This window comes from Balaenoptera ricei, chromosome 12, assembly GCF_028023285.1.
Source record: "Balaenoptera ricei isolate mBalRic1 chromosome 12, mBalRic1.hap2, whole genome shotgun sequence".
Lineage (NCBI taxonomy): Eukaryota > Metazoa > Chordata > Mammalia > Artiodactyla > Balaenopteridae > Balaenoptera > Balaenoptera ricei.
In genome coordinates this window covers 75,884,743-76,028,921 of record NC_082650.1, presented here as the reverse complement: position 1 = coordinate 76,028,921, position 144,179 = coordinate 75,884,743, and the positions used below count along the sequence as shown (strand labels likewise).

Below are 144,179 nucleotides of genomic sequence, written 5' to 3'. Positions count from 1 at the left end.
TATCCTACAAATAGACTTCATCACGTTGGTTATTATGAGGGTTCCACAGAAGCAAATGCCCAGGAAGAGAATCCAGGCTCCCTGTTTCAAGGTGCTCTGATGATCAGGGTCATCACAAGGTCTTGCACAGAATAGTGGATTATGAGTTAGTGGGAAAGAGTGTGTGCAAGAAGCCAAGTGCACTGAGTATATATCATTGATCCAGGATATCAAGATGCCTTCTGGGAAGTCTCTCTTTCAACCCTGGAAGTAAAATGATTGTTATTATTGGACCTGATGGTCATCCTTCTTACTCTATCTATTCACAAAACCCTGAAGTTCTGTGGGTCTCCAAATCCTTAATTTATGAGGCAAGGAGATTTGCAGTCCAGAGCGAGATCAAGTGGCTTATCCTTGGTCATAAACTGAGTCAATTGTTCAACAAGGGGCAGCACTGATTCCACATGGTCAAGGACATGGCAGGATTTGGAATAAGAAATCTGCTCCAGGTCACCCACTCTCCTCTAAGTTGTATGTGTTTCCATTCTTACCCACCTTCTAATTGTCTCATTCTTTCCTTCCTTTCACATAAAAGTTCCTAAATTGGCCAAATAGCCAAATGAGTAGATAGGTGTTTCTCTTTTCTAGTGTTCTTGCTTCATTGTGGCCGTAGGTTATGACCTGTACCCCTTTCTCAGGAATGAAAAATACCTGGTAATGAAATAAACCCTCATGGGATTAGAAGGTGCAAAGAACATTTGACCATTTCTTCCTGCCCTTGTATCCTGTTTCTAGTCACCTACCTCTGAGCCATATGCCCACATAGTTAGAAATATGGATTTTTTTGCATGTCTTCTGGTTTGTCCCAGTTCTTCCCCATGTTAAACTGTTTCTTAGAACTGTTCCTTGATGCTTTGTCCTGAAACTCCCTCATTCATTACCCAAACACTAATAATCAAAATTACTTAACCTTGAAAAATCAATTATAAAGATGACCCAAGTTGGGAGAAAAAACATTCAAGAAAGAAATGCTTTTAACAAAAAGAAAAAGGTGATGAAAAGTGGGGAATCGTGTACTCAAGTAAGAAGTGTGATTTTCACTCTCTTGTTGGATGCCTGGTAGGATTGCTTAGAAGAGGAAAAAAAGGATCAGCTATGTGATTTATATTTGCATTTTGAAATTTGTCCCTAGACTGAAATCAGATCTCTGTGTTTACTCAGCCATAAGGTGGAGTCACATTACTCCTGCAGCTGATGACTCACAGGAAGCACTGGATGATTTTTAAACAGAAAAATAAGCATAACACTCCTTTTCTGAGCATTCTGAAAGATAGGTGGATAAGAGAAGAAGGATGGAAAATGTCTTCCTACACTCATGGCTCAATAATCCTCACCAAGTTCTGGAGAGAGCAGAAACACTGAGATCTTTCTCTGGTCTATGCAATGGGAAGTATGAAAAGCTGCTGTTACATTGTAAGTGGATTTATTGGAAGGTGTTCTTCCCAGCTAAAGCTCCAGGGTGTGAGTGCACCTGTGGATGTGTGCGTGTGTGTGTAAAAGAGAAAGACATGAGCATAGGACCAGGAAAATGAAACTTGTAAATATTTATCCCTAGGCTTCCTATGCATGTCTTTTCTATATCTTTGGAGAGAATATCATAAAGGTCTGAAGTAGTTAAACATATAGATTACGATTACGATGGAAAAGCAAAATACAGCAAAGTTATCAAAGTTGCAGTTACAACGCTGCATAATCCAAGCATGACATTGAATCATACTTGGCGGAATAGCATGCATTCCTGTAAAAAATAATATTACTTAGAGGACAACATATGCACACTACTGTGTTTTAATTGCATCAAGAAGACTGGTATTCAGCCAACATTGATTGGATTTAGAATAGACAAGAACATCCTGCCAATTTAGGGTTTATTTATTTACTATGCTTGGTTATTTAGTTGAAGCTACATCAATTATTTATTTAATGCTCTTGTTAATTTGATCTGCTCCACATGTCTTAGTCTATGGTCTAGTAGACAATGGCTCTTAGGTATGTACTTAACACAGAGACTGTAGGCTATTTATACTCAGGCATACCGTCCCTATGAAATGCTCTGATATCCAAGTCAGACAAAAGGATGAGCACCAAGTCTTGATTTCCTAGTGAACTCAGGTTCTCCTTTTACATCCTCAACTGGACCTTGTGACTCAAGGAATACATAGGAAATCCAGATCCTTAAATATGAATTAAAAATTCTGAAAGGTAATAGCAACTTGATAGACATTCGTAATTGCCAGAAGCGTCTGGGAATAGTGCCAAATTACCTTAACTATGTCTAACAATGATCCATTTAGGCAGAAATTTTAATTAATGACAGGAGCAAAAGCACAAAAGTATCAGATTGTTCTGGCATTATGTAGAGACTTTATGATCTGCAGATAGAAAATGTAGCATGTTCTTATTCTGTAAAAATATAATCCCTTGAATCTATAGAACATAACTATCCAATGGAACTATCTGTGATGATGGAAATTTTCTATATCTGCTCTGCCCAATGCGGTAGCCACTAGCTACACATGGCATTTGAAGTATAGATGGTGCAATGGAGGAACTTAATTTAAAATTTTATTTAATTTTACTTAATTTAAATTAAAATACCTACAGGTGGCTAGTGGCTACCATATTGCACAACATAGTTCTAGGGAAAAAAATCATTTTTGATCATCAAAGAAAAATTATAGTAGAGTATGGCAGGGATGAGATAAAATTGGAGATTCTGAACCACTGGGCATGGAGAAAATATTTGCAAAAGATGCATCTGATAAGGAACTGTTATCCAAAGTATATGAAGAACTCAAAACTCAACAAAAGAACACAAACAACTGGACTAAAAAAGTCCGAAGACCTTAATTGATACCCCACCAAATAAAATATAAAGATGTATATACCCAAGTAAGCATATGAAAAGATACTCTATGTCATATATCATGAGGGAAATGCAAATCAAAACACTAATGGGATACCATTACACATCTATTAGAATGGATAACACTGATAACAGAACACTGATAACACCAAACGCTGGTGAGGATGTGGAGCAACAGGAAGTCTCATTCATTGCTGATGAGATTGCAAAATGGTACAGTCGTTTTGGAAGACAGATTAGTGGTTTCTTACAAAACTAAACATACTCTTACCATATGGTCCAGCAACTGTGCTCCTTGGTATTTACCCAAAGGAGTTGAAAACTGACGTCCACACAAAAATCTCACATTGATATTGATAGCAGCTTTATTTGTAATTGCCAAAACTTGGAAGCAACCAAGATGTCCTTTAGAAAGGAAATGGATAAAGATCAATGGGCATAATCTGAAAATATATCGATTTTAAAGCAGGATCTAACTCTAAAGGTTTGGAGACCCTTCTAAGAAAATATATTTTTCAGTTGCACTTTGAGTTCTCTGAGACTTCGAATCAGGTAAAAAAAACTCCTAGAAACTCTCTTCTCTTCTTGAGTTCTTTGGCCCTGGTGTCCAGCTTCTCCCTCTACTCTTCTTTTCCTTCTCAGTCTCCATTTTTGGTCTTTTGGTTCCTATTTACTTTCATGCGTCCTATTTGGGCTTTTGTTCCCTGAGCCCTTAAGACTCTTCTCTTGATATCTGCTTGCTCCACCAAGTCTCCGTTCACTTTTCACTCCCATGACTATGTTTTGACTCCCAAACCAGCATCTTGAGCCTCAGACTTCATATTGGGCTGCTTCATCCTAGCTGCTAACTCCCCAGGACCCTTCTGCCTGAATGTTCCACACAAACCCAACATCAGAGGATTTGGCTCAATAACCCTCTAATATCGATACCTTCTGACATTATTAGGCTACAGGTCTATCATTTTATATCCAGATTGATCTTATCATAGACCTCTTTCATGTCTTATCTTTTGTGGGTGGTAACACTATTCTTCTCCTCTTGCGACTGGAGATATTGGTGTCTAGAACATTATCCTTTCATTCAATTCGTCAACAAACCAACCTTCAGAAGACCAATTCCTCCTCGATAAATGTCCCTCGTATTCATCCTGCCTGCTCTTCCTGCAGGGCAAGCTGGAGACCTGAGGCTCTAAGAATGAAGGCAGCTTGGGCCTGGGAATGGGAAGGGGGTTGGCCGTGCGCTGTGTGATCAGAGCACCCGGCACTTGGGGTTCATGATCCACGAATCAGTGAGAGATCAAAGCAGAAAGTCCATTGGAGAGGACTGAGAACAACAGTGAGAAATATGGGGAAGGTTTTATAGCATATAACCTGCAAGATGGAACAAGCAAGTCTGAGAAGCAAGGTCTACAAAGGGTTCTAGAAGTATGGATGTAGGGCAAAGGAATTTTATGAGCATCTGTTGATGACTCTGGGGGCAGGAAGGGTGCTGCTAAGATTACAGAGCTTACTACACTGGCTTTTTTCTTTTCCCTGGTACGTCACCCTAGTCTGAGCCCTCATATCTATATTACTACTTAATTACTGTACTACTGCTCTGCCTTAATTATTACCTTTGGCAAGTTAGGTAAACTCTCAAGGCCTCAGATCCTTATTAGTAAAAGTGTTCCTACCTATCTCATAGAGTCATTTGAGGATTAGATGAGTTACTGTATGGAGAGCACTTAGAAGAGAGTCTGGCACATAACAAATGCTCTATAAACATTAGCTGTTGTTCTTGTAGTGTTATATTAATATTATTATTTCTGTAACAGTTTTTTAACTGGCCCATCTATTCCCAAACTCTATCCCCTCCATTCCATTCTGCATTTAATTTTGCAATCATTTTCTTCATGGTCCTTCTTTGTCCTTCAGTGGTTCCCCAGTTACCTGATGATCAGGCCCAAACTCCTCTGTCTGACTATCATGACCTTCAGTAATCAAGCCCCACCCACCCAACTTGACTTCTCTTTGCTCTCCAATGCTTCACCTCTCCTTTCAGAGACCTACTTACTGTCTCCGGAGGAAGTCAAGACTTTTCATACCACCTTACCTTTGTTTGGGTTGCTTTTCTTCCCTGGAAAGATCCCCTTTCTTATCGTCTACCTGTCTCAATTCTAACCACTCTTCAGGGTCTAGCTCAAATTCTACCTCTTCCACTGCAGCAGAGGTAGTGTCTGTTGTGCTTTTCCAACGTGTATGTCTAACGACATCAAGCAGAATATCTGACACATAGTAAGTGTTTGATAAATATTTCTGTTTTAATTATCCTTTCTCTAGTAGTCAACATCACAGATTTTAGAACTATCTATTGCTTGATTAATCGTTTATGACTATATGTTATAACAGTTTAGAAAGCCTTCAGTTACATGTCATAGAAGACCACATTAATGGAAGGTTAAACCCTAGGGATATTTATTGTCTGCTTCCAAAGTTTCATCAACAACCTGTAAATGTCTTTCTACCCTTTGGTTTCACCATTCTCAGCCTGTTGGATGTTCATCTCTGTGCTTTTTACCTCACCATCACAAGATGGCTGCTATAGCTGCAGTCATTACATACTCACTTCAGTGCCCCAAGTGGAAGAAAGTATCAATGGCAAATATGTCAACCCTAGTTGGAGAGGCTAGCAAAAGGAGTGTCTGGGAAAGGAGAAAAGGGATGCCATGATTGGCTTAGATAATTCATCACTTGGGGCAGGGCACATTGCTACCCAAACAAAATTGGAATTCTGCTGGGAAAAAGAAAGAAATAACTCTTGAATTGGTCTCTTGGTTAGAGTCTGACCCTCCCTCTCTTGCATTTTCACTCTTGAATGTAGTTTCCTTGAAGGGAGAAATAACATCTTTATTCCCAGAGCACACAGCACAGTCTTGAAAACGTAGCAGCCATTCAGTAAGTAACATTGTTGAATCATTACCCAGATAGCTACCTACTTTGTAAGTAAGAGAGGTTCAACACGCACACTGTGAGCTAACAGACACATACGTTTAACATGCTTTATATGGATTCCTGCAGAAGCTCAGAAACCAAAATACAAATATTGAAAAGTATTTTTTTGTTGTTGTCGGTACTATCTGCTTGATGTAAACATTACGTGCTTAGCTGAGCTGGGAGTCCTTTAAATATCTTTTCAGGAAGCCTTGTTGAGAGGGTAGATCCTAAAGCAACCAACCAGAGTATCCTCCTGCCATTCTGTGCTCTAAAACAGGAGTCAACTCCAAATAACAGTTCCCTCCCGGACACATTATAGTGTTTATCTGAACGCAAAGTAATTAACATCTCCATCAAATCAAATCTCTAATTGCATCATATGGTCTCAGCAACTCTCAGGCCACTTACCCATCTGGTTGCATCGATTTAGCCATTTGCCAGCATGTGGGTCTGTGTGTGTAGTGAGGGGGGAGCAGAGGATTGTTGGGTGTTTGGAGTAACACGTTACCACATGTGCATAGACAGGGTTGTAACGTGTCCCCAGTCACTGTGTGCCTCTGCTCAAGTCAGAAAGGGACAGCTGTTCCTGGTCACACCACTCTTGCACTTAAATCCTAAAACGTTCCCTGCTCACTGCCTCTGGAGAGCATCACGGCATGGAAGAGATAAAGGTTTTACAATTAACCGGATGAAATGCTATAGCCTAGCAATTCCTTAGCTGTGAAAGGAAAATTCTACAGGTCCAGGAAACAACGGCAATTCTAGATAAAAGCCACGCTGAGATTTTGAACCCTTGGAGAGAATGAGATATAGAAAAAGAAAAGTGATTGTTAAATAGACTCAGAGAGTGAAAAATTCCAAATATCACCAGATGATTTGGTTATATGACACTCCACACCCAGATGTTTTAGATCCGAAGTCTTACTTGACTTCAAAGCACATAAATGCGATAAACAAATCTGCACAACTATAAGGAGAACTGGCCCAATTTATACGATGGTTAGTGCCAATGCTAAGAAATATTCAACCCAGGGATTTGAATTGTCTGAAGTTGCTGGTCAGGGGCTATCCTGAGAAGTCACTGAATAAATATAGCTGACATAGCAGATGTGTTACTAAAACTCATGAATGGCCATTTGGTAAATATGCTGAGACAAAATAAAAGAAACAAAATGGGCTGTGGATATTCCACCCAAGCTAAACATAGCACTTGCAACGAACATCACCTAATGAATGGCCAATAAGGGTTGTAAGTTGCATCCGTTATTTCAATACGCCTTTTTGTTTAATTTTGTTTTCCACGAAGGGAGAATGCCAGCCCACCTGGAATTAGCGCTTGATATGCTCTCCTCATAGGGGCTACAGTGATCTAGCCTTGATATTAACAATTACAGCTCCCAGGCTTGGGTGGGAGGTATGGGTGACTGGCAAGGGCAGAGAGGGAAATGACCAAAATGGCCCTCCAACCCACAGTGTTCATGATTGCTTTTTGCTTCTGTTGTCTCTGACTCATACTCTGACATCCATTTAGCTCATGCTGATGTTCCCACCAAGAGTGAAAGAGTGCACTAGAATAGTCAGCATAGTGGTTAGGGTGGAGGTTCTGGATGGATAGAGACCCAACTCTACGAGGCTATAACTTGGGCAAACTGCTTAACCTTTCTAAGTTTCAGTGTCCTTTTGTGTGTGTGTGAATTGGAGATAATAATAGTAACTATCTCATAAGATTATGGGCAGATTGAATGAAATAATGATACAAATGGTTTAGCCCATGATAAGCCCTATAAATATTAACTCCTATTATTATTACTTTAGTTATATTGGTGATAAAAGAGAGGGGTATAGGAAAGAGGCCTTTTAAAACCTATTCCAGACATCATTCATTCACTCATTTCTTCATTCAGAAGAAACCCCTTGGTTGTCATATTGGGTGCCCACTCTATTGGGGTAGAAGTAACAGCATTGGATACAACACAAGATCTTGGTAAAATCTCAACTAGGTGAAAACTGCTTCTGAAATTTCTTTCCTCCCTTTCAGCTGCCCTCCTCCACAGTACTATTTTCTCCCAAGGCCCTGGTGGTTCAGAGCCACTCACCGAAGATCACCTTCATAGGCCAAACGGTCACCTCAGTCATCCCCCACCGAAGTCTCATTTCCTCAGATGTTTTCTTTGGTGACCGACTTAATTCATGCTACGATGTTAAATTTTCTGGTCTGGTGGTTCATTGGATCACCTCTTCCAGATAATAACCCTGCAGTTCAACGGTGGAGACACAGTGCCTTACACATCGGAGTCCTTCTTATATGGAATTTCAGAGCTCAGAGTGGGCCCCTGGGGTAAAGACCTTGGGGCAGATAAGCTGTTCAGCATCTCCCAGATCAGTTCACACAGGAAGTTCTGTCTATGTACATGGATGGCTTAGTGAGAGATAATGAGGTCCTATTCCAATCTGATGCTGCATGCAGTTTAGTTAGAGAGAGAAAAAATTTATCAGTTAGACAACAATAGAATAAAACCCAACGCATAATATTGTTAGATAATAACCGTGAAGTAATATTGTTCTGAGAATACATAAAAATGCCAAAAGTTATTTAGTAATAATAACTAATGTTTATGGAATGCTTACTATGTGATAACAAAGTTTCATGTGGTAAAATACATGTAACATAAAATTTATCATTAGTGGGGCTTCCCTGGTGGCGCAGTGGTTGAGAATCTGCCTGCCAGTGCAGGGGACACGGGTTCGAGCCCTGGTCTGGGAAGATCCCACATGCCGTGGAGCAATTAGGCCCATGAGCCACAATTACTGAGCCTGCACATCTGGAGCCTGTGCTCCGCAACAAGAGAGGCCGCGATAGTGAGAGGCCCGTGCACCCCGATGAAGAGTGGCCCCCACTTGCCGCAACTAGAGAAAGCCCTCGCACAGAAACGAAGACCCAACACAGCCATAAATAAATAAATAAATAAACTACATTCCTGGGGCTTCCCTGGTGGCGCAGTGGTTGAGAATCTGCCTGCCAATGCAGGGGACACGGGTTCGAGCCCTGGTCTGGGAAGATCCCACATGCCACGGAGCAACTGGGCCCGTGAACCACAATTACTGAGCCTGCGCGTCTGGAACCTGTGCTCCGCAACAAGAGAGGCCGCGATGGTGAGAGGCCCACGCACGGCGATGAAGAGTGGCCCCCGCTTGCCGCAACTAGAGAAAGCCCTCACACAGAAACGAAGACTCAACACAGTCATAAATAAATAAATAAAAAAAAAAGAACGTGAATTTCAAAAAAAAAAAAAAAACTACATTCCTTTAAAAAAAAATTATCATTAGTAACATTTTGATATTCACAATGTTGTGCAACCATCACCAGTATCTAGTTTCAGAACATTTTCCTCACCCCAAATGAAACCCCATACCCATTATACTCCCCATTCTCCCCTCCCACCAGTCCCTGGAAACTACTAATGGGCTTCTGTCTCTATGGATTTGCCTATTCTGGATAGTTCATATAAATTGATTCATTTAATATGTAACCTTTTGGATCTAGCTTCTTTTTCTTAGCATAATATTTTCAAGATTTCATCCATGTTGTAGCATGTATCAGCACTTCATTCCTTTTTTGTGGCTGAGTAATATTCCACTTTGGGGATATACCACATTTTGTTTATCCATTCATCAGGTGATGGACATTTGGGTTGTTCCTATGTTTTGCCTATTGGGAATAGTACTTCTTTAAATATTTATGTTCAAGTCTTTGTTTGGGCACCTGTTTTCAGTTCTTTTGGGCATATACTCAGGTATTGAATTGCTGGGTCATATGGTAATTCTAAGTTTAACTTATTGAGGAATTGCCAGACTGTTTTTCAGTTTCTATTTTCCATTACCACCAGCAATATGCAAGGGTTCTAATTTTTCCACATCGTCACCAACACTTGCTGTTTTTCATTTTATTTGATTCTAGCCTTCCTAGGTGGTGTGAAGTGATGTCTTGCTATGGTTTTTGATTTGCATCTCCCTAATGACTAATGATACAGAGCATCTTTTCCTGTGCTTGTTGGCCATTTGTATGTCTCTGTGATAGCATTTTAAACACCTTATCTCAGTTAACTCTTACCCTAGACCTGACAGCTATTTTGCAGGTAAACTGTAAACTGAGGCTTTGTAAGTGAATTTAATATATTGTCCAAAGTCATGGCAGAATCAGGTTCAAATCGATTTTGACACTCTGGAACTAGGGGTAACGAACCTGGCAAATAATGGTCTTGGGTAACTGAAGAGCATCTGGACCTTCCAGGTTACAAAAAACTTCCAAGGACAGCGCAGTTAACAATCAAGTAACGCTGAAGCAGCTCACCTGCAAGGCAGGTCAGTTCTAGAGGATTACCACACGCAGTGGGTCACTGAGCCAGTGGCTGCACGTGGGGCCCGAGGCAATCAGCGTTCACAACGGAAGTTCTGGGGAACCTCTGAAGGTCATTGGAAAGTTTTATTTCCATTTCGTTTCTCATTATTAGAGAAAAAAGAAGTGGCCTGTCATAACTGCACCGAAATCTAATTTCTTTCACAAAATGCCATTTTATTTGATTCACTACAACATTGTGGTCAGAAGGTGCAGGATGAAGAAGTTAAACTTACACAACCCAATAGGAACAGAATCCAGACTGTATTTCAAAGAGCACTCAGGATATTCAAAGAGCTTTGGAATAGGCCAGGTGAGTAAGGAACCTGTGCTCTTCTGACCCTCGGACTGACTCGACAGCCCCAGAGAAGAGCGTCTATGCTGACGTGTCACACAGGCCACATATGTGGATGTGCCACAGGCCACTGGCAACTGGTTAGACTTTATACACATCTTGGTTAGCTACCCTGCCTCCTCCTTAGATTATTCTGGAATTGATTACATAATTTGGAAATTAAGATAAATAATGTGCAAATAGGAATGAGAGTTCCTACAAAGTCCCTTTGATAGAGTAGTTTCTAGGAAGAACACTCCATGGTAAAAAAGAAAAAAAGAAAAAAAAGAAAAAGCCAAAGTACATGGAAATTGAGCCAAATGAGGGAGACTTTCAAGTTACAGTCTATTTTATCCCAAATACTGAATAATCTTTCACTCTCCGTGAGAGGGTATTGGAGTATGGCATGACTTTGTAAATCAGAAGTAAAGAGAGTCAAATAGACACTGGGACTAGTTAGAGAAACCCAAGTTTGAATATCGGTACCTTTAATGTATTGACAAATCACTTGAACGGGACAAAGCTTGCTGCCCCTGCTATGTGGGAGTATTGTCTTTTCCCAGGTATTTGTGTGAGTAACACTTGCCTGTCACATGCCACCTGGACCATGTGGAGTGTTTTCATTAGCACATACAGACTGATCTCCAGCCAACACCAGCTCTTTCTGTTTACTTTAAACGAAGTGTAAAGTATAAATGTTTATCAAATCTGGACTAGACTGCCTAGTCTCCAAAGAGTTTGATTGCGGTTTCTTAAATGTGTTTGAATATGGAAGAGAGCAATTTTGGACAGAAAATAACGAGATTCACTTGAATACTTTTTCTCTTATGATCTGGACCTCCCAAGGAAAGATGAAGAAATTGGCAGGAATTTTCTTATCAAGGATGGTGACTGTGTAACATCACCCATATAAAGTATATAGAGTTACTTTTTTAAGAAATACTTTTTAAGGGTAGTCATTAAAAAAAATTTTTTTCCCCCAAGAATCCTCTATGCTCATATGAAAAAAAAGAAAACCTCTCAGCAAAAGTAACATGTATGTAAAGATGAGGCATTAGTGAAGCAACCGGGGAGCATTTGCTGGTGCCAGGCTGCTATCTGGAGCATTTGTTTCCTGGAGAGGGTGGTGAGATAAAGTGAGCTCTTTTATCCTCTGCATTCAAAATACAGATGCCTTAAATCCTGTTTCAGTGCAGAGCTCAATCAGAGCTGGAGTTGGACCGTGAAACCACAGATCCTTTGTAACAAGGTCTTTATGTATATGCCTGCCTGTACTGAGTGGGTACAACCCAGCTGAATCTATGTGAATTCCCTGATTGGTGTAAAAATACTTATGGACCTTTCAAAGCAGCTGTATGTTTATTTGAACTATGTGATTCCAAATTCAAAAAGCCAATATATTCAACATTAAAAGCTTATGGAAAATTACAAGTAGACATTACCGGCTTTTTAAATTTTCTCTGCCTTAAAATATATTTCACTAAGAGTACATCACATACACATAGCCAATGGTTTATTTGTTTGATGCTAGTCAAAAAGAACTCTAGGAAGTTTTCCCCTTCTACTTTTGATATTATTTTAGTTTAAATTTACTATTTTTCTTGATTATAAGTGGAAAGAAAGAACATTGCTGAAAAAACAGAAAACGTAGAACATTATAAAGAAATAAAAATCACCTGTAATTGCAACCCCCGGCTCTAACAAATTTTAATATTTTCGTCTATTTTTTCTAGTCTTTTATCTATGATTGTATGAATACATATGCATATCTAGATTTCTGTTTGCTTACCAAATTGAATTCATACAATTAAATGCATTTTGTCCCTGATTTCACTGAATTATACAATGAGATTTTAACATGCCTTTAAATATTCTCTGAGCACAAGATTTTAAACTGCTGCATAATATTATCCTTTAACAATTTCATTACTGTTGAATGTGTAGGTTGTTTTTACTTTTTTGTTTTTTATGAATGACACAGTAATGAGTATTTTGATATACAATTTTTTAATCATATCTCTGATTATTTCCTTTGCATCGTTTCTAGAATTGGAATTGGTGAGAAAAATATAAAAGTAAAACTTTCTTAAGGTTCAAATATATTTTGCCTGTATTCTTCTGAATTAATATGCCAATGTACATTTTATAAACTCCCACCACCAGTGGAAAAGAATGTGACTATCTATCTCACCATATTCTCATCCAGACTACTTACTAGTATTAAAAAAGAATAGTTTCTAGTTTGATGTGCCCAAAATAGCACCTCAATGTTGCTTTAATTTGCTTTTCTTTCAAGCCAGTTAAAATAGACATTTAAACATTTTGGTAAGTTGTAATTTGTATGTTTTCTTTTAAAAACTGTTCATTTTCTTTGCCCATTTTCCTTTTTCTATTAACTTAATTTCTTCTTCAGTTTTGGTTTTTAAATAAAAAGTAGATGCTGGTTATAAAAATTTAAACAAAATAGATTTATGAATAAAAATATGAAAATTACCTTCTACCTTCTACCCACCTCTCACCAGTATAGTTTATTTATATATTTCTTATAGAAATTTGCTTTTACAAAATACACAGGCATACATATACATCTATAGGGTGTTTTTGTTTGTTTGTTTGTTTGTTTTATAAATTTATTTATTTTTGGCTGTGTTGGGTCTTTGTTTCTGTGCGAGGGCTTTCTGTAGTTGTGGCAAGCGGGGGCCACTCTTCATCGCGGTGCGAGGGCCTCTCACTGTCGCGGCCTCTCCCGTTGCGGAGCACAGGCTCCAGACGCGCAGGCTTCAGTAGTTGTGGCTCACGGGCCTAGTTGCTCCGCGGCATGTGGGATCTTCCCGGACCGCGGCACGAACCCGTGTCCCCTGCATTGGCAGGCGGATTCCTAACCACTGCGCCACCAGGGAAGCCCGGGTGTTTTTTTTTAAAACCTAAATTAGATCATTTGCTTTTTCACTTAAAAGTATATTATAGAGTTATTTATCAGTGTTAATAGATATCCATTTTTAAAAACTCTATAGTATTCTGAAATTTGGGGGCTGTATTGCATAATTTCTCTCATCGTTTCATTATTTCTGTACACCCTTGTGCATATATTTTTATGCTTACTGTGAATGAGGCTCTGGCCTTTTCTATGCGTCTTCCCTCTAAATGAATGCAAAATATGGATTTGATTTTCCGTATGTCTTTTCCTCAGGGAAGAGGCTTCCGTCCTACAGCTGAGAACATAGTGTTCTCATCAACTAGTCAGAAGAGCCAAGGGCCAAATAAGGTGCTCTGACAGGCCCTTCTTTGTGCTCAGAAATGACAGCACAGGATTCCTGCAAAAACGGCAGAAGATGTCTGACAGACTTTTCGCATCCCTATTCCGAAATCAGAGAACAGGAGCGCAGCTATTCATGGCTCCAGCAGGGAGGAGAGGGGTGAGTCACCATCTTGCAGCCTGTCCTCTGCTGAACTGGTGGCTTCATGCTTGTAGCTGTTGAGCAGGTTGCCACTGGCCACACCTAGAGGCCAGGCTGACCCCATACTTAGGATAGAGAACTCCAAGGACAGCCCCCAAAGCCTGTGCAGCCTGTAGGCTCTTGGTTTCTACCTCCAGGAAATAGCCCAAGGGGCCAAATACCTCAAGAGGCCGGAGGAGGGAGAAGCTGCCAGGCTCAGCCTGATTTCACCTCCTGGCTCAGAGCGATCTGCCTGGACTGCCAGCTGCACCGCACCGCCACCTGCCCGACCCGTCTCAGATGAGCACGATAGAGAGACGCTGTTATGCAGACCCATCGTTCACAATCTCTTACCCCCGGAGATCCCGGGAGGGGATCATAGAAAATCCATGCATTCATTCTTCAACCAGACATTTATTAAGTGCCTCCATAACACTGGTTTGTGGCATCTTGTTGGGGAGGAGGGACACAGTGATGAAGAAAACATGACCTTCTCCCTCAGGGAGCTTGCTGTTTATTATAAAGACACAGATGTGAGCAAGTGATTATGGTAACGCTTCACTATGTTAGGTGCCAGACCAGAAGTGTGTCCAGAGTGGGGCTGGCATGAAGGAGGAGGTGAGTTATTCCTACTTGGGGGGGTGAGGAGACTAGGGAAGTCTTCATGGAGCAGGTGCTGTTGGAGCCAAGTCTGCAGGTCTTTCCAAACGCTGACTTCCTTTGCATCCCTGGAGCTCTGTCTGACTCCAGAGCAGGTCCTAGCAGTCACAGCTAGTGTCCAACAGCTGAGCATGGCCAGCCTAGTACCCAGGATTGCGGGTAGGTACTCCAGCCTATGCAGAAGGCTTCTTAACCACGAGGCAGCCTATGCAGAAGGCTTCTTAACCACGAGGCAATGAGGCAAGCCTAGGAACATAGTGTGATGTCTTAGGGTTGAAGACCTGACGCTCAGAAAGGCCATGGATTGAACCCACAGTGGAGATTCATTTGGCCTTTGTCTTTGTTTACATTTCCCATAAGAAGACCCTGAGACAAAGCTAAATTTTCCGCAAAGGCAGGATGAAAAGCAGATTTCTTGTATATAATTTTGTGACATCATTATCTACAGTTCCTCCCAGGTCAGGGGTACAAGTGTGGAGATCAGGATCCATAGCCAGCTGTGGATTCAAAAGGCCTGGGTACCACTGTCAAGGCTAATAGTAAAGAGAGAACCAGCAAAGTGGTCTAGGACAAGAATCCAGTCAAGTTGAGGAATTTCTCAGAGGTAATACTTTACTGTTTCATTTTATGAGGAAACTACAGTTATTAAGAATTTAAAGAAGTTGGGTGCTCACTAATAAAATTCATCCTATGTTTAAAATTAAACTTCAGGGACTTCCCTGGCAGTCCAGTGGTTAGGACTCTGTGCTTCCACTGCAAGGGGCACGGGTTCGATCCCTGGTCGGGGAACTAAGATCCCTCAAGCCGCGCAGCATGGCCAAAAAATAAAGAAAGAAAATGAAACTTCAATCTATTAACAAATTAAATCTAAATAATTGAATCTAATATTATGGAGAGCAGAGAGCAGAGTGTGGTGCCTATTACTTCTCACAGAAAGAGCGCTCCCACACACCACTCATTCATCTGGGGACACAAACCTCCCACTGTGAAGTCAGCACTGGAGGCAGAGAGACATTCCTGAGGGGCCTGGAGCCCCTAAAGCTTGCAGTCAGACCTTCAACAGTGATTCTTACACTGTGGTTGGAGGGGATAGAAGAGGGAGGGGTTGAAGCTGAAGACGGAAAGAGCTTCGGGAACTGTAACAGTTTCCTATCGCTGTTGTAATAAATTACCACATGCTTAGTGGCTCAAAATAACACATTTATTTTCTTACACTTCCGAAGGCCAGAAGTCCAAAATAAGTCTTATGGGGCTAAAATCAAGGTATCTCAGGGCTGGCTCCTTTTAGAGGCTCCAGGAGAGAATCCATTCGTTGGCTCATCCAGCTCCTAGAGGCCTCCTGCTTTTCTTGGCTCATGGCCCCTTCTTTATAGCACTCCAACCTCTTGCTTCCATCACCATGTCTCCTACTACTGATATCCTCTGCCTTCCTCTTACAAAAATGCTTGCGATGATCCCGGGCCCACCCAAATAATCCAGGATAATCTCCCATCTCAAGATCCTTCATCACATCTGCAAAGTCCATTTTACCAAAACAGATTCACAGGTCCTGGGGATTAGGATGTGGACACCTTTACAAGGTGGGAGGATGCATTACTCTTCCTACCATGGGTATCATGCTGTTGAGTGCAAGCATATCTATGGGATATTGAGAACTATTGTAAGTTTCTACTCTGTAGAATGACTTGGACAGATTTTCATGTTAGAAGATATCAGTGACTGTGTAGCATAGATGCAAAGACTCTGGACAGGTCCAGGTGGGAGATGGTGAGGCCCTGAATGGGGAAGGGAACAATGCGGATGGAGAAAAGGGGACATGAAAGAGTCATAGCAGAATACAAATATTCAGTCACCCTGAAGGTGAAAATTTGACTGCTTTGTTCTTTTTCAGCCTTTTCTTTGCTGAATGAGAGGGATGGAATGTAATTATTTCTTACCCCTGGGAGGGTTCAAAGACTGAGGCTTCTGTTCTCTTGGAGAAACAGATTTGACTATTCTGGCTGCTTTTGATTTAGGCTCTAGATTTAAAAAGTCTTTGAAGTCTGTTGTAAAAGAACATGGGGTATGGAGAGGAATAGAGGTTGTGGGGATGGGGCAACTGAAGAGAGAAGCAAGAGATGAGCAATGCCAGCTGGGACCCCAGAAGTCTGGGATTTAAACTGGGGCAAGTGGCCCAAGAAGGGGAAAAGCCCGGTGCCATGAGAATGGGCCTGCAGAGGGATCTGAGTCTTCCTCCATGATGGCTCAGCAATCACGGAGCGAGAGCCTCCGGCCAGAGGAGAGAGAGACACTCCTTAGCTCACCAAGTCATTTCGTTTCCCTCCTGGGCACACAAGGAGTCTGCAGTCTCGAGCCCACAGCACCTGGGTGGGACCATGTGACTGGTTCTGGCCAATGGGATTGGATGGAAGTAGCACGTACCACTTCCAGGCCTGGGATGTAAGACATCATCTACGCTTGATCCTGCTTTCCCTTTCACTACACCCTGTGAATCGACAGGATGGCAAGAACTTGGAGGACACCCGTCCTGGAAAGCTGCTGGAGTATGTGCATTGGACTTCGCAAAAGTACGAAATAAACTTTCATTGTGTTAAGCCACTGAAATCTGGGGTATGTGTGTTAATGCAGCACTGTCATGACTAAAACACCAATTGATTTTGCTTTTAGTCCCCAAGAGAACATCACTTAGGGGGCACTGGCACCAGACCCAGGGAGTGTACAGTAGGAGGCATATATTAGAAAGAAAGACTTTTCTGGGGTTCCCTCTGATTGTTCCCTGGTTACCTACCTCCCCACTGCACCTCAGGATGCCTGTGAGTCCAAGAGGTGTCATATCCTGGACACCTAATAAGATAGTGGGGTGGTGAAAAGGTCTGGCTTGTACTAGGGGTACTGAACTGTACATGCAAGGTCTGTCCACACCAGGGACCTCTGAGATGGGACCACAGTTACCGACACCTTGGATACACCGTACAATTATTTTTCTAATATTTAAAATTAGAGTGAATAGGACCCACATAAATGCTGCTTGCTGTTTTCATGGATATAATCCCTGAAGCCAGCTTTGTTTTGGCTCCTTAGCACTTGCTCTGTCTCAGCCTGGCTTCCCTGAGAGCAGAGCCTGAAACAAAGGCTTGTGTGCAGGCTGTTTATTTAGCATGTGATCTTGAGGGGCCAGAGGAAGGAACCAGAAAGTGTAAAACAGGGAAGAAGGAAAAACTACTACAAGGCTATTTTATCAAGTTCTTCACCACGGTGGGCAACTGGGGCTTGATCCCATCAGGGCCTGCTGAGGAGTATATAGATAGTGTCAGAACTGTCTACTGAACAATTTGACCGGGAGAAATATTTCTCCATCACCCATTGGTTGAGGTTGGCCCCAGGAGGAAACGACCCTCCTGACTTCAGGGCTGAGCCGTCTGCCCCGGTCCTGGAACAGCGGCCCCGGGGCGCAGGCAGCAAAGGGCGCTCAGAGTGTGCTGGAGGCAAGGGGCTCTCAGTGTGAAGCCACACAGTAATTTGCCAAAGTCACAGCTGTGAACAGTGCTGAGGCTCGGGCTGTGATGCAGGGCCCAGCGGGTGTCTGATACACAACCCCCTTCCCGCCAGCACCCTGATCTCTTATGGGGAATTCTTGGGGGCAGGAACTCCTGGCTCTCACCTCCCGTTTCCTAGAAGCTGAAAGGCAAGAGTACTGATCTGTCCTCTGCCTGATCTAAGTGTGAATGACCTTCCTTGGATGGCATGCTAAAGAGGGAGTGGAGGCGAGGAGAAAAGCTCAAGGGCACTTGGCAGCTGCACCAGCCAGATCCAGCGACGCAACTGGAATTGGGGGGATGCTTTAAATGACAACTTTCCTTTCCTCTGCCCTGTAAGACACTTTGTGTCTTCTTTCTCTCCTGTTATGTTCCAGCTCTCTCTGGGGCCACACACGTCCCTGGTATATCTTCTGCTTCTTTCATTGCTCTTCTATGTTTTAGGCAAAGAGCACAGAGTTGGGAGAAGTGTTGGGACCTTGTCATGGGACAGAGTCCCCAAGGTTCCTGTTCTTGCCTCCTTCCTGAGCCTCATGTGTGTATATCATTTCAGTATTTATTGCTAAGGGAGGGGGCTTAATTTTTTTAATGACTCAGTTATTGAGCAATTTTTATTTTTAAAATTTAGGTCCTTCCCCTTCTTTAGGACTGGAACAGAATTAAATTTGTTTGGAAAAAAAATACTATGTAGTTTGGCCTGCTTCATTCTTTCTAGGCTTGAATTCTTGGTTTTAGGATCACTTCAATCCATTAGAGTAATACCCCCTTCCCCACTTTTTTCTTTAAACCAAAAAGTTTATTTCTCTCTCAGTTAAAAGAAATCTGGCAATAGGCAGCCCAGGGCAGGAATGGCAGTTCCACAAAGTCGTTGGGAGCCAGCTCCCTTCCAGTTCCCCGTTCTGTCATCCTTAGGAATGGCCCTTATCATAGCCCAACAGGACAGCAATACTATTCTGATAGTGTTACTAGGCTGAAAGACCAGAGAGAGCTAGATGTTCAGTTCCACTGATGGGTGAGTGGACAGCTCTGGGGGGGCAGGTTGGACATGCCCTGGAAGGTCCTAGCAGGATCAAGTTCAGTTTCCCATGGCTGTGAGCAACTTGATATCATCCCCTTGTAGTGGCTTGGGTTGGACAGAGGCCATTGCCATACCTTGAATCCTGAGAGGGTGTAGCAAGGATGGGGCTCTTTGACGATCATTCTTATACAGTGGCAGCCTCAACAGCAACATTCTGACCTGACTGTTCTGTGTGGGTGATGGTCCCTCTGAGTTTCCTTGTCTCTGTCATTCCCTCTCTTGAATTTCAGCCTCCTTTTGCGTCTATGAATCCCTAGTAACCTTCCAGTAAATTCCCTTTTCCTTAAGTTAGCCACAGTCAGAACGATCACTGAACAAGACAGAAGACAAGGTGCGGAGTGGGCGGGCTGAGGAAGTAGTACTATCCTGCCCCCCCAAAAAAAACCCAGTCAATGTGAACTCATCGTGCGACCCTCCACTAATCTGTGTAATAAACTACTAGATTCAACATCGAGTATGCATTATGTGTATCGTGGCACATTTTTAAATAGAGTTAAATTGTCTATAGAAACCAGCTCTGGAACAATCTTGTTAGAATTCACATTCAGTAAGAAATTAACATTCAGTCAGAAATTAACATTCATACAGCAGCTTGTCAGTGATAGTCTTATCAGAATAAGAGCATATCCTTCTGAATTTGTACTGACCTAGAGATTGTTCTTGGTTCTGTTTCAATCCCACTTACCTTTAATGACATAATTAAAGAGCTATCTGGAAATGTGGATTGAATACACACATTTATCTCAGTTCTCTCCTAAAACCCTACTCAAAATGATGGTAAAGGAACCACAAAAAAGGCATCCATGCTCAAGGGCAAAGAGAAGGGGAGTGAAAGGAGGATTAGTAACTAACTCATCAGTCAAAAGAAAGCTGACACCTAAACCAGCAGTGGGAGAGAGCAACATCCTGACAACAAAAAAGCTGATTCATGCTACAGAACCCCAGAGGCATCAAGCACTGGAGGTACCAGGTCCCTTTGAAGATGGGAATGTAAAGAGACGCTGAACACGGAAGAATTAGTTGAAAGTCTGGATTTGCAGCAGCCAGAAACCCCCTTCCCCAGCACGTGCACCAGGCAAAGACCTCTGCCCTGCCACAGCTGAAGACTGGAAAGGTCAACCCTGACAAGTTTTGGATCTGAGGACAACAGACACAGCTGAAGCATGAGTGGGGAGGCACTATACTGAAACGACGGGGGATTAAACGGACCTGTTACAAAGAAGCGCCTGACACTCTAAAAACTTTAGATAGACTGTAAATAATCAATTGCCATATAAGTTCCAAAAGTTTTAATATCTAGGTGTCTATTTTATTTTATTTTATTTTATTTACATCTTTATTGGAGTATAATTGCTTTACAATGGTGTGTTAGTTTCTGCTTTGTAACAAAGTGAATCCGCTATACATATACATATATCCCCATAGCTCCTCCCTCTTACGTCTCTCTCCCACCCTCCTTATCCCACTCCTCTAGGTGGTCACAAAGCACTGAGCTGATCTCCCTGTGCTATGCAGCTGCTTGCCACTAGCTATCTATTTTATATTTGGTAGTATGTATAAGTCCATGCCACTCTCTCACTTCGTCCCAGCTTATAGCCCGGACATGGAAGCAACCTTAGTGTCCATCGACAAATGAATGGATAAAGAAGATGTGGTACATGTATACAATGGAATATTACTCAGCCATAAAAAGAAATGAAATTGAGTTATTTGTAGTGAGGTGGATGGACCTAGAGTCTCTCATACAGAGTGAAGTAAGTCAGAAAGAGAAAAACAAATACCGTATGCTAACACATATATATGGAATCTAAAAAAAAAAAAAGGTTATGAAGAACCTAAGGGCAGGACAGGAATAAAGACGCAGATGTAGAGAATGGACTTGAGGACAGGGGGAGGGGGAAGGTTAAGCTCGGTGTCTATTTTAATGTAACCTTTCTTAGCTATCACGTAGAAATAAAACTTCAGGCCCTCCTAGGACTGAGGACTGCCTTGCTCCTGATAATCCTCTGCTCTGCAAACATGATGAGTCCATGACTATAGACCCCAGCCCAGGAAAGGAAACCTACTCTTCATAGACCAGCCACCCAGCCTGTGCATTCTTCTAGTGAGTACTTCCAGTGGTCAGCTCTGATCTTTGATTCTTTATAACACAGGGGTTATAGAGCTCAATCTCTGGAGTTGTGTTGCTTGGGTTCCAACTTTAGCTCTGTCAGTTACCTGCTAGGTGATTTTAGACAAGTTACTTCCCAGTGCCTCAGTCTCTTTATCTAAAATACATTTTTAGTTATATAATGATAGTTATAATACGCCTATGACTTACCTTGGTCACCTATAAAAAACCATCCATCAAAATTACATTGTGCTCAAAGACAGAATTTCAAGACTTTCATGTTATGAAGTGAATGTTTATGTCCTCTGAAAATTCATGTGTTGAAGTCCTAACCCCAGTGTGATCTTGCTGGGAAGTGGGGCTTTGGGAGGTGAATAGGTCATGACGGTGGCGCTCTCATGAATGGGATTAGTGTCCTTATAAAAAAGACCCCAGAGAGATCCCTAGCTCTCTCCTCCATGTGAGAACACAGCAAGAAGACAGTTGTCCACGTGCTAGGAAGAGAGCCCTCGTTAGAAACGGACCATGCTGGCACCCTGATCTTGGTCTTCTAATCTCCAGAACTGTGAGAAATAAATTCTTATTTTTTCTAAGCCACCCAGTCTGTGGAAATTTGCTATAGAAGCTTAAACTAAGACACTTCATTTACAAAATGATAAATTGCTTTGTTCTTTTCCATGCCTATAGACTTAAATATCAAACAGAATTCTGACTTAGACTCATAATTTCTATGAAGTTTTCAGGAATAATTTACTCCATGAGGGTGGATTCCATCGATGTATCTCTCTAGAGCCTAGCAAATGAATATTTTTAGAATGAATGAAGAGTTTTTTAATAAAATCAACTCCAAAATGTTGTCTACAACATTAGAAATTCATCTCAATTTGGTATTGTTTTGGTTATTATAATTTGCTTCAAAGGTCACATTAAATATATTTCTTTCCTGGTAAACCTTTGGTCAAAAGCAATACAGTTCTTATCTGGTCTTGCAGCTTGTTAAAATTAGAGAGAATGTTATGATTATACTGTTTGCTTCCTTGGCATTCTTCATTAATGGATCAAAAAGTAAAGTGAATCGGGCAGCACAGGCTGTGTTACATCACAGGAACAAACAACTCCAAAATCAACTCCAAAATCACAAAGGTTTAATTCTGGTCAGTGGGAGGTCCTGCTCCATATCTTCCTTATTCAGACCAATGGAATCTCCTCCATCCAGACAAGGGGGAAAGGAACATGACAAAGTGATCATTGGTTCTTGAGGTTTCCATTCAGAAATGAGACATATCACTTCCACTCATACATCACAAGGCCACACCTGACTTCATGGGACAGGCGGAAAGGGCACCTTGCCATGTACCTAGGGTGAGCATGCCAGAATTACTGGAGGACATTAATGACTACCAGATAAAGCATTTCACAATTGATTCTGAGCTCAAAGACAGAATTTCAAGACTTTCATGTTATGAAGTGAATGGTCATGTCCTCTGACAATTCAGAAACAAATACAGAGAAAATACTATTCAACGTGTCCTTGCTTTTCTAGAGCAACCCACACACCAGCTGTCTGGTCTCCCACTAATAGTATGAATCAACAAGATCAGGTAGATATTTTCTGCTATGATTCTGTATGGTCTGGCTATAGCAGGAATGATTCATAGATCATTTAGGAAATAGTCTTCTGTCATTTTTCCTTCAAGCCTCAGCTTATGTCATCTATTCAGAGGCCTTCCCTGACCACCGTGTTTAAAAGAGGCCTCATCAGTTCTTATGAGCCCCAAATCCTAACATCAAAGGTAAATATTATACAAGATCAAGAGGTAGAAAATGGAGGAGTGGCATGCTTATTCCCATGCTTTTCTTTTAGGCAGCAAGAACGACTTTTCCTGGAAGCACCCTGCCGCCATAACACTGACTCCTTTTCACATATCATTGGTCAGAATTGGATCACATGACTGCTCAAACCAATCCCTGGCAAGTGGGATGGAGGTTACCATGATTAACTTAGACCAATCATGATTCTCCCTTTGTGGGTGATGAAGGGCTCAGCTTTTCCAAAATCATTTGACTTCTTGATATCTGCACAAAATTGGAGTTCTTTTAGCAAGAATGAGGGTGGGGATGGAGAAGAGCTATGGACTAGGGAACCAGTAGGTTCCTGCAAAATCATGACAACTGAAATGTCTCATTGTGGTAACCAAGACTGTTATGAGATAATAGATAAAATTCAGAGACGTTTTATAAAGATCATAGTTGCCTGTTTTCCTTCTTTTAATTAATCAGTTGTCATTGAGAGCTTAATGCCTAGCAGCATTAAATATAGAGTCTCAATTTCATAAATTTTTATTGATAGTTCATTCTTAGCTTGTAGTCTATAATTTATTCAATAATAACAAAAAGTCAATTCTACTCAATTTAATACTACAACATTTTTGTTTCCTTACTTAAATTATTATGCATGTGTCGCTGCTGATACATTATAGTATCACATCTTTTACACTTAATGTTTTCAGTTAAAATTTGGCTCCCCATTAAGCCGAGAACATTTATATATTTAAAGAATGTAAATTTCATTCCATAGGCCAAGTAATTCTCTAAGTAATTAATAAAATTCAGAAACAAATACAGAGAAAATACTATTCAACGTGTCCTTGCTTTTCTAGAGCAACCCACACACCAGCTGTCTGGTCTCCCACTAATAGTATGAATCAACAAGATCAGGTAGATATTTTCTGCTATGATTCTGTATGGTCTGGCTATAGCAGGAATGATTCATAGATCATTTAGGAAATAGTCTTCTGTCATTTTTCCTTCAAGCCTCAGCTTATGTCATCTATTCAGAGGCCTTCCCTGACCACCGTGTTTAAAAGAGGCCTCATCCAACTACTTTGTATTAAATCACTCTTCTAATTCTGCCTATAGCACTCTTGCAAATATCTGTAATTATCTTGTGCATGCATTTGTTTATTTTCTGTTTCCCAACTAGAATATAAGCCCTATGAGAGCTGGAAAACATGTTGGTCTTATTTTACACTGTATGCTCAAAGCTTAATACAGTTCCTGACACATAGTGGTTGATCAATAGATATTTAATTGAATCTAGTCTTCTTTCCTGAATCATCTATTTTATGTTATATTCTGAAAGCAAAATTTAAAATTAAATCTTGGTGCTTATCATATTTTGGCCATTGATACGTAATAACATAAGATATTAAAATTGTATAGTTAATGGATATTTAACATAAGGTGTCAGATGTGGTGAAACATTGTAAAACAGTTATATAATGGGACAAATCAATCTCTTTTTATGTCAAATGGATACTTTTTTTATAGATTGTATTTTTATTTCATACAATTTATTAAGTATGAGAACTTAACCTGTTTGGGGCTAACACAGAAGTTTAGAAATGTCAAGAAATTAGGTCATCAAGAACTCACAATACTCTGTCCAAATCTAAACTTCAGCAAATATTTTGTATCTTCAATATATTTTGGGGGCCACCTCTCATGAACTCTCATTGTGGTTTTAATAATATACATCCAGCTGTAACTATAATACAAAGCATGGAATATTTTAGGCCATTAAATATTATACTTTACTGTTATTAATGAAGTAAGCAAGTTACTGAAGGGGTACAATGGAATCTGGCTGTTTTCCATGGAGATATTCCCATGTATGAGTGTGATTAGCACAGACTTGCTAAATCTCTCTCTGAGCCATCTGTGAGCACCTTCTTGGTTTAAAACAACACACACTTGCTCTGCTCACTTCTTAGTTTTTGCCACAACTGTTATCTTTATCTTACACCTGGGAAGATTCTCAAATGCCTGAAGTTTGGAAACACCACCTTTCACTAAGAATCTGATCCTCAGACTGAAAAAAGACCTCTATTAAAGTCAACTATCTCAAATGAGATTTTATTGGCATAAAATGTTGACCACAGAAGTGCCAGTCCAACTGCAAGGGGAAGAAAAGAGAATTTTAGCTTACTATTAGGTTTAGAACACATTTATGTGTTTAACTTCCTAATAATGCAAAATAAAATTCCTGGGCTTCCCTGGTGGCGCAGTGGTTGAGAATCTGCCTGCCAATGCAGGGGACACGGGTTCGAGCCCTGGTCTGGGAAGATCCCACATGCTGCGGAGCAACTAGGCCTGTGAGCCACAATTACTGAGCCTGTGCATCTGGAGCCTGTGCTCCGCAACAAGAGAGGCCGCGATAATGAGAGGCCCGCGCACCGCGATGAAGAGTGGCCCCCACTTGCTGCAACTAGAGAAAGCCCTCGCACAGAAACGAAGACCCAACACAGCCATAAATAAATAAATAAATAAACCCAAAAAGTTTAAAAAATAAAATAAAATAAAAATAAAATTCCTGGTCACTTGAGTACACTGGCTTGTTCTTTGGTTCCATCTCAAGTTAGGGTGATTCAAATGCTCCTTTTTTAATGGCCTCAGTGTGAGGTCCTAGGTTCTGGCAAATCAGCAGTAGTGGAGACATTGCTGACAAAGGTCCGACAGATAATTTGTCACTGCACTCGATGCTTTGGAGTCCGAGGTCCTTAAGGCAGACCCAATACAATCTTTTCTTAAAAACTTGCTCTGATCGCCGTGGAGCAGGGGTCCTCAACCCCCGGGCCGCGGACTGGTGCTGGTGATCGAGCGAAGCTTCATCTGCCGCACCCCATCGCATTACCACCTGACCCATCATCCCCGCCCCTCGAGGAAAAATTGTCTTCCATGAAACCGGTCCCTGGTGCCAAAAAGGTTGGGGACCGCTGCCCTGGAGGATCCATCCACGTGGAGACTCAGGGAAACTGCACTGCAATAAAACTACCTAGAACTGTCCAGAGACCAGTGTAAATACAATGTCTGCTTTAAAACAAATTCTAAAGTGATCATAGACATTATAGCAATCACTTTTTCTACGAAAGATGCATGTTTTTAAAAACCAGCCAATCAGAAACATCTAAGATAGGCTTCATTCTGACCGCGGTATTTAGTTCTTCAAGCCTAGACTGAGTATGGTTAGGAATCCGTCCTTTAAGGTCATATTTAAAGTGTTTTTTTTTTTTTTTTTCTTTTTAGGCATTTCAAGGTATTTTATTTATTTCTCAGCAGAAGTTTAAGCATATGTCATAATGATGGCATTTCCATCATAATATACGTTGCTTCATACCCATCTCTGCAAACCCATCAAAATCTGCACAAATGACTGTGGAATGGTAGAATAAGATGAGTCTATCAAACACACTTCCCTCTGCTTCAATTCCAAAAGTTCAACTTTTACTATAAATTAAGCAACAGAAAATCAGAGTTCTGAAAACTTAATTGCCTTCCTTAAATCTTAGTTTTACTTTAACCTTTAGAATGATCTACTATGTCATGACATAGGCATTTCCATTTTCTATTATATTTGTACACCATAAAATTCACCCATTTTAATAATATTAGTAAATTACAGAGTTGTGCAACCATCACTACAATCCAGTTTTAAAACATTAACACCCCTTCAAAAAGATTCCTCATATGTATTATGTTCAGGGTTTTATATTGCCTTTTTCACAGTTTCACAGCTTTTCTGTGTGAAAACATAGTTACATCATTGAAATAAAATACCAAAAATGTTAATAAGTATGATTCTGTTGGCATTCAGACACAAATGAATCCTTTTCCCAGAAAGGAACACATTTTATATGTACAATCTTTTAAAAAGGAGTCTAGCTAGGTAGGCAGCCATTATCATTTAAAAATAATAATATTCATAAGATCACAGATAAGAGGGGAGGTACAGGAACTGAGACTGGCCCTGCTTTTGTGCGAGCGAAACCGGCCTTATTCCGGAGGCACATGGTGGCAACAGCAGCTGTGAGTCACTATCTTCCCCAGATCCCTTCACACTGCTGCTTCTCACCTCAGTCTCTGAGTGGAGAATAAGTCAGGCCCGATCTGAGGTCATCCTCTCCGTGGAAAAGAGCAGGGAAACATCAGGTCACATTCAAAATGGGAAACTAGTTGAAGCTCTAATTTTTCTTTTCATTGGTTATTATTTTCTGGATAAGATAGAAGCCCTTTTCCATTGTTTTTATGTGGTCTCGATTTTTTCCATGCTTCCTCCTCAGGGACTTTCACCTAGCACCCTCTCTCCAGGATATACTCCCTTTCTTTCATCCTGTAGTCATTCAAAAATCCAAAGATTAAAAATAAAGCATGTTGGGTACACATGCACCATATGTAAGGTGAATTTATAATCCTTTCTTTTTAGTAAAATATAAAAGCTGGTGGCTTCGATGTCTGTTAGAATGTAAGCTCCATGAAGGTAGGGAGTTCTGTCTGTTTTGTTCACTGATATATCCCAAGCTCCTAGAACAGTGCCTGGCACACAGTGGGTGTTCAATAAGTACTTGTTGAAGGAATTAAGGTTTTTATATTTTTAATCTAATTTTAATCCTCATTGTTGTGCTATGGAAAGCATATTGATATGTTATATACAGCACATATTTTAGGAATGGATAATTTCCTAGAAACATACAACCTACCAAGACTGAATCATGAAGAAATAGAAAATCTGAGCAGACCAGCTACTAGTAAGGAGGATGAATCAGTAATCCAAAAACCTCCCAATGAACAGCTATAAAAATAAAGGAAATCCTGCCATTTGCAACAACATGAATGGAGCTTGAGGGTGTTATGCTAAGTGAAATAAGTCAGACAGAGAAAGATGAAAGTACTGTATGATCTCACGTATATGTGGTATCTGAAAAAAACCCCAAAAGACAAAAAAAACCAAACTCATAGATACAGAGAAGAGATTGGTGGTTGCCAGAGGTGGGGATTGGGGAGGGAGGTTGAAAAGGGTGAAGGTGGTGGAAAGGTACACATTTCCAGTTATAAAATAAATAAGTCCTGGGAATGTAATGTATAGCCTGGTGACTACAGTTAATAACACTGTATTGTATATTTGAAAGTTTCTGAGAGAATAAATCTTAAAAGTTCTTATCACAAGAAAAAAATGTGTAGCTATGTGTGATGATGGATGTTAACTAGACTTATTGTGGTGCTCATTTCACAATATATACATACATTGAATCATTACGTACGCCTGAAATGAATATAATATGTCAATTATATCTCAATTTAAAAAGCACATAATTTAAATGTACCAGTGATCTCATACAGACTTCTAAAATAAACTTAAAATGTAATAAGAATATTGATTGGCCTTTGCCACACTGGAAATCAGCTTCAACGTCTGTATAAATAGGTGGCAGAAGTGGAATAAATGTATAAATGGAAGATTTAGGATCTTCTATCTCTAATAGTCCATATTTCTATTTCTCAGTTTGCCTGAGTTTGATCAAGTATAAATCTTGCCCTATTTTCATTCATTGGTTCTCCCTTTTTTCCTTCTAGGAATTCATTCTTTTTTTTTTTTTCCTTCACAATTTTAAGACAACTGATGTTCTCTTGGATTTACGTCTCATCATCACAATACACCCATCCTTCCCTGCACCATTTCTAGTCCCCTTGATTAAACTTGTTTCTCGAGTGTTCCCAGACCTGGATTACTATCATCACTGAGACACACTCTCCAGTCGCATGAGAATCCTCCCCAGGGCTATTGATCTCATTGCTTCCTTCCCCCTGCAGGACCATGAGCCATCGTCCAGGTCCGGTGCCCTCTCTCTAGATGCTTCTCCTTCCCCGCTTCCTCTCTTCATCTTATCAACATTCTCCTGTCTCAGGACTTCCTTGGTGGTGCAGTGGTTAAGACTCTGCGCTCCCAGTGCAGGGGGCCCGGGTTTGATCCCTGGTCAGGGAACTAGATTCCACATGCATGCTGCAACTAAGAGTTCGCATGCCACAACTAAGGAGGCTGCCAGCTGCAACTAAGACCTGGCACAGCCAAATTTAAAAGAACTATTTTGACCTCTGGAAGACCATTAACTTCCCTTTAAAAAAAATTCTCCTGTCTCTTGCACGCTAAAAACAAAACCCCTCTACTGACCCAGGCTTCCCCTTCTCTCTCTTTTCCTGTAAAATGGTAGCATCATCTCACTGTTCTTATTTCTTTACCTCTATAGCTCAACTAACTGTAAAAAATCTTTCACTCCCATTCACTCAAGATGGTGTTTTAAAGTCACTTATAACCCCTTAACTGCCAAATTCAATTAACACATGTCCTTATCTTTTTTGACCCCTTGGTAGCACTTAATACCTTGGACCTTTCTTTCCTTGTTAGAATTCTTTCATCCCGTGTTTCCACCACCCCTGCTCTATAAATGCACCTTCTACCACCTTCACCATTCCTTTAAAGTGAGGGTTTTTCATTTGTTTTATTTTTGTTTTATTTTATTTTTTGCATACCCTCTCATTTTACAGGCAAATGTTGCTTTCCAGAGCTCTGTCCTTGCTCCTGTTCTCAAGCTTACAAAATTTCTATGGGAAAATTATCAACTCCCATCGTTTTAATTTCTACTTCTTTTTTTTTTATGATCCCCACATTTAAATCTTTAGCTGTAAACTCTCTGCTAAACTCCAGATCTCATATTTCTGGTTGTCCTCTGGATATCTTCTCAATATATGTGTTCCTAAGCCTTCTAAAATCTATTAATTTTATTCCCTTCTCTGTGTTATGACAACCGGCCACGTTCTAGAGGAAAGAGGCTCCATCACCTTTTATCCTTAAGTGAAGATGATGTGCAGTAGCTCCCCATCAAACAAAAGTGAATATGTGACCTGAGTGAGAAGTAAATGTCTATTATTTTAAGCCTATGAGAGTTTGGAGCTATTTGTTATTGCGGTCTAGCCCAGCCCGACCTGACTGATTCAAGATCCAAAACCAAATTCATTGTTGCTTCCTTGAGCACTATTAACAGAACGAAAGAACATAAAAGCATCTCACTTGCTCTTCTTCCTGTATTCAGTTCTCTTCGTCTTTTTTGAGCCATCAACATCAACCCACTTTAGCAGGCTAGAAACCTGGAAGCATATCTAGACTTCGCGTTCATGTCCACCCACGTTTTATGATGCAGGTGGTTCTGTAGATTCTGTTTCTAAGTATCCGTCAAATATATTGTTTCATTCCCATCCTTAGTATACATCTTCTCATTATCTGTTGCCTGAACTATTGCAATGAGTTTGTAAATGATTTCCTTGTCTCTAGTGTCAGACTCCCCTAAATCCATGTGGCTGCCAGAGTAATTTTTATAAAATGAAAACTTTGATTATTCCACCCTCCTGCTTAAAATCTCTCACCAGGGCTTACAAAATAAAGCTTAAGTGCTTTATCGTGGTATATTAGACTCTTAATAGTCCAAGCCTTTTCTCTCTTCTCAGCCACATCTCTGCTCCAGCAACACCTAATCCCTAGAAGCACTGCTCTTTCTCCCACTCCTGCACCACACACACACACAGGCTCCACTATTTCTTGACTGATTCTTCTAGAAATCCCAATTTTGGTTTCTTTTGCTTTAAGAAGGTTTTCCTGGTTGCAACAAACAGACTTATCAATTCCCTCCCTTGTACTACTTCTTTGCTTAAAATGTGCTTTTGTTATTGAACGTGGCAATTTAAAAAAATCTTTGCTCATGTGGCCATTGTGATGGCCATAGATGGCAATGACTGCGATCCTCTTGAGAATAGGGGGATATCTTATTCACAATTATATCTGGAAAGTGCAGACCTTAGCACATTACAGATACCCTAAAAGATGTTTACAAAATGGATATGATAAACCATGTCATCAGATAGCTTAGCATCTGTTAAGTGTTTAGATTTTTTATATAACAAAATTTATTGAGAGCTTACTATGTGTCAGGCACTGTAGCAAACATTCTATAAGTTTTATTTTATTTAGCCTAACAATACTTCTAGGGCACTGAGACATGCATTAGATACCTATCCTCACTGATTTCTCTATCTGAAGCAAACCCTATCTCACCTTCCTGACAGGTAGATCATTATCGGCCCTTGGGTATTAATTAGATGGATTTCTTTCCTACACAGTAATTGAATGAATAGCAGAAACATTACAGCCTACATTTGGGGTTTTTCTCTACAACTTTCAAGAGGAAGTTCAGCTCTATTATTTAAAACATTTTGGACAAAAATCATGACATTTATATATCATCTTTTCTTGGAAGCATAACTTTTTTTTTTTTTTTAACCAAGATTCATGGGCCTCTGTGATAAGTAAGGGTTAACTTAAATAAGAGAAACAGGCACAGAGAGGTTGACTAAGTTATTCCACATCATAACTTTTCAGGATTTCATTATTATTCCACACATACCCAACACCCACAAAAGAACTTGCTAATTATCACTGAGTGACAAAATGCCAAGAGTGACAGAATTGTACAGATGACACTCAAGACTTATCTTTGGAGGACACTGATAAGATGTTGGGGAAAATCGCAAAGACGAGAAGACAGAGTAGAACTCTATGCCAAAATCCTATGACTCCAGCCTCTGGTCCTGTAGGTTGGAACACTCAGTCTTTTACAATTCAACTCTTGTGAATCTTTAATCTTCAAATAATAATAGGCAGATGGAGGAACCTAGTCTGTCAGCACATTAAAAAACAAACAAATCCTCCCCAAACCGATATTCCTTTCGTAAGGAGTGCAGAACCAGTGGCATTTGCTGAAGGCGAAAAGCCGTGAGACTGTCGAGCAGTGATGACCCGCCACTCGGCCTTTTTTTGCACAAATACACAAAACGTGTAGAATCGCTTAAGTTTAACCCGTCCTAGCCTCTTCACTAGGAAACTGGCCGCTCGGGCGAATGTTGTTTTCCACCCCCCGCAGACAAGTGTGGAAGAGCGATTAACACTCGCTTGACAAACCCGCTCCCCGGGCCATTTGGGAGTTGCACGCGTTCGCCCCCAGGGTTCGGGCCGCTGCGCCTTCACGCGCAGCCTTTTTGTTTACGCGGCCGGCAGGGGTGAGAGGGGAGGAGAGGGAGAGGACGTGTAAAGATGTAGCGGGCCGCGGGGGCTATATAAGGCTTCGCGCTCGGGCCGGGTGGGTGCCAGGGGCCAGCCTGCCCATGGAGACCGCGGAGACCACGGAGACCCCAGGCGGCCAGCGCGCGCGCTGCCGCCTCCAGCCGCCCGCCGCTCCCGAACGCCAGACGCGGCGCGGGGGTGCGGACTCCGGGTACCGCGTCTCGGCCCCGCCCTGCGCCTCCCCCGCTCCATCCCTCCCGCCTGCGCCTCCCCAGCTCCTCCCCTCCGCTCTCTCACCCCCGCACCCTCCAGGCCCTCGCTCAGATGCGGTCGGTTCTCCCGGGTCTGGGCTCACGTCTCCTCTGCGCGCCTTGTGCTGCCCACCTCGCAGATCCGCAGGCTTCTGGAGACCGTGGGTGGAAGACCGTGGCGAGAAGGAGGAGGAGGCGCCGCACCACGCCGCGGAGGCGGTGAGTGAGCCGCGCCTCCCAGGGGCGCTGTGGATCGATCAACGCCGGGTACGCCGGGCCCCAGGGAGACACGCGCCTGGCCTTCCCCTCGCTTAAGATCGCGCCTGCTGGTGGCCATACCGGTGGCCCTGTCGGTGCTGAAGCGACGAGTGCGTCCTCCACAGCTACTGGCACGCACAGATCGGGCCGGGAGCGAGGCTACTGAGAGCCCCGCGGTCACATTCCCTGCAGACGAGAGGAAAGCTTGGTCGCCAGGGTTTGCAGTTTTTTTAGAAGGTGAGTGCTAACTTCGATCCATTTCCTTACACCTCCAGATGCCAGATGGCCCCGGAATAACGGACGCCTCAGGAAAGCTTTCCCGATACAGACACCCAGTCAGGTGAGTGACAGGCCTCATCGAAGGTCTCCTGCTCCTGCAGCCACAGGGAAGAGCCGGGGGCCTCGTCCAGCCCTGCTCAGCAGCTGGTCCTGAAGTTTTTCTCTTTTGGAAAATCTATCTTTAACGTTTCTTTATCTTCCTCGTCCCAGAGGTCCTTTACTCATCGAACTGGAAAATGTAGGCGCTCACGCTCTCCCCTAAAAGAACTGTTAATCAGTGCACACTTAGTAAACGCTTAAAAAATATATTACGAAGAGGGAGAGTGGGCGGTATTAGTAAAAGTAGAACGGTGACATCTTGTGCCTGCAAAACAATTTCTTTTTAATGCCAAAGGGTTCAAGTGAAATTGACTTCACACCAGGCAGAGTGTGTATATTCTTATTCTCTTGCAAACCAGAAGAAAGAATGGTATTCACAATCATGGTTTACAGCAAACTGAACAAATCGAGCTTGACGTGTTAAGAGAAAAAGGAAATATGATGAAAATCCTAAAGACTACTAAGGATCACAAAAGGGACCAAAAGTTATTTGACCAACAATTAGGAGCTAGTTTACTGTTCCTAGCTACTGGGAAGTCAGCCTTCCTGCAAGATTCTTTGTAGCTTTTAATCAGGTGGAAAGTTAATTCTGCAGTCTGCCTGCCTTAGAGAGCTGTTAGATGAAGAGCTATATAATGTTTGTAGAATGTGTATATGTTTATAATAGCACATAGAAGTTGATCCATGTTGATTAATTCCTACCCTTTGCTAGACCTTGTGAAGGACAGAGAAAAAAATAATCACAGCCCTTTGGAAGTGGTTTAATAGTTTAGTTTGGTCAATTTTATGCCTAACTCTGTCAGAGTGGGTGGAGAAGGGTCAGGGAAGTGTGTATCATAGGTGTGATTACCTGGCTGAGTCTTGAAGTTAACCAGATGGATGGTAGGTGGGGAACGTGGGAGCAGAAGAAATAGCATAGAAAAAGAGAACAGCATGGTTCCTTCTGGGAGCATCAAGGAACTAGCATTTGGGTGTGTGAAGCTGTGGTCATTTCACCAGGGAAGCCAGAGGCCAGATCTTGTTCACCTTGGTACAAGAGTTTTGTCCTGATCCTGTATGTGGCATTAGGAACTCATGGACTTTATTCTGTAGATGGTATTGGGAATTACTCAAAGGATTTTAACCAAGAGTAATGTGATCAGATTTAGGTTTCAGAAAAATCACTAAGGAAATGGTATATAGGTTTAGTTAGAACACCAAAAGTGAAATTGGAAGTTATTGCAGTTCAGGCATTGGAAGTGGGGATGGGACTGGGTGAATCCGGGGAATACTTAGGTGGCACAGTAGATTAGGCTTATGATGTATTGGATATGGGAGGTAAAGTAGAAGTAAAAAGACAGAACGATGCCCAAGTTGGTGGAACTGTAGATCTGGGGAGCAAGATACTGAGTCGAATTTTCCATTTGTCATATTTAATGTGTCTATGGTGCCTCCAAATAGATATTCCAGTAGAGAGCAGCATGTGTACAGGTCTGTGGTCCAAAGTCAAGTTCTTAAGTGGAAATACAGACAGACTTGGGAGCCTTTGGTAAATGAACAATTGTGGAAATCATGGCAGTGGGTCAGGTCATCTGGAGGAGTGAGAGAGGAGAGATGATCACTCTTGATGAAATGGTGGGGGAAGGCCAGCATCTAACCTGTCTACAGAGAAAGAGACGTCCACAAAGGTGACTGGGAAGAATCACTCAGAACAGGGGAGAATTCAGTAAAGTATGAAGTCCCTAGAAGAAAAATGGCCAGTGAGAGATTCCGGGGGAGAGAGAGTGTGATAACAATTAAACAACGTTCTTTGGGTTTGGCAGTTTTACACATTAGAAAATCAATTGCTTCCTATATAAGCACTTCCGTTTTTGAACTACTGTAGCTGTTTCTTTGTATTTCTCTTAAGTTTACTGTATTTTTATTAAGTTCTATCTTGAGTAGTAATGTGTGTTTCTGATTCTTTTTACTCAGTTGTCAACTTCCTGAAGGTAGGGACCATGATTTATTCATCTTTGAATTATGAATTATGTTTGGCGCAAGAGATCACTAAAATATTTATTGAATGACTGAATTACTGATGGTTGTTTATTTAGGCACCCTGTTTATAAGCTTAAAAAGAGACTATTTGGCTAGAAACATTTATAAACTACACGGCCTACTTTTTTGCCTTTTAAAATAGAGTATAGTGAACATATGTAACTTTCTCTTTGTTAGAATCAGTCTATTATATGGGTATGTGGGGCTATTTATTGTATACTAAAATACTGTGTACTGTAGCTGGTGATTCAGCCTTGTCCTTTTATTTTACTTGGATGAAAAATAATAGAAGATCAGATGGCAAGATTAATATTTGTTGGAAATTTGAAGTTTTGAGGTAATCACGTTTACATACAAATTATTTGTATAAAACCAGTCTAATTCTCAACATCTTAATATGGTGTTCCAAAATTTAGTTGGGTGGGGAAAGGGGAGAGAGATGGGCTCGAGGTTGGGGTCAGAGGTAGCCTTTTGAAAAGGTTGCTTTTTGTACTTTTCTAAACTTGCTTTGGTTCCATCTGTAACTAAGAGCTAAGTCTGAGTTTCAAGCAAAATACTAGGTAATTTCTGCCTATGTGTAAGATGCATAATATTTTGACGTCTTTATAAAGTTGGCTATCATCACAATTTTTAATGTCATGGTAGGATTCATTTTTTTTCCCAAAGGAATTTGGAAATTGGAAGACAAACCTTCTTCTGTATTTTGTAAGAATAAATATATCCATAAATGCCTGAAGTAAGTTAAATATTGATCTTATGCTCACGAAGGGTTTAGTGTGAATTTGTTTGGTCCAATTTATAGCTTGGAAAAAGATTTAAAGTAATTAACCAGTTATTGATACTTTGTCAAGTAGACTCCGTGAAAGCTGTGATAGTAGCATTTTAAACTATCTAAATGCATAAATCAGTTGTTAAATATATGGAGATTTTGAAATTTGAACGTTTCATGAGTAGAAGGATTCTGAATGTGAAAAAAATAAAGCATATTATGTTGTCTGCTTCTTTCAGACTATTTTGGCCAAAATCAAAGTGTTACGATTACTTATATCAAGAAGCAGAAGCTCTTCTGAAAAAATTTCCAATTCAAGCTACAATTTCATTTTATGAAGATTCTGATAGCGAAGAAGAAATTGAGGAGCTGATCTGTGAAAATTAATCTGATTACTTTTGATGACATTCAAAGCTTGTAGGTACAAATTAGATTAGTGTACAAATGTATCATAATCCTTTTAAATTAACTTATTTGTATATAAATTATTAATAAAATGAACTATTTAGTAATTACTATGGTAGTTTGGCCTTTTTTATCTCTACACTATAATTCAATGTTGGAATTTAAAAGTAGGTTTTATTTATAATGGAACCTTGATTGTATTATAAACATTTGGGGCTTATAAAAGATAATTTGGATATCGTCATCAAATTTATCTTCAGCTATAATTTTGAAAATAAAACTTTTCAAAGAAAGACAATATTTAATTTTCAAGACTGAATCTTGTAACATCTGGTATTTCCTACCGATCCCCATTGGATGTTGTAGTTACAGATGAATATTATCTTACTAGATAATGACGACAATCCCCTTATGTTTCCAATCACACAATATTATTATGTATTAGCTAGCAGATGGTGAAAAATGGTGTAAATCATTGTCTATAATTGAGATTGGGAATCAATGTTAGGGCTATTAAATTGTAGGGATTTTAATGAATGATGAGTCAAGTAATTCTTACTTTAATACCCTTCTGCTGTCCTCAAATCCAGTAGTAAAATAGCATGGGTGTTTAGTACTTATGGCACTACACTGAGGGATCCCCAGAATTAAAACAAAACATTTAAATGGACGTGACTTACATGGAGTCTAAAAAAGGGGAGACAAAAGGCCAGAATTTGATAGTATTGTTTTTCCATTTCTGTCCACGAGGGAGCTAAGAAATTTGGCAGATAGGAAACATTCTCCAACAGCATCACCTTCCATCGCTGCTGTGGATCACTGCTCCTGAGAGTCTCATGTAAAAATATTCACACAGGAAGTGAAATAAGAAATTCTTAGAGATTAGCTTTTTTTTTTTTTTTTTAAACATAGACTTATAGAAGAATACATCATCTTTTAATGAAAGAGAAAACAGGAGCACTTTGCATGGGAGAGGTAACATAGTAAACTATGATCATGAAGTTCTTTTAGCTCAAATACAATCTTTGCAGTGGCAAGCAATTGAAATATAAGCATTGACTTCCAGGCACTTTAAGGACAAAGCAATTGAAATAGAGCAAGTTCAAACCATGTTTCAGAGTCAGGAAAAGTTAGTAATGGCAGGAGGATGGAGAGTTACTTAGAACTATGTTTCTTTTCCTGAAAACTTCTTCTTTCACTGGGTTCTGCTCTCAGGATATGTGTGTTCCCCAAGAGATATGCAAAAAAACCACCAGGTCACCAATCTGGACCTTGAGTATTAGGGACTGGTGTTTACCTGCACAGTATTTGTGCTGCTGTCATTAATATGGTGGAATAGTATGAAAAGCCACAGCCACATTTATTGAGTGCCTACTATTAGCCAGGCACTGTGCTAGGTAATTTGCACTTGACGTCTCACTTAATTCTTACTAAAACCTAAATCCATTATGCAGATGGGAAATGAGGCATTGAGATACTAAGGTAACCTGCAGAAGGATGCTCACTTATTAACTGCAGCGGTGGCATCCAAACTAAACCTATCTGACTCTTAAACGTGGCTAGCTGTTCAGCGCTACATCTGGACGTGGGCTGCAGCAGTCCTCAGTCCCCTTTATCTTTCAGGGAAGAGAGGAAGTTAGATGAGGACGAAGAACTTGTGAGTGGGTGAATGGAGCAGAAAGAGACTTTATTAACCTCTGCGACTCATTCGTTAATCATTAGCGAGAGTTCTTAAAGGTGAAGTGTTCTCTTCACCTAGCAGGAGTGGCTGTTTGCATTTGACATCTTAACTCTTAAAGGTTCTCTTTCCTGCACAGCGTGGTGCCTCAGAAGAGAGAATTTCTGAGAAATCAAAATGCCTTAATTGTATTATTTTATTCCATATTTCAAGCAGTGTGATGGTAGTGCTTCAACAATGGGCAGACACTTGTGTTCTGGGTTAACAGGCGTCTCCAAGAATTTATTCTCAGATTCAGTCAGCACCAAGGTTTAGGAACAGCTTCACCCTTCAATCTTTCCATGGAATAGCTGTCACCTCTTTGCGGTGCTGAAATTCAGGGTGCGGGACGAACGGAGCATGCGTACTTTGCCCTGGTTCCACCCCGCCGGCTCTCCGTTGGTCTCGTTGGCTCCGCCCCTCGCGTCCTCGACGTGCTGCGTCATGGCGCGCCTCACCCCGGGCGACCCCGGAAGTGGGTTGGGGGCTTGGCCTCTGCCCGGCCTCAGAGCCGGAGCCGGAGGTGTTACTCCGGAGGGGTCGCGCCGAGCTATCCCGTTGGGCGGCGTACCCCGGGCAGGGCCCGGGCCAAGGGTCCAGGATGCTGAACGTCCCTTCCCAGTCTTTCCCGGGCTCCAGCTCGCAGCAGCGCGTCTCCTCCGGGGGGCGTAGCAAGGTAAGCGGGTGACTCCGGCGGTCTCGTGCCGCAGCCCTCCCTTCCCGCCAGCGTTTCATGCTCCGGCACAGTCCGTTCTCTCCTTCCGTCCCCTCTCCCACCTCCTGTCCCCACCTCTAGCTTTCGTTCCCTCCCGCCCTTGCTGGCGATCTCTTTCAGATCCCATGCCGTTTCCAGTCCTCGAGCTCTCCTGACCTCCCTCCCTCTTACGTACTGGCCCCTTGTCTTTCCCATCCCTTTATCCCGTTCTGTCAGTTCCCTTCTAACAACTCTTTTCCCATTAATTAAATTCAGATGTATGATAGGGCCAGGCTCTGTGCGTCCCATATTGTAGGGACTCAATATTAGCTTCCTTCCTTCAACATAACCTCCTCTCCGTTCTTTTGTTCACTTTCCGAAGGGGTTGTGAGCGATGTGAGTTCCCTAGAAGAGAGGAAAGGCTGAGCACTAGCGACAGTGACCAGTGATCATCCCGCCAAGGGTGGGGACTCCGGGAGCTAGGGAAGATTGGAGAAGCGAAAACAAGTGTCTACAAACCTCCAGTTAGGTTTACGGACACTTCTCCAAGTCACACTGCCTTTCTCTCTTCCTCTGGTACCTGATTGTTTTATCACTGCCTTTTTTACTGATGTCATTTGCTGACTCTGAAGCTAATATAATACTCTTTAACTTTTTGTTGCACGTAGCTTCTGTTACCAACAGGTGGAACACAAATGTGTTTTATATTTGCAGAATTTAATAGAATTGTCTCCTGTGTTCATTGCAACATGAATGCTGCTTGCTCCTGTTGATTGTTAGTTCCTCATTCAATAACCACATCTTCATGTTTTGTTTTCAAGACTTCCACCTACTCGGGCCACTCCTTTTTCATTTCTGAACTCTTGAGCCTTAGCATTGACATCATTTGGGAACTTCACCAACTTTCTCTATGTTCTCCACATGGACCTGGAGTTTGACTCTAGATTAGAATTATGGGTTCAGGGATCTGTAGCTTTCATTAGCTTTTCAGAAGTCTATAACCCCAACTGTAATAATAATGAAGCTGAGATTTATTTAGTGCTTACTGAAGACCTCAGTGCTTTACATGTATTAACTTGTTTAATCTTTCTAATGATCCTATGAAGTGGGTGCTTTTGTTATCTTCATTTCACAGAAAAGAAAACTAGTTAAGAAATGCTGCCTTGGACCCAGTAGGCTTGATGTGATGTGACTCTGACTGTGACTTTTCACTTATTGCTGAATATATTATGCAGCCATCCAGTCGTGTGTCCTCGTCTCCTTGGTGTTTGACCTGCTTCTCTCCTTAAGCTAAGTGCTTGGCTGAATAGTAGAGCCTTTTCAAAGAAAGCATCTCTGGATTAGAATATGAGAGTTGCTGCCCTTCTCCATTAAAACTACCAGCCATGTTCTCAGTATCATTTAAAGGAGAAAACTTAGAGGCAAAGACAAACTTTTCCCCAGGTGGTGATGGCAAAGGTGAGTCTTTGGGTCCAGAAAGAGAATAAAATACGATTATTGTGCAATTCAAGAGAAAACTCAGACGATTTTTCCCCCTTTGTGAAATTGTTGCTGAACCGAACTTGAGTTCGCTTTCCTGATGCGCAGCAAAGGCCATCTCCTGATACTGGGTTGTGGTGGAGGAAAGTGCAGCGTTTATTTGCAGGGCGCCAAGCAAGGAGAACGGGCAGCTAGTGCTCAGAACACCCAGACTCCCCGATGGCTTTCAGGCAAGGGTTTTCAAAGGCAACATTTGGGGTGAGGGTCCAGGGAGCATGATTAGCTTGCGGACATTCTTCTGTTTGGTTGGTGGTGAGGTAACATGGTGATATTTTAGAAATCTCAATCCGCAACCTTCTTGTTCCAACCAGGCTGGGGCCTTCGTGTTTGTGGTCAGCAGTTTCTATCCCTTGGGGTACTGGTTGCCGTAAAAGAACTCAAGGATATGCATCATGTTGTTATCTGTATGTCTTCAGGAGGGACTCGGAGTCCTGTGACTATTGTTCAAGCTCTTAGTAGTTTTCTTGCTTGACTACTTTTCCTTGGTTTCTGCATTTTCTCACTTCTGTAGTCATTAGCTGTTTGATTCTGCTCTTTGGAACTCTGGAAAGGCCTAGGAGACTGAAGCTTTTTCTACAAATAAGAAGCAGAGACATGGAGACCCAACCATATTTGGGTCTCAATACCATATTTATTGAGACCCTACCATATGCTGGAGATGTGATCTCTGTTGGGGAGGGGGAAATTTCTACAAAATTGACACAAGACAGATTAGCAGGAGAAAAAGAAACAAACTTAATTGGCATGCACAGAAGTCTTGTAGAAATGGGGTCTAATGTTATGAGTCTAAGCTCATACTGCTCGCAGCATGACAGGCCAATAAGGGGGAGACGAATTGCTGGGGGAAGGAATAATGACATTATTTGAAAAGCCAGCAAACGGAGAAGCTGGTGGGGTCATCCCCCAAAGAACCATCTTGCCTGAGTTAGAATTCAGGCTTCTTTTATACTAGAAGGGGAGGGAGTAAAGTCAAACATTCCTTGTTTCCCATCAGCCTCCAGAGAGGATGTGTTAATTTCTTCCTCTCTGCAGTCATTCACAGGTGGGCCTGGTCAGGATGTTTCCTGTGAACTAAACAAAGGTATTTTAGCTTAATGCTCATTGCCCAGATAGCCGGGTTCCCAGAGATGGGCCATTACGTATAATTTAAACTTATAGGCGACATCCCTTTAGTGATTAACTTGTAATAGATTCTTCCCTATTACACTAAGAAGTGGCCAAAGCAGGCAGCTTTTATACTTTTTAGACAGACAATACATTTGAGAGGAATTGATGGGACAAAGAAACTTAGGTCTGGATACTGAAATGGTAAGGAATTTGAGCAAAGTTTGGGCTTGGGTGGTAAATTAGTAAACAAATAACAAGATTTGTTTACAGGCTTCTTGGCCCTGAATTTCCTATCTCTGGTGAGAAGGATGTCTTTCTGCCTCCCAGTACAGGGAGGGCACCTTTCACATGGGAGATTTATTTCCTGCTTTCAGGGAGACAAAGAGGACAGTCAAAGTGTTCCTCTTGCATGGCCTTCCCTGGGCCCCAACATCTCTGTTGTCAAAGAGTTTAGTCCAGTAGGCTTCACAGACTAGTAAAGAGGCAGTTATAAATACCATAGGGACTATACCAGTCTGTTATGACCTTGAAGGAGTCGGGGTCAGAAAAGGCTTCTGGAGGAAGTCATGTCTGCGGGGGAGAGAGCGGAATCAGTTTCCATTTACCTAAAAGTATAGAATGGGAAGGGGCAAAAGTTAAAACGTGGAGCTAGTGAGGTAAACTATGACCAGATTATGAAGGGCCTAGTAAACCACTCAAGGGCATTTAGAGACATTATTATATGGAATATGGGGAGCCACTGAAGGAGGGAGGGTCCTAGATTAGATTTGCATTTCCAAAAGATTACTTTTAACTACCCTGCAGGTGATGGAGTGGTGAAAGAAGTGGTTTGGGATGGGAAAGATCATATGTATTCTCACACTTTACTTCATTTATGAAGACCAAGAGACCTAGAGAGTTTTAGCGATGGTAAGAATGGGATGATGTGGATTGGTAAGAAGAAATGTGAAGTTGGAAAGGCACCACAGACCTATTAACTTGGTTATTTTGGGGGCAATTGCATGTCTAAAATAGATATGATTCAGGAACGTGAGATGTGTGTTTTAGTGCTTTCGGGCTGCTCTCACCGAATATCATAGGTAGCTTATAAACAACAGAAACTTATTTCTCACACTTCTGGCGACTGGGAAGTCCAAGATCAATGCCCTGGCCAATTCTGTATGTGGTGAGACCCCGATTCCTGGTTTGTAGCCATCTTTTTGTGTCCTTACTTGGTGGAAGGGGTGAGGGAACTCTCTAATGCCTGTTTTATAAGGGCACTAATTCCAACAACTTCATCACCTACCAGAGGCCCTATTTCCTAATACCATCACACTGAGGATTAGGATTTCAGTCTATTTTGGGGGGACACAATAGCAGTAAACTTCCTTGAATATGACTGTTTTTATGTTAAACAGGTATCTGGTACTATGTTACAAACTAGTTATACAGGTTAGATGTCTTGAAAAATTTCCACTAGGGTGTCTTAACTGGTTAAAACACTAATTGTACCTCTTATCTAAAAGCTTTGAAAATGTGTTTTGTAAAAAAAAAAAAAAAAAAAACCCACAGAATCCCAAACATCCTGTTATTAAACCCTCTAGGCAGGAGAAAACAAAGTTTTGTGCAAAGCCCAGGTAATAAATAATTTAGGCTTTGAGGGCGTCATAAGGATTCAGTCTCTTCACCTCCATCACCACCACCATGGGTGGAAATTACTTGTAGCTCAAGGGCTATACAGAAACGGGCATAGGCCAGTTTGCCAACCCCTTCCCTGGAGTGTGACAGTTTAGAGACATTATTATAAGGAATATGGGGAGCCACAGTTTTATTAATTTCCATTATTTGATAACCTTTGTTTCTCAGTGGATTCTTAGAAAACATATTACCATCTCATGTGATTTCTAATATTCTGTGTATGTTGAAAATCCAGAAAATCAACTTTAGCCAGTTGTTTCTATTTTCTTCTATCAAATCCCTTGATTTTTTTTTTTTTTTTAAGATTTATTTATTGATTGATTGATTGCTATGTTGGGTCTTCGTTTCTGTGCTAGGGCTTTCTCTAGTTGCGGCAAGCGGGGGCCACTCTTCATCGCCGTGCGCGGCCTCTCACTATCGTGGCCTCTCCTGTTGCGGAGCACAGGCTCCAGACGTGCAGGCTCAGTAGTTGTGGCTCACGGGCCCAGTTGCTCCGCGGCATGTGGGATCTTCCCAGACCAGGGCGCGAACCCGTGTCCCCTGCATTAGCAGGCAGATTCTCAACCACTGCGCCACCAGGGAAGCCCAAATCCCTTGATTTTTAAGGCAAAGAAATTTTGGTCCAAATTGGTAAGCGACTAGAACATATTAGCGATAGAGCCAGGACCAAAACTTGTTTTCTGACTCTGGGTTCAGTACTATCCTTGTACTATGATACCATTTGGATGGACATTTGTGTGCCAGAATTTCTGAGCCCCACCTCATGGCCCAGGTACTTTATATAGGGTTCCATTTATAATTCTAATACCACCTCCTAAAGCTGAAGAAGATTTTTAGAATTGTTATATTTGAGTTTTCTTATCTTTTGGAGTGGGAATCAATAATGAAGTGGCCTGAAGACCAGCAGCCCTAAGGGGAAGGGAAAGCAGCTTACTCGAAAAAGCCACATTGAATTCTTCCCTTTTCCTTTTTGAGGTCCCTCTGAAACAGGGCAGAAGTCTTATGGATTGGATTCGACTGACCAAAAGTGGAAAGGACCTAACAGGATTAAAAGGAAGATTAATTGAAGTAACTGAAGAAGAACTTAAAAAACACAACAAAAAAGATGATTGTTGGATATGCATAAGAGGTAGGTGGTATTTATTACGTACTGCAAAACGTTTTGGCTAGGGTTTCCAGTTTTAATGCTATACAACCCCTTGGTCCTGTTATTTGGTGATATGATTTGCAATTAGATAACAAAAATATGCCTTACACTGGGCAGTAAATTGTCTAATTCTGAATTTAGGCAGTATTTCTTCCCTAAGTCACTGTTCACATAGCATCCCCGTACTGTATTCCGTTTGAAAGAAAACAAGTGTTTACCAGGCAATTTAATACCAAAGTAATAAAATTATTCATAACACCTAGTTTATATGGAATAATGTTCCACCTTTGTGCCGTGTAACAGAATTCTGTAGGAAAAAATGTCTCTGAGAATCTAAAGTAAATCAGGAAACCCACATTAAAGCCAAATCCTTAGTTCTCACTTGCAGCACTTTTTATTACTTAATCCACGCTTGTTAGCAATATGAGTTACCTGATTTTTCTAGCCCACAGCAAATTAGAAGCCCCAAGCTAGAAAGGGATAGATTGGGAGAGAGTGAGCAAAGAATGATAGTTGATGGAAGTAGATCTCATGGTGTGCTACAACCTGGCATCTGGGAGGGAAGCAAAAATAATAAAGGGCTTGCAGCTGTGCACTGGGTCTCCATAGCAATGTCCTGGAGTCATCTAGACGGGGTTCCATATATCCACTATCCTCAGTTTAAAGAAGAAAGGAAGTGTGTCACTTATTGCTGTTATCGCAGTTGTAATTTTATCATTGTATAATTTTGGTTTGTTGTCAGTTATCCTGATGACACTGTCACCTGTATGAGGGCAGGGACCATGTCAGTCCCCTGCTGTGTCCTCGGTGCCTGGCACATAGAGGTCATCAGTATGTGTTTGTTGAACTAGTGCAACACTTATCATTCTTAAGAAATTTTGTTGCTTGAAGAGGTGTGTGGTGGTCACAGTAGATCAGTGGTATAGTAAATGGAAAGACGCCAGTAGCACTGTTAGTTTGCTAGGGATGCCCAAACAGAATTCAACAAACTGGGTGGCGTAAACAACAGAAATGTATTATCTCACAGTTCTGGAGGCTGAACTTTAAGATCAGGATATCTTCTCTGGGCTTGAAGAAAGATCTGTTCCATGCCTCTCGCCTCTCTTCTGGTGGTTTGCTGGCAATCTTTGGAGTTGCTTGACTTGTGGTAGCATCACTGTGATCTCTGACTTCATCTTTATATGGCATTCTTCCTGTGTGATTGTCTGGGTCCAAATTTGCTGTTTTTATAAGGACATGGGTCATATTGGAGGAGGGGCCTGCCCTACTCTAATATGACCTCATCTAATTACATCTGCATTGACCCTGTATCCACATAAGGTCATGTTCTGAAGTATTGCAAGTTAGGATTTCAATGTATGAATTTGGGGGTACACAATTCAATCCATAACAGATATAATTAGAGCGTGGAATGTTTTTCAGTGGCAGAGGGTATGGAATCTTCCAGGAGGGGATGACATAGCTTGTTCTGAGACAGAAGAACAGATGGTCAACTTTTCAAAGTTTCTCAAGGATTAATACACTGTGGATAGACCAGTAACTTGGAATGAGGATTCTGCCAGACACAAAAAGCTCCTTTTGCCATTTGATAGGGTTTTTAATACCCTCCTTGCCTTCTCTCCGTGCTGCATACCTGTTTACCAGGTGCAGGTGACTGGCACAAAATGACCTCCCCACTGTGCCCAAGTGTCTTCTGCTGGCCTGGATGAAGTAGAGGTCAGTTTCCCATGACGATTTCTCAGCTGGTCCAGTCTACGGGCGTGTCTGAGCTGTTTCTGCAGTAGGAAGCCACTTTTTCAGAAAACTCTCTCATGTGAACCCTTCACATCCTAGCGCTATTAGATAAATGAGGCATCGTTACAATACAGTCATACTTTATTATTCATTTGATGTATTGATGGAGATCAGGGACAGGTTTGCTATGTTTGAAAAGTAATACATGTTGCTCCCAGTTACACATCTCCCGTAATGATTTGAATGGATGACACTCTTCTGGTAAGGTTGTTGATTTAAGGATAAATTCTTTTAAAGTTTCTGTTGGAGAATGTATTCTACCCTACTAATAATTAGGCTTTCCCCCTACCCCCGATTGCAAAGTAAGATGTGTCTTTTTTTTTTTTTTCCCTTTTGACAGAGTTTGGTTTTTAATTTTAATAAAGAAACATTTGATTTAGGCTCTGCCCTGGGACCCTCCGCCCTAGGAGGAGAAGATAAATAACTGCTAGACAAGTCTGAGTGAAGTGCCCTACGAGGGCTATAAAGAAAGTGATGTCAGATTGCAGGGAGGGAGACATGTGGGTTAGGAAAATCAGAGACGCTTTTGTGATAGAGATAAGCCTTGAAAGGGTGGACAGGACTTCAACCGGAAGGGAGGGGGAAGTACACCCAAGCGGAGGGAAATGCTAACCACGGGTCTAGACACAGAAAAGCTGGAGGTATGTTCTGGAGCTTAGGCTGCCTGTTGGAGAATTACAAGAAAGAAAACTCTGAAGGCATGTTAGGGCAGATTATGGAGGACCTTGAAAGCCAAGCTGAGAAATGTGTTCTTAATTTTGATGGCAGTGTGAACTGTTGGAGGTGCTTGAACGTGGGGACAGAGAAGGCCTTGGAAAAGGTAGTCTGGTGGTGGGCATAGTGAATTGAAATGAGACTAGGAAAGCATTTAGCTCTTACAGAAGTTCAGGTGGTAATAGGTGAACCAGGATGTTGACAAAGGCAGCAAAGTAGGATGAATGAGAGACAGACAAATTCCCGGTAATTTCTAACACAATCCTCTATGAAAGTAGAAGAAAGCACAGGACTGAATGTAATTGTCTATTTCTTCTTAGCTGTTCTAATTTAAAATGTTAATGATACCTTCTTAAAGGGAATGTATGCCAATTTAGCTTCGAAGGTCAGTGCTAATGTTTGGACCCAAGTTTTAATCAAAGCTCTACCACAGGGAAGCATGGTATCAACGTATAATTTTTTTTCTTTTTTTAAAGTATTGGATTCTTCATTTTCTAACAATTGCCCCATTTTTAGATCAGTTCAAATTTCAGCTTGATCAGACCAAGGGAGACACAGTGTCTCTTTAGAAAATATACACTTTGGCATGGGTTTTTATAGCTAATATTTGGGGGACTTTTTTTTTTTTGAATACATAGCTGTTCTGCTTAATGTTCAGGTGTGCTAAATCTAGTCAAGTTCCTAAAAATGATGGTGTAAAAAGAGCACTTGGCTGGCAGCTGACTGTAAAATGTGGGCATTGGTCTGGAATGATCTCAAAGGCAGGTTTATGGAGTTTCTGATTTTTTCACTTAATTCTCACCTTTCTCTGTAAATTATGTAATTCCTATAATGCAGTAGGAGTTAATTGGGACATTGAGGGACTGGATGGGAGAGAGATAGCTTTTTCAAAAATTTTGTTGAATTTCTCATTAATTCATGCAATTGTAGTTTTCTCTTTTATTGCTATTTCTCTCTGTCTCTCTCTCAAGAACTAGAGGTGATTTACAAATATGTGAAGCTTTGAACATGAACATTTAGGTGTTTGAATAAAAATCTAAATCACTCATCTGTGAGAGCTCTGTAGAGCCTAGATCAGACTTTGTTTTTCCTGTAGTATATTTTACTGTAGTATGTAATCAGTGTGGGTAATGATGTATTAAGTCATGAAATCATCTTTTGGCATCATTTTAATCTTAGGATGAGAGGAAGTGTGGCCTGATACTCAATAATAGTCCGTTGAAATAAATGATATTTCTAAAAAGTTGATTACAGTAAATATGTTGGCCATTCTGCTGTTAAAAATTTAGTGAATTCAGTTCCCCAAGTGGGATTTAATGGATTTCATTTATAACTTAGAAATGAACAGATTTTGATTTCTCCTAATGCTGATTGTCATATGCTAGTAAATTGAAGAGGCCTGCTTGAGACCATTGTAAAAGTGACTTTTAATGGGTTTGTATTTTTCATGTTTCAATAACTAAAAAATCTTGGCAGACTGATTCCAAGAAATGGTATTTTTCCATTACCGTTTCCTAGATTTCTAGGTTCATTTACAGTAAACTTTTAAAAAATTTACTCGTATGACAGTAGTGTAAATTTTTGTGAGTGCATCAATCCTCATTATTCCTGGGTTTCAAATTTGCCTACTCACTAAAATTTATTTGTAACTCCCAAATCAACACTCATAGTGCTTTCATAGTAATTTGCAGACATGCACAGTGCAGTGAAAAATTGGTGCTGCCCGAGCACACGTTCCTAGCCGAGGTCAGACAAGGCAATGTTCTGCCTTCTTGTTCCAGCTCTCTTACAGTAACAAGTGTCTTTTTCGCCATTTTTTTAGTGCGACATTTTTCACAACCTGTGCTTTTCGTTGGTGATTTCACTGTATACATGCCCCCCGCCCCGCAAGGAGAGTGCTGAAGTGCTGACCCAAGAATGCGGTCATGTGCCTTCTGGAGGAAATATCTGTTAGATGAGCTTTGTTCAGCCATGAGTCATAGTGCTGTTGGCTGTGAATTCAGCGTTCATGAATCTACAGTATGTATTGAATAAGATGTCAAGCAGAACATACATTAAACGAGGTTATGTTCTGATTGGTTGACAAAAATGTGACCAGAGGCTTGCAGGAACCTCACCTTGTATTAATATTTTCCCTTAGGAGCAGTGGTTCAGTGTTGGCTAATTCAGTGTTTGAAGTGAGTTTGTAGAACGTAACTGCCTAGAGTAATGAGAATTGACTGTAGTTCTTTAGGCTATCTTTTATTTATACTTCAGTAATAATAAAGTAAAATAAGTTTTATACTTTTTAGGTTAGATTCAAACCCACCAAGAAGAGAGCTGACTTTTTTTAACACCAAGTTCTTTTCTCCAGGTTTCCTTAGTTCCCTGCTTCAATGCTGTTTTGAGAAACTGTAGTATTTCTGTCTCTAGCTGAGAAACTTTTTCTATCTGAAAATTTTCTTCTAGAAGCAGTTTTTCAAGTTTGGAACTAATACTTTAATATATAATAGAAGGTATTATCACAGTAATACAGAGTGCCTCTAAACAATACTGTATTGTTATTCCAGTTAGCTCAACTATTCTGTACCTTGTCTGCTTTGTGTAACAGCCTCCTTACTTGCTTCTTGACAGTTTGCAGATTCTCGAACAACTCCCTTCTGCTATCACTTGCTTGTTTAGGAAATACAAACCAACATTTTTTCAGGTCTATTTCCCTTTATTCATCCATTTCTAATCTAATCTGTAGGTTCTCAGGTTGCCTATTATACACCATTAATGCAGGTAATCTAGTCTTTGTTGATTTTATTCTGTCCTACTGCCATATGAGACCATTCGATTTCTTTTACTTTTACTCTGTCTTTATCTCCTTAATTGTTATTCAATCTCTTCTTTCTTTTTTTTGACTCTTCCTGTCTCTGTACCACCCTTCCATTCACTAAAAATCCACTAGAGGGGAAAAAAACTGGTGTTCTGGGGTGGGGTGGGGGTGGGGCCTCATCTAACCCTCAGGTGTTTTGATTGATTGACACAGTGGTTTACAGACTTCAGCCAACATTTAGAAATTTCCTTTGTAAGAAAGTTTTTGATTACAAATTCAATTTTAAAGAAATTTTTAGGGCAATTCAAATTTTCTCTTTTTCTTGTGTCAGTTTTTATAAGTTACGTTTCTCAGTATATTTGTTAATTTCATCTCCGTTATTTACCATATTGGCATAAAGTTGTTTATAACATTCTCTTATTATCTCTTTAATGTCTTTAGGTTCTATAGTGATAGACCCTCTTTCATCCCTAATATTGATAGTCTTTGGTTTTTTTCTTTTTTTTCTTTATCAGTCTTACTAGAAGTTTATCAGTCTTAACTTTTGGGTTTGATTTTCTCTGTTCCTTGTCCATTTTCTATTCACTGATTTCTACTCTTGTTGTCACTGGGGAGGTGACTGTTTTAATTTCTCTTCTTCAACATTGGCATCTATACTTCTGTGGTGATAATTTGCTTGCAATAACTCTTGTTATAGTCTTAGTTAATGTCTGAATTACCTGGTAGCAGGAAACTCAGTGTTGGGATTTTTATCCCGATTTACATTTTAGCTGTTGCCATTATCTTTTTACCAGAGGTTTTTGCTCACTTAAACTTATTATCCAGTCACATAATTCTCAGATTTTTAATTAAAATCACATATATAGCTCAGTATTCTTTATAAGAAGTGTTTTCTGTTTTTAAACATCTTAGCAAGTTGATGATGTGTGAGATCTGTGCTATGTGCTAAGTGTTTACTTTTCCCAACAAACCTATGAAGTAGGTACTCTGCTTCATGGATGAGGGCACGGAAGCTTAGCGAATCCTCATTTTCCAAATGATGAAACTGCAGCTGAGAAAGTATATTAGTGGTGACTCATGGATGTAAGTGGCAGAAACTCCAGCCTAACTTGGTTTAAGCAGAGGGCTAAAAAGTTACAGGTGGAGCTGACTTGAGGTGAGGATTGGCACAGGGGCTCAGGTGGTGTCCTCAGGATCTGCTCTCACACTGTCTGTCAGTTTCCCTTCTGGGCTTGCTCCATTTTAGGACTAACTCTTCATAGCAGCAAGATGACCACAGCAACTGTAACCCCAGTTGTTTTCAGGTTCTCTTCCTTTTATCTAATAGCTAAAAGAAAAGTCTTGGAATTGGCTCTGATTGGCACAGTTTTGATCATGTTCTCGTTGCTGGAATTGTAGTTCTATTTAGGGGGAAGCAGTGTACTTAATCACTTAAACCTAGGTCACGAGTTCATCCTCTACCCTAGAGAGGGGCCACACGGAAGAGTCAGGGAGGAGGATGTGACTCCTTGAAGAAAAAGTGCTGCTGTTGCTGGAAGGGGAGTGGACGCTGGGAAGGGAAAACGTTAATGCCCACTACAGAGCAAAAAGTAACTTGCCAAAGCCATAGCTGATGAGAGTAGAGCCAATATTTTAACCTAGGCAACGTGATTCTAAGCTGTTATGCTTAAACTACACTGTACTGCTTCCTGTTTTATCATATTCAACTCTAGATTGGATCCTGGCTTAGCCTTTATGCGTAACTCACTTTGAGTGCCATTCATGAATTAATTTATTTTGAAATTATGATGGAGTGCCTGTTACTTGTAGCTCTTCCCTTGTGCTAAATAGCATTGCTAATTAACAGTCATACAGGATAGCCTTCTGAGACAATTTCTATTTTTAGTAATTTAATGAAATATAGCTTTTGCTTTCTGTGTGACTTTGTGTGTAGTTGTCATTCATACAAAATAGAGACTATAGGTTTTAACTTTCTCTTTCTCTATATTGGTTCACTCGTTTAATCAGTATTTCTTGGGGTCTACTATGTTTCATGCATGATACCAGGTTCTGGGGAGTGACATGGAAATTTAAAACAGAGCTGGCCCCTGCTCTTATGGAATTCACAATCTGGCAGGGAACACAAAGTGTTACTTAAGTCTGAGGAGTATTGTGAAGGAGAGGTCTGCTGTGCTAAGAGTGAAGATTCCAGGAGATTGAGTAGAGATGAAAGGTAAATGGGCATTAACCAGGCAGAGAGGAAGGGGAACAATATTACGGGTTCTGGAAAAAGCACGTGCGAAGTCTGGGTGGTGTGATTGTGTGAGAGAAAGAGCCCAAGTGCAACACATAGGTGTTCGCTGTGAATATGAGGAACTTCAAGTTAGTGATACCTGTATTCTTTCTTCTCAATTTCTTGTATTGGAAAGTCAAAGACATCATTCTTTCTAAGGCACACTCTTTTCTAAGGCTTGACTCTTTATGTGCTCTTATCAGTCCTCTCCAGCCTCTTCTGTGACCTCAGGTAGTTGTTTATCCTACATTGTTCAAACACCCTCAGTTCTTTCCTTTCTTTCTTCCGACAGCTTCTTCCTTTCAGTGTCCTCATCTTTTTCTGGTCGTCTTGGACTTTGCTTCTTCCCCTGGACTTTCTTCCTCAGTATTTGATGTATGTCCTCTGTTAGAACATCTAAACGTTTTTGGGCCATTTCTTCTATTTTTGTCTTTTTATTTAAATTGAGTTTCAGGGTATTAACATGCAGCTTCTCTCCCTACCCCAGCATCGAGTACAGGGCATGGCTCATCGGCAGTGTTCAGTAAGTATCCTTTGAATCACATGTAGGACTTTTAAACCACATATGGTAGGGATATTTTAATGATTTCACAAAATAGTGACCAGTTGAGGGACTTTCATTTTTGCTGTTTCCAGGTTATTGGCTCTTAGAGTTAGGGAATATATCAATTCCTTAATAAAAAATTTTGTTATTTCTGGACAGATTTCTGATATATACTCATGGTCAGTTATTCATTTTTGAGCTCATAGAATGTGAGCTGCAGCCTGATGGGAATCCTATGTTCTCTCTTCTTTGTACAGCTTCATATTTCCTTTTGCAGACTTTGCACACTATAGGGGTTAAGTAAATATTGGAGATTTCTTCAGGGCCATTTTTTGCCATTAATATTTTCAATTAAACCTTTTATTTTGAAAAAGCTTCAGACTTTCAAGAAAAGTTGCAAAAGTGATGCAGTGAACTCTAGAAACCCTTTACATGGCTAGATTCACCCATTGTTGACATAGTCATCATTCTATTTTAATGAATCCATTTTATCTTCACTATTAACTTATTCTTTATACCTTTTTGTCATCTTTGTTTTAGTCATTGCTGTAAGGGTTTATGATATACAATTTTAATTTATCACAGTCTACCTTCAAATAATATTATACCATTTTACATACAGTGTAAGAATATACTTCCATTTCCTTCTCCAGTGTCTTGTGCTATTATTGTTATCCATTCCGCATATGCTATAAATCCTGCGACATGTTACTATTTTTGCTTTAGACAGTCACTTATCTTTTAAAGAGATTAAGAAAATGAAAAAAATTACCCACATTTTTACCATTTTCAGTGCTTGGTATTTCTTTGTGTTGATCCAGATTTCCCTTAAAGAACTGACTTTCACATTTCTTGCACTACAGATTTGCTGGCAATGAATTCTCAGCTTTTGTTCATCTGAAAACATCTTTATTTTGCCTTCATTTTGAGGATACATTATAATTGGGTATAAAATTCTAGGTTGACAGTTTATTTTCCTCAGCGCTTTAAAAATATCACTCCATCTTCTAGTTTGCATAGATGAGAACTCTGTTGTCATTCTTAATTGTTTTCCTGTAGAATGTAAGGCTTCTTTCTTCTCTGACTGCCTTTAAAATTTTACTTTGCTTTTCAGCAGTTTGACTATGATGTGGTTTTCCTTTTATTTTTTCTGCTTGGGGTTCTCTAAATTAATTTTAGGAAGTTTTGGGCCATTATCTCTTCAAATACTTCTACTCCTTCCTCTCTTCTATTGGGATTCCAGTTCCATATACGTTAGCCTGTATTGTCCCACAGCTCTTAGATGCACCATTCTGTTTTTTCACTCATTTTTTTCTTTGTGTTTCAGTTTGATCATTTTTGTTGACTTTTCTACAAGTTTACTTATTTTTTCCTCTATTGTGTCTAGTCTGCTGATTAACTCATCAGAGGAATTCTTCATTCTGATATCATGTTTTTCATTTTTAGTGTTTTCATTAGGCTTCTTTGTATAGCTTTCATCTCTGTGCTGAAATTTCCCATTTATTAAGTGTCAACCTTATTTTCTACTAGATCTTTTAATATATTAATTAGAGTTATTTTAATGTCTGTGTCCGATAAGTTCCAGTATATGCACCTAAGTCTAAGTCTGGTTGTATTGCTGTTTTTCTCTGTTGACAGTGGGTTTTATCATTTTGAAAAATGTGTCTTACAATTTTTTGATTGTGTGTTACACATTGAATATAGATGAACAGTAGAACTTGTGGTATTTATACTCAGAGATGGTACACTTTTGGATGTGAGGGTGATCTGGCTGCAACATCTGTCACCCCATTGATCACCAGGGTTGATTCAGCTGATCTGGACGGCTAGGCAGGTCTCCCCTTTCTCCCTCACCACTCCATGTGCGTCCCTTTCGAAGCTGCATGCTTGGTTGAAGAGGATGACCTTGCCCGATAGAGGGGGACTGTTCTTCCGTCAAGGGGGTATATGAGTAGCTGCGCTCCCCTACTAGAACCTGCAAACAAGCTCTCAAGGTCATTTGTAGGAGAACGTAGGGTAGTCAAGCTTCCAGTACTCCACACACATCCAAATGAGCTGCTGCATGTGGCAGTCTGCCTTTCTTTAACAGAAGGAAAACAAAAAAAGAAATGGTACACTTTTTCTGGCAATTAGGTTGAGTCAGCTTAGTTAGTAGTTGATCTGGGTTTGGGGTGGTTGTTATTGTTATCACTGGTGCACCACTGACTTCAAATTCCTCCAACAGTGGGTTACTGCTACCTTGTTTTTGATGTGGGGCCTTAGTGTTGGAGGATTTTTTCATTGTCCCTATTCTACTCTCCTTAGCTGACAGCTTGCCCTATATACTTGCATAGGGTCTCTCACCATGTTCTTGCCCCTCTCCCAGTGGCAGACTGCTCTTACTTGTTGTTTGATGTAAGACTTGTGGTGGTAGAAGGGGTTTTGCAGTTTTCCTGTTTCAGCCTCAGTCTTAGGCAGGTCCTGTTACCTGAGCCCCGTGGGCTGAGCTTTCTCAGTGATCCTGTCACTTTCCCACTGCCTCTTACTCAGTGCAGGGTTTAGAATGCAGGCAGATTTCTTGCCCATGGCAGCTGAACTTTGCCTTATATCAGTAGGGGAGGAGGAGGACAGGGCAGAGGGCATGGGGTGTGAGCAGTTACTCTGCCTGCCTTCCAGTGCTAGAAGTCATCTGTTTCATATCAGCGTAGGATCTCGGCCTGAGTGGGCTTTCTGTCCCTCCTCTAGTGTTGACCTTAAATTTGCCTAATGTCAATGCAGGGTGAAGGAGGATGTGTGTTTCCTGCCCTATCCAGCAGCAGCTAACCTGGGCCTCATATCAGTGCAGGAACTTGAGGGTGGGAGGCTTTACCGTCCCTTCCCAGCAACAGACTGCGTTTGCTGCGTGTCAGGGTTGATCTGCAACATGGGTGAATTTCTTGCTCCTTCCTCAGCAGTAGCTGATCACCTTGTACTCCTGCAGGCCCAAAGTATAGATGGCCTTTTCTTGGTACTCCTGCTCTACCCTCAAGTCTTGGAGCAGGTACTACACACCTGGACCACCTATGGACCTTTCTCAGGTCTGCCCTGCTCATGCTATTTCCCATGAGCATCTCATGAAGTGCAAGACTATGAAAAAAGAATTGACTGGATGCAGAATCCCTTTGTTTCTGAGCCTCTCAGCGTTCTAAATTGGCAGTAGTGCACACTGGGCCCTAAAAGAGTTTGTTAAAATTTCAGTTGTTTTATAGCAACATCTCTTTTGGCTGTGCTCTGTCAAAGGTGAAGTGGTTCATACGTCCCATTTCCTCAGAGGGGCTTGTCACCCTGTGGAATTTAGACATTTGGTTGCCTTACCACCTCACCTCACTGATGGGCTCAGAAACTTGCAGCGTTTTGGGACTTCCCTGGTGGCGCAGTGGTTAAGAATCCGCCTGCCAATGCAGGAGACACGGGTTCGAGCCCTGGTCCGGGAAGATCCCACATGCCACGCAGCTACGGAAGTCCGCGTGCCTAGAGCCCGTGCTCCACAACAGGAGAAGCCACCGCAATGAGAAGCCCGCGCACCACAACGAAGAGTAACCTTCACTCACCGCAACTAGAGAAAGCCTGCACGCAGCAACGAAGACCCAACGCAGCCAAAAATAAATAAATAAAATAAATAAATTTATATATAAAAAAAATCCTCAAAAAAACCTTACAGTGTTTCTGGGATTATCTGGCTTTTTTCTTTTTGTTAAGGGTGGGAGCAATTTTTTCTTGTGGCTTTCTACTTCTTAAGTTCATCATTACACCTTTTTTTTTTTTCTTTTCCCAGCCATGCCGCTCAGCTTGCAGGATCTTAGTTCCCTGACCAGAGAATGAACCTGGGCCCTCAGCAGTGAAATTGCGGAGTCCTAACCACTGGACTGCCAGGGAATTCCCCATCATTACATTTTAATTAATCTTTGCAGCTGGCTTGTTTCGGAAAATAGGAAATAACTCAAAGCATAAGGACATATTTGGGGTTTTTTTCCAGGTAACTAATAGCAAGGCAGTTCAGTGTTGGTAGCTGTTATTGGTAGCCCTAAGGCACAGGCAAACAGAGGGAAATGATCCCAGGGAATAGGAAAGAGTGGAGTAGTCGGAAAACTGATCTTTTAGAGATAGGGTGTCTTGTTTATTACTGGTGTAAGTTGTAAATCCAGTTTAAGAATAGTAAATGTGTCTGGTGCTAATAATGTTTGGTCATTATTCTTTCTAGGAGAAGTCTGTGGATTTTTTTCAAAATACTCAGAGTGTAACTGACTGCTCAGACTGTTGGTTAATTTTTCATGCTTTTACAGGTCAGTTTCCTTTTAATGAAACTGTTAAATGTCAGGGCTCTTTTTCCTAATACTAATAATGTAACATAAGATGACCTTTGATAATTATGGCCAGTCAACCTTCTGAAGTGCTTGGAGGCCTTTATTACATTCCATTTAAATTTTCCTGGGCAAACTGAGGCATTCAGACCAGATTCTTTTAGCTCTTTTGTTAATTAGACTGGCCATCATTGAAGTCATTTGGTGCAGTTTGAAGCTCTAAGTTATACTCAGGACAGTTGCTGTCTGGTTCTCATTTCTCTGAGGTAGCGCTGGTCTCATTTCTAGTCTTTGCTTTTTTTCCTCTTAAAAACTGCACCAGAGCTTGACAATTAATAAGTACTTAAGATACTAATTTTAATTTTAGAGACTTTTGTCAAATGTTCTGCCTCTTCATGGTGAGAGTGACGGCCCAGAAAGCTGAATGGAAGTTCCACGTGTATGGGCAGAACATTTTTTTATGAATTGACTGGGGGCAGTGGCAGGGATCCCCAGCCTACTGTCTGTAAATCTTTTCTTTTAGGCTACAATCTTCCAATCATCTGCAAATAAATGTTCTGCTGCGATGGGTGGTAGGAGGTGGATCTTAGTGTTTTGACACGTAGACTTTTACTTTTCATTTTTAGTTCAAGCCCCTCCTCCACTAATTGCCGCTTCCCTGAGTGTAATGTGTCTCTGGTTCCTTGTCTCTAGAGAGTAAACCTACACTTCTTGTGGGTTGGGAAGGGGGCTTATTACTTGGTTGCCTCCTGCACCCTCACTTTCAGAACTACCTGGAGTCTCTGATTACTGTACCTTTTGGGGGTTTTGCTGCACATATTGGCTTTTTTATAGGTTCCCCTCCAATTTACACATAGGCCTTATTTCACCTTTCTTCACTCTGCTAAGTAAATTATTGCTTATCATTTGGCTTTCAGTCTTCCAAAACTTTATTGCTCTCATGTCCTCTTTTGATTTCTGTGTCTCTGTGGTTTTATGTCTTATTTATTCTTTGTAGTCATTAGGAAGATTGCAGGAATGTGAGAGGCAAATGTGTGCTTTTAATCCCAAAGTCCTGAGATACTCTATTATCCAACACCTTGCAAGCCTACATTCTATTATATTATTCTTAAATACCAAGGCCACATTTACTTTAAATCATTGTAAAATCCATTTATCTTTCATTAATATCTTTTCCATTTGTCTCTATTGAAATTAGCAAGATAATTGCCTAGTTTTCTAAAATATTAGGCAGAATTCTGCTCTTAGGTGTAACTGATTAACTCCTTTTGGACTAAAACCCCAGCAAATACTGACTGTAAATTGAGAATAACATATTTAAAAAAAAAAAAAACTATCTAAAAACACTGGTGAGCAACCAAAAGCAGACAGAAACTAGAGGGTAAGGGTCATCTATATTTAGAAGAAGGAACTGTCGGCTGGGTGAATTGCCGTTTCCTGTGGCATTTGACTTGAGGTCATGCCCAAGTTGGTACTGTGAAGGGTGGCTAAAATTCAGATGGAGACTCCCAGTCTTGAGTTGAAGAACTAGATGACAGAATTTGGCTGTCCTGAAGAACTAGATGACAGAGTTTGGGGCATTTGTACTAACTGAAAAATGAGGAAGAAAATCCAGAAAAAGAGATCCAGAGAGGGATATAAACTGTCTAAATCTTGCATATGGACAAACTCTAGGCAGCCTAACTAAGGCTAAAAGGATTGAACAGAGGTTTTAGTTTTCATTCCCCCAAAGGGGAAACAGAGTTTAGAGTTTGAGTCCAGTCAAGTTAATTGCCTACTAAAACAGTCAGTACTCTTTGGAGGAATGTAACAGAATCCAGAATTTCTACAACATACTATTTACAGTGGCCAGAATATAATCCAAAGTTTCTAGACATGCTCAAGAGAAAAGGCAGTTATTAGAGACTGACCTGGAGATGATCCAGATGTTGAATTTAGTTCACAAGGATTTTAAAGCACCTATTACAGCAATACTCAAGGAAGTAGAGAAACATAGATGTATAATGAATGAACAAATAGGAAATCTCATCATTGTTCATAATGAATGAACAAATAGGAGACTATAAAAAATGGGAATGTAGAACTGAGAAATACAATATATGAAGTAAAACATTTTACCAAATGGGCCTAATAGCAAATTGGACGTAACAAAAAGGAAGCTTAGTGAACTTGCAGATAGATTAATAGAAATTATCTGTAGAACAGAGAGGAAAATGACCCAAAGTGAAATGAATGGAGGCTCAGGAACCTCTGGGATAAAATAAAAATGTCTAATATATATTTATTTGGAATTCCAGAAGGAGAGGAATGGCAGAATGGAACAGAAAAATATTTGAAGAAATATTGGCCCCAAATTTTCCAAATTTGGTGAAAGACGTAAAATTGTCAATTCACAAGCTTAGCAAATCCACACATGATCAATGCAAAGAAAATCACATAGGGACACATGATATTCAGACTGCTGAAAGCCAAAGATAAAATCTTGAGAACAGCCAGAAGAAAAACACCTGGACGCTATAAAAAGGACTGCTGAAGAGAATAAAATAACACCATCAACTCTGAATTCTATATCATTAAAGATACTTTAAGGATGCAGATGAAATAAAGACTTTTTTGGATAAACAAAAACTACGAATTTAGTATCAGCAGACCTATACTACAAGGAGCTCTAAAGGAAATCCATCAGGTTAAAGGGTAATGATACCAGATGGAAACTGAGATCTTTAGGAAATAGTAAATATGTGAGGAAAGAGACAGGATTACTTTTTTTCCTCTTTTAAAAAATACATGACTTTCTAAAGCAAAACTATAACATTGTATTGTGGGGTTACATAAAGTATCAGGGATGGAGGGTGGTGAATTGTTCTTACATTACATGTGAAGGGGTACAACATTAACTCAAGTAAACTGGTTAAACTTAGGGATATATTGTAACCCCTAGAACAGTCACTTAAAATATAATGCAGATAGGTATACTAAAAAGCCAATAGATAAAATAAAATGAAATTCTCAAAAAATATTTGGTTATCCCAAAAGAAGTCAGGGAAAGAGGAATAGAGACACAAATAGAAAACCTGGAGGAAAAAAAAAGAAAAAAGAAAACTTGGGGCTGAGGAGGGAGACTAATAAGATGGTAGCTCTGAATTCAATCACATCAGTAACTAATTTAAGTGTAAATGGACCAGTTATTCTAATTGAAAGATAGATTTTCTGTGTGTGTATATGTATCAAGACCTAACTACGTGATATCTGTGAGAGATACACTTTAAATATAAAGACAGGTTGAAAATAAATGTGTAGGAAAAAGTATACTAGCTAAATAGTAAATATAGGGAATTCCGTGGTGGTCCAGTGGTTAGGACTTGGTGCTTTCCCTGCCCTGGGCCTGGGTTCAATCCTTGGTCGGGGAACTAAGATCCCGCAAGGTGTGTGGCATGGCCAAAAAAAAAAAAAAACAGTAAATATAGTAAGATTGGGCTTATATTAATAGCAGATATAAAACTATTATCAAAGAAAAGACTCTTACTAGAGATAAAGACATTTTATAATGTTGAAAAGGTCATTAGGAAGACTGTTTATGCCTGATAACAAAGCTTCAAAATACATGAAGCAAACACTAATAGAATTGAAAGAAAAAATTCAAATCCATAACCATTGTGTATTTTAACACCCTCTTCTCAGCAGTTGTTAGAACTAGATAAACATCAGACGTAAAATAATGAAAACAATATGCAGTTTCTTTACTGAACACAGGATGGCAAAGTAGTCACAGTACTTGCAAAACTGGATCTGTGTATTTGAATACAGTGAAATATGCCATGATTTTACTATGTGAGCACACCCTTTTCCTTCATTTATTGTAGAGCCAACAAAATGAACAGTGGTGATTAGTGAAATAAACAGGAACACTGCAGTACACTAGCATAATACTTTGTATATACATGATAGACATTAAATAAACTTTTGTTGAATTAATGTAATGTGGGGCTTTGGAGTTACATTTGTGTTTGAATTTTAAAACAAATTATTTTAAAAGCTAATTATAAAAATACCACTTTTACTTATAGCAGTAGTTCTCAAACTTTTTGGTTTTAAGATCCCTTTACTCCTTTAAAAATCACTGAGGACCCCAAAGAAGTTTTATTTATGATGGTCATATCTATTGATGTTTACCCTTCAGAAATTAAAATTGAGAAATTGAAAGAATTTAAAAATAAACTCACTGTATGTTATCGTAAATAATAATATTTTCATGAAAAATAACAAAAACAAAACATAGAAAGTGACATTGTTTCCAAAACAAAACATAGAAACAAAACAAAACATAGAAAGTGACATTGTTTTACATGTTGGCAAATATCTTTAATGTGTGGCTTAATAGATAACAACCATATTCTCATATCACCTTCTGCATTTAATCTTATACACTTGTGAAAGAATTTTTTTAAAAAGGCAGGCAGCATCTTAGTATTGCTATGAAAAAGTTTTGGCCTTGGACCACCAAAAGAGTCTTGAGCTTTGCAGGAGCCCCCAGACCATACTTTGAAACTCTCTGACTTACAACATAGAACAAAGAAAAAGTGAAAAATTACTAGTTAGTGGGTGTGTGGCCTGAACCATGGGGATGCCCTTCCCTCCTTATTGGTGGGCTATTAGGGTTCACATATATGGGTACCTAACCTGAAAAATTGTGGGAGCCCCATCTGGGAGCTAGATTAATAGATACAAAAGGTCCACTTGAGTCTTCCATTGTGCTGTGTCATCTAGAGCTGGGGGTTGAGAATAATTTGGGTCATGCTGCAATCCAGTTCTGAGTTCAGTTATCTGAGATATGAGGTGTGATTCAGGTTCCACAGGTGGCAAAAGGCTTTTCGTCTCTAAGGGGAGTTGGAGTAGTGACTAAAAAAAGAGCGGTCTGGAATTGGAACCTTCACATATTGCTGCAGAGAATGGAAAACAGTTCCACAAAAGGTTAAACATAGATTGCTGTATGACCCAGGAAGTTCACTCCTTGGTATATACTCAACAGAAATACAAATATGTGCCCATACAAAGCCATTTGCACAAATGTTCATAGCAGCATTATTCATAAAAGCTAAAAAGTGGGAACAACCTATATGTCCCCGAGCTGATGGATGGATAACTAAAATGTAGCCCATCCATACATGAAATATTATTCAGCTGGAAAAAGGAATGAAGTACTGATACATGCAACACCATGGATGAACCTTGAAAATAGTATACTAAGTGAGAGAAGGCAAACACAAGAGACCACAAATTGTGTGATTCCATTTATGTGAAATGCCCAAAATATATAAATCTAAAGAGACAGAAAGTACCTTTGTGGTTACCTGAGGCTGGAGAGGATGGGAGGAATGCTACCTGAAGAATGTTTCTGCATGTTTTTAAATTGTACTATGTTATGTGGTCCACGACCCCTGTGTAGGGACTCAAATCTTTGCAATATCAATATCAAAAACTCGAAGGGAGTCTTGTGCCTTTAAAGAACTAATGAGTCTCTGTTTGTTTGTTGTTCCCTTTTAATAGTTTTTAAGATCAGGTAATGAGACCACTGTAACTAGTGTCTCCTTTGGCCTTAGCTGCTAGGAAGTTCAGGACCACATTTAATTGCTCAATCATAGTAACGCTGTTAGCTAGGCTAGGCAACTAGTATATTTTCTTTTCTTTTACACGTTTTAGTGTGTGTTTTTAAAATTTGTACGCACAAACTTAAAGTTAATATATTACTGTAAGATGCCCATAGTCTTTATCAGTAGCAGTTGGGGTTTAAATTACAACAAATAAAAACATACGTGAAAAACCAGAGGCAGCATTTGCCAAGATGGAAGAGTTCTTTGCGTGTAAAATGGCAACATTAGTTTTCAGGTTATACCTGAAATGATACTGATCCTTGAACTAAGCTTTTCAACAAGCAGTTTTAAACTAGGTGTTGGTACTGATGGATCCAAGCAGATGCTGGATGATGCTGTATGCTGTGTGCACATGCTGTCTACACATCCTGTAGAGGTGAATCCTGTACCGGATGCAAGATCAGACTAAAAATTGCCTGTAGAATTCTCCCAGTTTTAAGACTGTCATTCTGTGATTGAATTGGTAATTTTGAAGTGGCTGATTTTTATTCTAGGAACTTATTGGAGAACTCAGAGTTCCAGACATATAACAGAAACAAGATAATTTACTGTGAAAATATTAGAACAGGTTCTACCAGTATCTTGCCTAAAGAGCTCAGTGTAGCTGTTGTTCTGACTGTGTGCTTTCAATTGCACTGCAGCTCTGCTAGGATGAATTAGCTATAAAATATACCCCTGAAAAAAAAAATATACCCCTGAATATTGCTAGGGCATTTTAAAATAATGTATCGATATTTAAACACTAGTATATTCTTAGTAGAACTGCTGTATTTCGGTTTCAGTAAGTTGTTCCTCCTCTTTTTTTCCCCCCAGTTTCATTGAGATATAATTGACCTATAACATGGTATAAGTTTATGGTGTATAACATTATGATTTGGTGTATGTATATATTGTGAAATTAAGTTGCTTTTCGTCACAGTACTCAGTCAATCCTTTTCTTGTATCTACTCCTGGTTAGAGTTTTTAAAAAAAAAACTACAAAAAATAAAATATAAGCACAAAGGAGGGGATAGATAGATGGGTAGGTAGGTAGGTATCCTCCCTAAGTCCCCCTCTACCACTGAAAGTCATCCATGTAAATGATCTAAAAGCAGCAGTTGGGCTGTGACCAGAGGATCTTGGTCTCAGCCTAGTTTTGCACCATTTAGGATTGATGTTTCATGAATCCATTCCTGCCCGTTTTTGTTCTTAATGTCATTATTAACATTTAGGTTTTGCAGAATTTATTAATAGCCTAGCATCAAATTGAGATTATGTCCGTTGGTTCGTAAATACTATTTGTTTATATTTAATGGGCAATCAGTTGTGCAAATCTGCCACACCTGAGCAATTAGAGCTTTAGGAAGAAGTTAATTGCATCACTGCAAAATTTGGAACGTTGTAAAATTAGTTTCTAAAAATCAGGTGGTAAGAACTCATAGGAGTCTGGAAACTTGCATGTGAGAAATTACTATCTAAAAGCCATGTATCGGGGCTTCCCTGGTGGCGCAGTGGTTGAGAATCTGCCTGCCAGTGCAGGGGACACGGGTTCGAGCCCTGGTCTGGGAAGATCCCACATGCCGCGGAGCAACTAGGCCCGTGAGCCACAACTACTGAGCCTGCGTGTCTGGAGCCTGTGCTCCGCAACAAGAGAGGCCGGGACAGTGAGAGGCCCGCGCACCATGACGAAGAGTGGCCTCCACTCGCCGCAACTAGAGAAAGCCCTCGCACAGAAACAAAGACCCGACACAGCCAAAAATAAATAAATAAATAAATAAATAAATAAATAAATAAATTTAAAAGCCATGTATCGTACAAATAGAATACAGTAAAGCATGAGGGAAAAGCATAAAGCTAGGTTCTTGTTTTCTTCGGCTACAGTCAGAGGTGCAAATTTTAGTTGTTAGGAAATGCTTTTGAAAAGGCAAAAAGGAAGGAGATAGGGGAGGAAGAAAAAGAGGGAATTAGCGAGCCTCTGGACCAGAGGAAATGCACCTGTTGCATCTTGGGGCTGGGTTTAAAGTCTCATAATTAGCAAATTACTGACGCTGCCAAGTGTGGTTGGAGCTAACATTTCTTGGGCTGAGACACTAACAATCTTAATTCCTTAAAGTGAGGGATTTTATAGGCATTCCTGATTTCGTGCATTTGAAGAGGGTGGGACGTTCTTCAGGTCCAGAGTGATCCTCGTCCATCAGAAGAAGATATGAGAGGACAAGGGTTGATCTAAAGGATTGGCAGGCAGCAGAGAACACCATGAGATGTCTCAGGCTTTCTCTGGTCATCAGGGGTAGTTGTTAAGCTGCCTGGTCCTCTTTCCACTGGTTGCTGAAATACATGGGATTCCATCACAGAAAGTTAGATGATTGTGTGTTACAGATTTCATGTTCCTGAGAAACTCTAGAACCCAAGTCAAGGTTTGGTTGCAGAGAAAGTTTGGAATTCTTTTGTTTGGAACGCATTCTCTATCTTTAAAAGCCTATTGGGAATAATTCTGATCCTAATCATTACTTCAGACATTTGTGGTCTGTGGAATTTGGAGCATTAAACAATCGCAAAAATTCCTTCTAAATTTGGCGGGGAAAGGTGAATGGGGAAGGAGAGACAGGAACTCTGCCAGTTGTTTTTTTTTTTTTCTTTTCTTTTCCTGACTTTTTTGGAGGACTGCTGGAAGAGAGATTTTGTGAATTTACTTCTTTTTGTGAATTGCCTTTAAGCAATTTTATAAAGAAACCTGGATTGCTTGGTTATTTTCCAAAATTAAACTGGTGGAAAAATTACAGTACCTTTCTTGAGTCTGAAATTCAACTACTTTCCTTCCAAGATTATTATATAGGATGAACATTTTAAATTATCTGAGGTTATTTAAATTCATGGAAGTCATTACATAAAGAAGGAATAGTCCTGGATATAAGAAAACCAGTTGTCCTTCTTGCACTCTTGAGGAGTCTTGAGGGCTGGATTTGTCTGCTCTCTAGTTTACTACAAGTGAAGAATTAAAAAGGAATTCACTTCCTTGGGAAGGCTATTCATTGAGCTATTCCCCTGTATTTCTTGTTCCCTATTCCTTCTTCTTAAAAGATAAAAACATGGTTAAATATATGAACAGATAAAGTAAATATTGAGGAACATGAAAGGATTATTAAGATCTAAACAATAATCTTGGTTCCTTGGGCAACTGCAGAAAAGAATTGTGCTTGCTTTCGCAGACCGTGCCTCAGTGGCCCAGTCACCATCTCAGCCTTTGCCGAGATGATCAACATATGGATGACAGCTCCATTCTTTTTCATCAGATTCTCCTGCCAGGGCAGTAGAGGACGATGAAGTTGTAATATGAGAGAGAGAGGTAGGGGGAGAGAGAACTGTTAAATATTATATTTGGTGTTTCATTATTTCTTTGCGTTAGGAGGCAGTTCTCTATAGGTCTTTGCACACCTGCATAGCTTGCGAGCAGACGCGCCGACTGTCATTGTTCTAGGCAGTCTTTTCAGGGATGTTTGCATAGTGAACTACCTTAGATGGTAGAGCTAGTGTCTCCCTCTAGAGCAAAGGACAGCTTTGCTTACTGTTCAGTATAATAGAGATCATGTCTCCCTCCAGAGCAAAGGGCCAGGTGTATTTACTGCCCATTAGAAAAGGTTCGAGCTTCCTAAGCTCAAGGTTGCTTTTCCGTCATGAAGCACATTGAGTTTACAGGTGTTATCTGGCCCTCTTCACATAGCTCTGTGGGAACTGGGGTTCAGGGAACTCATGCAGGTGCTGATATTCTAGTTACCGCTACTGATGTAAGTACTAAGCTCTCCTTTGTTTCTAACCTGGGAGTCTTGTGTTTTCTGTCAGGACCCATGAAACTGGCAGGCTAACTTGTTAGCTTGCAAGTAGGGTGAAATCTCAGACCCCTCATATTCTTAATACTTCTAAATGATGGTTTGTTAAATGGAATGTATTTGGAAAAATGTATTGAAACTTCGATTTCTAATCTGTACAGTTTGTAAGAAGTTCATTTAGGGTGTTACTTCTCCTTATTTGATGCAGGCTTTGTTTATAACGTCAGCCCGTATATGGAGTATCATCCTGGTGGAGAAGAGGAACTTATGAGAGGAGCAGGATCGGATGGTACTGACCTCTTTGATCAGGTAAGGTGCTGGAAGTGATCGTCCTCTCACAGTGGAAGAGTGCTCTTCGGTTCAGCAGCGCGACAGTGGTAGAAGGAAAGAAAATAGGGGCATAAGCTTCAGATGTGTGGCTTGAATTTTGAAGTGTGGGAAGATGCTTATAAGTAACAACTGTTCATTTAATTTGCCTTTGAATTATTTTACTAACATTTTAGAGTTGCTCTCAGATCTGTATCTGGGAGTTCACTCTTAAGTGTTTGCTGCTCCTCTGCTGGCAACAGTTTACTCAGTTTTGATCAATTTTGATTATGGTGATGACTGACTTAGAGGAGGCGGTGACCATTAGAGGAAATAACAAGTCCCTTAGCTTCTTTGCTCTTAGTCTTTGCTCATTTGGGGATTGTTACATAATCAGCCTGTCTTGCTGTACTAAGTCTGCATATTATGTAGAAAGATGATTAATGAATAGAAAACCTATTTTTCCTAGAGATAGCAGAGATTCTGTAGTATGTGTCAAAAGATATTTAAATTAGTCACTTTTCCCCCTTATATTTATTAAAAACAGTGATTAGCTCTTATACTGTTTAAAAATCATGTAGAATATGATGATTACTATCAATTGGCTGAACTGCTATTTTGAAACAACTATCTTGAGAAGAATAGAAATTTGCCTTTGTCTCACAAATGCTTTATTTTGTATTTTAGCGATGATTAACCATGTTGTAGTATTGGGTTTTTACCATTTGAGATACCTGAATCCGATTGGGTTATTTTTAGAGTTGCGTTCTGAACAAATGAAATTTGATTTCTGTTCCTCTTACCTTCTCATCCATTATAGGATTTATTTTTTGACCAGGATATCAGAAATATAATTTGTTTTGTATTTTAATGTACTTACGTGCATCTGCTTAAATAACCGAATCTCATTTGCTGTTAATGTTTTTCCTGGGTTGGAGAAAAGTCATTCTTACCCATTGGTGATAATAGGATTCTCTTTGGGAGGTCCTTATTGCTGATTTAAATTCCCGTTGTCATATGATATTTGTTATTGGCTAGCAGTGCAAGCCAAATAGAAAGTTTGGGAACATTTGCCGGAAAACTTGTCTACCATACTTTTATCTGTCCTGTGTCAACTGAAAAAAAAATTCACAATGTGAGAGTTGTGAGTTAAGTTTTATTTGGGGCGAAATGAGGTCTATAGCCTGGGAGACAGCATTTCAGATAGCTCTGAGAATCTGTTCCCAAGAGGTAGGGGGAGAGGTCAATATTGTATATGATTTTAGTGAAGAGGGGTACGTGGAGTCAAGCACACATTTTGGCAGATGCTTACTGCTAGTTACGAGGAGCAGATGTCACCTTAAATGATCTTAGTGCTTTTTGAGATATGAGAAGATGCAGGAATTTGGGCTCATAAAATCATCTCCTGAAAATATCTAACTCTCTGAAGGCCTGTTCTGCCAGTTTTTCCCAGAGTACAGAGTGCGTCATTCCTGATCTCCACCCTGCACTCCTTTCAGGGGGTGTTGAAGGTCAGCAGCTGCAGTGGCTAGTGACTTAGTCCTTGAAGAGGCAAGATGGCAGGTACCAGTTTTTAGTTGGCGCCTATAACCTCTTGATGCTGAATGTACTCTTCCACAAGAAGAATTTCCAGTAACATCTAGTCCTATTCATATTTCTTAGTGTTGTGCGATTATATGGACCTTATTGAAATAAGCTTGTTTTGGGGAAGTCACAAGAACTGCTATATTGTTAAATTCTTTAGCAGTTTCAACAATACTTGTGTTGACCAAAAAAAAATGCACAACCTAAAAGTTGAGAATTATGTTTTATTTGAGGTGTTACTGAGGACTGTAGTCCGGAAATAGCCTCTCAGATAGCTCTGAGAAACTGTTCCAAAGAGGTAAGGGAGAAACCAGGATATATAGGAGCTTTTGCTGGGAAAAAACATGTAGTAGAACATCAAAACATTACTACTAATCACAAAAAGCAGGCATCTCAGTTAATTATTTTAGTGCTTTTCTGTGTATGGGAAGATGCAAGAGTCTGGGCTTGTTGAAATTGTTCCTTTAATATGCACTTTAACTCTCTAGGGCCAGTATCCTCTTTTTCTCCATCCTGAATTCCTCTTAGGCCACACCATAGGGGGCGGCTGCAGTGGCTTGATGGCTTTATGGCTGCAACATCCTTTGATGACTGAAATGTCAGGCTACACTCTTTGTCCACACTTTAGTTACCAGATTGCTGCATTCCCCTTGGCTTTAATAAGACCAGTGATGTTTATTTATGACTTCTACTCACCACAGAAGTAAACAACTTTATAAAATTCTAGAAACAGTGGTGAAGCTTCTTATATCTTTAATATCTAGTATTTGAGTTGTACAAAGAATATTAAGTAATCTCTTTATTGTCAGACTTCTGTCTCTAGCTTTGATCTCACTTCTGACTTCTCGTTTCGTATTTCCAGTTGGCTGATGGGCAATTTGAAAACCTGTTGGCAGTTGAACTCAGTGTGACCTCAAATAATATCATCTCATCTTCTTCCCTTTGTTTTTTCTACTGTTTCCTCTTTCTGGAAATAGGAACTTGAAACCACTTGAGTAATCTTTGCCTTCTCTCATTGTGTTATTGAAGTGGTCACCTGGACCTGTGCCAGGGTCTTGGCCCAGGCCGAGATCCCTTGTCTCAGCCTGGGAGGTTCTTTTTCTGCTTGGATTCGTATAGCCAATAACAAAACCAGTGCTGAGACTGGAACAGCACAAGCTTTATTCGGTGGCCAAAGAATGGAGAAGCAAGAACTAGTTCGCAGATCAACTTCTCAACCTGACTCAGGCTGAGACACCATATATATAGGAAAGTTGAGGTAAAATGGAGGGAACTGAGTAAAGAGTGGGAGGAATATTCATGACTTATCCGAGAACTGGGGGTGTGGTTTGGACCAGGAACTGAGGCAACACTCCTTTTCAGTCCTTTTTTGGGCTCTTCTGGTTGTTGTCATGGCAGTTGTCAACTGTCATGGCGCTGGTGGGTGTGTCACTTAGAGCATGCTAATGTAGTACAGTGAGTGTATAATGAGGCTCAAGGTCCACTGGAGTTTAGGTCTTCTGCCATTTTGGGCCTAGTTAGTTCTAACCGGTTGTTTAGAAATTTCTTTAGGAGCAGCTTCCTCCTTTTGTATTTGGTCCTGAAACTCGATAAGGGCAGTTAGTTTCCGTCTGAGGGAGGGGCAGGAGTATGGTTCTGGGGCAACAGTCTTGGTAACAAATGTGCCTCAACATCTAATCACTGGTGAACTTCTATGATGCTGTCTTTAAACATTGCACCTTTTCTCTCTTCCCACTGCCTTTAGGTCAAGTCATCATCACCCTCTCTAGTCCTAATATTTTAATACTGTCCCGGTATCTTTACCTTCAGTACCCATTTAGATAACATGACAGCTAGAATAGTATTCTTAAAGACAGTCGTCTTAGCACCTTGCTCTACAAGTTTCAGAGGCTCACCATTGACAGTGTAATAAATTCAAAGTCATTCGTCTGGCATTTGAGGGCCTAAAAATAATGTATCAAGGTAAATATTCTCAACATGCAACTTGCTTTGGAACTGAAGTGCTTTGAGCAAATCACCAGTTCCATGATTGACAAACCCCATACCTTTGTCTCCTTGAATATCCTTCTCCTTCATCTATCTGTTAAAATTCTACCCAACCCCATAGCCCCAGAGATGGTGCTTTACACATTACTGGAGACTCCATAACTATTTGGTAAATAAAATTTCAATTTATATTAATCAGTGTGCATTTATAATTACATATATATTTTTTACATATTTGCTATTTTAGTGTATATTTATTTACTCAGGAACATACATAAAGATTCTGGTATCGGTATTATTTGACCTGATTATTTAGTGATTATATAGCGTTTATGGAATAATATATTATGATTTTCCTTTACTGGTTATTTACAATTGGACTTCTAGGTTGTTCCCAATATTTTGCTAATATAACTAGTGCTATGATGAGTATCCTGGTGCCTGCATCTTTGTGTTTATGCAAATATTTTCTCGGGTAAATTCCTGAATTACTGAGGGGAAGAGCTGCATATTTTAAGGCTTTTAATATATATTGAGAAGGTGCCCCCCCAGAAAGGTTGTTTAAATTTAATTCCCACTAGTAATTCTGGCAACAAATACTGTCAGTTGTTTCCCTTGAAGTGACAGTCTCACTTTGTTCATTTAGAAGAAAATGTCTATCAGATACCCAAGTCTGAGTAACTAGTTTATAGGTCATTCTTTTTCTTTTATGGATAAACAGCCTGTCAAGAAAAAACACAGTTTAATAGGCAAATCAAACAGTTGCCTAAGTGTTTTTCCTCGCGGCAACCGTCTTACTTAGCAGCAGAAGTGTTTTTGAGAACTTCCCATTTTGTCACGCAGCATATGAAAAAGACCTGTAACCAAGGGTTGAGGTTTAAGAAAATTAATTGTTTTTTCTACTTCATGAAGGATATTCTTAAATGAAACCAACTCCCTCCAGCCCCGTGGGTCTGTGGTGGTAAACAGTGTAATGATTGAGACCACTGCCTTGATTTGTGCTAAGATGCAAACTGTTTTACCCACCATTGCTATTTCAACATCACTGCAAATGTCAATACAGTGAAAAAGGCAGATAACATCTTAGTATTATTATGAAACTAATCGAGACCTCGTGGGTATCTGAAAGGGCGTCAGGAACCTCCAGAGGTCTGTAGACAACACTTTGAGAACATTGTTCTAAAGTCCCTATATATGCTCCCATTTTGTCACTCCCTTGTTGGCTAATTGAATCTGCTTCTTAGTTTTTCAGAGCCGTGTAAGAATATTTAGTTTTCATCAGAAGAAAATTAGGACATCTCATGGAGTTAGAGTCATGTTGCTTTTCTGCTATTTTTCTCCCACACCAGGTTCATCGTTGGGTCAACTATGAATCCATGCTGAAAGAATGCCTGGTTGGCAGGATGGCCGTTAAACCTGCTTTTCCTAAAGGTACGTGGAGCCAGGGCTAAACTGGCATTGATGGGTGATACACATGGACTGTCTTTTAGGTGGATTTCAGCAAATAGATTTAAAGAAATCACTAAATTGTTCTCATTTCACTGGGCTCCTGTTCTAGCCACTGTAAAGATTTTACTTTAGTTCTTTAGAATGAAACAATGACTTTACCTTAAAAATTTGGCATGTTTTGAGAGAACATTCATAGTGTGGAGAATAAGCATAATGGAAGTGAAAGAACTTTATTTACTTAGTTTTCATTAGTCTTTTATTCTCTTGTTACACAGAGTAGCTCGAACAGTTGGTTAGAGGTGACTTTTAGACTAGTTTCCTAAAATTTAATTTTTTGAATATGTAATTGTATTCACGACTCAAAAATCAGAAAATATAAAAAGTTATACAGTAAAATTTCCCCTCTCAGCTTTGTCTCCCATTTGCCTTGAACTTTTCCACTGCTTGACTCTTTACCATAAAAACTGATTTTAAAGTACTTTTAAAAAAACCGATTGCTTGGGACTTCCCTGGTGGTCCAGCAGTTAAGACTCTGTGCTCCCAATGCAGGGCGCCTGGGTTCGATCCCTGGTCAGGGAACTAGATCCCGCACGCATGCCACAACTGAGATCCCACGTGCCGCAACTAAAGATCCCATACACTGGAACGAAGATCCCATGTGCTGCAACTAAGACCTGGTGCAGCCAAATAAATAAATAAATGTTAAAAAAACAAAACAAACAAACAAAAAAACGATTTCTTTCTCTTACCTTCCAAACTGCCACTCTACAATCGGCATGGTGTTGGAGATCATCTCTTTCCTCCTAAGCTTCTTTTGGAAGAGCGCCCTTTGAAAAGTTTAGACAGGCAATTGGAGTAGCAGGAGTACTTTGCTTAAATCCTTTACTGTGGATGGAACGGAGTCTTTTCTTTTGAACAACTCCTGATTTTGACATCCAAATTAAGAATACATTGGCTTGTTTGAGCTGACTCTGCTACTATTTATTTAGTTCAGTGAGTTTTGTATTTCAAGGCCTTATTGTTAGAGGCCTGTGTCAGCTGTATAGAAATAGCACAGGCGTACCTAGATTTGAACCCTAGCTCCATGGCCTATTGGCTGTGCCATAAAGATGGCAGTTTCTGTCTCTGAGCCTCAAGTTTTTTCATCTGTACACAGTTTCATAGGGCTAAGAATTAATGTGAGTAAATTAGCATGAATGTAACAGAGGCTCAAAAAGGATTTTTTTCTTTCTCTTGCTATAAAACAAATAAGCAGTACATGCATACAGGCATACTTCGGAAGTATTGCGGGTTCAGTTCCAGACCACTGCTATAAAGCAAATATTGCAATAAAGCAAGTCACATGAATTTTTTGGTTTCCCAGTGCACATAAAAGTTATGTTTACACTCTACTCCAGTCTATTAAATGTGCAATAGCAGTATGTCTGAAAAAACAATGTACATACCTTAATTTTAAGACACTTTGTTACTGAGAAAAGCTGACCATCATCTGAGCCTTCAGAGAGTCATAATCTTTTTGCTGGTGGAGGGTCTTGCCTTGATGCTGATGGCTGCTGACTGAGCAGGGTGGTGGCTGCTGAAATTGGGGTAGCCGTGGCAACTTCTTAAGATAAGACAGCAGTGAAGTTTGCCACGTTGATTGATTCTTCCTTTCATGACGATTTTTCTGTAGAATGCAGACCTGTTTGGTAGCATTTTACCCACAGTAGGACTTCTTTCAAAATCAGTCAGTCCTCTCAAACGCTGCTGCTGCTTTATCAGCTAAGTTTCTGTAGTATTCTAAATTCTTTGTTGTCATTTCAACAATCTTACCAGCATCTGCACCAGGAGTAGATTCCGTCTCAGGAACCACTTTCTTTGCTCATCCATAAGAAGCAACTCCTCATCCGTTCAAGTTTTATCATGAAATTGTAGCAAGTCAGTCACATCTTCAGGCTCCACCTCTAATTCCAGTTCTCTTGCTGTTTCTACCATGACTGCAATTACTTCCTCCACTGAAGTCTTGAACCCCTCAAAGTCATCCAGGAGGGTTAGAATCAACTTCTTCCAACCTCCTGTTAATGTTGATATTTTGACCTGTTCCCATGAATCAGGAATGTTCTTGATGGCATCTAGAATAGTGACTCTTTTCCAGAAGGTTTTCAATTGACTTTGCCCGGGTGCATCAGAGGAGTCACTATCTGTGGCAGCTGTAGCCTTACAAAATGTATTTTTTAAATAATAGGACTTGAAAGTCTAAATGACTCCTTGATCCACAGGGCGCAGAATGGATGTCGTGTCAGCAGGCGTGAAAACAACATGAATCTCATTGAACGTCTCCATCAGACATCCTGGGTAACCAGGTGCATTGTCAGTGAGCAGTAACATTTTGAAAGGAATCTTTCTTTTATGAGCAGTAGTTTTCAACAGTGGGGTTAAAATATTCAGTAAACCATATTATAAACAGATATGCTTTATTATTCCATTTATAGAGCACAGGCAGAGTAGATTTAGCGTAGTTCTTAAGGGCCCTAAGATTTTCAGAATGGTTAAGTGAGCCCTGGGTTCAACTTCAAGTCAGCAGCTGCATCAGCCCCTAACAAGAGAGTCAGCCTGTCCTTTGAAGCATTGAAGCCAGGCATTGACTTCTCCTCTCTAGCTATGAAGGTCCTAGATGGCATCTTCTTCCAGTAGAAGGCTGTTTCATCTACATTGAAAATCTGTTGTTTAGTGTAGCCACCTTCATTAATTATCTTCCTAGATCTTCTGGATAACATGCTACAGCTTCTACATCAGCTCTTGCTGCTTCACTCTGAACTTTTATGTTATGTTCTTTCCTTAAACCTCATGAACCAACCTCTGCTAGCTTCATACTTTTCTTCTGTACCTTCCTCTCCTCTCTCGACCTTCATAGAATTGAAGAGATTAGGGTCTTGCTCTGAATTAGGCTTTGGCTGAAGGGAATGTCGTGGCTGGTTTAATCTTCTATCCAGATCACTAAAACTTTCTCCATGTCAGCAGTAAGTCTGTTTTGCTTTCCTGGAGTAGCACTTTTGATTTTCTTCAAGAACTTTCCCTTTGCATTCACACTTTGGCCGACCGTTTGGTATAAGAGGCCTAGCTTTCAGACTGTCTTGGCTTTTGACATGCCTTCCTCACTAAGCCTAATCATTTCTAGTTTTTGATTTAAAGTGAGAGTCGTGGGACTCTTCCATGCACTTGAACACTTAGAGGCCATTGTAGGGTTGTATTAATGGGCCTAATTTCAGATTGTTGTGTCCCGGGAATAGGGCGGCCCAAGGAGAGGAAGAGAGATGGAGAAATGGCCAGTCGATGGAGTAGTCAGATCACACATATTTATAGATTGAATTTGCAGTCTTACGTGGGTGCAGTTTGTGGTGCCTCAAAATAATTACAATGGTAACATCAGGTCACTGCTCACAGATCACCATAACAAATACAATAATGATGAAAAACTTTGAAATATTGCCCAAATTACCAAAACGTGCCCTAGAGTCATGAAGCGAGCAAATGCGGTTGGAAAAATGGCACCAATAGACTTGCTCAATGCAGGGTTGCCCCAAACCTTCAATTTTAAAAAACGCAGTATCCGTGAAGTGCAGTAAAGCAAAGCACAATAAAACGAGGTCTGCGTGTATACCAAAAGCAAACTAGTTTGAACTTTAGTGTCTGGCAGTTCTTCCAAACCAGTTTACTTTTGTAAACAAATCCCTTTCTTCTCTTAATTGCTCCTGAGTTCACCTATTCACTGCCAGCAGGGGCCATGTTCTTAATGAAAACTTCTAACTGACTAATTTTACCTCATCCTGAACATTACATATCTTGTTTACACAGTCCGGCACTAAAGGTCATGTGCTTCTCTGTAATACCGTTCAGTGTGGTCAGAAAGCGTGCCAGCTCCTTAGGCTTCTGTGTCATAGGAGACATGAAATTAATAAAAGGACTTTTCCGGTTTCCTTCCTTCCTCCCTGGAAATGAAAGACAGATAATCTTCAAAATGTTTCATCAAATACGGCAAACACCGTTTAAAATGAGCAGATTCCACAAGGAAGTCCCCAGATATTTCATTTAAAAAAAAAAAAAAGGAGGGTGCTAGAAGCAGCAGTCCAGGATGATAAGCTCGTTCTGATGCCTCCATTTCCCCAAAGCACTTATCAGATACTTGGAACGTAGAGCCACATGGGAATTTTAATGGTCACATAGGAAATGGGAGACCGGATCTTGGGTCTGTAAAGGCAGGGAGTTGGAGCTGAGATCCCTGCCTGTGGCTTGACTCTTGAAGTCTATATGATCAGTGAAATGGGAAGGCTTGAAAAGAAATCTGCGCAACAACAAAGGGAGATGACAGGATAGTCTGCCTTGACCTTGTTTATGAGGTGATGGAGGAGAGGAAAGAGAAATCTCCTTTGAGAATTTGTAACCACAGTCTTGCCCGCGTAAGAGTTGGGAATTCAAATATATATACCACCTATGTGGTCTTAGAAACCTCAAACCGAGAAATAAGATGGTCTCCTATTACTGGTTTCCCTGCCTGCTTGGCAGATTTATGTACACATTTTTAATGGTGGAACAAACTTTCAACCTAAAACCCTTAAAATTCCCACAGGGTCACATCACCAGTTATTAATGTACAGTAGAAAAATTAAACAACACTTGAGGAAGCAAGTCAGCAGAAACAAAAGCAGAATTTCACCCCTTGGACTTTATTATTTGTATACGAGTAATTATAAAAATAATTATGAATAAAAATAATTATGTTTGAAGTGATTAGGAAAATAAGAATGCATTGGTAACATGAGTAAAGCAAGAGACTGCTAAAATAATCATGTAAAATTGAAAAAAAAATAGAACTCCTAGAAATGAAAAATGGAGCTGGTGAGATTAAAAAGTGCATAGCATGAATAGTTAGAGTTTAGACGTAGTAGAAGAGTTGAGTGAACTGCCAGACTGAGCAGCAGACGTTGAACAGAACGTGGTGCATAGAAACAAAATGATAGAAAAATATGCAAGAGACGCGGAGGATAGAGCGATAAGATCTAACAGTTGTCATCAGATTACCAGAAGGAAGTAGTAGTGAGAATGAGGAAGAGGCAACATCTGAATGGCTGAGACTTTTCCAGAACTGGTAAATCACAAATCTCAGATTTAGCAAGTTCAGCAAATCCCCAATCAAGATAAATAAAAAGAAATCCACACATAGACTATTCATGGTAAAACTGCAGAACACCAAAGACAACAGCCAGAGAGAGAGAGGTTTACTAACAAACCAGTGATTAGTAAATTGACAGCTGATTTACTAGTGTAATTTACTGGCTGTTACTGCTAATTTACTAGAACATCAATAGGAGACAAAGAGAGCAGTATCTTGAAAGTTCTGAGGGAGAGCAACTGACAACCTAAAGTCATTCAGTAACAAGGATGAAATGAAGGTAGTTAAGACTAACAAAGACAAACAGATTTATGAAACCAAAATCAGAAGGGTTGAGGAAACTGGGATTTCTGACTAAATCCTAATGGTGGAGAACTAAACCATAATGAATATTCCTTCTCCTTCTCACCACCTGGTTCAGGGAAGTGCAAACATATTTCTTATCCAGAATGAGAAATGGACTCTGAGATACTGTGTAGTCATAAATTAAAAGTTTCCTTTTTCACACTGTCTCTGGCCCTGGGATTGGTTCCTGAGGCTGCATGATCCGTAGAAAGAGCACAAGTTTCACAGAAACTAACATGGCTTCAGATCTCATCTCCGCCTCAAATTACACTCATAAGCTGTTGATCTTCAGCATCAGTTAACAGAGCTGAGTGTTTTTGCTCAGCAGTGAAATGGGGTCTAAGAATGAAACATCTCAAAGTCACTGTGAGGATTAAATAATGTTTGCTAACCACCTGATGCATTAGAAGCAACAGGTGGTGGGAATAGTAGAAGTGGTTATTGCTGTGGTGGCTACTTTTGCTCCTCTGCTCCTACAATACTGAGGCTGCTTACATTTTCTATTCCTTTGTATCTCTATAATTATCAGCACGTGTCTTACCATGGCTCTGCTTCTGGGAAAAATTAAGTATTATCATTATTATTGACAGGGCATGTGAGAACATGTTTATGAATCTCTGTTTCACTCTCAAGCCTTTTTGGATTATAAGTGTTTTGCTAGGATGAGACCAGTAGCAGGTAGTGATGTGAGAGAACTTGCAAGGCATTAGGAAGCAAAGACAAGAATTTTACAAATCAGGAAAGTTGTTGACTGCAAGTAAATGGATCGGGTTTTTTGGAACAGTAGAGACTTAAGATCCAGCAAGATACAGTCTGAACTCCAAGCTAACCAGAACTAGTAGATCATATGAAAGGGACAAAGTAACTAAAGAGAAAGGTTTAATGTGTCAAGAATGTTCATGATAATTAAAGTGAATGTTGTTTTAACAGTACCTCCTGTGCCTTTCATCTACAGGCAGAGATTGATCCTTGAAGTCTGCTGGCGTGAGACTTAAGGATAGAAACTATTAGATGGGGTGACCATGTAATTGTCCAAACTGGGGCAGACTGGAGAATGAATGGAGCCTCTATTAGTAGTTACACTGAGACAACAGGGGGCAGGCAGTAAACTGTAACTGTAGCAAACTAGAGACTATGTTCACTCTACAACTAGAGCTTCTAGATGAAATGGTAACAGAGGTGTAATCAGAGATGAAGTGGGAATAGAGGATGAAAACAGATTAAGTAGGAATAGAGGATGAAAACAGAGAAGAAGTGGAAACAGTAGGTGGAGACTTGCTGACATGAGGATTTATAGGGGGTTTCGGGGGTGATGGATATACTGTAGAGAAATGTTATATATGGGCTTCTTTCAATACGAGATCCTTGACACCATCTTTTAGGTGGGGTGACCTGCCAGACCCCAGTGCAGAGAGGAGCCAGAAGTAGCATTTTGTAGGCATCCCCACAGCTGAGCAGTCCTGGGAGGACAGTTTTCCATTTATCTACTGGCTTCTAGGGTAGGAGTGGTATCTGGGAAGAACACAGAAGAGCTAACATTGTCAGAATATAAAACACATAATGGGTCCTTATCAAGAGAAGAATCAGTGGGTTTTTTTATAATCCTTTGTTTAAAAAGTATTGTGGTTTGTATTGTGCTTTAGAAAGATACCAATAACGAATAAAGGGAGAAACTTTGCTTGAAAAGGTGAGCTTCAGTTATTGACTCCAAATGTGGAACACTTCATTCTCTGGCAAAGATGACAAATGTTCTTTTTGCCCTTTTTTTAGTCCTTTGCTGTCATTATTACAGCCACTGGCCACATGTGGCTGCTATTGAGTACGGAAATACTCTCCAAACTGAGATGTGCTACAAGCATAAAATACTGCATTTCAAAATTTAGGATGAAAAAAAGAATGTAAAATATCTAATAACTTTACATTGATTACATGTTGAAATGACAAGATTCTGGATATGTTGCATTAAGTAAAAATATATTATTAAAATTAATTTGACCCGTTTCTTGGTACATTGTTAATGTGGTTATTAGAAAATTTTAAATTATATTTGTGGCTTGCATTATATTTCTTCTGGACAGCACTGTTCCAGATCATAAATGTACTCTTAAAATTTTAATATATTATATTTTTTAAATAGTCACATTTTCTTTATATATATATATTTTTATTGAAATATAGTTGATTTACAATATTGTGTTAATTTCTGCTGTACAGAAAAGTGATTTAGTTATATATATACACACATACATACACATTCTTTTTTTTAATATTCTTTTCCATTATGATTTATCATAGGCTATTGAATATAGTTCTCTGTGCTGTACAGTAGGACCTTGTTGTTTATCCAGTTCTGTATATAAAAGCTTCCATCTGCTAAACCCAACCTCCACTCCATCCCTCCCCCACCCTCTCCCCCTTGGCAACCACCAGTCTGTTCTCTATGAGTCTTTTTCTGTTTCATAGATAGGTTCATTTGTGTCATATTTTAGATTCCACATATAAGTGATATCATGGTATTTGTCTTTCTTGTTCTGGCTTACTTCACTTAGTATGATAATCTCTAGGTCCATCCATGTTGCTGCAAATGGCATTATTTCATTCTTTTTTATGGCTGAGTAATATTCCATTGTATATATGTACCACATCTTCTTTATCCACTCATCTCTCGATGGATATTTAGGTTGTTTCCATGTCTTGGCTATTGTGAATAGTGCTGCTGTGAACATAGGGGTGCATGTATCTTTTTGAATTAGAGTTTTTTCCAGATTTATGCCCAGGAGTGGGATTGCTGGATCATATGGTAGCTCTACTGTTAGTTTTCTGAGGAACCTCCATACTGTTTTCCATAGTGGCTGCACCAGTTTACATTCCTACCCACAGTGTAGGAGGGTTCCCTTTTCTCCACATCCTCTCCTCTCCAGCATTCGTTATCTGTAGAGTTTTTAATGATGGCCATTCTGTAAAATAGTCACATTTTCTAATGGCATAGCCCAGTGTCAGGAATGTTTCTTCTTAATTTCTCATTGTTTTATCATGGCTTCTAATACTTTATGTTTTTAGTTTTCACAAGCACTTGCTGACTATAAAGCACTTAGAACCATAGATCAGTAGAATACTTTTGAGGTGGAAGAGGGATTTAGAGCTGTTCTAACACCCTCAGTTTAAAAGGGAAGATCCTGAGGCTTGTAGGTATATGTACCTTCCTTAAAGGCTACAGTTATTTAATAGGAGAAGCCCACCATTGAGAGAAATCCTGGGTGCTTCCTTTTGTAAGGCAGAAAATCACCTCATTAAAGTTATCCTCTTGCAAATAATTTATTTCTCTTTGGTATATGCCAGTGGTTCTTAAACTGGGTTGAGTTTGCTCCCCAGTGGACATTTGGCAATGTCTGGAGATGATTTGGTTGTCACAGCTGAACTAGATGCTACTGGCATTCCCGTGGGTAGAGGACAGGTCAGGGGTGCTGCTAAATGCCCTACAAGGCACAGGATACACCCCCACAACGAAGAATCATCCGGCCCCAAGTGTTCCTAGTGCTGACATGGAGAAACCCTCATATATGAATTAGTTTTTTATTCTTAAAAATGATGGTGTTAGTGGCATCACTAATTGGGTGGGCTGGCTGCCAGCTGGGAGGTCAGCTTCTGTATAGTCAGTCAAAGTTCCCTCTTCTAGGAGCTACCGTTTCCTCATTGATAAAATGGGGACAGTTCAGGGCTCAAGTGGGTGGACAGAACACAAGCTCAGAGGCTCAGTACGGGGGAAGCAAGACAGTTACTAGTGGAGAGAAAGGGGCGGGTGTCATGATGAAGTGGACTTTACTGGCTGAGCAGATTTGCTTTCTCAGCCAGGCTGCCTTCATTTGCTTTTGTGCTATAGGTCCCACTGTCTGAGTGATTCCTGCCAGAAAGATATAAGGGACAGGTAATTAAAAATGGGGGGTGAGAAGTCCCTGGTCAGGGGGCAGATGCAGACCTGAGCAGGAAGTGGGTCTTGCTGTATGATTGTGACTGGCCAGTGTTTGGTTTAAGTTAGTATTTGTTTTGTTTTCAGAGAGAAATGATTGTTTTTAAAGTGTTGTTCTAAAAATATTTATTTATTGATTTATTTGGCCGTGTCGGGTCTTAGTTGCAGCACGCGGGATCTTTAGTTGCGGCATGTGGGATCGAACCCGGGCCCCCTGCATTGGGAGCGTGGAATCTTAGCCACTGGACCACCAGGGAAGTCCTGAAAAATGATTTTTGAACATGTGTATATTTGTGTATAGGTAATACCAAATAAGGAAGGAGTGGTTAATCCCTCTGAGGATAGGACAAGAGTAGAAAATAACTAATAAATTGGAGAACTGAATAAAAAATGACAAGTATAGCCTTGAAAACAGAAAATACAAACTTCTAAAAATGCAGTATTTGCTGTGATTAGTTAAATGAATAGTGGAGAGAAAAACTGACCAGGAATAAGTAACTATATACTCTGGCACTTTTAGAACTTTTTAATCCTGGAATTTTTCAGAGTATGTGTTTGAACTATTAAACCTTTATTTTAATTCTGCTAGTAGACTACTTCTAGGATAAGGAGTAAACTTCTGGGCCTTGAAGTTTGAGAGATGTACAAAATTTGAAGATGATTCAGAAGATACTTAACATAGATAAATTAAGGAGAGTAAAAGAGAAGGGTAGTTTAGAAATACATAAATTACTAAATTTTATAGAATTTGAGAAATGAGTTTATGACTTTGGAAACAAAACCAAGAATTAGGCCTCAGTGTGTTATGAAGAGTTAGTTCTCTTTAGAGATGAGGAAGAATTTCTGGAGAAAAATGGTTATTAAACACATTGTAGAGAACCAGGGAGTCTTCTGGCCAGGCAAAGCAGTAAAGGGAACATGGAATGGTACACTTTGGATTTTGTGACTAAGATCCCTGGTAATAAGACGGAGCTCCCATCTGATGGTTACGTGACAATGGCCTTTTGGAGTGAGAAAGGAAGATGGGGTATGTAGCTACGGATAAATATGACATTCAGATATGAAAGTGCAGTGTTTGTCTTCCTAGAATGTTTTTGTTCAGGGCCTCCTGACAAATGCATACATATTTTCAAAATGTAGCTAAAATATTATTTCCTCAATGAAGTCCTTTCAAATTCCAAGTAGCAATGCCCTCCCTCATCCCTGTCCTTCCATACCACCTTCTATATATCTCTTTTAAAACATTTGTCGTATCATATTGAAAAGACCATATTGAAGTTTTCAATTTAGTTCATTTAATTTTTTCAGTAATGCATTCACATGATTCCAGAATGAGAAGTGCCATGGTCATACCTTTGTCTCCCACCTACCCTTTTCCCTCCTGTGCACAGATGCAGGTAACCGTGTTATTGTGATCCTTCCAAATCATCTTTACGCATGTATAAGCAAACTGAACATATAGTCGTATTTTCCTAACTTTTTATCCAAAGGGTTTCATATTGTGTCACTATCCCTATTAAGATGATGGTCAACAGGTATTTGTTAAATGAGTGAGTATACTAGTAAGACAGGGTTTGTTTGTTTGTTTGTTTGCTTGTTTTTTAACTTTCCTCATCCCAGGGGATCCTTCTGTGGCTCCACTTAGAAGAGGTAAACTAGATTGGGGTCACAATTAAAAATTGTCACCAGCCCTCTTACCAAAGAAAAGTTGAGTGCTGATAGATCACAGCTCCAGCCTTCTGAAGGACTCTGACCTTTCCAGAAAGCAGAGGCTCTGATCAGAGTAATGCAGTCTAACCAATATTATAAGAAGATGCAAATTTTCTTGGCCATGGAGCCAACCAAATGATGGAATTACTTATCAAGACAGTGTTAGATTTCTTGTTAGAGAGGAAAGTATCTCATGTGCCTAGAGTAACTCTGATGTAAATGTGCTTAATAGTAAAAAAAAAAATACTCACTTATTTCTGTGACTCAGTTTTCAAAAAGAGTTACAAAAGTACACTAGGTGGAGTTTTAAAGTTATTTTATATCATTTAGGTAGATGTTCTCTTCCTACTGGTACTTCTTGTATTAAAGAAAAAAGGACTCAGAAAAAAATGAATAACTTAGCAGGATCCATAAAGTTCTGACAGGTTCAAATCAATTCACATCAGACAGGAAGTAATCATATGAGATGACATATTTTTTCCCTAGAAACAAATTCCCTGGGGACAAGTTTTCAAAATCTGTGAGCCTCTTAGATAAAAACAAGTTGTTTTACATGATAAATGAGATTCATCAAACTGCCAACTATGTTGTACACTGAAACTAGGTTTAATTTACTTATGTTACTGTGAGTTTGCTATTTGTTCTAAGATATTGATAAAACAAATGATCACAACTGCAGTAGCAAAGGCAGATGAAATTATATGAAAGTAAGTCAGCAAGCAGGGACATCAGTGATCCCTTGCAAACTAATGACTAAGATTTTCATCTGGCAGTTGAAAAACAAAGCTCATTTTGAGGCATAATTTAAATGGTTTTTAGGTCCTGTGTCTTTTCAGAAAGTATTATCTCTCACAATGGCATGTTAAGAAAAATGGCACTTAGTTTCAGGGGAGATGAAGTTTAATCTTGGCTTTGCTGCTAAAGAGCTGTGGGGTTCATTCAAGTCCTGACCTCTGATTTTCAGCCTTAAATGAGGGGAGCGGATGATAATTTGGTGTATGTTGTTAAGATCCCTTTCAGCTATGAACTTATTTCGGTAAAAAGGGGAAAATAAAAAGAATGGTTATCTGACCTCCTTAATCATGGGTATTTTATAGCATGTGAGTGAAGTGGTAGTAATTATCAGATCTCTGGTTGATTGAAAATCAGAACATAAAAAAATTTGAAAGCTTTGATATACGTACTTTGGTTTCTTTTTCTATAAAACAAGATGATGTCACCTTAACAATTAATGTCTATCAATTTAGTTTACTACTTGAATATTTTGTGTTAGCTTGGCATTCTTTTTTTTTTTTTTTAAACTCTGGCAACTTGCTGAGGGTTTTATTTTGACATATGGTTATAAAACTTGTGGTGATCAAAATATAATATAGATTTGTGAGCTGGCTGCCATCCTGAAAGAAAACACCCATTAAATTTTTTTCTGGCTTGTACCCCTAATGATTGATTGCACTGATATACAAGTGAAAGTCTTAACATATTTTCAGCATTTTGGCCATTTAAATTTGGAGTAATAATAATCATTTTAACTGCTCACCTAGATAGGAAAGATAATAAGGTGTCTTTCTTTGGGTTAATATATATGTTTCATATATAAAGTGTAATCTAATAAACTTTGGATAGTTTTGACTAATTCAGAATATGATGACAAGGACAAAACTTGGGTCTTTATGTGCTTTCTAAAGAAATTAACCAAGATATTACAACAAGAATGTCCAAAGGAGGAGGAAAAAGCCCAGTGAAATGGTAGACAAACGCCTGGAGAAATGGCCTGCAGTCTTCAGAGATGAAATTTCTTACTTAAAGCATAGGCCATCTGTTTATCAGCCTTGTTTCTCTCCTCAGGCCTCGGAAGAAAGCCCTTCAAGAAGAGGGCTGTTATCTTTAACTCAATAATATTAACCGATCTTCTCTCTGATGTTACAATATTCTTACCTAACTTTTTTTCTAAACCACTGTACAGACTATCATGAGGAAAAGAAACTCTTAAACGGTAAGTCATATACATTTATAGTAAAAAATGAATCATATTCACATGACTGTGTACAATATTGCCTCACAGAATTATTTGGGGTATTTAGATATTTTTTATACAAAGGATGTGTTTACTTGCCTAAGCTTAGAGGATTTGGCAGAGAACTTTGTAGATCCCTTATTGCAGCCCTCCTTTTTTTTTTATCTGTATATACTGATGTTTTTATTTTATAGGATGGATTTTTTTCAGGAGTGTAATTACTGTTTACATTCTTTTTTTTATATATATCTTTACTGGAGTATAATTGCTTTACAGTGTTGTTAGTTTCTGCTGTACAACAAAGTGAATCCGCCATATGCATACATATATCTCCCCATATGCCCTCCCTCTTGAGCCTCCCTTTCCCACCCCTCTAGGGGGTCACAAAGCATCGAACAGCCCTGACTCTTACCATAGTCCCTTCTGTAACATCCCTGAACATGTGTTCATCTGCCCTCAGCTTGAATACTCATGGTGACTAGGAGTTCCACCCTCAGAGGCCAGGCTGAACGGGTCCCTCCCTCAGGCACGGGCGCTCTTCCAGTGTCTACACAGATGCTGAGTAGCCAGCCTATTAATCTCCCCTCCTCTGGGCTCGGCGGCTCTGGCTTCCTCGGCCGTTCACTATGACTTGGAATTATGACTGACACTGCCGCTAACCCCCCAGAAAAGTTTGGTATGACACTTGCGAAATGCACGGGGCTACTCTGACTGAACCGTGTTACTAATGTATGTTTAAAAATTGGGGGTTTTTTTCTCCCTGTTTGCACAAGAAAGTTATAGAAATTCAGCTAATAAGCTGGATTGCCAGATGAATTACCTTTTCTTTTTTAACTAGAAAAGATTGTCTTATTGTAGACTACTTTATGCAATTTGTGATGTAACACCTGAAGTTGTTTGTCTGATAGTATCACTGATAGTATCTTTGGAGCTCTTCCGTGTTCTCAGAGTTTTCGAAAACAATGAGAAAACCAGAGCCTTGAAAATGCGATGTTGAGGACTTCCCTGGTGGCGCAGAGGTTAAGAATCCTCCTGCCAATGCAGGGGACACTGGTTCGAGCCCTGGTCCGGGAAGATCCCGCATGCCGCGGAGCAACTAAGCCCGTGAGCCACAACTACTGAGCCTGTGCTCTAGAGCTCATGAGCCACAGCTGCTGAAGCCTGTGTGCCTAGAGCCCGTGCTCCACAACAAGAGAAGCCACCGCAGTGAGAAGCCCGTGCACCACAACAAAGAGTAGCCCCTGCTCGCCACAACTAGAGAAAGCCCGCATGCAGCAACGAAGACCCAGTGCAGCCAAAAATAAATTAAAAATTAAATCTTTAAAAAAATAAAAATAAAAATATAAAATTTGATGCTGGGGCACATCCACAAGAATGTCTAAAATGAAAAAAGACAGAATGCCACGTGTCAGCAAGGTGGTGGAGCAACAGGGCTCCCACACACTTCTGGTAGAAAGTGTCAACTGGTATGACCACTTTGGAAAACTGGGTAGCAGTATTTACTAAAGCTAAACATACACATGTCCTATATACCTACCAGAAATGTAGATGGATGTTCTTTAAGAATGTATATACATGTACAAGAACATTTATAACAGCACTCTACGTAATAGCTAAAAACTGCCCAAATGTCCATCAACAGGAGAATGAATAGATTCCGGTATATGCTATGTTCATACGGTGTAGTAATACTCAGTAATAAAAAGGAACAAACTGCTGACGCATTCAGCATCCTGGATAAAATCTCAGAAAGCTCCAGACCTGGTTTATTGTTTACTATTAATCATGCTGATTTGACATTAACTGAAACGTCTATAGAGCTGGACCAAAAAAGCCAGACCAAAAGAGAACATATTTTATGATTCCATTTTTTATAAAGGCCAAATGCAGGCAAAAACTAATCATGATGTTAAAAGAAGAGTGGTTACCCTTGGGGGAGGGGCGCTGAGTGGAAGGGGGCACAGGGAGGTGCTGGCTACAAGAGTATGTTTTACTTATGAAAATCCATTGAGTAGTACATTTATGACTTGTGTCCTTTTATAATATTTCAATAAGAAGTTTACTGAAAAGATGGGGGAAAAAAAGAAAAATGCTACATAGATGAACTGTAGCTATTTTGTTTGTTTTTCTTTGTGAAGGCATGCTTCCCAAGAGCCAAGTGACAGATCCACTTGCCAAAGAAGGACCTAGTTCTCCAAGGTATGCATTCTTGTTTTACTTTTTTAAAGCTTAATCAGTTCGACACCAAAATATACACATTAAAAAAATGGCTCTAAGTTTGATTTATTGCTTATTATATTAATTATGCTTCTTTGACCCAAGAACTGCAGTGCCTCATTTATCAGGCATTGTTGGAGAATGAGCTGTTCCATAAATATGAATTTTTAACATAACTGAAGTTTAACCCATTTTAAACACCACAACTTTAAAAAAGAACTATTCAGAACTATTTTTTCTGATTATAAAATATACATTCATGGTAGAAAACTTGGAAAATACAGAGAAATACAAAAGAAAGTGATAAAATCAGTTGTAATCCCATCAACCCTGGATATAGACTCTTAATATTTGGTTTATTCCACACAGTTTATTCATGTCATACCTATTTCCATACTATTCTATTTTGATAATACGGTGTTACAGTATATTCTGTGATCAATTTCCTATGTCCTGAAAGATTCTGCAAAAGCATTTTTTGTCTGTATTCTATCATATGATGGAAATTGATCATAGAATATCCATAATTTATTCAACTATTCTATTTTTTGTGTGTCTAGTTTGCTTTATCAGTTTTTAATGGAAATCCTTCAAAATGTATTGCACCCTGTCTTAGTAAATTAAGCAATCCATGTATATTTTTGTTAATGATATTTCAGATGCCATTAGGGTTATGTGTGTTATTTGTAGTCTTTCTCTTACCACCTTTCCCCCTATTGTGAGTCTATAACAGCAGCTTCCGGCTCTACTTGCTATACCTGTTAAATTATTTCATATTCAATTTTAAGTTAAGGGCCTCAGGACACCTCCTAGCATTCACATTGGGGGCCTGTCTACAGGTAGTAAGTGCAAAAACAGAATCAATTTGATCAATAGCTATTACAAAACCGAAGACTTAGTTTTTCCTTAAGTTTTTACTGTTGACCATTAAACATCCTTGGTGAGTTAATTTCTTGAGGAGTAATAATATATTTGTGAGAGGGAGGAGTGAAGGTAATAAGCATGTAGATTTTGTCATGCTCAGAAACATGTCAGAAAACATGTTGTGTTATTGCTCTGATAAAAGGAATTTTAGATATGTAACCTTTATAAAAAGTGCCTTGTCAAGGATGTTGTTTGTTTTTATCCAAGTTGGAATACATGGACGTATAAGTATTTTAAACTGAGAAATAATTGCTTTATTATTTATTTCATGGTAACACCACTGATTATTTAGAAAAAAAACTTTACCTAGAGAAATATATTTCTCACTGTAGATTTTGAACTATATGTTTTAAATCATGTATTCATTGTGTCATATTTTATTTTTTTAAGTTGTATATATTTTAAAATTATATATTTAATGATTTAATATATGTTACTGCACATGATTATTTATTCTTTTTAAAATATTTTACAGCTATGACTGGTTCCAAACAGACGCTTTAGTCACCATTGTCATATATACTAAACAGAAGGTAAACACATTTTTAAGATCAGAAAAAACAAAAACGTAAATAATAAATGTTAGCTATGCGCAGGTGTACTTTTCTAAGAGCTCTTCTTGTATTAACTTACAGCAGCTCTGTGAGGTAGATCCTTTCGTCACCCCTATTTTACAGATGAGGAAACAGAAATTAAGTAATTTACCCGAAGTCACACGGTCAGCGGCAGATCTAGTGTTTTGAACCCAGGCAGGCTGGCCCCATAGTACATGCTCTTAACAACCACGCCGTAGCGTCTTAGGGAAAAAGTAGACTAGGAAGAAGCGTATTTCATGTGCTCTTCTGTGATTTTTTTTTGTTTGTGTTTAAGCATGGATAACAGCAGTGAGAGTCCCAGTTTAACTTCACCATACGAACTAATTTCCTGCACTTAAGTTGGAATTCAAGAGACAGGAGAGACTGTACTGCTGGAGCTTAGTATGCTTAAGCCACTAACGGGGTTCAGTAAATGCCCTCTGAAAACTAAAATTAAGGAGTTAATTCATTCACTAAGTATTTATTGAACCCCTGCTTCATTTGCAACACCATCGTAGAATTCAGGAATCTAATGATGGGCCAGATTCATAGAGACTGAACTCTCACCAGGCTTACAGTCCAGCTGGGAAATCAGATAAATAAGCAGGCAACTTACAGCATCTCCAGACACATCCTCCAGCAACTGGCAAGGTTCCCACACTTGAGGAACTGTGGAGATTTAAAGACAAGTTCTGGCAGCTAGGAATTTCTGAGAATTCATGCTACTTCTGTAGTAGCAGAACCACATCTGAGCTGGTGAGTTCCTCCTACTCCTGCAGCAGGATTTGCTGGCTCCGCAGGAGTGACCAGCCTCTGCCTGAAAGAGCCAGGAGGCCCAGAGAGGCACTGCTTGTCCCGCCTTCCACTCCCTCTTGGTATTGTCTCCTAACCAAGCAGACCTGAACCAAGAGGACAGGGCCCGGCGAGGTTGGGGTCTGTGTGCTCTCATTGGTGATATCCGTGAAGCACAGAGGATGGATGATTAAGGGAAGGGGGAAGGTTTCTACGTGGAATAATGTATTCGGTGTATGGTGTAAACGATAGGCACCAAAATAACTTGCACCAAAGCTATGTAGAAATTAGAGACATCTAAAAATTTGTTAGTGAATTTATTATTATTATTATTTTTTTGATAAGCTGAGCCTAAGAGGTTGTGTTATTTGCACAGTGTCACATAATAGTGGAAAGATAAAAATGAACGCAAATATCTTGGCTTCTTGTCTGATTCTAATTTTTTTTCCAAATTATTTATCCAGCAAATATTTGAGCACCTACTTGGTGCTGAGCAATATTCTGAAGACAATATTCTGCCCCTTACACTTAGAGCGTAAAGACGAGTGTGTAAGGTAGACATTAAGCATAGACAAATGCATAGTTAAAATTGTGATATATGCTTTGAAGGAGAAGAACTGGGTTGTATGAGAGAGCAAAAAACAGTAATAATGTGTATTTAGCTTGTGGGTTCTGTAAATAAGTACCATATGAACTTCCACTGATCAGCTTAAAAGTATAGTAATAGGAGTTTGGTGAAAAGTTTACTTTTTAATCCTTCTCTTTTCGATTTCCATTTAAGGATATCAATTTAGACTCAGTAATAGCTGATCACCGGGATGATTCCTTTAGAGCAGAAACAGTTATCAAGGATTATTCATATCTTATACATATTGGTAAGTACCTTATTCTGTATTAATGGAAACAACTTTTGTTTCCTTTAGGTATAGTAGTTACTGGTGTAGAGTCTCGGTACCTATAATATTTTATGTGCCATTGTCATTTTGGTTTGTCATTTTTGATCTTTTTTTCTGTTATTTCTTTATGCTAAGGAAAGCGCTAGCAAATGGCAGTACAACCTCACTTTTCCCAAGTTTAAACAATTAGGTGCGATCAAAATCAATAATCATATGAAATACTTGTTGGCCCAGCTTTGTAAGACTCTGTAACTTAATACCTACAAATAAATCTCCGGAGGCCTGCCTGTCATGTGCTCCCGCTGAGTAGACATCACCAGGCGCTGTTCTATCGGCCTGTCTCTTGCCAGCCGCAAGGTTATACTGTACCCCTCAGCTGCCTGTCCCTTCATGGGCAAAGACCTACCATACACTTCACTTCTGTCTGTTTTGAGAGGTTACAGATCTATCAGGGGAAAGAAATCAGGACTAAAATCTAGAATCAAGGTAGCAGATTCTTAATCCATTTCTCACCCATAATGACTCTAGGAGTTCATCCTTTTCTCCTTTAAAGAAGGTAATGTTATTCTAGTTAGAAAGTAGAAATGAAACAAACCAAAACAGCAAGAAGAAAACTGTATTTTAAGCACACATTCTTATGTAGAGAATGTTTCATTTACTTTTGCAAAACAGAGACTGAAATTCTCCAGGCCTCAGGTGACTCAAGATTCAGCTCATGGCTTTACCATATTAATGAAGGACCTTTAGTCCTGAATTTGATTGGAGTTGATAAATGTTTTTTCTTTCTTATTTTCCCCCCATTCATTAATCAACCTCAAATCTTAAACATTTCTTCTAGAAATACATGCTACCCTATTTTTTGCTAGCATAATATATAATATATATTGCCTCTTAGGGAGAGTTTTAATCAAAAACTCAGATGTCTAGAAAAGTATACATTATTCATTAGCTCTGGCATGATTTTTCTTTAAGGAAGACCTCTGTGTCAGCATTTATTATGTTTCAAATACTTTATGGCTAGTTCTGTTCACACTGTAGCTAACTGTATCTTGCACACATATAAAAAACAAACAAAAATTCCACAGTCAAAAATGTGAAACTCCTGGTTGCTAATATTAGATCAGAAGGACTAAAATAATGCAGAATTTTAAGTTCCACATAACTATATTAACACAGTGAACTTTAGAGCAGATGTTTGTAAAAATACTTCTTGCATCACCCTCTGCTGGAATGTAAGTTCCATAAGAGCAGGGCTTTTTCTCTTTTACTAACTGTGATAACTGTAACACCTGGAAAGTGCATAACACGCATAGATGCCCAATAATTTTCTTTTTCAATAACTGAATGAATATTCAACTTAGAGAACAGTAAGAAAGGAAACGCTGAGCTAGACCCAGTCCCGGCCTGTATTCACACACGCACGTGCACACCCTGGAGTATGTGTGTTTCACGTGCTATCTCTCCCTGCCTTGCTCCCGTCTTGGTTTGTAGCATTGTCAATCTGGGACTATCCCTGCACCAGTGTGGGTTATCCACCTGTGGGCAATTGAGTATTTACTCCTTAATTAATAGGGAGAGAAATGGAAAAATTGAAGATACATATTTAAGTAATTTGTCTCAAAATATTGTATACAGTATTTTGGTTGTGTTCAGTTTCTTTCTTTTGACTTCTCAGGATATGTTTGAGAGATTTGAAATGATGCATGAAAGAACCATTTAAATGATCTTATATGGTGTTTGTAGACCATAGGAACTGAAGCTGGATCTTAACTGAAATTTTTTTTTCTCCAGCCCTAAGTCATGAGATTCAGGAAGATTTTTCTGGTAAGCTACCAAAAATAATTTATCTTTGTACATATACACACACACATATATATACACACACACATGGAGGGGTGGACAGCATTTATCTTATTATTCATTTGTATATTTTCATGTTGCAGACAAGGACATGATGTTTTCTATATAAGCAAATACGTTAATTTTTAAATGTACTCTTTTCCCTCTGGTTTCAGTTCCCCCCACGCCTTTTTTCTTTCCCCTTTTTCATCTCATCTCTTTGCCCTTTCCTTTTCCTCTCCTTAGAAAAAAAATTCCTGTCCCCATTCTTCCTTCCGGCCCTACTCCTGACATGCAGCTTGTAGAAATATACTTGACCAGACCAGACAAATTTTTCTTAGGTGTATATATTCAAATATTTAATATTGACAGAGCACATTAAATTATGAATATTTCTGCATGTAAAACTACACAATGTGGATTTTAGACAGCTGTTTAGCAATAGAAGACTCATCAAAGAATGGTGGTTTCTTGTTTTTTGTGTTTTTCTTTAGCTTTATTGAAATATAATTGACAAAATTACAATATATTTAAAGATTTAAAGTGTACAATGTTATGATTTGATAAAGGTATATGCTGTGAAAAGATTCACACAATCAAATTAACACATCCATCACCTCACATATTTACCTTTGTGTGTGTGTGTGTGTGTGTGTGTGTGTGTGTGTGTATGCGTATGAACACAAGTTCTGTTGTCTTAGCAAATTTCAATTATACCAGACAGTGTCATCAACTGTTGTCACCATGTTATACATTAGATCCTCAGACCTTATTCATCTTGTAGCTGAAAGTTTGTACCCTTTTATCAAGCTCTCTCTATTCCCCCCTCCCCCTGCCCCAACTCCTGGCACTATTTTGCTACTCTCTGTTTCTATGAGTGTGACTTTTTTTTTTTTAATTCCACATATAAATGATACCACGCACTATTTGTCTTCTCTGTCTTATTTATTTCACTTAATATAATGCCCTCTAGATTTATCATATGTCGTTGCAAGTGGCAGGATTTCCTTCCTTTTTTTAAGGCTGAATAATATTCCATTCTATATTCATATATACATGTGGTTTCTTGTTTTAAAGTACTGTCAGAGTACCTTACACCGGTTCTATACCTTCCCTTTTCTTTATACCGTAGTAAGTTCTATAAATTGTATAAATTAATCTCTTTAAAGTCAAGGACTTCTTATGTTTGTTAAGCTTTAAATCAGTGCTCATTGAATTGATTTGATTAATCTGTGTTTAAAAGTTGTTACATTGCTACTGAATTATGTGTTTACAGTGAGGAAGGACAGATTGTTTCTAAAGACAAAAAGAAATATACTTTAGGTCTTTAAAAGCACATTCAATTCATAAAATTTAATCAATTTTAAAAGTTAATTTTATTATTGTACTCATGTATTCTAAACTATTTTAAACATTCAAAAATAAAAAGAGAATCTAAAAGATTTTTAATTATCAAAGATTGACATGCACTTTATTGGGATTCATTCTCCTGAAGCTTTTTCTATGTTAATTAGGCTCAATATTGGTTTACTGAATTCACTCATAAGAACCCCTCAAATCCCAAGAAATGTTAAAAGAGTATAAATTAAATTTGCTTTTGTGGATCCATTCAATGGCTAATTTGTATATTTAAGTTTTTTTTTTTTTAAGCTATGTGTTAATTAGTTGTCATGGCTCTATTTGAGCTTGTATGAAAACTAGCATTATGTATTAGTTTGACCCTTGATAAATTAATTTGAAAGAAGTTAGTCTGAATCCAACATAAACTGGATTTAACACCATATAAGGCATAAACAATTTTGATGAACATGTACACAGAATTTTATTTATCTCACAAATGCTCAGTGTCATTCATATCTGATTGGGACATTTGGGTTGTTTGAGAAAGATTGGTTTAAAAGTAAAACCTTACATTTAGTATCAATGAATACAAATGGAATTTATCTTCTTTTCAGTGCGAGTTGTTGAGAATGTGGGAAAAATAGAGATTGTCCTGAAGAAAAAAGAGAATACTTCTTGGAAATGCCTTGGTCATCCCCTGGAGAATCATAATTCACTTATTCCAAAGAAAGATACAGGTAGGCTGTGTTATTATTTTGAGTCCTGGGTTAATGAAAATGTTGTGTCAGTGGCTCAGTTGTATCAGAGTTTGGAAGGCCACTTGCAGTGAGCCAAAGTGTCCTTGTATCTCTCTCTAAGGAGTTGAAAATGGACATTGTGTCTGTTATCCTCCTTTTTTTTTTAAGCAGAAATTAAATTTCTGACTCTGCTATCTAATGTTTAGACATAACAAAGGTCATTTGGTAATGATACCTAAATGTAGAAACCCACTCAAACTCTTGTCCAACCATTCACTCCTTGAGGTTTTTTTTTTTTATAAAAGGTTCAGAAACAAGTTAAGTTTATGCCTTGTAGGCACATCTAGTTTTTTTCTGTTAGAGAAGGCACATTTACTGTCTCTCTGCTTACCTAAACCAGTTTCTGAGTTTATTCCTAAAGGATGATACCATTCATTTCTTTCCTTTCTTTATTTTTTAAAGCTTTTTATGTAACTATAACATTTATAGGCAAAGGTGTATATTACAAGTGTTCTACTTGATGAATTTTCACAAAGTGAATGCACTCCATATTTTCTCTTTGGAAACTGGTAGGATTTGCCTCTTCCAAGTGTTTTGAAATTTCACAGTTTGATGTACCTTAATGGGGGGTCTGCTTTCAACTTCTGTGCCGAATGTTCATCCTTTTTTGCTAATATTTCCATTACAGAAACTTAAGACCCTCAGGCCTGGGGAATACTGATATTTCTTCCCTCCATGGTCTGTTCTTACTTTTTAGAAATAGTCTTACTTTAAGCCTTCTTAACCAGTTCTCTAATTATCTTGTCTTTTCTCTCTCATTTTCAATTTTGTCCTTTTCTTCTACTTTTTGGGAGATTTCTTCCGCTGTGTCTTCCAGCTCTGCTGTTGTGATACTCATTTCTACTCTCGTATTTTTAACTTTGGAGAACTCTTTTGATTTTTGTTCCTTTGTTTTAGCATCCTATTTTCTATCTTCTCTTTTTAAGAATTATAGTGTTTGAGAGTTTTTGTCTCCCTGTGTAGCCTCTGTTCCTACAGTTTGTTTATTTTGGTCTGTCTTTCATATTAGATGCTTTCTTTGAATGTCTGCTGATCCTTGACCATCTGCTTGTATTTCAGGGTGGAACTCTAAAAGCTGATTGGAAACTCTGTGCATGTGGGTGTGGCTTGTTGACAGTAATATTTAGTATGTGGCTGGATGGTTTCTTCGGGAAAAGTCTGACACCAGTATTTGTCAGAGTCTCTCGGGTAAACAGTCTTCTACCCCGCATCCAGCATTTCAGAAGTTATACGGGAAAAGAAGGCTGGGATATCTGTAAACTTAATTTCCTTTTTTTTGCCTAGTATACTATATTAGTCTACTAAGGCTGCTGTGAAAAAGTACCACAGATTTGGTGGCCTAACAACAGAAAGTTATTTTCTCACAGTCTGAAGGCTAAAAGTCTGAGACTAAGGTGCTGGCAGGGTTGACTTCTCCTGAGGCCCCTCCTTGGCTTACAGATGGCTGTGTTCACATGGTCTTCCATCTGCGTGTGTCTGTGTCCCTATTGCCTCTTCTTATAAGGACGTCAGTCACATCGGATTAGGGACCACCCTAATGACCTCATTTTCACTTACTTTTTAAAATACCCTGTCTCCAAGTATAGTCACTTTCTGGGGTACTGGGGGTTATGACTTTGATGTTGAAAATTGAGGGGGACACAGTTCAGCCTATAACATATACCCAGTCTAGAGACCCTTTGTTTTGCCCTCTACGGAGAGAGCAAAATTCTGATATTTTGCCAGAATAGGAGAGAATCAGTCATGTGGCCGTGTGAAGTAGGGGAGGACTTCAGAAAGCGGGGGAGGCGGCATCTAGGCTTCTTAAATGAACTTTCTTCCAGAAAGTGGTTTTAGCTCTGCCTTCACTCTGATTCTAGAGATACTTGGTCCTGCCAATTTCTGAGCCTCAAAGGGATCTCATATTACAGATGGGTTGATTCTTGGCTTTTTGTTTGTCTAGCTTCGGATTTAGCTTTACGGAGTCTACTGAGTCAGTTACCAGTCGTCTCTTTGCTTTGTCAGCTCCCAAACTTCTGTTGCTTTTTTATTTCTGTTCTTATTGTCCTTGCAGGCTAGGCCTTAAAAAAACAACCACACACACAGAAAAAAAAAAATCTTTGCTGTTATTTTAGGGAGGGGTTAGAAGAAACTAACTGCATGTATTCAGTTTAGCATCTTTAAATATTTAAAATTATAAGAATGTATTTGTGGATAGTATTTTAATTTTCAGAAAAGTATCACGTGGCTGTATTTTGAGTACACACTGTGTGTAGAAGGCTATTTTAGGTATCGTGGTATGAAACAAATAAAAGGCATCAGAAATTATTTTCCCAGGCGGAAGAAAGGACATACACAAACATGAGACTGAAGAATACTTGTATCAAGAAATAGGCCAGTAAGAGCAAGTTACATAGTGCAAACTTGAATGTATTCTAAGGTTACCTTAAGTGAACAAACAGATGCAGATGAATTTGACCTTAAATGACTCTCCATGAATGAAGGAGGTGAATATCAAGCAATGTTTTGAAAGTGGCTTTAAAAAAAACCCCAAAAAACTATGAAGGGCTTTCCAGGTATAATTACTGGGTACTTATTGTGCCAGACCTTTTGCAAGTGGTAAAGAAAGAAAATGTAAGCCATATGTGGGAAAGTTCAAATAGAGTCATTTTCCCAGAGCAGGAGATCTCAATTGTGTGGTATAAGGTAGGGAGAGAGAACATAGAGGAATAACTGAGTGATGTAGCAGATCAGAAGAGAATAGGTAAAAGACAGTGAAAATGAAAAGAGGTATTATTAAAGTGAAGTCTGTTGCCCTGAAATTATCCGACTCTCTAGTAATTGGAAAATCATAGCAAACCAGGTAAAAGCTAAGTCCTAGAAATAAATGATACTGAGAACCCAGGCTGACCTCCATTTGGAAATAGAATGAACATTGCTCAAGTATTCTTTTCTATAATTTCCTGAGGCTTTCCATGAACTCTTTCATCCCTGCCATAAATTTTGGCTTGAATCATGAACCACCGTAGTTCGCTTTAGCTTTCTTGTCTGAAATTAGAGCCATGCATGTATTTTTCAGTGAATTAGATTTTCCACTTTGGAAAATGACTCAGAGTTCAGGGGTTTTTTTTTTTTTTTTAATTTGTTTGACAGAATTAGCATAGATGATTTCTTCTTTGTCCTTTCTCTTCCTTAAATCATGACAAAAACGATAGGTTAGTTTCTGCACTAGCAAAGCTGAATACTTACATGATCAGAGTATTATGATTAACTTGCTGTCAGTAGCTTCAAATGTTCAGTCTATCACGTGGCTTCTTGGTTTTCAAGCTGGCTTCCTCTTACTGAAATGTCTTAGTTTAAAAATTTAAGTTTGAAAATAAGCATGTAAGTTGAAGACTTAGTGCACTACCTTCTCATGTCATTTCTAGAATTTATTTATACAAAAGATTCAAATATAGCAAAGAACATAATCAGAGAAGAGAAACTACTTCGTTTTTACCTTTAATCCAGCTGTAATAGTTAGTAAATTAAATTATATGACTAGAACCAAACTACCATTTGTAACTTGGGCGCTTCCAATTATTTTCTTCTTCCCAAAGATGAATAGATGAAGATTATGAGTGAGTAGTTGTGTGTGTGTATGTGTGTGATGACTAACGAACTTGTGTCTATTAAGAGTCAGAAACTAATAGATAATTGGATTGCTATTTTTGTATCCAACCTAAAGTTTATTTTAATTGTGATTGCCTTTAATATGGGGACTTAGATCACCAGACAAAGGCAGTTATACAGATTTGCCAATGAACAACTCAGTAAATGAATATTGGGATACAAAATTATAAATAAGATTTTAAAAAATTGTGTCATAATTGTGATATGTCAGCAGCTATTTATAAACCTCTAGGTTAAATATATATAGAATCTATAACTGTCCTTATAATTCAAGTTGAACTGTATGAAATCACTGATATTTATTTTTTAACCTAAGAAAATGGCAGTTTCTCATTATTTGAACTATACTTTATCAGGGCTTCCTAACTGCTAACACCACACACGCGTGCGTGCACACACACTGAAGTACTGTCTGTAGGTGTAAATGTGCTTGTCAGCACTCTGTGAGCAGTCACTTAATTGAGGCTTTCTGTGGTGCCTGTGATTCTGCAGGCAAGCTGTTCGCTGCCACAGGGAACAACAGCTCTCGTTGCAGGTGTAGAAAGAACCACCCTCACCCCTCCCCTCCCCTTCCTTGCCTGTGCATCCATGTTTCTTTGCTGCCTAAAACAAGCATTCAGAATGACTGGAAAAGAAAAAAATACATTGTGGATAGCAAATAGGAACTTCACTGTGCTTTGTTCTCTTAAATTGTCTGCTCGGCCCAGCAGGTGTAAAGTCGTTGCTTGCACAGTAACTGTAAGATGCTTTGACATTTTGCTGTCTTCTTCTTACTTCTAGCGGAATGGCCTGAATAAGAAGAAACACAGAATAGATGGGGCAGGCTGTAAAGGAGTAAGAAATTATGTACTATACTAAAAGATAGAATAGAAAAAGTTTAAAAACTTCGAATTCAGGCAGTTCAGGCACTTCAGTGTATAATGTTGGCTGAATTATTAGTTATGGAACCGAGGAAAAGTGATAAGCACAGAAATGTTCAAATCTATTGACAGCCTTGCTATGATGTGGACCCTATTGTCTAAGGGCCCCATTGAATCTAGTCTTGGAGAAAGAGCTTCCTTTCTCCTAACTTAATGCTAATATTTAACTCTATAAAATCCTCACTTTGAAAGAAGGATTCATTCAGCTCACATCAGTCTAGGTGAGGTAGTAAAAGACCTGAATACACTTTAGGTATATATATATTTTTTTAAAATAATTTTTAATGTCTTTTTTAATAAATTTATTTATTTAATTTATTTTTGGCTGCGTTGGGTCTTTGTTGCTGCATGTGGGCTTTCTCTAGTTGTGGCGAGCGGGGCCACTCTTCGTTGAGGTGTGCAGGCTTCTCATTGCGGTGGCTTCTCTTGTTGCGGAGCACGGGCTCTAGGCACACGGGCTTCAGTAGTTGTGACACGCGGGCTCAGTAGTTGTGGCTCGCGGGCTCTAGAGTGCAGGCTCAGTAGTTGTGGCACACGGGCTTAGTTGTTCCGTGGCATGTGGAATCTTCCCGGACCAGGGCTCAAACCCGTGTCCCCTGCTGTATGAACTGGCTGACCCCGGCTGTATGAACTGTGACAGATTCTGTAAAGGAAAAACTCAGATTTTTCCTGTGTAGGAAAAAAACTCACTTCCTCCCTACTGTCTTTCTCTCCTATGTGTCTCCTTTACTGTTCACACAGAACGCTTCACTTCTGACACTTCTGGTCCCAAATACCTGGAGATTTTCCTCCATAACAGGCAATTTTTTGCAGTACCAGCTGCTGTCTTGCAAGTTAACTCAGTTCTGACACTGTCTACCTGGAGACACCATCGGATCCCACAGGTTAAGGGCTCAGTCCCACATGATCCCTCCCCCCGACCCCCAAAACACACACACACTTCAGACGCCAGTGGCAAGCCCAGGTTACCACCGGTCCTTCTGACCAACTGGCTGTAGATGGGAGGTTCCAAAGACCCCTTCCCTGGGCTTGATTAATTTGCTAGAGTAGGTCACATATGATAAAGGATACAGATGAATATCCAGACGGAAGAGATGCAGAGGGTGAGAGAAGGTCTGGGAGGGTCCTGAGCACAGGAACGTCTGTCCGTGGGGAGTTGAGGTCTGTCACCCTCCCAGTGTTGATGTGTTTGCCCACCTGGAAGCTCTTTAAACCCCCTGCTATTGGGATTTTATGGAGGTTCCTTACGTAGGCATGATCAGTTATTAACTTCATTTCCAGCCCCTCTCCCCTCTCCAGAGGGTGGGACGTGGGGCTGGAAATTCCAAACTTCTATCATAGCTGAGTCTTTCTGGTGACCAGCGCTCATCCAGGAGCCCACCCAGAGTCACCTCATGAGAACAAAAATGTTCCTGGTTCTCTTATTACTCAGGAATTTACAAGGGTATTAGGAATCCCGTGTTAGAGATGAGGGTCAAAGACAAATACAGTGGTTCCCCCCTTATTTGTGGTGTTGCTTTCTGAGGTTTCACTTACCGCAGTCAGTCGTGGTCCAGAAATATTTAAATGAAAAATTCCAGAAATAAACAATTCATAAGTTTTAAATTATGCGCCGTTCTGAGTAGTGTGATGAAATCTCAAGGCGTCCCGCTGGGGACGTGAATCATCCCTTTGTCCAGCGCATCCCACCCGTTAGTTACTTGGTAGCCGTCCGGGTTATCAGATCAGCTCTCGCGGGATCACAGTGCTTGTGTTGAGGTCACCCTTATTTTACTTAATAATGGCCCCAAAGCGCAAGGGAAGTGATGCTGGCAATTCCAGTATGCCAGAGAGAAGCCAGAAAGTGCTTCCTTTAAGTGAAAGGGTGAAAGTTCTTGTCTTAACAAGGAAAGGAAAAAAAAAAATCAAATTATGAGGTTGCTAAGATCTACCATGAGAACAAATCTTCTCTGTGAAATTGTGAAGAAGGAAAAAGGAATCCGTGCTAGTTTTGCTGTTGTACTTTAAACTGCAAAAGTTACTGCCACAGTTCATGATAAGTACTTAGTTAAGACGAAAACGGCATTAAGTTTGTACGGTAAGATATTTTGAGGGAGACAGACCACATTCACATAACTTTTATTATGGTATATTGTTATAATTGTTCTATTGTATTATCAGTTATTGTTGCTAATCTCTTACTGTGCCTAATTTATACATTACAACTGTATAATATGTACATATATATAGGAAAAAACCAGAAGTTTCAGGCATCTGCTGGGGGCCTTAGGATGTATCCCCCATGGATAAGGGGGAACTACTGTGTAAAGAACAAGAGATGCTCCTAGTGTTCTTATCACTTAGGATATTATAAGAGCTTTAGGAACTCTGTGCCAGGAACCGGGGGCAGAGGCCAACATATAGATTTTCTCTTATCTCACAGCCCAGCCCCTGGTCTCTGGCCGTGAGCCATTTATATCAAATGATACACAGCTAAGAAGAAACCGGTGCTTTACTAGAATCTCATTCAGTCATTAATAACTCTCCAGTCCATCACCACATCATATGAAAAATGTCTCCCAGGGCAAGGCCCCTCAAGTGTGCAGAGGCTTTCTATTCAACCTTAGGTTCCAGAAACAGGAGTGGTCTCAGCAACATATGGCTTCACCCTTTCAGGCATCTGATAAAATTGAGCTAAGAGACAATATTATGTCTTGCTCTGAGCCTCTTCCAAGGTGTTAATGTAATATTGGATTTCGCTCCTTACATAACCCAGATTCTAAATGGAATGTCTATTGAATTGAATGGCTGTAGGTTGTGGGCTTTTCTGCGTGGACATATCTAGGTATGTATATCAATATATTTTTAAGTATTGTAGATGTTAGTATTGATGTTTGGGGTTATTTATTTTCCATTGGAGCATTTTTTAAGTGTGTAGTTCCACTAACTGGTTGCCCTATGTTGGTTCAGGAAGATCTTAGAGGAAGACATGAGTAAAGGTAGATTGCAAATTAGGAGGTAAGTAAATCATACAGGTTTCCCCACTATCCAAAAGTAGAGCCTTCCTATGGAATCTTTCATAAGTGGAAATGGTGTAAAGGGAAGAAGCAGCTACCCTAGGACACATCTAGCTCACGGATGCACAAGGTAAACTGAGACAAAGCACAGATGCTCACAGGCACAGTTCAAAGTTATGGCGGCTCGATGCTGAGATGCTGAGTGTAGTTCCCAGGGAAGGAGCTTGGGGTGCCACTCTCTCTGCTCGGGGTGCACGCCGCCTCCATAACAGCTCACTGCAAGACAAACCCTGAATGCTATTTTCCCTTTTCACCGTTTTTCGTAAAAGTGAAAATCCTCTTTGGATTTCTTTCAGTTAGGAAAAACAGGTACTAATGTAGATTTTTCATGAAAGATAAGTGGCAGAAAGGGAAATTTCGAAAAGCGGGGGACACCTGTATTTAGGTAATTGAAAGTAGTAAAGAGTGCTAAGAAGAGCTGTGGTTGCTCAGAACAGTAGGAATCGGGGATGTTGAAGAAGAGATGTACCTGGGATGGATTGTGACTTGCTGAACTGGTTCCTTAATTTGGACATTAAATAGTTAGTAGGGAGTTGTAAAGGGTGGAGGGATAATCTATAAACATTTATGCTTGAATTGATGTGGTCAAAATAAGGAGGAAGATGCTAAAGAACGATGTACTGTTCTAGAACGATGATTCTCTAACTTTTTGAACAAGGCCTATGAGTTGGGGCGAGAAACTCTCATAACTTGTTGCCTCATCCCACATCTACTCAAGCGACTCTGTGATCTTGGGCAAGCTGTTTAACTTCTGTAAGCCCCTGCTTCCAGCAGGGAAAATGAGAGTGGATAGGTGCTTTAATAGTGTTATGGGGGGGGGGGGCTTCCCTGGTGGCGCAGTGGTTGAGAATCTGCCTACCAATGCAGGAGACGCGGTTTCGAGCCCTGGTCTGGGAGGATCCCACATGCCACGGAGCGGCTGGGCCCGTGAGCCACAACTACTGAGCCTGCGCGTCTGGAGCCTGTGCTCCGCAACAAGAGAGGCCGCGATAGTGAGAGGCCCGCGCACCGCGATGAAGAGTGGCCCCCGCTTGCTGCAACTAGAGAAAGCCCTCACACAGAAACAAAGACCCAACACAGCCATAAATAAATTAATTAATTAATTAATTTTTTTTAAAAAAAGTAAAATGTTTCATCAATGCAATAATTCAGATGTTTCCTCTAAAGCCACCAAGAAACTTATTAGAAAAAAAAAATGTACTAGGGGGACTTCCGGTGGTTAGGACTCTGCACTTCCACTGCAGCGGGCACAGGTTCCATCCCTGGTGTGGGAACTAAGGTTCTGCATGCCGTGTAGCATGGCCAGAAAAACAAAAAGTGTACTAGGAGCAAGAAGGAGCTGCAGGACAGGGTGAAGGCAGTATGGACTCCCAGTCCAGTGCTCTCTTTCACGTCTCTCTCCCACTGAGCTTTGTCTTTATTTTATCCTGTGAAAGTCTACTCTTTAGAAGGAAAGCTATAGTTTCTTTCCAACAAGAAGAAAAGAGGATACCCAAATTATCATATTATCCTCAGCATTTCAGTGTTACGCCGAATGTCTCAATATTATATGTATGTTATTAAAAGAAGTTAATGTGGGATTAACAGATACACACTACTGTATATAAAACAGGTAAACAACAAGGATCTCTACTACATAGCATAGGGAAATATATTCAATATCTTGTAATAACCTATAATGGAAAAGAACCTGAAAAAGAATGTGTGTTTTGTGTGTGTGTGTGTGTGTATATAACTGAATCACTTTGCTGTACACCTGAAACATTGAAGATCAACTATACTTCAATAAAAAAATAAAGACTAAAAAAAAAAGAAGTGAGGTTTCTGGGCAGACAGTTTTCTGTCTTATGTTTTTGTTTCACCATCTCATACTTATTTTCAGCTTCTCATTTTCTTGTATAATTTTGCTTATAAAACCAAAAACCTGACACTTCAATACAGGCATTATCCAGACTGAAGTCATCAGTGCATCTGCTTTATACTCCTTTTCCCCCATTTTTCAGGTCCATGCCTGTGACACTTCTCTCCTCAGTGCAACTGAAAGACGAAAACATTCTTAAATTTTCCGTAAGACTTTTAGACCCTATTGTTAGCACGTCCTTGTGAAATTATGGCAGTTTTATTATTTTATCGGTAAGATGTTGAAATTATCTCAGTGGTGTTAAATAGCAGGAATACTGTGTTAATTCTCTAACAAGGAAAGCCAGTCAATCACTGGAACCCAGAGTTTCCTTGTGTTTTAAGTATAGTCAAAGAGGTGCATACTTACTCTAGCAAATCCTTTCTGGTAAAGGCCAGAGGTGAAATTGTCAGGAGGGGCACCTGCCCTGGACTCTGTGCTTGGAGGAAAACACAAGGGCTCTCCTCCAGCCACACGGCTCCCACAGGATGAGGAGTGTGCAAGGTGAAGAATTATCCATGTGGAGTTCAGGCGCTTTCCTTCACCACTGCACTCCAGGTATCTGGAACCCCAGAATTCCCTGCCCAAATGGCCCCAAATCCGCTTCTATCCAAGAAGTGGCCAAGGCTGTTTATGGAGAGAGCAAGTAGATGAGCCTTAACATATGGGCTGGTGCGCCCACACCTGCACAGGGCTCCACTCAGGGTCAGACAGTGGGGCTGAGAAGAGGGGGGTCAGGCCATAGGCAGTCAAGGGGGTGCAGCTCTCATCCCTTCACCATCTTCCTGCGTGGAACTCTGAGGAGTTCAAGAATCCTGAATTCGAGCCTAGCCTTCTAGGACATTATGAAAGTATATTTCAAGGTACAGCGTAGAACATATTTTATTTAGCAGTTATTTGTCTGATTTATAACTTTCAGGTATTTAGACATATAGATGGGGGTCTCATATTGTATTACCACTCTGGGTCCCAGGAAGGTCTAGAGGAAGGAATAAGGAGATCGTTTGAACCTTCATTTCTTCTTGGGGGTGAGCCTAGGTCCTTTGATCCTTCGTCGGTCCAGTACTGGATTAGGCCTTCCGGGATAACTCTGGGACGGTACCCTTAGCTGTAATCTGGTCTAAGCTTTGCCCTGGCAACGATGTACTCTTAAGTTTATGTGCATACTGAGCTACCATGGCGACAGATGGAAAGATTTAGTGACCAGGGTCTTTGGGAGCAAAAGGGACAAGGGAAGAAGAGAATTGGATGAAACTGTGGCCAAAATGATTTCTTAGGATTCTATGTGAATTTTAGTTTTCCACTAACCATTGATGATTCGATGTAGGACCTTCACATCCTAAGGTCTGGAGTAAATCTTTCTGCACCTACTTAAATATTTTTAGGTTAAAAAAAAGAGCATAATTATGATAATAAGATGCTTTATTAGGATTAATTCCTGACATCTCTGTAAATGCTGTTTTACAAAAGAGAGGAAATTATGAAACAAAGTCTACTCTGGCATGCTGTTTACATCCGAAAGAAAATTTACAAGTGAAAATGTTCAGGCTTTCAGAACTTCTATAACAAGATCTTCCAATCTAGGTGGTATTATTTTGCTCTGTATACAAGTAATATTTCCTGAGCTTAGGGTATTAATTTCAAATATTTCCCGTATTTATAGAAATACTTGATTCCTTTTGTTTATTTGTATTTTAGTACCACAAACTTGGCATCTTCAGTTTTTCACTTAAATTAATTTTCCAGATAATCAGAACTTACACCCTTAAACCTAAGTTTATTTTTTGTTTTAATCATATTTTGACCATTGAAATGTTCTATAATTCATATGCATATGAATTTTGTTTGTGTATATATAATACACATATACAGAGACACAAGAATGTATATTTTTCCTGCCTTTATCCAAGAAATATTTCTAAGTTATTGAATAGTGCTGGTATTGTTAAACCTTAAATATCTGAGTTTCAGGACTTTTCCATTCTGTAAGAAAAGAATTTAGAATGAGCTTTGTTGATTATCAAGTATTTTTCACATATACAATTTAATTATATAGCTGTTATAGGCTTAAAAGATGGAATTATTTTAAAAAGTAAATTTAAGAAGAAATAAACTAGACTTTAATTTCTTAGGCTATAATGGTTTTAACATGCTATAACGACAGACATGAGGAAATAACACTCATTTTATAGAGCTTATTTTTCAAATGACAGAAGTACTTACAGGTTTTAGAAAATGGATATCACAGGAAATAAAATGGAAAAAACTAACACTATAAGATTTTCAAAATACTGACGAATTTTTAAAATGTCATAAGCCTGTTATTGAAACTCAGGCTCACTAAAGAGCAAAAGCTGAGCCTGTGTTTTTGCGTGGTAGGTCTGAGAGTACTTCTTATTTAATTTATTCATCACTAAGAGAAAATGAATCACTTTCTAGGTTTGTACTACAGAAAGTGCCAGTTAATTTCCAAGGAAGATGTGACTCATGATACGAAGCTTTTCTGCTTGATGCTGCCACCAAGCACACATCTTCAGGTGCCAACTGGGCAACATGTTTACTTCAAGCTAACTATTACAGGTAAGGCAAGCAGAGGCTTGGTGGAAACATTTTCTTCTTCTATAAGCAGTTCGGAATCAGTAGTAATCTCTCGAGGAAGCGCCCATTTAGGTTATAAATAAAATGTTTCTGGGCAGCTAGACTTAGTGATAGCCAGATTCTAGGTTTGTGGATGCAGTGATCCTGAATGTGGGAACTATAGGCTGTGCTGCATCACTGTATGAACAAAGAAGTTATCACTAGTCACAGAGGTAGTGCCACCAGCACTGTAATTTATTACTAACAAAGCCTTAAAGGAAAGAGGTGAGGGAGCACACAGATGGTCTTCCGTGAAGACAACTGCCAGAAACACACACTAACGTCTCTTATTTAGCCACTTACGGGTCTGTCATTTAGGAAGTTGAATTTATAAAGCTGAAAATGAGTGGATGATTATAAATGATTTCCTTGCATGTGCCACTAGTATAAGAAGCTCTGTAAACATATTCCTTACTGTGTAAATTCTTTTCCCCTCATTTTCGTCCTGAAATTACCTCATTTACTTGTTTTAAATACCTTTCTTACCGATGTCTAACATCTTCTTAGTCTTTTGAAACTGCAGAAGATAACACTCCTAGCCTTTCCAGCAATCAGCCTCACAGACTACCAGCCAGGATTTGGTGAATCAGGTTTATTATGACGGCACTGTTCAGTTTTTCTCTCCATCATCACTAATGCCACGTTATCATTCAATAGCTGGTATCTCCCCCAGTGTGGTTATTGTCAATGTCTTATAATTTACACATAGATTAATTTTTGTATATGTGATGGAACCATGTGTAAAATTTTGGTCTTTCAAATATGTGGTGACTCCTCTTTCTTTGGAATTTGGCTAGCTAAAATATGACTTCTGATTAATTTTACCCTGTTTTTTATTATTATATTCTTAGAAGTAGTTGGATTAACATTCTTTTCAGTTACGAAAGTAATATATAAAATATTAAATTGTTAAAACAATTTGAAATATATAAAGTAAAAAGTGAAATTCTTCCCTTCTTGGAACTCAGATGATCCCACTGGCCATCGGTATCCATTGTTAAAAATTTGGTGTATGGGGACTTCCCTGGTGGTCCAGTGGTTAAGACTGCGTGCTTCCACTTCAAGGGGCACGGGTTTGGTCCCTGATCGGAGAACTAAGATCCCGCATGCCATGTGGTGAGGCCAAAAATAAATAAATAAATAAAATAAAATAAAATAAAAATTTTTTAAAAATTTGGTGTATAATTAAAATTATTATGCAAGTACCTTCTTGCATCTCTGTAAACTTTTAATGCCATTTTTGTTGTGGCCTATTACAAAGCTTACATGCTGATGGTGTAGATGGTTGTCTAAGTTTATTAACATAAAACCCCATCACCTTATGCCACGCTTAATAAAAACAGGTTATTTATATTATGGGTAGATTACTGATTTGTTAAAATTATCTCAGCACACATAGGTTTAGAGTATATATACATGTACTACATACATATAGAACATAGAATTAAGTTCACATTAAGTGCACAGTTTTAAATATATACTGATAGCATCATAAAATTTGTATGCTTCACCTTCATTTAGATTTGAATTTCTTTGTTGTGACTTTTTCCAGGTACTGAAATTGTGAAGCCATATACACCTGTATCTGATTCCTTATTCTCAGAGTTCAAGGAACCAGTTCTTCCCAACAATAAATACATCTACTTTTTGATCAAAATCTACCCTGCTGGACTCTTCACACCAGAGCTTGATCATCTTCAGATTGGTTAGTATGTATTTTTTTAACCTAGATTGTGTTCTGGATTGGATCACAAGTTACACTTTCTTTTAGTTATTTCCCTGTGGGAGTCTGTCACATATCTTAAACTCATCATGTCTGCAACCAAAGTCGTGTTCTCTTAGTCCCACCAACCTATCCTTGCTTCCATATTCCTCATCTGTTATTTGCGGCATCACTGTTCATCCTCGACCCAATCTGGAGACTCGAGTCGTCCCTGAGTCTTCCCATTTTCTCCCTCCCAATCCAGTCAGTCACTAAGTTTTATTGAGTCTACCGCTCACTGACTTTTTAATCTTTCCTTTCTATCCCTTCTGCCACCTTCTTACATCAAGCCTTCATCATTTCTCTCTTAATCTGTAATTGGTCTCTCTCAGTTGCCTCTCACTGGTATCTTTCTATTAATCTGCATTTTCCAGTTCTTTTTCCATACTGCCTTGATGATAGATTTCATCATGTTGCTCTGCAGCTTTGACGCCTTGGATGGGTCTCCATTACCTGAACAGCACAAGTATTTTGTATAGTGAGAGGTGAAGCGGGAAAAAGCATCCAAGTCTTTGCAGGCCACGAAGAGGACCTAATCAGTTAGTCCAGGAGTTTGTCATCCTCATTCTTAGGTGCTTGAGTTTTTTAGAATGCCTCTGTCTACCTGTCAAGTACCTTTTTTAAAATATTTTTTAAAATATCACTTACTTTATGAAGCCTCCCTCCTCTTCTGAACCCCTCGGTAACTAACACTTTGTTCATTGATCTAGGATAAGAATAAATAATATTCCTTCTTTATAGGACTTTGAGTTTAAGGATAGATATGTCTTATCTTTGTATTTTCCATACCCAGCAGGGCAGTTAGCACATAACAGGCTCTCAGTAAAAGTACTTTGAAAGAATTAATAAAGGGACTATAATGAAATCTACTAATATTTAGAGACACCCTCCCCCTTCCTGTTTCTACTCCATTTTCTGTGTCTTCAACTTTTCACTGCCTTTTGCCTAACAATAAAAGAGCTCTTCCCCTTTTAAGACACTATTAGCAGTAATATCGAGTGAAGTAGATCACTAAAATTTGGAAATAGAGAAAATTTGTTGCTGTCTGAAAGTTAAGCTCAGCAGTCTACATATAATAGATGTGATGAGTCATCTGTGGTTACATAAATCAAAATATTGAACATAAATGTGAACCTAAAGAATTTTGGAGTACCTACAGATCTAGTGAAGGTGATATCACCTTGTGAAGGACTGACAACATGATTGTAATATGGCAGGTGGAAACTTAACTGATGGTATTATAACCTATCCATAGAGATTGTGTAGCAGAGAGCAGGGTGGAGAGTCAGCATAGAGCTTGGGAAAGGAAAGCCAAAATAGCAAGATCAGTGTTGTTTCAACTTCATCTAGGGGAACTAGTCATGGCACAGATACTGGTGCCACTTAGAGGGTTGTACACTGGCATGGCAGTGGTAACTCATGAAGCCTCATTATGGCCTATGTGAGCTACCCTATAAAATTACCCACTTCTTTGTTTCAATTCCATGTTCATCAAGCAACTTTTAAACGATTATTTTGCCCTTCCAAATGTTCCAAATGTTTGGTCTTCCAATACTGGGAATGAGATGCCCTGGATGGGGCATGTAATGCTCAGGTCACTAGATGCAGGTAGTCAGGCTGAAAATCCATTGCCATTCTGGCATGTGTGCTTTATTTAATCTCTTGTGAACTTGATTAGCATCAAGTCCTTGCCTGAGTCTAATCAATTTGATGACATTGGAAGGACTGGACTGTGGACAAAAGTTATCAAGTTAATATCATTCTGTGAGGCTGCTTTAGTAAACAACCAGCTGACTTTTTCCTGAGGATGTTCTGATCTTATGGTCCCTTTCAAACTATAACAAGGAGCTTCTGTTACTTTCTAATGTTTAGCTCATCAATTACTACAACATTCTGACTATCCTGCCATGGACAAAAAAGGGAAAAATTATGAGCATCCAAACATTTAAAAATAAACCAGAGCATTTGAAATTGTTTTTAAAATATGGTCAGCTTTATTTTTTATTTTTAAAGTTACATTAAAGATTTCTGAAATGTCCCAAAGACAGTTCTCTTATATGAGTGGTACATAGCGATTATATCAACTGCACAGCAGAAAAGGGTTTATTCAACTGTTTTGATTGAAAATTTGGAGGTAGCATGCCCCAAGTACGGTTTCTGATCTTGCTTTGTCTTTATGGGAATTAAATGCAGAACAGCTCTTGTTTTAATTGATAGGTATTTTCAGAGATTTGATGGAGGCAAAGTTAGCACGTTTACTAACAACATAAAATATTAGAATACATTTCTATTTCAGTTTTCTCTCCTACTACGCTTATTACTGTGGTTAAGAATCAGTATGTAAGTAGTGAATGTGTATTTTCCACCCTATACTGTACAAGACTCGGACTCTGCTTTTGAAGTGCCTAGTTTTAGTTTAGCAATCAAGCCTTTATTGATAATTTGTAGTTAAATATTTGGCAGTAGTTTGTATGTTAGAGACTCCAGCTGATTTGGGAAAATAATATTGGGAAACGAGTATAATGAAATCTCATTATTAATTTGATTATAATGATAATTTGAGTATAATGACATACTTGGGAGCCTAATGAGTATTCTCAAAACCCCTTACATTCCTTAAAAACTGAGATGTAGTCTGATAATTATGCATCCTGTTTCTCCTAGTGTTCTTAATTCAGCTAGGTTAACGGTCTCAGTTTTTGTTTTTCCTGATTTTATGTATATTTCATTGTTTAGGAGATTATGTTTCTGTAAGCAATCCCGAGGGCAATTTTAAAATATCCCAGTTCCAAGAATTGGAAGATCTCTTTTTATTGGCAGCGGGAACAGGCTTCACACCAATGGTTAAAGTACTGAGTTATGCCTTGACTAATATACCCAGTCTCAGGTATGTCATTTTGTCTTTAATTACTACCCCTTGTAACACTGCTAGATTAGTAGAAGGTATTCTAAATCGATTAAATACCTAGTGGAACCTCAACAGACATGTTATCCCTCAGTCGTCATTTCTCACTCTTCTTCCTCCACTCCAAGCTGTTTTATTTACTTGATTCCTTTATTTTTGATATTTTTGGTTACCTAATTGGCACTAAAAAAACATTCACACTAGTTCACTTTTAGACTTTCCATTCATGCATATTTTTAATTCTGTAATCGAAATAGTACTTTTTGAGTTGTTGTTGTTTTTTCTTTTAAGGAAAGTGAAGCTGATGTTCTTCAATAAAACAGAGGATGACATAATTTGGAGAAGCCAATTGGAGAAATTAGCATTTAAGGATAAAAGGTATAAAAGTGGTATTAGCTCTGTTTTTAAATATTCATACAGGTTTAGTCAGTTGATACCCTGCCTCCTTTGGTTGGAGTTTTTAACTGACCAGGAACTCCTTAGAACAAAAATAATCACTAATTCTCTTTTAAAAAAAAACCAAAAAACTAAATGTAAGTAATGTTAGTACACCTCCCCCAAAGAAATAGTTTGATAAGGTCAATGTGACATCAAATATGTATCAATAAAATATGTACTGAGCTTTATGTTTATGTTATGTTGTTTATACTGAGTTAGGTTTCATTGAAAATGATCCAGTGTAGCCAATTTGGTAATTCAAGATTTTCTTGTTATAATGGGGACAAATCAAATAAATCTGGTGAGATAGGTTAAGCAAAAATAAACATGTTTTTTTACTACAGGATTTCTTAGAGCCTTTACTATGCCAATGTCCATTGTGACTTTCCAAGAAGGGGATTCCTTCTGCATTGTTTAGCAAGATTCTCTTCATTTTTGTTCATTTACATTAACACGTATTAAATATCACTAGTGGTCCTCAGTACACACTTTGGGAAATGCTGGTATAGGTAATAGAAAAAAGTCTGAGTCAGGCTGAATTCAGTGGTAAGATGAGGCAGCAAGTACAGCAAGGTGGCAATTTGTTTCATTGAAAAAAGAGCCCTAGCACAGTCCAAGGAAGTGAGATAATTTAACCACGCATATGCCCCATCTCCCCTAAAGAGATATGAAAGCAGTTGGAAATTCAAAACAAAATTTTTGGAAGAAGAATGAATTGGACAAGCTGTCATATTTCTGAAGCATTTTTGTAATCATTAAAAACTATTTCTAAGAATTGCAGAACTTCATAAGTCATACAAAATACCTGACGTAAGTATTTATGTTTATGACAGTATGGTGGAGATAAAGTTCTAGACATTTTAAAAGTTAAAGACCACAGAAATGCAGCTGTCCCAGGGGCTCCAAGTTCTTCTGAATATTTTCTGAACAGTCTCACGAAGGTGATGCCGTGGTTCCTTCTAGTCTTTTCCTCTCTGTTGTCTCCCATCCTCCCCCTCTTTCTCTTTTAGTAAATAATTTGCACAAATGAAGGACGACCTGAATTTAATCATCGAAGTGTTTTCTCTTCTTACATACTTAAAACATAAACCTAAGAATATGTACTATACTTAAGTAGTTGCATGGCAATTTAGAGCATAATTTAAAGAAATACAAATTCCTGGGTTTTTCAAGTATGTTTTTCACTGATTTTCAAAGTGGAAAATTGGAAGCAGCATTTATCAAAAAGCCTAAAGACCTAAATTCTGGTTTTTAGTCTACCCTTTACTAGCTTGAAACTGTATTCAAAAATTATGTAGCTCTGTGGGCCTGTCCCTTTATTTTCAAAATAGAATAATGACATCTTTCCTACTTACTTCATAAGCCTGTTGTGAGGACTAGAGAAGATAGTGTAAATGCTTGGAAATTGTGAAGCCCTGCCTCAGATATTTGGATTGCTGTTATGAAGGACCTCTGTATACATGTGTTCTTGTATTGACTGAGCTCCCGTTTCCTAAACAAACATTTAAAAGACTTTAAGCAGACATAGCTACACTTTTTTAGCTAGGTTTTTTAAAAAAAGTATTTCTGGCAGTTTTGGGACATGGTATTCTTCAAGATAGTTTGCTTGTACAAGAAAAATTCATTTACTATTATTTCAGCAAACAGACATTGTACTCTTAGTCTATCCATTGATGTTAAACTCGACATAAGAAGTAACGTGTGTATATATAACTGAATCACTTTGTTTTACACCTGAAACTAACACACGTTGTTAATCAACTATACTCCAATATAAAATAAAAAGTTTAAAAAAATTAAAAAAAAAAAAAGAATTGGTGAAAAGGCATGTGTTGACAGCTTCTGAACATGAAGTGCCCTTTAACAACGTCCCCTGTGTGTTTTGTTTTGTTTTGTTTTGTCTTGCTTGGTCCACATAATTTGGGTTGGTGGAATTGCATAGGCTGCAGGATTGAGGATGAGGAAAGGCCCCTTTTTTTTCACTTCTGGATGACTGGCTCTAAGTGAGTGAGACGCTCCAGTTTGCTGGGAGAGGTGAGAGTGTTTTGCCTCTGGCTTGCCTCTATCCTCTCTCTCCTGCTCCCTCTCTCTCTCCCTGCTCTCACCTGCCTGCTCCTGCTCCTGTGCGCTCTCTGCCCCCTCCCTTTCCTTCCACTTTCTGGAGGTACACTCTCCTTGCTGGGGGCCCTCCACTGGCCCTGACTTCCAGCATCGGTTAATCTGTGCCCCCTGGAGACTCGGGGTCAGACCCTCACTGGAAAACACAAAGGCCCTGGGGTCAGACCCTCAATGGGAAACACAGAGGCCTTGTGTATGTACGTGGCTTTGGAACATTTATCAGGAACCTTCCATATTCTCAGGTTTTATGCAGATAGAGGAGAAACCTAGCCTTAAAGGTTTACTGATGGCTGTCAGTAGTACTGTTCATTCAAAGCATAATTGTTGAGTCCCATACATAGAAGGAAAGTGAAAGTTCAGAATTAATATAAGGTAGTTTTAATTTGTCACATCTGTCATTTAGTTAACATTTAAGGCTTAATTTTTTTTATCTGTTAAACCACCCTTTCCTACATCTTGACTCTCCTATGTCACTGCTCATTTTAGTAATAAAGTTTCTGATGGCAGAATGTGAAACTTGAACGCATCTCCTTGGTTAAATTATTATTGGATTGTGACTATTAAAAAAAGTAAGTTCTATAGTTAAAACAAATGAAATACCTTACTCTGTAGGATTAGGACACAGCTTTCCATTCAATCCTTTGCGGAGCAAGTAGGGATAGGAAAAATGTAAACTGAGACTGGTGTATTATCTAATATTTTCATTTTCAGCAAACATGCTGTGCTTGTCCTCAGAGTTTATCCAAATAATATAGTTAGCAAAGGAAATTCTTCGAAACGTTGTATGATGGAAACTTATTAACCTGTGACCTCGGGCAAGTCACTTGATCTGACGGAGCTTCAGTTTTTCCATCTGTAGAACAGGGACATCAATATCTCCGTCATAGGGTTTTTTGGGGGTGGGGGCCATGGGATAGCAGACGTGGGTGCCTCGCCCAGAATTAGCATATTTGTAACATTCATTTACTCATGAATTTCCTGTGAGCGTCTCCCAGGCGCCTGTATGGGGGTATAACAGGGAACAGGATATTGTGTTGGCTTATCTTCTCATGCAATCCAGGGAATGGATCTCTTCATTTTCCCATGTTGCTAAACTTAACAGAATTGCTGAAAATAGGTAGACCATTTGTACTCTTGTAGGATGTTTCTGTTTCAATTCAGTTTTCATGTCATTAAGAATAAAATTTCAACAGGAAAAAAAAAGTTAGCTTGCCTGAATTTTATCCAAATATTTTATTACACTTGACTGTTAACTCCAGTAGAAGGTAAATATGTACAGCAGCAGGTGTAGCTAATTACTATGTAAACTGAAATCCAAATTAAATTTCACTTATCTCTGTCTCGACTACTGAGCAGTGTTATGAGGCCTGGTTGACTCAGTCTTACACACGGTACTCCCCCGTCCCCCAGTAGAATGCGCCCGCTCTGAGTTCTCTGCTTTTGCAGAATTCTTTTTGAGGTGCAGGACAGTTTGACAATGAGATTGACTTCTGGATGGCATTTTGTAATATATAAATATAATAAGTATTTTCCTTCCCTTTCAAAGCAGTCATGTTTGAAGATAATAACCTTATTTTAGTAAAGTTAATAGCATATTCTTTTCTATAAATAGTAGAAGTTGATGATTTGCTGATTTTCCCCGTTTATAAAATTAATACATATTTGTATAGAAAAATATATAAGGGAAAAGATCACCCATAATCTTACCATCCAAGGAACAACATTATGGTTTGTATCTTTCCATTCTCTTTCTCTCTCTTTCTCTCCCTCTCTCTCTCACAGACACACACATACATACATGCACGCACACACATATGCTTAAATGCACACATTATTTTTGTTTTGTATTTTTAAATAATGTAGCCATACTGACTATACTTTTTATAACTACATTTTTAGTGAATTGTGTGTATTCTACTATGTATAGAATACTTTCAACCTGTGGCTCTTGACCTGGAGTGATTCTGTTTCTCCCTGCCCGACACCCTGACACCCTAGGGGACATTTATGTCTCGAAACGTTTTTGATCGTAACAACTGATGGAAGGGGTTCCCCTGGCACCTAGTGGGGAGAGACTGTTAAGAGCCTACAGGAATGCTGTTAAGAGCCTCCAGTGCACAAGACAGCACAGGACAGCAAAGAATTATCCTGCCCAAACTGCCAGTAGTGCTAGTTGGGAAAACTCACACTACACTATGATTTTTCATAGCTGCATTGTATTTGGTCATTGAGTTCATACCATAATTTCTTTAACCAACCCTCTACTGTTTGACATAGTGAGTACAAATTTTTCTGTACCTCTCTAACTATGCAGGATAAAGATTCACCAGAAGAGTCACTAAGTCAAAGTGTACCAAGGCCTATTGATCCATTTTGACAATAGCCTCTTGAAAAGTAAAGTTTTTCTATATTCTGGTGTCAGTTTGGGGACCAGCAATGTGTAAGTCCCATTTAAGACAGCAAAATCCAGTGATTCCAGAAGCACAAGTAAGTTAAACAAGGTGCTTGAACGCCTTTCTTTTTCCCCAGCCTGCGAGGCAACTCAGTTATGTGAGCCCCTAATCTGGACCCTATACCACTCTCTGTTCCTCCCAGATATTCCTCCAGGGGTGGTGTTTTTTTGGGTTTTTTTTTAATTGAAGTATAGTTGATTTACAATATTGTGTTAGTTTCAGATGAACTGCAAATTGATTCAGATATATATTTTTTAAGTTATTTTCCATTATAGGTTATTACAAGGTATTGAATACAGTTCCCAATGTTTTTTGGTTTTTTAAAAAATTTATTTATGTTTTGGCTGCATTGGGTCTTCGTTGCTGTGTGTGACCTTTCTCTAGTTGCGGCGAGTGGAGGCTACACTTCATTGTGGTGCGCGGGCTTCTCATTGCAGTGGCTTCTCTTTTTGCGGAGCATGGGCTGTAGGCACGTGGGCTTCGGTAGTTGCAGCACGCAGGCTCAGTAGTTGCGGCACACAGGCCCTAGGGCACGTGGGCTTCAGCACTTGTGGCTCGCGGGCTCTAGAGCGCAGGCTCAGTAGTTGTGGTGTACGGGCTTAGTTGCTCCATGGCATGTGGGATCTTCCCGTGGCATGTGGGATCTTCCCGGACCAGGGATCGAACCCATGTCCCCTGCATTGGCAGGCAGGTTCTTAACCACTGCGCCACCAGGGAAGTCCCAGGGGTGTGTTTCTTGGAATGTGTTCCTTGAAATTTTCATATGTTCCCCCTAAAGGGCTCTATGATTAAATAAGTTTGAGAAATAATGTATACTATGTTACCTTCTTGAAGTTTAATATGAACTTAGCATATTCAAGGCTTTGAGAAATTCTAAACAAATCTATTTAACTTCTTTTAACCCAGTAGTCCCAAACTTATTTGACAGGTTAGCCTTTTGTTTTCATGGACGACCACTGACATTTGGAGGAGCACAAATGTTTAATCAGATTCGTTTTGAGAAATATTTTTAACCCCTGTTTATTTTTGAGAAATATTTTTAACCCCTGTTTATTTTGTGAGCTGTTTTTCCCATGAGCAAATAGCAAGTTTTTCTGCAGATTCTAGCATTTTTCTTTAGCTAGAGAAACCAGGAAAAGCTGGGGCCCCAAATGCTCTGAAATACTACTTTGTGGGCAGTGACAAGCCACTGAAGCTTTAGCAAAGAAGTTGTGAGATTGGATCTGGGTTTTTAGGAGAACTGGTATAACAATGATGTGCCAGATAGATGAGGGTAAGCTTATTAGAGCAACATCTTAGACACGAGATAGAAGGGCAGGACCTGGAGTTGTGGCAGTAAAAATGGGAAGGCAGGGATATGTATGTGTAAGAAATAGGAAGGAGTGGGTCTGGGAAGCTGATTGCCTGGAGGAGGAGGGAATACGGTGTTGAATGACTTCAGGCTCTGTGTATGGTTTAGACTGAATGTGTACGTTTATATTTCAAGATTTTTTTTTATCTCAGGTCATTTATCAGCCTACTTGAAAGTAATTTTTTTTGGACAAGCTTGTTTACTTCCATTGACATTTAGACCTCATAGGCATTCATCAGAAGCAGGCCTTTCCCTCTCTCTCTCTCTCTCTCTGTCTCTCTTTCTCTCTCTTTCTCTCTCTCATGTTGCTTTGCACTTTATGGATTCTCAGAATTTATTTTCAGGTAACCTTTTCAAGAGTCCCAGTCCTTTCTGGCACTTCTGAAATCATAGGGCAGAAAGGAGTTTCAGGACGTTTGCCAGTGCATCCCCTCATGTCTCAAGGCTATAAATGCTTCAGACAGTAAGTTGCCCTTCAGAAAAATTCAGAAGCAACCATCCACAGTAACCATCTGTATCCTGATATGGTATAAGAAATCCTTCATTCGTGTATTCTTGAGCCTTACCTTGGGATTGCTCCCGCTCCAGTGAAAGCTCTTTTCCAGTGCTGCGAAGGAGAAGATTAAACAGGATAGCAGCCTCCTAACAATCCCCTGGAAATTGCATCCCTGCCACCTGGTCACTTTTTCCATTGAGAGACCCAAAGGTATACCCAGGGGACCAATATGTGAATAAATACAAAATACATGAGGAATTTATACCATTTATGTAAGGATCACAGTTATTTTTCACCCTTTAGTAGATGCCTGCAGAAAGCATGCCACTGATAGGAAAATTAAGATTTTTTTTCAGATGACAAAGGACGCCAGTATTGATTTATATATCTTAGCAGTTTTATTCCAGTGACAGACTGATTGGAAATAGAGGCAGAGGAGACTATCTTTTATTTGTAATTTAACAAGGCAATTGCTATATTTTATTGCGTTGTCTATGTATAATTAGATATATCTTAAGATAGTGGTTCCACAGCTGCTTTTGGGTCCCCTTTGATAATCTGATGAAAGGTTATAGACCTTCTTCCCAGAAAAATGCCCTTACAAATTCACTTACATTTTTATATGTAATTTCATAGATGCCAGCATATGGCTTTGTTCTTCTGAGTATAGTGTTTATTTTTAACCAATATGGCTTCTTGTTAAATAAATTCCTTTATTCATTCATCAAGTATTTTTTGCACACTTGCCTCAAGCCAGGCCTGGATACAGTATGAACAAGACAGGCAAGGACTCTGCCCTCATGGCGCAGCAAACAAACATCACATTCCAGAATTATGTAATGCTATCTTAATTATAAGTGCTGGGAAGGAAAGAACATTAGTGAAAGTATTTGGGGTACTGTTTTGTATAGGGTGGATTCCTATTGCTGCTAAAGTGAAATGGGAACCTTGAAGGCAAGAAATAAAACACGTCTCTGTTGGGTTTTTAAATATAAAATCAGAATATTAGAGTTGTAAGAGAGCATATGGTTTTCCCACCTTGTTCCACAGATGGACCTATAAGCCCTAGAGGCTGGGTCTGGTGAGAGCTGGGACGGGTTCTGTAGCCCCGGCTGGCGCCCTGAGCTGGTCTGTATGCTTGTGCTGGCCCGTCCGCTCTTGGGAGCGTTTACCCAGCTGCAGCCCAGCCAGGCGAGGACCACAGCTCCAGCCATGTCTTGCTTCTGTTCTGATGTTTGGCTCCCAGGGCCACCTCACGAGAGAAATTATTCACTTCAGGGTTTTCTTAAGATTGAGATTAACATATTACTCAAGTGGAAAATGTAGAAACACATTCGATCTGGTGCTACTGAAAATGATAAGAACTAATTGTGTTTGCAAAAATGGAGCAAAGGGAGCAGGTACAGCTTAGAATTTTGAATTTGCTATGGCTGTTCATCAGCAGTTCACTTAACAGATTACAGAGCCGTGGGAAGAAATGGTCTGTTGTTCCCTTGTGAGACTTGGTTTGATGTGCTTCTTTCTGACTGTAATTCTGTACCCTTTCTTTTCTTTGAAATGTTTCACTCCATAGTGTTTGAGTGCCTCCTGTGTGATGGCCATTAGGGGTGCAGTGATAACCCAAGCAAACATGGTCCCTGCTCTCACGGAGTTTCTGGTCTAATGGGGAAGGTAGACATTACTAGAATAATCATCTTGGTGGCCACATATTTACAGCCTGATAGAAAGGCTATAAGGAAGAGGAAAAGGGAAACATTTCTACAACACGTGTAATTACGAAAGGACTCCAGACTGGTGGGGCTGCAGTGCTTCCCTGGAAATGATGCTTGAGCTAAGAAACTGGACAGTGGGGCGTGGTAGAAACATTACGGAAGGAGAAAGAGAACAGGCAGGGTGTGGCAGTGGAGGCTGAGAGAAGCAGAGCACAGACTTAGGAGCTAGGATTGGGGAGAATTTGGACGTGGAGGGTGAGGCAGATCAATCCCGGGTTTCCGGTTTGTGCAACCAAACGGACTGTGGTGCCATTCACAGCAGTGACATCGGGTGTGGCACGGGGGTACTGTAAGTCAAGGTTGAAGCCATGAAGACAGTAACAGTAAGAAGTCAGATAGGCCGTTGGTTATCGGGGTCAAGGACTCATTGGAGGGGTTTGAGTCAGAGATGAAAATGCACATGTCACTGGTCGTTGCTCTTTGCTGTGCTTTATACAAGCGAATTATTAATAAAAATGTGGAGTTCTCTGAGATCCTTTAGAGCTCTCTTTCTAATGAGTTCCATAGAAAACGTCAAATTATTCTCTTATCTGTAGCAAAAGTTTATCTTTAGTAAATGTGGATTTACCTGTATGTTTTTGCAAAATGTTTGTTTACATTCTGTTCTAGTGCTTTTCTGGCAAGCGTGTCAACCTTCATATATTCATTTGTTCTCCAGAGGAGAAAAAGATGCGTTAGTGAACTGGAAACATGTTCATAATATAGTTAATGTAATAGACTTTAAAAAAATGTTTCTTTTCTCCAGATTTGACCTTGAATTTGTTCTCTCAGCACCTACTTCTGAATGGAACGGCAAACGGGGATACATTTCACCAGCTCTGCTTTCTGAATTTTTGAAAAGAAGTTTAGACACATCCAAAGTCCTCATCTGCATTTGTGGACCAATGCCATTTACAGAACAAGGAATGAAGTGAGTAGCAACGTGGTAGGAGAGAGAATCCCAGCATCGTGAAATGACGACCTCCTATAAACAGCAGTTGACGTGGCTCTCATTTCTTCCTATTCATATGAAACTGCACTTCAATAGTCTGTCACAGCGTAAGAAAATATAACAAAGTGTTTAATCTGCATGCAGATGAAGCGTCGGAGGCCCGGATTATGCACAGAGTTAGATGTGAACACAAAAGTCAGACACAGCCAGCTCTTGATGGCCTCTGGTAGTGGCTGGTAGTGTGGACGCTTTCACAAGATTGGTGCCAGATAGTTTTGGGGACACTAGATTCAACCTCTTCTTCCACCAAAGCTTCATAATATATAATAATTTTTTAAAAATATATCATAATAAGCAGTGTTCATCTCATTGTAGCTTTTGATCTTCCATCATTCTCTGCAACTGGGTGAGCATTAATCAATAACACAGTGAGAGAAAGCCAAACAGCAAGACAAAAACCAGAGACTAGAACATAAATAAGCCAAGACCAAGAGTTGAACTCCGCACAAAGAACAACCAGTGGTAGTGACCGTCTTATTTAAAAATCACCTTGATCTTATTTAACTCTAAAATGACACTTTAAAATATTTGGTTAGATATAGCCACTATTGGGTTTCTAGATGATTTTAAAATATGACTGCCTTGAAAGGCCTGCATTTCCTTGTTTGGTATGTGACTGACCCTGACATTTGCTAGGTAGTTTTCTCTCTTGCTCCTTTATTTGGGTTCAGATGGCGAGAGGCTTGCGAGCCGCACCACGTTGGCCTCGTAACTCCTCTGCCGTCCTGTCCCTTTGTCTGAACGTGTGTGTCAGCTCCGGAAGCTGCCGCTTGGGGTTGGAATCCCAGCTGCACCACTTACGGTCATCCTACAATCATCAGCTAAGTGTCCTAGGGCCAAAACCTTCTAAGCTTTAGTGCACTCGCCTATCCGAGGGAATAAGTGATAATATTTATGCGTGTGAAATGCTTAGCACAGTGACTACAAAGAGTGAGTACTGAGTAAATGTTTATTACTTTCAGCAGCAATTTATTTATTTATTTTTTCACCTCCTTTGTTTTTGGCCATGCCACATGGCTTGCAGGATCTTAGCTCCCCAACCAGGGGTCGAACCCATGCTCCCTGCAGTGGAAACGTGGAGTCCTAACCACTGGACCGCCAGGGAAGTCCCCTTCAGCACTATTTTAAACAGAGCTACTCTTAAGATCTCAGTCTCCATTTACAGTATTTTCCAAGTTGAATTATACTTAAGCAGTATTTCTGCTTCTCCTGTTCAGCGGGGGAAAATTACAGTAAGAGTGCTGGGGGATCAAGTCCTTACTTCAAAAACTGGTGAATAAAGAGGAAGAAAACTAGCATTTATTCTGCCTTTTCTGTATGAGTTATACTACTGGATAACCACATAATAGATGAGCAGAAGTTATTCTTTATAGAATTCCTCGGCTGATAAACGAATAAAGAATGATAGGAGTAGAATGTCACCAACTTCGGTCCCTAATGAAACTAGTAGATGTGTACGTACGTCACCAGTGGTGGTGAGCATCCAAAAAGAGAGGCAACCCGGTATTCTGTGCCTCCTGATGAGAGAGCACTATGAAGTAGTCTTGTCAAAAAGAATTGAACCTGTATCTGATTAAGCCTCTCGATCCAATTATTAAATTTTGGGAGATAAAAGGAAAAAGGAACATATTATTAAAGTAAACCACAGGGATGCAGCAAAATGAGAACCATGGGAGACTCAACACTTAAAAATCTGATTTTGTCAACAAATAAATTGCAGGACAGAGACAGAGAGATGGAGGGGATGTTATAGATCAAAAAATACCCAAAAGACATATAAACCAATCACAGTGAGTAGACTTTAATTGGATCTTGATTCAAACAAACTTTAAAAAATTATGGCATTTATGAGACAATTGAAAATGTGAACACTTACTAGATATTTGATGATATTAAGGAATTACTGTTAATTTTTTAGAAGTGATAATTGTGGAGTGTTTTAGAAAACACATGCTAAATGGGGAAAATGAAAAAATACTATGGTTACGATGGTAAACTCTGATCTTCTTTATTTTTAAACATCTTCCCTAAGAAACATGTGCTTTTTATTTGTTTTTCAGGTTGCTGCATGATTTGAACTTTTCCAAAGATGAGATCCATAGTTTTACAGCATAATGAAGAGGTGTCATTCAACTGTTTTAGCTAAATTTGTGATTACTTAGGGTTTTTTAAAAGAACATTTTTGTATATAGGTTAACTAGAATCCAGGTTTTAGTTTCTTAAATGAAATCAAATGTTTCTTCACTATAGATACCTTGTTGACTTTATTTTGTACCATAACTTATTTTACTACTGATATTTGTCCTGGAAGGTCAATCATGGCAACAAGTATATACAGGATTCTTTGTTATGAATCACAAAGTTCCTTACCATTTAAACTGTATCACTGTTCTACAGTAAGCTCTTGTGTTTTATGACATGATAAAGCAAATGATCATTTTGATCACATTTCTATGCTGTAAGATGTCTGATTAGCAATACAGATTAAATTTTACATTGCACTGTAAACTCAGGAAATGATCATTTATGTCCTTGTTCTTACTATGAAAACATGGAATGTTATAACTTATTAAGTGATCCAAACATTTTGTGTGTCTATGGCCTTGATACAGAGTAGAATAAAAAATATTCTTAAGTACTTTTTAATCTTTGTGGTAGAAATGTGTTTGAGTGCAACAGTATGGGTTAGTGTCTACGGGGAATTTTAAAAGCAGCAATAAAAGATTCTGGAGACACTTCACACACGCAGCTTTGGATTATATGTGTTTAGAAAGTTTAAGACAACCTTAACAACTATTTTGATTCTTAGCCAAAACTAGAGGCATCAGGAAAGATAATGCAACTATAGCATCTGGTCTCATGGTCTAAAATAATCATTTGGTGCTTTGGAATAGGTTAAATTTAAATTCTTTTTGAGCCCATCTAGACCAGCTGGGAACATGAGGAACACTCCATCCTAAATGGTACCTTCCCTGGCTGGCTGCTTGCCCCACAGCTGGCGGTTCAGCAGGGAGCTCTCCTAAGCTCTGCTGTGTGGGCATCTTGTTCTCTCTCCCTGCTGCTGTGTGCAGCCTTCAAAAGCTTTCACAGATTGGGATTCTGCAACGGGTATCAAGAAAAGCCACTGTATATACTACCAAATGTAAAGTAGATAGCTAGTGGGAAGCAGCCGCATAGCACAGGGAGATCAGCTCGGTGCTTTGTGACCACCTAGAGGGGTGGGATAGGGAGGGTGGAAGGGAGACGCAAGAGGGAAGAGATACGTATATATATAGCTGATTCACTTTGTTATAAAGCAGAAACTGACACACCATTGTAAAGCAATTATACTCCAATAAAGATGTTAAAAAAAAAAAAAGCCATTGTGAGCTTTTCATGAGGAAACTGTTGGATGCGTAGGCGGCTATGCCTAAGCTAACTTGGATTTTTCAGTCGTATTCAGGATGGCAGCATTGCTGTTACAGAAATCGGGGTGTGGGGAGTCTCCAACTCCCCTGTAAATGATTTTGTAAATAGCTAAGTCTTCACTGAATGAATGGTGTACTCAGGAGGAACACAATGTTAACATTCCTCAAATTAGGAATCCCCAGCCCAGGAAGCTCCCCAGGTGCGAGTGGCTGGGTCAACGCTGTCTTCTTTCCCTGCGTCTCCCTCTTCCGTCCATCGTCGTTCACCCAGGCCGGAGGTGGCAGTGCTCCCTGTGGCTAACAGGGACGTTTTCTACCTCTGCCTTCCGACCACCTCTTTTTCTCTTCCCTAAGATCATGAACTTTCCAGGCACACCTTTTTTCGTAGTTTATTAGTAATATATCAATTAATTCTACCTTAGCCAGCTGTCTCATCTTTTCTACCCTCCTTTTTCCTCTCTCCTCCAAACCCTTTTCTAATTACCTCCAGGTTACTCCCTGTTTGTATCTCTTCCTCCGTCTTCTTACTGTATTTTAAAGCAAAAGAAAACCCATGAGCATCTTCTGAAGGTATATGTTAATAATATTCCCAAATTGGCATCTTTGAGAATCAGCTGAGCTTCAGTTTTCAATATCCAGTTACCACCTGGATGTTCCACAAGCCCCTCAAATTCAATAGATCCCAAACTAAGCTTTTGCCGTGACCACCTTGTAACCAGACCAGGTTCATGTTTGGCTGACGCTCAGCAAGCCGAAACGCTGAGACGCCAAGGTTTGCAGCAAAGAGAGGGTTTATTTAAAAGACAGCCAGGTCAGAAGGCGGGAACACAAGTCTCAGATCCGCAAGGGACTCAGGGGAATTATGGGATAATGAACGAAGAAGCAGGGCCGTCTGAGGCGTGCGGAGCGTGGGGAAGGGTGACCGGGAAAAGGGGAGGGGGGATTGTCGTTCTGCGCAGGCGTAACGAAGCTACAGGCTTCTGCACGTTCAAAAGTGGAGGCGCTTAGCACGAGCTGAGGGTGGAGTTTTCGACCCTCTGGCGTCGGAAGGTCCCTGCGTGGCCACTCATGTGTGCCCATTTGGAGGGTCAGTGGGCCTCTCCAGTGTTAATCAGCTGAGCTCCAACTAGGCACAGCTGGCTCCAAGTTCCTGGAAAACAACTCGGGCAGATAGATACCTGATTGTTTAGGCTACATGCCGCTTGGAGGACATGCAAGTCTTAAAACCACCTTGATTAGTGAAGGCAGCTGAAGTGGATTTAAGCAAATCCATGGTTTCAGTCTCTCCCACGTCTATTCCTCCTCTTGAATTCTCTGATTTACTGGTGCTACCTTCCACCTAGCCAGCTCTTCTAGAACTATTCGGGATCAGTGTCTCCCCCTCCAATCTGACTCCTCCATACCAGCTAGCCCTGCCCTGTGGTCCCTCAATCACCTCAGTACAATAGCCTGACAACTGGTCTTCCTAGTGCAGGTTTTTTTTTTTTATTCCTATTGCAGTCTTGACCTCACTGAAATCATTCTCCATTCCAGTGTTGCTAGAGGGCCTTAGAAAATCCCCTAAATAGAGCCTCAGTCTCCCATTTAATACAGCCGTGTACTGAGGAGCACAGAAGGGAGTATGGATTGTAACTATTATTCTTGAGCAAAGAGCTCCAAGGCTCCTATGTCCTGTATTTGCAATAAGAAAAGGGAATTATACTCAAAGTCACTTTTCCTTGAGAATTCTGCTTGCTTACTTCCTTTCTAAAAATGTGTTTTTATGTGTCAGTTTTGTATCAGTTTTCTATTTCTGCAAGGACAAATTACTGTGAACTTCAAGGCTTAAAACAACACCCATTTATTCCATGGCTCAGAGGTCTGGGCTCAATGGGGCTCAGCTGGGTCCTCTGCTGAAGACCTCGCAAGGCTGACATCGGGTTGTCAGCTGGGCTGGACTCTTCTCTGGAGGTGCTAGAGAATGTTTAGCTTCCAGGCTCCTTCAGGTTGTTCGTAGAATTCAGTTTCTTGAGGTTGGAGTTCCCCATTTCCTTGCTAGCAGTCAGCTGGGGGCCAGTCTTTGCTTGTATAGCTGCCCATGTCCCTTCTCATGCTATCTACGTGGCTCCCCCCAGCACTGGTAGATCCAGCGCATCTCATGCTTTAGATCTCTCTGCATTTCCCTTCTGCTACAGTCTTTCTTCCCCCTGCTGGAGAAAGTTCACTTCCTTTACGGGCTCATGCAATCAGACGGGGCCCGCCCAGATAGTCCTGGATAATCTCCTGATCTTAAAATCTGTAGCGTTACAGCTGCAGAGTCCCTTTTGCCATTTAATATAGCACATTCAAAGTCTGCAGGCAGTAGGGTGTCGACGTCTTTGGGGGACCATTCTGCCTACCACAGTCTGAAGAGAACAGAGAAACTTGTCCAAGGTAAGATAATTGTATTTTGTCTAGAGCTTGCTATGGGCCCTCAGTTTTCACCTTAATGTGATGGAGGAGTGAGAGATGCTTTCCACTCCAGAATACTTAACTCCATTATGCTGGCGAAGGCTTGGCTACAGCTTCCTCTGTGGTCTACCTTCTCTGACACATAAACTTGTCCTAAACTAGTTTGGGGCTGTGTCTGTTGATAGCTGCAGACTCCCACCTTTGGGCAGATGACCCAGTCTCTGTTTGGTCTACGATATTTAGAATGGCGGCTAATTGGTTAAAAAGGAAAAGTGAAACCTCAGCCAGCCCCAGCCTCTTGGTGTCTTTCTGCTTTGGTTTTTTGGTGGGTTTTTTGTGTATGTTTTTAATTGAAGTATAGTTGATTTACAGTGTTGTGTTAATTTCTGCTGTACAGTAGAGTGATTCAGCTATATATACATTCTTTTTCATATTCTTTTCCATTATGGCTTATCACAGGATATTGAATATAGTTCCCTGTGCTCTACAGTAGGACCTTGTTGCTTATCCATTCTATATATACTAGTTTGCGTCTGCTAATCCCAAACTCCCAATCCTTCCCTCCCCACACCCTCCCTCCACCTTGGCAATCCCAAGTCTGTTCTCTCTGTCTGCCAGAATGCCAGAGTCACCTATCTGAAATACAAAAAACACGTTTTCTTTCCTGGTTAAAGTTCTCTTCTGCTGCCCTGTCCCCACTCATGGAATGGAGGCTCCATCTTGGGGGGCAGCACACTGAACTCGGGGCCCTGGTAATGAGGCACTGGTTCCACACCCGGAGAGCAAGCCGAGGGGACCTCAGGCCACGGCCCCCAGCCCTCCACCAAGTGCTCAGCTCTTAGGAAGGGTGTCACCCCGAGAGAAGCTTCTACTGTCCCCAGAACGTTCACGCCCAAGTCTTTCTGTGGATGTATTTTTTCATTTCTCTTGGATGGATACCTACAAGTGAAATTGCTGAGTCATGTGGTAACTGTACATTTAACTTTCTTTTAAACCCTATTTTATTCTGTGTATATTTCTAGATCTAATGCTGAGACATATACTAGTTAGATAATCATGCTTTTGAATGTACAGTTTCAAACTTTTAAGAAAATGCCAGGTTTTTTTTTTTTTTCCAAATTGGTTGTACCATTTTACATTCCTAGCAGCAAGCACTGTATCAGAATTTCAGTCCTTCCACATCCTCAACAACCTTGAATTATTAATCTTTTAAAAGTTAGTGTGTAGTGGTATCTCATTGTGATTTTAATTTGCATTTGTCTGATGTCTGTTGATGTTGAACTTGTTATCATGTGCTTATTGGCCACTGGTATATTGTCTTTTGTAGGGTTTTAATCTTTTGCCCATTTTTAATTGGATTGTTATTAAATTGGAAGCATTCTTTATACATCTAGATACAAGTCCTTTTTCAGATATGTTTCACGAATATTTTCTTCCTTTGTGTGACAGCAAATCATATGGAGTGCTTAGGGCAAGAATAAGCTTGGGTATATATCAATTTAAATTAAGAGTGTAAACTAAATAACAGTGCAGAAGGCAACTGTGAAGTTGACAAATGAATGACTAACATTCTAGGAAGAGAACTCTGGTGATAGCGTGGGGAGAACATTCTGGAAGGGACAGGTCTGAGAGGCGGGCAGCTAATGACAAATAGGACGATGATGAGACATCTTTAATCCCGGTACAATGGCAAACACATTAAATAATGCAAATCATCACTGTAGCCGTGGAGGCAAATACAAACCACACAGGCTTTGTGTAAGCTTGGCTGTTTGGGAGGAACAACCGTTTCCATGTTGCAGTACATCTTGTCCATATGTCTCTTAGCAACTGGACACTTGGAGGTAAATCTGAAAATGATGCTGGCACCTCTCTTCCTCGAATTTGAAGAGCTTATGTTCTGACTCAGGATTTTCTAATTAGCCATCTCAAGCCGTGGTGATCAGAATAGTGAGGGAAGTGTTTTTATTGTAGTGTTTGCTGAGGCGGCTTGTGTGGACTTCATTACAATTCCATTTCCTCTCATTTCGAACATGCTGAGAAACGCAGTTATTTGTGTTCGGTACAAATAACTCTGGCTCCTAAACATGTCTAAGGGAGAAGCTGCTGAAATTCTTAGTAAAATACATTCAGGTGTTTGTTATGCTGAGGATTGCTCACTTTCTGAGCAAGTTAATATTTTACTAATAGAAGAATTGTCACAAGGCAAGTCTCAGGATAGCCACATTCTTGCACAGTTTAGAGAAAAAAGATCACAGAAATCATTATATATCTAGATTTTCCTCATTGACTTTCACATATTGTCTGGTGTATTTTAATATAGATACGTTCCTATTTTAAAATCTTGAATTAATTGTTCTAAACCTTCAGTGAGATGGGAATTCTGTGCAGTAAACCATTAGAAGAAGGGGCATTCTCCCTCACCCAGTTAGGAAGTGGCAAAGGCAACCAAGTACAGGGTTCCCGGTACTTACTGGGGTTTCAGGAAAAGCACAGTGCTGGTCAGGTTAGAAAGTAACACGTGAAGATACCACCTGCTCACTCAGTAATGAAGCCGTGGAGGTTGGCCCCTTTGTGCTGGACCGGCTGTGGAAAAACTGCTGTTTCCCTGGCACCCCACCGTCCCGGCTTGGGCACAGAGGAAGGCCTTACCTGTGTGTGCCGCACAGGTGTTCCGTGAGATGGAGGGCCATGTTCTTGTGGGAGCTGTTTTCACCCCTAAACATTCTCCATTTTGTCCTCTTGGTCATGACGTCTTAAACAATAATAGCTAATATTTATATAGTTGGCAAGCCAATTCCAACAGTGCTACAGGGATTGCTGGTAAAACGTTTAACAACCAGCTCTTAGAAAAATAAATAAATAAAGCCCTGATTTGTAGAATTTGTCCATTTTTGTGGTTTAAGTCCTTTTGCTGCTGTTACCGACCAGGATTCTTAGCCTCCTTAATCAATAGAAATTGATAAGAGGCCAGACAAGAAATTCAGGCAAAGCTTTACTGGGCTTCCTGCTGCAGCAGAGGGGAGCGAGAACAAGCCACAGTTTCGCTGGCTTGAGCCCCGAGGCAGGGGCTGAGCTGGTTCCTTATATGGGGTGAGGGTAGGGCTGTGTCCAGGGGTCTGGCTGGAGGGGTGGCTTAGATGCTTTACCCACTTCCTTGGTGGTGTTGAGTGCAGGGGGCGTGCGCAGTGTCCTGCTTTTGTTCCTGGCTCTTCAGAAGTGGCAGCTGATATTTTTTTTGGTCTTTTTGTATCTTGTTGTCCATAATTTGCCCCAACTGCACATGCACACAGTTGTTTTTAGTCCCTTATAGTTTCTTTGCATTTTGTTGCTTGGGGAGATGTTTGCCCAGGTGCAAGCACTGCAGCAAAGGGTCCCAGGTCCCAGCCTGTCTCACTATGGCCAATTTCAACGTGAGGTGACTGAATGTGGAGTTGGGAAGGGATGGGCACTGTTGGCTCTGCCCCGTTGGTAACCATCTCAGGTTACGGAGCAGGCAGGGTGCAAGAACTTCTGACATGCTTTCACTTAGCACCCTCAGACAAACTCAACGAGGAAGGTATTAAATACTCTGTTTTTTCGATGAGGCTTAAAGAAGCTAAGTGACGGGTCAGAAAGTGGTAGAACCGGGACTGGAATGCAGTTGGTTTGATTAACTTGCCCAAGGTCACACGCTGGTGGGAGCTGTCGCGTGGCCTCAGAGCCAGGGGTGCCCATAGGGAGTGCTCGCTTCTCCCCAGAGAGCCCTCTGAATTTTGTTTTCTATTCCGTGACATTAGAAACCTCCACGTTATGGTCAGGTCTAGAGATTGCCAGAAGCACCCTTATTTCATCTACCCTGGTTTAAAAATTACTCCGAGGTAAGACAGAAAAACAAGGGCTGACCTGGGTGGGGCAGAAGAGTGAGCGTGGAAAAGGCTCTGTCCCCGATTAGCTAGGTGGCTTTGGGAAATCGACTTCCTCTCTTGGTGCCCTGTTTTTCTCATACATACAGTGGGGATCATAGGTGCCTGAAGCAGAGGACATACTTAATACATATTAGCCACTAATACTATCTCCAAATGTTCTGGGTTTTTATATATTTGATGGAACGAAGGAGCTGACCTTTTTGGAGGAAAGATCACAAGTTCCTTGTAAGTCCAAAAACATAGGGAGTAATTAACAGGCAATTTACCAACCATTTCTATTTCTCACACCAGCTTTGTGTTATGAATTCTTATAAACACATTTCAGAGTTTTGACCAATATGAGGATTGATATATATATAGGTGAGTAATAAAGTAATTTAATGCTAGTCCTTCCTTATCTTTTTAATAAAAATCAAATATTTCAGACATATAAGAAGGTGGAGAGAAACTGTCAGGAACAGGCAAGTATTGCCCACCTAACCTGAGAAGCAAAGCACTTAGATATTGATGAAGACTCCTAGGGACCCTTCCATGATGCCATTTTCCTCGAGATCACTCCCAGGGTTACCATTATCGTGCATTTTGTGTTTATCTTTCCCTTGCATGTTTCTTATACTTTATCCTCTGTATGTGGTCCTAAACAATATCCCTGTGCAAAATACAGAATTGTCTTTTATGTTTTTAAACTTTATATGAATGATATTGTATATGGTCTTCTGCTCCTTGCTTTGTTTTAATGGCATGGTTTGAGGAATAAATCCATGTTAATACATGTAGCACTAGTTCCTTCGTTTTAACTGTGATATAGTATTCCATTATTATATGAATATATAACATTAAAAAATTAATTCTCCTAACGATGGACATTGAAATTATTTCCACTTTTGAAACCATCTCCAAATGGTTAATATTCTTGTACATGTCTCCTTGTGCATATATGTGAGAATTTTCTCTGGAATTTATACCTAGGAGTAGAATTTTTAGGTCACAGATGTGTGCACCTTCCATTTTACTAGAGAAAAAAACCCTCTGTTTTCAAAATTGGTTGTGTCAGTTTCCTCGTTCACTACCAGTGTATTAGATTTCTCATACATTCACATCCTTAAAATGTTTTTTATTGTTTGACTTTAGAAATATTCCAGATCTAGTGGATACAGAGTGGTCTCAGTGCATCCCCTGATGTGTTGGGCATTTACATGTTTTCTCTCAGATCTTTCCTTTCTCTTATCCTGGAGGGAACCCGTCTCTAAAAGGACAGTTCCCTGGGTCCCTTGCCTGCTGGCTTCCGTTTTCATTCAGCTAATGTGAAGCACTGGTGGAAGGTTAAACGGGAGAAGCCAGGGTCTTTTTGCCCATCCACTCTGCCTCCAATGGGGTGTCCATGGCCCCAGCTCACCTTGGCCAGCCCCTGCCGTGGCTCTGATTCAGCTGGATGGCCCCTTCTCCACTCAGGGCCTGCTGGGAAGCCCCAGGTCCTGGATTCTGAAAACACCATGTCTTCTCTTTCCTTTCCAGCCTAGGGGTTCCTGCAGTTATGTCTCTTGGTTGCCTCGCCTTTTGGGTTTCCAAAGTCTCTGAATTAAATTTCCTCTGAATTGAAAGACTGGGTGTGAATGTTGCTTTCCAGTCTGAACCCAGCTGATACATCTAACCCAAGTGGGATTGAGCTTTTCTTTTTCTTTCTTCTTCCCTCCATTCCTCTTTCCCTCTCTTCCTTTTTCTTCTGCCATTTAGATCGTCTCTGCTGTAAATTAATTGCACGTGTCTTTGTGTATTTTTCTATAGGGTTTTCTTTTCTTATTGATTTATAAGAATTTCTATAAAATTCTGAATGTATATGAGTTGCAAATGTTGTATCCTGGTCTGTGGCTTGTTTTTTCACTTTTTAAGTGATGAATTTTAATGCTCAGGAATGTCTATTTTAAATGTAATCAGACGTATCAAGCTTTCCCTTTGTGGCTTGTGATTTTCACATCATTTAAGAATCCTTTCCTACTCAGGAGTTAAAAAGACATAGTACTGTTTTTTGTTTTGCACTTTTCTAACTTTTGCTTTTCACATTTCACATTCACATCTTTGTTTTTCATGTGTCAGGTATTTAGTTCACCTGAAATTAATGTTCATATATGGTGTGGTGTACAGGTCTGATTATTTATTTCTTTCATATGGGTAACCAGTTATCCTAGAATCAGCAGCGTGCTGCAGCTACCTCGTACCAGCTCATGAAAGTTCATTGTTAATTCTCAGGCATGGCGTTAGCTGGTTGTTAAACACATTGCTAGCTCATATGGGCCACGGCAGGAATTTTTATACCACAGTTATGGGCAAACGCTACAAATCAACTCCCTCTCCAACCCCTGGGGAACCATACTAGCATGCCCACTGCACAGAACTCTCTATCAAGAAACTTGTTGCACAGTGCAGTTTTTCAAATTGAAGGTTACAACTCTGTAGTGCTTATGGAATCAACTGTATGGGTTGCAACAATTTTGTGTGTGTGTGTTTTAAATAAAACAGGGCTGAATAGAAAAATACCAGAATGCACTGCACATAGTAATTGTAACTATTTTCCTTGAATCTTCTGTTTTCGTTATATGTATATATTTACCTACATACACATGACTGTATGGTTTGAGTTACAGTGTTAAATGCATTTCTCACTGTGGGTAATTGGTAAAACAAAATGTGAAAAACACTGGACTATTCTGTCCTTTCCTTTCTGATTTCCAAAGCCACTTCTGTCACGTGTCAGGTTTTCGTCTATGAATATGTCAATGCCTGAGTTTCCCATTCTGTTCGTAGGTTTCTTTGTCCCTTCCCTGTACCATGTTGCTTCATTCTTCAAGCTTTAGGAAGACCTTCGTAGCTGCCAAGATGAGGGTCCTCACCCACCTTGAAGTTCTTCGGAATTGTCATGTCTGTTCTTGGTTCTTTGCTCTTCTACATAAATTTTAAGACAAAGTTGTCAAAGTCCATGAACAATACTGTTGGGATTATAACTGAAGCTTTATAGCTTATTTGGGGGAGATTAACAACCTTATCATATTCACTCTTATCCTTGAAGGGGATATATCTCCACTTACATAGAACTTCTTTAATGTCTTTCAATAAATGTTTATAATTTCCTTCATAAAAATATGCACATTTGCATTAGATTTACTTCTAGTACCTTACATTTTGTTGCTATTATATACGATATGCTTTAAAATTGTATGCATATATATATATTTGTGTGTAGGAATGCAACCTATTTATATATATTTGTCTTATTCTGACCTCAATTTGTAATTCTAATAATTGGTCTGTTTTTCTCTTGAGTTTTCTCAAGTTTGAGTTAGATAATGAATACTAGCTGTGAATGATTGTTTTATTTCTTCCTTTAAAATAATTTTTAAATTATTTAAAACTAATGTTTCACCATTAAATAGGATATTTGCTATAGTTTTACAAATTTTACCAGGTTAAGGAAGTGCCTTTTTATTCCGAGTTTGCACAGCACTTTTGTTTTGTTGTTTTTTTAAATTTATTGAATTATAGCTGATTTACAATGTTGTGCTAATTTCTGCTGTACAGCAAAGTGATTCAGTTATATATAAGTGTGTGTGTATATATATATATGTACATTCTTTTTCTTATTCTTTTCCATTGTGGTTTATCACAGGATACTGAATATAGTTCCCTGTGCTCTATGGTAGGACTTGTTGTTTATCCATTCTATATATAGTAGTTTGCATCTGCTAATCCCAAACTCCCAATCCATCCCTCCCCCAACCCCCTCCCCCTTGGCAACCACAAGTCTGTTCTCTATGTCTGTGAGTCTGCTTCTCTTTCATAGATAAGTTCATTTGTGTCATATTTTAGATTCCACATATCAGTGATAGCATATGGTATTTGTCTTCCTTTTTTTGAGTTTTTCACTTAGTGCGATAATCTCTAGTTGCATCCATGTTGCTGCAAATGGCATTTCATTCTTTTTTATGGCTGAGTAGTATTCCATTGTGTGTGTGTGTATGTATGTGTATGTATATATATATATATATATATATATATATATATATATATATATCAATCACATCTTCTTTATCCATTCATCTGTTGATTGACATAGGTTGTTTCCATGTCTTGGCTATTGTAAATTGTGCTGCAATGAACACTGGGGTGTGTATATCTTTTCGAATTACAGTTTTCTCCAAATATATGTGCATGGCATTTGTTTTTAATTTTTTTTAATTGAAGTATAGTTGCTGTACAATATTATATGTTTCAGGTGTACAATATAGTGATTCACAACTTTTAAAGGTTATACTCCATTCATAGTTATTATATAATATTGGCTATATTCCCTGTGTTGTACAATATATCCTTGTAACTTATTTTATACCTAATAGTTTGTACCTTTTAATCCTCTACCTCTCTCTTGCCCCTCCCCGCTTCCCTCTCCGCACTGGTAACCACTAGTTTGTTCTCTATATCTGTGAATCTGTGTTTTTAATTTTTAATGATGTTAATTTTATCAAATGTTTTTCTTATTCTATATTAAGTATGATTTTTTTGTTGTGTCAAAATTTTTATTAAGTTGAGGAAATATCCTTCTAATTTTGCAAACAAATATGCTATGTTTTTTAAATCATAAATTAAAAAAAAGTTTTTCTCCATCTACTGAGATGATTTTGTTTTTCCCTTTTATTCAGCTAATGTGATAGTAGATAAAATATAGATTTAAAAAACAATAGGTTTTTCTAAACTTAACTCATATTCTTGGGATAAAACCAGTTACCCAGTTGGGTCATAATTTTTGTTTTGTTTTCTAATCACTGAATCTTCTTTGCTAATATTTTATTAAGGAGGTTTTTATCAGTGTTTGTGAGATTAGTGTTGTTATTTTCATTCTTTAAATCATTCTAACCTGGTTTTGATATCGGAGTAATACTGGTCATGTAACGTGTGTTTTGGGGTGGACAATTCTTCCTCTTTTTCTATTTTATGGTAAAATTCCTACATGACAGGGATCTGTTCCTTCAGTTGTTGGTAGATCTCATTTGTAAAACTGTTTCATCACTTTCCCCCGATCCCATGGGCAGATTTTTATATTCTTGATCATCTTTAATATTTTAAAGTCTATTTGGAGTTGTCTTAGTCCATTTGAGTTGCTGTAACAAAATGCCACAGACTGGGTAGCTTATAAACAACAGAAATTTATTTCCCACAGTCTTGGGGACTGAAAAGCCCAAGATCAAGGTGCCAGCATGGTGCTATTCTGGTGAAAGGCCTCTTCCTGGTTCATAGCTGGCACTTTCTTTCTGTGTCCTCATATGGTGGAAGGGGCTAGAGATCTTTCTTTTATAGGGCACTAATGTTATTCATGAGGGCTCCACTCCCATGGCTTAAGCATCCCCCAAAGTCCCCACCTACTGATACCATCACCTTTAGGGGTTAGGATTTCAATATATGAGTTTGAGGGGACATAAACATTTAGACTACAGCAGGGATTCTGTGCTTTTTTTCCCCTTTGAGTCAGTTTTGAGAACATATTCATCTAGAAAATGGTTTGTTTTATCTAACTTTTCTAATTCACTGGGAAAAAATTGTTCATAGTATTTTCTTGTTTTGGGTATTGCATATTAATTTGTAGTTAAAGGCATTTTCTTCATTCCTGTTATTTGCTAGTTATCTCTCTCTCTCATCAGTCTTTTCAAAGCTTTAGCTATTTTATTAGTGTTTTTAAATAATGAATTTCTGGTTTTATCCATCCTCCCAAATGTATTTTTGTTGTCAGTCTCATTGCTTTGCTCTTCCTTTCTTCATCTATTAACTGTGGCTGCTTTACCACGACTCCTTTTCTTCCTGGGACCAGGCAGTGGAGCTTAATTGGAGGAAGAAGAAAATGTACTATTCTTGAAATGAAATTAAGCCGAGAAAAATTGAGGCTGGCATTTCTTCTGAGAAGTGCTAGACTCAAGTTGTTCTTTACAGGAAAAGTTTTGAAACCCTTCTTTTGAGCTATTTGGAAAGCCCTAGAAGGTATGTTCTAGGGGAATATTTTCAGAGAATGTTAGTGCTGTTTTTATTGCATAACAAATTTCTATGCAATCTTAGAGGCAAACTGAAAGGGATCACTATTTTCTTTCTTGTTGTGATTCATTGCAGAGCTCATAAATGATATGTTACAGCATGGTAGGCAAGGGAGGAGAATATAAGAAAGTGATGACTATCTATATAATTTATTCGATGACTATCTATATAATTTATTTCTAAGTCACAGTTCCCAGGCTGAGCTCTGGCATTTTGCCTTGCTGATGCATGCCTACTCACACGGAACCAAGGCCCACACAAACGGCAGGAGTTTCCCTATACTCCCAGCATCTTCAAGGACCCAAGTGATACGCAATTGTTAGGAAGTTTGTTCATCTAGATCATTATGGTCACCCACCCATCCTGTCCTTTTGTTAACTCAGAATTTCTGATGTCCTCTGAGCCCACTTTGGGCGGACACTTCCATCTCTCAATATAACATAATTTTTTTTTTAATCCAGATGCTCCTAAGTTAGTGGGTACAAATAAGTAAACAAACAAGTGTGGTGCGTTACAATAAATGCTGCATTAGAAATGTGCAAAGAGTACCACAAGAGCTAGAGACAGAATCCTTCCCTAGTCTTAAGGAATCATACCAGGTTTCCTGGAGGAAGGCTGGTGGAATCCCTTTCAGAGCGGGCATGGAGGGGTAAGAGCAGTTAAGGCCAGAGGGATGAAGGGATTGGTGGACCGTATAAAGGCAGTGAGGCCAGGCCACAGAGGAGCCAGTGTCGCATCTGCTGAAACGCTCCAGGAATAAGAAAGGAGGGAAGAGTGGAGGAGGGAGTGGTGGAGCATCCCTTTCTTATTGGATCGGCGGTGGTGCTGTCCAGCACAGAAGATGGGTACCAACTCTCTGGTTTCACCTAAAGGAGGACGGTGCCACTCACTCAACTAGAGCCCCTCCAAGGCTGAGCTATGGGCTCCCGTCTCACCTGGCTGGTCTGCCACCTGCATGTGCCCTCAGATGACTAGACCCTGCCACTTGCTGACCTTTTCTCCTACCTTGTCATTTCTAGAAGAGAGTATCAGCTAAGCCAGCCCAGGGTGGTCAGGGATTGGGTCCCAGCTTGATCCAGTCAGTAAAAGCCATGCCTTAGGACATGAAAGCTAGATGAAGACCATGCTGGTTGACCAGCAGGCTGACCCCACCATGTGGGAAGGGGCCGCAAATAGAGGACCTAAACATTCTTAGAGAATGTTCTATTTCAAAAATAACTTCAAAATTATTGCCATAAGAAACATAAGAAAATTGTGTTAGGATTTCTTACACTTACATCAGTTGATATAAAGATCTTAATCTTTATATCCGGCTCTTGGGTCTATGTGGAAGAATGTCAGATAAGACTGTAGGGGCCATCAAGTTGTTGGGGGCGGAATGTGCATAACTGATACCATCTTGGGCCCTTACTGTTTCTCCTGTCCTTCTTCTGACCCTATCCAGGACTGTACTGTGCAGCAAATCACTTCTCTGTCATCAAGGGCTTTGTAGTTAATAGGTATTATGTAATAGTCATTAGGACCAGGTAACCTGTATGCTGAGTTAGTCCGCAAACAATGATGAAAAGCTTTGGTGACGTATTCCCGGTGCCCATGAAACTAGTTATCCATTCATGAATCTTGACTTAAGAATGTACTTCCTGTTTCTAAGCACCTACCCCTGCCCCCCCCATACCCTAGGTTAACTATAAAATTGTCCCAATGGCCCCTTGGCGGTGCAGAATGCATCTGCAAATGCCACATTCTTCCAGATCATTTTCTTCCCCACCACCTCCCATCCCAATCCCACCCTCTGAGTAAGTTACCCTATAATAAACTGATTCATTGATTATAGGGAGCTGCCCCTCTCGCTTTTCTGTCTCATGATGTCTTCTCACTTCAGTGAGCATTTTTCCTTCCCTCTGTCCTCCCACATGACCCCACATGAAAGGCTGGTAAATTGGGGTAAGTCCCTGATTCCAAGTGTTTCCGGGGCAGAGGGGCTGCAATGAGACCCAATCAAGGGAATAACTGAGATCTGTAGCAAATGTTGCAGAGCATTTTCATGAGCTGCATCTCACCTATTCCTTACCAAACCCTGCGCCCTACGCATTGCACTGTATCAATAATGCTCACCTTGCAGATGGGGAAGAGGTGCTGGGGGAAGTTACATAACTAACCAAGCTGGTGAGTGGAACATTCAGGACTCACACCCAGATCTTTAGACTCAGCCCACGCTCCTCTCCCTAACCACAGCTGCGGCCTCGGGTAACTCTTGGTTAGTTATGAGAGGATGGACGTGGGCAGGAGTCTAGTCCTTTAAGGTCTGGTGGACTGAGTGGGTCTCAGTCCTGGGGAAGCACAGTGGGATTCTGAAGTGAGAGCAGGGTTAGCGATTAGAGGATTTGATCTCATACACCTTACATTCCTTCCTCCAAGGCCGTGGTCAGGGCAGCTGGAGTGTACAGGTGGGGCTGAAGTGGTCTCAGAGGGCAGTGTGCAGGAGGAGAGAGGGGGCAGGTAGTTACAGCAGGACTTTGCTTTTTTCACCTCAAAGTAAAGATTATTCTCATGCTGCTTGGTAACCTTGAGAACATTGTTCTACTCCCTTATTTCTCAGACTCTGAAATTATTTGGATCTCTGAACGCCTGTTCTGTGAGGATGTCGAGATGATCCTTGTCCTCAGGATGCTTACATTCCAAAGGGATATAGTGAATTTGAAAGGTCTCTGTAGAAGGCAGAACATTAAAAATAAAAGTTTTAAAGAACCTATTCTGGGGGACCTCCCTTGTGGTCCATTGGTTAAGGCTCCACACTTCCACTGCAGGGGGCGTGGTTCCATCCCTGGTTGGGGAACTAAAATCCTGTATGCCACATGCCCCCCCCCAAAAAAAAGAAAAAAAAAAGGAACTATATTTTGAAAACATAGAAGAGGGAGATTTTTCAATTGAGCAACAAATAAGATTTTTGAATGGATTTGGTCTTTGAGCTGACCTTTCTCAGGCAGTAGGATTTTGATGGGCAGGGCTGGGGGCAGCCTAGGGAGCAAGTACAAGAGCCTGGAAGAGCCTGGGAAACAGGTTGGCTGCCTGCATGGGGATGAGTGATGGCAGGTGATGTGTGTGGCCAGGTCATATGTTTTATGTGTCAGAATAAGGAGTTTGTATATAACTATAGTGGCAGTGGAGACCCTCTGAACATTTTCCCGCAGGGAAATGGCACAGTGAGAGGATAATTAAGAATCAGTGATACTCTTCCAGAGAGGAGCCAGTGATTTAGGGCATAAGGAAGGTAATCAATGCATTAAAATTCAAGTTTGCTAGAGTATGATGCCCAGCTGTTTGATCAAACATTAATGCAGATGTTGCTGTGAAGGTATTTCTAAGACGTGACTAATCAGTAGGCTGTAAGCGATGCAGTTGACCCTCCATAATGTGGGTGGGCCTCATCCAATCAGTTCAAGGCCTTAAGAGTAAAGACTGAGGTTTCCTGAAGAAGGAATTCTGCCTCAAGACATAGAAATCCTGCTGACTGTCCAGCCTGCCAACTGCCCTGTCCTGCAGGTTTTGGACTCAGGACACGGCATCAACTCTTACCTGACTTTCTAGCCACTGATTTTGGACTTAGAAGTCCCCAACAGTCACGTGAGCCAGTTCCTTAAAATGAATGTTGGCAAAGACAGTGTCATGTGCACAGTATTTTCACCCCAATCTGGCGGAATAAGAACGGGCCTTGGGCCTTAGAGATAAAGAGCCCATACAGCCCGTGTAGGTTGTCACCTAGTGTGGAAATGTTTTTCCCAGATGAGTGTCCCTTTGTTCTGTTTAAGCAGGTATGTCAGCGGCCCTCAGGCACACCCCCAGCTTTCGGTATTTCAGACCTGGTCAGGGTCCTTCTATTGCCGCTGGGGAGGGGCGCTCAGGAGCTTGGGGCTTCATAGGCAATTGCCTTGCATTGGCCATGGTGGAGGTGGACCCACCAGCCGTGAGAACCACGGCATACTATTGGAGCTAATCCTGCTCTGCCCCTTCTTTATGTGAGTAAAGACTTGTTCTATCTAGTGCTTGACTGCGTAGTGTCTTCCTTGGTCACTCCAATACCAAGATGCAATGGGCATAAGTGTGTGGAGTCCTTTCCTGAGGTTGGTAATCAATACAGCATACTCTGCTTGACGATAAATCTCTCTCTCTGTCAGTCAATCAATTAATCTTCTCTCTATATATATTCCTATATATAGATCGATGTATCTATCTATCTATCTACCCATCTGTTATATATATCTTCTGTTGGTTCTGTTTCTCTGGAGAACTGTAATACCTACCCCACCTTTTTCCAGAAGTGTTTCCAGATGGCTAGGCAGCCACATTCAGTGCAACCTGGCTTTACATTTCGTAGGTTTAAGCAATTTTTTAGGGCAAGGAATGTGCCTGCAGTAGAGTTTGGAGCAACTCCTTTATTTCCTCTCAATCCCTTGCTCACTTTTCCAGACCATTGCCCTGCTGGCTGATGATCTTTACAGCACATACATTAAAGGAATTAAAATGATGGGTTCAGCAGAGACTGAACTCTGGAATCTGGAAATAGGATTCAGTCAGCAACTGATAGTAATAAACATTAACAGCCGACTCATTAATGCATTAAGACTGCTCATTCTGCCTTAAGACTTCAATATCATATGTTTATGAGGATGAGGTGGCATCTCTGAAGAAAACAGGAAGATTGTAGAGTAAATGTAATTAAACCATGATAAGAAGACATCTTGGAGCCATGACAAGACTCTTATGGGAAGTCTTGGTGATGTTGATAAGGGAGAGATGGAGAGTCAGGGCTGGGACACACTTTCTCCAGGGCTGATAAATCAGGGCTCTATGAGGACATAATCTCAGGCCTCCCAAATGGCACTGGTCCTCACCACACACACACTCCGAGATTTCTCCGTGACCTGGAAGACGTACTTCCTCCTCTTGGAGCCCAGTATTCTTGTCTGTAACGTGACAGGGTTGGGCCAGATGATCTCTAAAATTTCTTTCTTGTTCTGGCCTTCTATGACTCCATAATTTGTTTTCTCCCATCGCACTGTGATTTGGAAAAGAATGAGATGATATTCTGGTGGAATTTGACAGCTATAGTTCTCTCAGTAAATCAAGTAAAAGTATTCATGTTTTGGTATTCAAATACAACTTTGCAAGCTCTGATTAGCATGGACAAGTTCTCTTTCCCATATTAGTTCTGGGCAGATCCATCAGATTCATCAATCAAACCGTCTGACTAGTCCCACTCCTCCTTTCCACAGCACGTCAAACAGCAGCATCCAAGGTTGGGAACAGGTACCCTCCCTGCAACAAACAAGGAAAATAGCTTTTAAAAACTATTTTAAAAACACAACAAAAATTAAGGCAATACGCGAAAATATAAAGGAAAAAGCAAAAATGGCTAAAATCCCGCCACTCAGAGATGATCGCCATTAACATGTCTGTGGCCATTCTTGCATGTATTTTTTATATTTAGATATATACACATATGTATTTTTGTTTAAGTGAGATCATACTGTATACACAATTTTGCAATGCTTTTAAAAGTTTATTGAAAACATATTTGAAAATTTTGAGTTCAATAATTTTATTGTAAAATTTAAAATTATAATATATTTTTCTTATATTTAAAGAAGGGATCTTGGCATAAAAAGGAAAGATTAGACGATTTGCTTTCTCAACCCACAGTTGTACCATCCATGTCTAAAGATGCGGAAGAATGTGGAAACTGACACAACAGGATTCTGTGACTCTCAAAAGAGACTGTGCAAAACTCTACATGAAACAAATGACAAAAGTTCTGTTTCCTTCACTTTGTGGGTGTTGATAATTTGCCAACTGGGTCTTATGCAACAGAAAATTTTCAGATAATATAGAGTATCAATTAAATTGTCATTCTATATTGCCAATTTAGATTTGCCAATTTTGAGACCAGTAACTCAGAGTTTAAAGAATAAATAATCGAGTATTTTAAACATAGACTTGATGAGCTCTTTAAATGCCAAAAATGATTTGTTCCAACTTTTTGAACTAGAAATGAAAACTCCGTGAAGCATGTTCTAGGATAAGTTACGTGACTGAAGGAGCACAAACAACTCAGAGACAAATAAATCCTGTAACGATTTTGTAATCAGACGTTGCTCACTGCCTGCTGGACAGAGAGTAAGTAAAGGAAATCCCAGCAGTACCACTTTCCAAGGTTACAGCAACTCAGTGAATTCAAGATTTAGCTACAAACGTGAAGATGGAGTTCACATCTCTTCTGCAGAATTGCACTTTTCACCCTACAAATGGATTGGTCTATAGACATGGCTGGACTGACTTTTTGCTGACGTTCATCTCATATCAGCACTAACTAAGCACAAAGAAGAGGTTCCTATACATGAATGTTCCATAATAAGCTCCAGCCGCACTGGAAAATTCAAAGCATTGAACCACTTTTTCTGAATCTTATGGTTTATCCTTGGGACAAATGTGTTGACATTTTATTGAAGACGCAAAAGCTGTGGTGGGTAAAAACGCTGGTGCCTTAATACAAATTAAGGCAATTGCACTGCACCAGTGGTGTTTGTATTCTTCCAGCATCACTCACGCCCTGAAAAAACAAATGCCAGTTTCACTTAACAATGACCTTGATGCAACAGGAAAATATTATGTGAGACAAAACAGTGAGGACACATAAGACATCTCTGCTATAGACTGAAGACAGTTGTTTTAAGGAAAAGCTCTTTGAATTGCAAGCTGAGCTGGCAGCTTTATATGTAGAAGACCATTTTTACTTGATAGAACAAATGACATACAAACCATGATTATTCAGACTGGTGGATTTGGCGGGCATTTTTTTGGAAAACTAACAAAGTAGACTGTCACTGCCAGGACTGACATTTTTGGCTAATTTTGTATTTTTTGCTAATGATAAAGTTTTGACTTTCAAGAGATTCGAATTTTGGAAAACCTGTATCTTCTACTGTGAGTTTGACAGCTTCCCAATACTTAAAGATAGTTTTGGGACTTTCCTGGTGGTCCAGTGGATAAGACTCCGCCCTTCCAATACAGAGGGCCCGGGTCCAATCCCTGGTCAGGGAACTAGATCCCGCATGCCACAACTAAGAAGTCCACATGCTGCAACTAAGACCTGGCGCAGCCAAATTTTAAAAAATTAAAAAAGATAATTTTTGATTAGATCGATGGAGATATTGATAAATGTGATTTTTTTGGATATTGTACAATTTGTTGATATCAACATTTGGAAAATCTGCACAGTGTTATGAGCGGATATTTACCAATATGTGATCTAGTAAAAAAATATATGCATAAGTAAGAGATCGACTTGAAGTACAAGATAGACCAGTGGATTTTAATGTTACAAAGTACAAAAGGTTCATTGATATTTCAGGTTCCACAATGCAGTTTACCTGTAAGAAAGTACTGCTGTTGAGTTTGGGTATTGTACCAAAGAAGGTTATCCGCAGTTATTTAAAGGCTATTTAAATGCTCCTCTCATGTGGAGAAAAGGGGATCCTTGTGCATTGCTGGTAGGAATGGAAATTGGTACAGCCATTGTGGAAAACAGTATGGAGGGTCCTCAAAAAATTAAAAATAGAACTACCGTATGATCCATGAGCATCATTTCAGAGTATATATCCAAAGGAAACAAAAAACAGGATCTTGAAGAGGTATCTGCATTCTCATGTTAATTGTAGTATTATTCACAAGAGCCAAGATATGAAAACAACCTAAGTGTCAGCAGATAAAGATGTGTCATATATACACA

At 39.7% G+C, this 144,179-nt stretch overlaps 2 protein-coding genes across 4 annotated transcripts; both read left to right on the top strand.

Moving 5' to 3' along the window:
* Positions 1 to 32,475: 32,475 nt before the first annotated feature.
* RIPPLY2 (ripply transcriptional repressor 2) lies at positions 32,476 to 36,436 on the top strand. Its single transcript, XM_059942077.1, has 3 exons — positions 32,476 to 32,844; positions 33,159 to 33,223; positions 36,289 to 36,436. The coding sequence occupies exons 1-3, from the start codon at positions 32,476 to 32,478 to the stop codon at positions 36,434 to 36,436; spliced, it is 582 nt and encodes a 193-aa protein (XP_059798060.1).
* A 2,204-nt stretch (positions 36,437 to 38,640) lies between these two features.
* LOC132376407 (cytochrome b5 reductase 4) lies at positions 38,641 to 123,911 on the top strand. 3 transcript variants are annotated; one of them, XM_059942073.1, is made up of 16 exons: positions 38,641 to 38,847; positions 44,164 to 44,317; positions 66,444 to 66,544; positions 71,461 to 71,542; positions 84,695 to 84,724; positions 86,884 to 86,944; positions 88,362 to 88,419; positions 90,035 to 90,128; positions 91,941 to 91,973; positions 93,944 to 94,066; positions 106,093 to 106,233; positions 107,843 to 107,995; positions 110,789 to 110,939; positions 111,249 to 111,335; positions 120,331 to 120,495; positions 122,637 to 123,911. In XM_059942073.1, the coding sequence occupies exons 1-16, from the start codon at positions 38,773 to 38,775 to the stop codon at positions 122,689 to 122,691; spliced, it is 1,563 nt and encodes a 520-aa protein (XP_059798056.1). In that variant the 5' UTR covers positions 38,641 to 38,772; the 3' UTR covers positions 122,692 to 123,911. The 3 variants fall into 3 exon arrangements, with proteins under 3 accessions (XP_059798056.1, XP_059798058.1, XP_059798059.1); XM_059942075.1 differs by lacking the exon at positions 84,695 to 84,724; XM_059942076.1 differs by lacking the exon at positions 122,637 to 123,911 and having other exon boundaries at positions 120,357 to 120,465.
* The last annotated feature ends 20,268 nt before the right edge of the window (positions 123,912 to 144,179 follow it).

Coding starts and splice junctions, on each gene's coding strand:
- RIPPLY2 (XM_059942077.1), top strand. CDS start 32,476: ATGGAGACCGCGGAGACCACGGAGACCCCAGGCGGCCAGCGCGCGCGC. Junction 32,845..33,158: donor CGCACCACGCCGCGGAGGCG/GTGAGTGAGCCG, acceptor TTACACCTCCAG/ATGCCAGATGGCCCCGGAAT. Junction 33,224..36,288: donor CGATACAGACACCCAGTCAG/GTGAGTGACAGG, acceptor TGCTTCTTTCAG/ACTATTTTGGCCAAAATCAA.
- LOC132376407 (XM_059942073.1), top strand. CDS start 38,773: ATGCTGAACGTCCCTTCCCAGTCTTTCCCGGGCTCCAGCTCGCAGCAG. Junction 110,940..111,248: donor ACTAATATACCCAGTCTCAG/GTATGTCATTTT, acceptor TTTTCTTTTAAG/GAAAGTGAAGCTGATGTTCT. Junction 120,496..122,636: donor TTTACAGAACAAGGAATGAA/GTGAGTAGCAAC, acceptor TTTGTTTTTCAG/GTTGCTGCATGATTTGAACT.